This window comes from Muscardinus avellanarius, assembly GCF_963383645.1.
Source record: "Muscardinus avellanarius genome assembly, chromosome: 8".
NCBI lineage: Eukaryota > Metazoa > Chordata > Mammalia > Rodentia > Gliridae > Muscardinus > Muscardinus avellanarius.
In genome coordinates, this window is record NC_137794.1 from 3,178,416 (window position 1) to 3,304,795 (window position 126,380).

The 126,380-nt window shown below is 51.4% G+C and overlaps 4 protein-coding genes across 5 annotated transcripts; 2 read left to right on the plus strand and 2 right to left on the minus strand.

The window, feature by feature from the left end:
* Nucleotides 1-263: 263 nt before the first annotated feature.
* On the plus strand, nt 264-43,245 carry TTBK1 (tau tubulin kinase 1; the record flags this gene model as incomplete). Its single annotated transcript, XM_080700499.1, has 15 exons — nt 264-516; nt 3,147-3,308; nt 10,853-11,000; nt 11,342-11,415; nt 11,547-11,687; nt 13,127-13,231; nt 13,561-13,626; nt 14,030-14,122; nt 14,197-14,322; nt 16,895-17,049; nt 18,147-18,378; nt 18,601-18,776; nt 21,797-22,358; nt 39,851-41,406; nt 42,867-43,245. The coding sequence occupies exons 1-15, from the start codon at nt 265-267 to the stop codon at nt 43,243-43,245; spliced, it is 4,227 nt and encodes a 1,408-aa protein (XP_080556625.1). The 5' UTR covers nt 264.
* A 2,014-nt stretch (nt 43,246-45,259) lies between these two features.
* SLC22A7 (solute carrier family 22 member 7) lies at nt 45,260-59,929 on the plus strand (the record flags this gene model as incomplete). Its single annotated transcript, XM_080700588.1, is given in 18 exon segments — nt 45,260-45,341; nt 51,447-51,578; nt 52,710-52,845; nt 53,465-53,505; nt 53,508-53,662; nt 54,236-54,336; nt 54,448-54,460; nt 54,464-54,578; nt 54,581-54,601; nt 54,717-54,879; nt 56,091-56,092; nt 56,095-56,121; nt 56,124-56,212; nt 57,576-57,885; nt 58,195-58,237; nt 58,692-58,780; nt 58,783-58,871; nt 59,876-59,929. Coding segments are annotated over 18 exon segments (1,662 nt in total).
* A 324-nt stretch (nt 59,930-60,253) lies between these two features.
* CRIP3 (cysteine rich protein 3) lies at nt 60,254-62,731 on the minus strand (the record flags this gene model as incomplete). 2 transcript variants are annotated; one of them, XM_080700763.1, is made up of 8 exons in its annotated part: nt 60,254-60,315; nt 60,489-60,546; nt 60,641-60,735; nt 60,867-60,938; nt 61,691-61,822; nt 61,921-61,978; nt 62,325-62,419; nt 62,689-62,731. In XM_080700763.1, 8 exons carry the CDS (start codon nt 62,729-62,731, stop codon nt 60,254-60,256), a joined length of 615 nt encoding a protein of 204 aa, XP_080556889.1. The 2 variants fall into 2 exon arrangements, with proteins under 2 accessions (XP_080556889.1, XP_080556890.1); XM_080700764.1 differs by lacking the exon at nt 61,691-61,822.
* An 11,406-nt stretch (nt 62,732-74,137) lies between these two features.
* ZNF318 (zinc finger protein 318) lies at nt 74,138-102,727 on the minus strand (the record flags this gene model as incomplete). Its single annotated transcript, XM_080700589.1, has 10 exons — nt 74,138-77,431; nt 77,698-77,816; nt 78,823-78,922; nt 79,397-79,597; nt 86,324-86,628; nt 90,277-90,376; nt 92,490-93,935; nt 95,622-96,261; nt 99,676-99,827; nt 102,389-102,727. 10 exons carry the CDS (start codon nt 102,725-102,727, stop codon nt 74,138-74,140), a joined length of 6,696 nt encoding a protein of 2,231 aa, XP_080556715.1.
* Nucleotides 102,728-126,380: the final 23,653 nt, after the last annotated feature.

Consider the following 126,380-nt stretch of genomic DNA (forward strand, 5'->3'; position numbering starts at 1 on the left):
CACGTCTGGAGGCTGAAGGAGGGCAGTTAGGTGAGGTTGATGGGATCAGCGGGATCCACAGGGAAGGTAAAAGGCGCCGGAGAAAGGTGAGACTGTGGGACAGGTGAGCAGTGATGGCGCCTTGCTGAGGTATGGGTCGAGTGAAAGGGAGACCGAAGCAAGACCTGCTGGGGAGGGGCTCTCCGAGAGGAGTGGAGAGAGGAGCCGGCGGAGCGTGATGTCAGAGAAAGGACGGTGATGTAAGGCCAGGGCGGCGGGGCGGTGATGTCAGGGCTGGTGCTGATGCTGGCGGCGCAGTGCATTGTGGGCAGCTCCCCGCTCGGCCGCCGCCGCCGCCGCCGCCGCCCGAGGAGGAGCCGGGCCGGGCCGGGCCGGGATGGTCGGGCGCGGGAGGCCGCCGCCGCGGGAGGGAGCCGGCCGCCCCGCGCCGCACTGAGCGCCCGCCCCGCCCGCCGGGCCGGGGATGCGCCGCCCCGAGCCGCCGCCGCCGCCGCCGCCGCCGCGGGCACGGAGCAGGTGAGGCGGGCGGGGCGGGATCCCGGGCCCCTGCTCGGCCTCGCCGGGCCTGCCCGCTGCCGGCTCGCGGCCCCCGCCCTCGCCGCGCCCCAGCCGGACGCCGGCCTGCAGCGCCTGGGCCCAGCGCGGCCTGCAGCGCCCCGGCCCGCGCCCACCCCCCTCTGCAGCCCCCGCGGCCCCGCCCGGGCCCCCGCCGCTGACAGCCCCCCCGGCCGGCAGCCCCCCGGGCCCCCAGAGCCCCTCCACGCCCTCCTCCTCCAGCCGTGCCCAGACCCCCCCCCCCGGGGTCCTGTCCTCCTGCCCAGCCCCTCCTCGGCGAGCTCCTCGCCCCTTCCCTGCCGCCCCCCCCTCAGGAGTCTCCAGCTCCTGCCGGGCTCGGGTCCCACGCACACCTGGTCCGCAGCGTGCATAGTTACACCTCAGCGCCCGGGCCCCGGCCAGGGTGCACCCACAGCACTCGGTGGACACACACAGACACACACCCCACACACGTTCCCTGACTCACCACAAAGCCCTGCCTCGCAGGCCGGGGGCGGCCAGGGGCGCTGTGCCTTCCAGCCCGTCTGAGCTGAGTATGATCCCACCCGCGGGCAGCGAGGGGCCGGTGGATAGGGAGGGCAGGCCTCCTTTTCCACCTCATCTGTTCCTTTTAAGTTTGTCCATCTTTCTTTTTTAAAATGACTTTCTGTGGTGCTAGGATTGAACCCAGGGCCTCATTCTCGCCAGGCAAGCAAGCATTCTACCGCTGAGTATCCCCCAGCCTTCACTACAACTTCTCCTTCTCCTTCTCCTTCTCCTTCTCCTTCTCCTTCTCCTTCTCCTTCTCCTCCTCCTTCTCCTTCTCCTCCTCCTCCGTCTTCTCCTTCTCCTTCTTTTTCTTCCCCTTCTTCTCCTCCTCCTCCTCCTCCTTCCTGGCGGCACTGAGGATTGAACTCAGGAGCATACTACCTCTGAGCTGCACCTCCAGACTGATTTTATTTTTTCTTTTGAAACAAGATCTCACTAAATTGCAGAGGGCCTCACTAAGTGGCTGAAGCTGCCTGCAAGCCTGCAACCCTCCCAAGCACTGGGATTACAGGTGTGCAGCACCATGCCCGGCGAGCTTCTTTATTTTATTTTTCTGGTGATGCTGGGATTGAACTCAGGGCCTTCACCTCTGAGCTGCACGCCCAGCCCAAGTTCAATTTTTTTTTTTGTGTGTGTGTGTGTGTGTGGTACCGAGGATGGGACCCAAGGGCATCCTAACTCCGAGCTACACCCCCAACCGTTTTTTGTTTTGTTTTGTTTTGTTTTTTAGTGTTTTTTGTTTGAAGCAGGGTCTCACTGAGTTGCAGAGGGCCTCACTAAGTAGCTGAGGCTGGCCGCGAGCCGCGATCCTCCTGTCTCAGCCTCCTGAATGGTGGGGTCACAGCGTGCCCACCACGCCCGGCTCCAAGTTCAATTTCTTAAGGCCCTTCCTCCAGTTCAGTCTCTTCTCTGGCCTTGTCCTCAACTTGTCTTCTCCACATTTTGTTCCAGAAGCGCATCGCCCTCTCTCCCCTCATCCTGATGCCCTGTATTCCACTGCGGTGGGAGGGAACGGACCTGACACTCTGAAGTTGTGTGGTTTGGGGGAGACAGCCGGGTGTAGTCATTTCATGAAAAGGAAAGGGTGACCGCGTCCCTCCTCTCAGAGGGCCACCTCTCCCGGGCCCTTGCTGACACGCACACCATCCACACACACACACACTCACTGATGTACACACCAACACACAAAGACACAAGAATAGACGCATGCCCAAAGATACGCGCACACGCAGAGGGGCACACGCAGGGCCACACATGGACACACGTGCGCCACGCGTCCTGTGTACGTGTGCCTGGACATTCTACCTGAGGCTCACCTCTCCACCCTAATGCACCCTTCTGGTTGATTCCTGTGCAGACCCAGAACTATGTGGCCAGAGGCTCTGCTGCCTGTCCCTCCAGCCTTCTGCACAGCCTCTCCCACTCTCCTGCTCTCCCCACGCCGCCCGCCTTTGTGCCTCTGGAGTGGCCACAGGGTCCTGAGACCCATCTCTCGAGGCCATCACCCTGCCCTCCCCGGCGCCCCACCTGGCTCCCCAGCCCCGTGCTCTGGGCAGCTGCGTTTTAGCAGCGCCCTCCTCCAGCGGCACCTGCGGGTCCCCTCGTTTTCCTCATGGTCACATCTCCGCCGTTGGTTAGCGGGACACTGCTGCGGGTCTCCCGTGGGGCACCCTTTGGCCAGCAGGTCTTCTCCATTTCCTCAGCCTCTGCTCACGGCTCTTTGGTGATGTGGGCCAGGGAAGGTGTGCATGTCGGGGCCCACTGCCGGAACCCTAGTCTAGTTTGCCCCCTGGCTAGCCAGCCTTCTCGCATGCCTCTTTGGCAAATGTCCCCCATCCTATAAACACGCTGGGTCCTCTCCATTTCCATCCACATGTGTGTCCTCCTGGTTTTCCCGTCGTCTCCAGTTGGTAGTTTTATCCCCCACCGACCTCCATCTCTGAGGATGCTTTCTCCAGTCACCCCTGGAGCATCTGTCCGGTAGGCCCAGCAAGGAGCCTGCCAGGTCAGCGGAGCCTCCTCCACTTCTGCAGGTGGGGCTCACGGCCCTCCCCACTCCCCAGGTAGATGGCCCCCTCAGGGCAGGCCCTGCGGACACCCCTCCCTCCGGCTGGCGCATGCAGTGCCTAGCGGCTGCTCTTAAGGACGAAAGCAACATGAGCGGAGGAGGGGAGCAGGCCGACATCCTGCCGGCCAACTACGTGGTCAAGGATCGCTGGAAGGTGGTGAGTGACCCGGGGGGCCGCGGGAGGGCCCGGGGCCAGTTGAGACAGGTGCCCTTGGCGCCCCACCCCGCGAGGTCGCTGTCCCTGGTCCCCTCGGCATGGGGATCATCCTTTTCCGCCCACACACGTGGACAGTCACTTTTGGCCGTGCCCTCGCTCAGACCCCACCCTCCCCCCTTCCCGGCCGGGCCCGGCCTGGAACAAGTCCTGGTTGGAGTCTGGGCTGCGGTGCGCGGGAGGGAGGAGGGCCGGTGGGGGATGGGCCGGCCTGCGGGGACCTTGGGAAGGGCAGCGAGCAGGCTGCGCCCCCGCCCCGCAGAGGGTGGGGAGGCTCGGGCCGGGAGCGGCGGCCGGTCCGCCCGTCCTCGCCCACCCTCCTCCGCTCCCGGTTCCGCAGCATGCCGAGACTCCATCTCCCGGCGTACCGCGCTCCTCCGGCCCGGGACTTGGGGCTGCTCGGCTTGCTGGGAAGTGTAGTCCGAGCCTCCGCGGGACCCAGGCCAGAGTGGGAGGGGGCCCCGGGAAGGGGGTGGCGGCGTCCCGGGAGACGGAGCCATTGGAAACGAGCCTCCGTCCACCTCTCCCTCCGTCGCCGAGCCTCCGGTGGTCCTCTGAGAGGCCGGGGCGGCAGGATGGAGAGCTCCTGCGCGCCCCCGGGGAGCTCGGAGGAGGGGAAGGAGGCCCGGGCGCTGCGGCGGGAGGGCTGCCGGCTGGAGAGCGGGTGGGGCCGGTGCAGGCGGGTCTCCATGGCAACAGCCACCCCGCAGCTCAGGTACCCCAGAGGTCCAGGGAAGAGGCAACGGTGGGGCGGTTTCAGAGATGGGGGCGGAGAGGAGGAAGAGATGCAGAGGAGGGGACTTTGGGGCCCTGGAGGTGAGGGAAGGAGAGCTGGGCTTGTGGTGAAATCCAGCGCTTGGGAGGCTGAGACAGGAGGATCACAGGTTCGAGGACAGCCTCAGCGACTTAGAGCAGCCCTCCCCAACTTAGTGAGGCCTTGTTTCAAAATAAAGAATAAAAAATAGGGCTGAGGGTGCCGAGAGAGAGAGAGGAAGAAGAAGGAGGAGGAGGAGGAGGAGGAGGAGGAGGAGGAGGAGGAGGAGGGGTGCCAGGTGCCCTTATTCTCAGTGAAGGATGGAACTTCGATAGGAGACAGAGCTCTGGAACCAAGAACAAATTGCCAGGGATGAGCGGTGGCACTAGGTGAAACTGTGTGTGTGTGTGTGTGTGTGTGTGTGTGTGTGTGTGTGTGTGTGTGTTACTAGGGCTTGAACCCAGAGGCATTCTACTCCTGAGCTACACCCCCAGTCCTACTTTCTACTTTATTTTATTTTATTTTTATTTATTTATTTATTTTGCAGTACTGGGGATGGAGCCCAGGGGCATTCTACCTCTGAGCTACACCCCCAGCACTATATATATTTTTTATTCTTTATTTTGAAAGAGGGGCTCATTGAGTTGCAAAGGGCCTCGCTAAGTAGTAGCTGAGGCTGTCCTTGAACCGAGATCCTCCGGTCTCAGCCTCCCAAATGCCGGGATGACAAGCGTGCACCACTACGCCCAGTTATATATTTTTTTTTGAAACAGGATCTCACTAAGTTGAGGAGGGCCCTTACTAAGTAGTCTAGGCTGGCCCAGAACCTGTGATCCTCCTGTCTCAAGTACTAGATTATAGGCATGCACCACCATTCATGGCGAGGTGAAACATCTAAAAATAATACTCTCTCCTTCATGTGGAGTGCTTATTAGAATCAGAACAGCAAACAGTAAGAATAAAATCCTCGTATTTGCCTGTCAGATGCTCTGCGAGGCACCCACCTGGTTATCGCAACAAACTATGGCGTAGACACTGCTGCTCCTCCCAGGAGTTGGAGGCTTAGAGATGAACTCATTTGTCGGATTCTAGTTTGTCTGGCTGCTGGTTTAACATGGCCACCAAACTCGGCCCATCCAAGAAATAGGACCGCAAAGCTGAAATGGCCTCTGTGACGGAGTCCAACTCTCTTAATTTACACAGGAGGAAAAGTGATTTCTCAAAGAGTTAAAGAAATTCACCCGGGGTACCCTGGAGCTGGGCTGAGAACCTGGGTCCCTTTCCTCCCAAGTGATCGCTGATCCTAGGACATAACATATTTCTCCTTCAATTTAGGGAGGTCCTTCTCAAGAGATGGGATCATGAAAAAATGTAGGAGAGGTGAGGAGGAGGGCCTGGCAGAGGGAGACTGGGAGAATGTCCCCGCGAAGGGCCGTGCAGGGCTGCATCAGGACTTTCATGGGACCTACGCGCTTCTGCCTTCGTGGCCCTGTCTTCTATAAGAAAGTACTGAATTGTAGCTTGTTACTGCATTTTTGTAAAGGGAAATAATATACATATTATGTATTAAATTTTTTTCTCTTTGATTCCCAAATTCACTTTTCCATCTGATTTTAAAATAAATTAAATAAGACCGGGTATGGCGGCGCACGCTTGTAATCCCAGCATTTGGGAGGCTGAGACAGGAGGCTCGCTGTTCATGGACAGCCTCAGCTATTTAGTGAGGCCCTTTGTAACTCAGTGAGACCTTGTTTCAAAATAAAGAATAAAAAAAATAGGGCTGGGGGTGTAGCTCGGAGGTAGAATGCCCCTGGGCTCCATCCCAAGTACTGCAAAACAAAATAAGTTAATTAAAACATTTTCTTGAATTGCCCGAAGTGCCAGGGCCTACTCAGTGAGCCCAGTGGATAAGTAGGCCTGGCGATCAGGCGTGTGTGGGGAGCCAGTTGAGGGAATTCCGGAGAACAGCCGCTCTCTGCCTATGGGTGTTCTGTGATGGAGGGACCAAGAAAGGGGCTGGACCTGAAAACGAAGGCCCTAGAGGAATGTCCTTGGGAAACCTGGGCAACTGGGAAGTAGATGTCAGAAACATCTCTGCTGTCCCGAGCGCACCTTCCTTCCCTCCAGCAAATGGGAGGCTGGCAGATCTAGTTTTGAGTCTCAGAACTCCTATTTTATTTATTCTTTTTTTTTTTCTACTGGTGATTGAACCCAGGGGCATTCAACCTCTGAGCTATACCCCAAAGCCTTTTAAAATTTTGAAACAGAGTCTCTTTAAGTTGCTGAGGCTGGCTTCAAACCTTTGATCCTCCTGTCTCAGTCTCTCGAGTACTGGGTTTACAAGTGCATGCTACCACGCCCAGCTTGCACTCCAACTAACTGTGTGTGTGTGTGTGTGTGTGTGTGTGTGTGTGTGTGTGTGTGTTACTGGAGACTGAACCCAGAGGTTTTCTACCTCTGAGCTACACCCCCAGCCCTGTTCTATTTTTTTGTTGTTTGGGGATTGAACCCAGAAACATTCATTCTTTATTTTGAAACAGGATCTCACTAAGTTGTGGAGGGCCTCACTAAGTAACTAAGGCTGGCTGCGAACCTGGGTCCTCCTGTCTTGGCCTCCCAAGTACTGGGATTACAAGCATGTACCACCACGCTCAGCTCCTATTTTATTATTAATTATTATTATTAGTAGTAGTATCGTTATTATTATTGATTTTGCCATACTGGGGATGGAACCCCATGGCATTGTACCTCCAAGCTACACCCCCAGCCCTATTTTTTAGTCTTTTTATTTTTAAAACAGAGTCTCACCGAGTTGCAAAGGGCCTCGCTGAGTAGCTGAGGCTGTCCGTAAACTGCAATCCTCCAGTCTCTGCCTCTTGAATGCTGGGATTACAAGCACGCGTCACCACGCCCTGATTTTTATTTTGAAACAGGTTACATATTGTAACCTGCGGAACTCCCAGTCCTCTTCCCCACTCCACTCTGGTCTCAACCACCAGTCAACAGTCAGCAATAGAGACGCAGGCGGGGCAGAGACCCAGGAGGCTGCAGTGGCCGTCAGGTAGAGCCTCCGGGACACCCGAGGCTCAGGGAGATGCCCAGAGAGGCCCACGTGGGCCTGGGCCGTGGAGGTGATCATGGGCTATACATCTTTCTTAAACCAAACTTAGAACTCTGCGCCTTCTCTGCAGTCCCCCATCACTGCCAAAGGGTCTTCAACCACCAAGACTGGGCCTCTGAGTCTCAATAAGTGTGTGTGTGTGTGTGTGTGTGTGTGTGTGTGTGTGTGTGTGTGTGTGTTGCTGGAGGTTGAACCCAGAGCCTCACCAGTACTAGGTAAGCGCTCTACCACTGAACTATATCCCTAGGACTTTTTTTTTTTTTTTTTGAAACAGGGTCTTGCTAAGTTCCCCAGGCTAGCCTTGAACTTGGGATCCTTCTGCCTCCGCCTCCCCAGTCCCTGGAATTTACTGGCATGCAGTTGAAAAAAAATTTTTATACTGAAGATTGAAGCCAGATTGAACTATGCTTTGGGCTTGTTTTACTTATTTCGAATCAGGGTCCCACTAAGTTGCCAGGGCTGGCATTGAACCTGCCATCCTTCTGTCTCAGCCTCTCAAGTCCTGGGATTATGTGCCCAACTTGAAGTGATTTAACTTTTTTAACTGTTTTTCTTATTTCCAGTTTTTTTTTTTAATTTCCTTGGTGCGTTGTGGTTTTATGTCACATTGGAGTACAGAGTGTTGGACAAATGCAGGCAGCAGGTCTTGGCGCCCTCCGTCGGGCCTCCTCCCTCCCGGTCCCCTCCCATGTCTTTGATACTGGAATTGGTAGTTTGTATACGTTCGTAGTATTATGTCAACTACTACACTCTTTATGACTTTGTCTTTCTTCCCTAATCCTCCTCAGTCACTCCACAAATCATTTTACAAAATCTACTTTTTATCATGAAAATTTATTTTTTTACGAGAAAAATGCCGAAGAAATTAGGAATAGAAGAATCATACCTTGACACCATAGGGGCCACATGCAGAGCCGGCCGCATTGCAAATGGGGGGAAACTGACAGAATTGCTCTGAAGATCAGGAAGAAGACGAGGATGCCCGTCTACCACTCGTACTCAACGTAGTACTTGACTCCAGCCTCAAAATAAGGCAGGAGAAAGGCATACAAACAGGGAAAGAAGAACTGAACTATCTTGGTTTGCTGATGACATGATCCATTACCTACAAGATAAAAAAAACTCAGCCAGAAAGCTTTCAAAGATGATAGTTTCAGCAAAGTAGCAGTATACAAATCAACCTATAAAAATCATTAGCGTTCCTTTACACCAATCATGAATCCACTGGGAAAGAAAGAAAGAGAACAATTCCATTCACAATAACCTCAAAAAATTTGTTTCTAAATACTTAGAAACAAATTTAACTAAGGAAGTGGAAGACTTCTACAGTGAAGATTGTACATCAGCCGGCGTGGCGGCGCACACTTGTAATCCCAGCATTCGGGAGGCCGAGACAGGAGGATCGCAGTTCGTGAACAGCCCCAGCTACTTAGTGAGGCCCTCTTCAAGTTATTGAGACCCTGTTTCAAAATAAAGAATAAAAAATAGGGCTGTGGGTACAGCTTGGAGGTAGAATGCCCCTGGGTTCCATCCCCAGTACTGCAAAAAATATATATAAATCATTAAAGAAAGAAATTAAAGAAGACTTTAGAAGGTGGAAAGATGCCCCATGCTCTTGGACAGGCACAATAAATATAATCAAAATGGTCATCTTACCAAAGCGATCCACACATTCAACACAGTCCCTATCAAAATGCTATCATTGTGCTGGCCGTGGTGGCGCACCCTTGTAATCCCAGTGCTTGGGAGACCGAGAAAGGAGGATCACAGGTCCAGAGCCAGCCTCAGCAACCTAGTGAGCCTCTCAGCAACCTAGAGAGACCCTGTTTTCAAATAAGAAATAAAATTGGCCCGGGCGGTGTAGCTCAGACGTAGAATGCCCCTGGGTTCAACCCCCCAGTACCAACACACACGCACACACAAACTCATCATTTTTCACAAAAATAGAAGAAAACTTATCTGTCATATAAATTCATTTGGGGAAAAAAACCAGAATAACCAAAGCACTTCTCAGCAATAAGAACTATGCCAGAGGCATCCCAATACCAGACTTCAAATTATACCACAAAGCCATAGTAGTACAAACAGCTCGGCATTGTTACAAAAGCAGACGCTGTGAGTGTTTCGATGAGCTTGGCTCAGGCTGCCAGCTCTTCTCACTGCCGCCCTGGCGCTCCTCACTGCCCACTCTGGGAGGCCGCAGGAGGGAGGCTCAGACCTCGGCTCTCTGCCTCTCAAAGCTCTGCCCTCTGTTCCAGCAGCTCCCTGTGCTGGAGAGGAGGTCACCCTGGTTTGGGGCACCTGGCCAGGGACCTACGAAGTAATGTGAGCTGCTGCAGCGGGCGGCCACGGGCTGCGGACACCCTTTGCGAGTTCCCTCTCCCTCCAGGGAGGGTTTCAGGAGACTGCTGGCCCCGGGGACAGCCAGTTCCCACCCCAGGCTGAGAGGTCCGGGAATTGGCTTCCCTTCTGGATAGGGGTTGCTCAGTCAAGGCAGCACTGGGGTAACGTTGTATTTGTGGTCTTAGAAAAGAAAAGAGCCAGGGTGGTGTAGGCTCTCTCTAGGACCCTGGGCAGGCGGTCTCATCTCCAGGTCTGTACGGAGTCACAGGGCTCTCCCACCTGTTCCTGCTACCTGCCTGATGTCTGGCCCTGTGTGTGAGTGCATGCTGTGTGCAAGCCTTGAACTGCATACCATGGGTTGAGCTGTCTGTCTGGGGACACCAAGGGGAAGGTGGGGGAAGGACAGGAGATGTGGAGTCCTCTCCTTCAAGAATACCCCGTGCCAGAGCCGGGCACGGTGGCGCAAGCTCCTAATCCCAGCATTTGGGAGGCTGAGACAGGAGGACTGTGGTTTGCGGCCAGCCTCAGCCACTTAGTGAGGCCCTTTGCAACTCAGTGAGACCCTGTTTCAAAATAAAGAATAAAGGGGAGTGGTGAGTTGGCCTGGGCCACCCTCCCACCTCATGCCATTTTGGCATGGGGCTGTAACTATTTTCTGTATTTCTATTTTCTGTATTTCTATCTTTTAATATTCTTTAAATCTTCAAAAAAAAAAAAAAAAAGAAAGAATAAGCCTGGTGTGGTGGCGCACACTTGTAATTCCAGCATTTGGGAGGCTGAGACAGAAGGATCGGGGTTCGTGGACCGCCTCAGCTACTTATTGAGACCCTTTGTAACTCAGTGAGACCCTGTTTCAAAATAAAGAATAAAAGCTGGATATGGTGGCGCACGCTTGTAATCCACGCGCTTGGGAGGCGGAGACAGGAGGGTCGCACAGTTTCGAAGTCAGCCACGCTGGCTTAAGAGACCCTGTTTCCAGATAAAAATGTAAAATAGGTCTGGGAGTGTAGCCCAGAGGTAGAAGGGTTTCCAGGAACCCCAGTGCCACATAATAATAATAATAATAATAATAATAATAATAATAATATAAAAATAATAAAAATAGGGTTGGGGTGTAGCTGAGAGGTACAATGGCCCTGGCCTCCACCAATAGTACTGAAAAAAAAAAAAACACCCTGCCTCCATCAGTGGAGGATATAGCCAGCAGAATGTGGGGTGCGGAGCTGGCCAGCCTGTTGCCTGAGTATGCCCTGTCCTCCATCTTCGTAGCTGAAAAAGATCGGGGGCGGCGGCTTTGGTGAGATCTATGAGGCCATGGACCTGCTGACCAGGGAGAACGTGGCCCTCAAGGTGGAGTCAGCCCAGCAACCTAAGCAGGTTCTCAAGATGGAGGTGGCGGTGCTCAAAAAGCTACAAGGTGTGGGCCTGGGGCTGGGGGCTGGGAGGGAGGAGGTGATGGGGCTGGGAGGGTGCTGGGACTCTGGAGCTAGGGGAGGAATGCATGGCGGTGGTCTAAGAGAGGCGGGCTCAGCGTCCGGGGGAGTGACGGGCACGAGGCCGTGTTGGTCGAGGCAGAGCAAGGCGGGCCTTTGGGCTGCAGGAGGGGATAGGCCAGAGTGGAAGAGCGACCACAGGGCCCTGGGCAGCACAAGCACAGGGCAGGGACCAGGGCTGGGGGGCCAGGAACTCAGACTGCACCAGCGGCCCAGGGGTGGGCGGGCGGCGCGAGCAGGAGCTGTCCCGGCCTGTGCCCCGCAGGGAAGGACCACGTGTGCAGGTTCATCGGCTGTGGCAGGAACGAGAAGTTCAACTACGTGGTCATGCAGCTCCAGGTGAGGCCCTGGCCCGTCCTGCCCCGCGGCTGGGGACCGCCGCCCCAGGAGGGGTGAGCAGGGCTGGGCACGCCACTTTGGGGTGAGGCTGGGCGGGATGCAGCTGAGGTGGGCCTGCCCCCTCCCCCCAGGGCCGGAACCTGGCGGACCTGCGCCGCAGCCAGCCGCGAGGCACCTTCACGCTGAGCACCACGCTGCGGCTAGGCAAACAGATCCTGGAGTCCATCGAGGCCATCCACTCTGTGGGCTTCCTGCACCGGGACATCAAGCCGGTGAGCACCGCCACCCAACCCCAGCCCTCCCCTGCGTCCAGAGCGTCATCCCCCCTGCCAGCCCTTGTCTCCATTCACCACCCTTCACCCCTCAGCCCCGACCCAGGTGGCCCTTGAACCCAGAAAGGCAAAGGGATGGGGAAGATGGAGCGATTGAGGGCAGGGGACCGAGGGCTAGGACTTGGTAAGGAATTCTACGCAGCTGATTTTGTAGTATCTTGGATCTTGATTCAAGAAAGATAAAAGGCTCCCATTTAAAGGGAGAAAAATGCAGCCGGGCGTGGTGGCGCACGCTTGTAATCCTCGCGCTTGGGAGGCAGAGACAGGAGGATCGCGCAGGTTCGAAGCCAGCCGCGCGCGCTGGCTTAGGAGACCCTGTTTCCAAATATAAAATGTAAAAACAGGTCTGGGAGTGTAGCCCGGAGGTAGAAGGGCTTCCAGTACCACCAAAAAAAAAATAAATAAAAAAAAAAAATAAAGGGAGAAAAATGCTGGGTGTAGTGGCACACACTTGTAATCCTAGTACTTGGGAGGCTGAGGTGGGAGGATCGCAGTTTCAAGGACAGCCTCAGTAACCTAGTGAGACCCTGTTTCCAAATAAGAAATAAAATCAGTCTGGGGGTGTAGGTAAGAGGTAGAATGCCTCTGGGTTCAATTCCTAGTAACACACACACACACACACACACACACACACACACACACCTACGCACAAATAAATAAAGTGATGAAACCCAGCTATGGTGGTACACGCCTATAATCCCAACAACTAGGGAGGCTGAGGCAGGAGGACAAGTTTGAGGCCAGCATGGGCAACTCAGGGAGACCCTGCCTCAAAATGAAATTTTACAAAGTGCTGGGAGCCGGGCGTGGGGGCGCACGCTTGTCATCCCAGCATTCAGGAGGCTGAGACAGGAGGATCGCGGTTCGTAGACAGCCTCAGCTACTTAGTGAGGCCCTCTGCAACTCAGTGAGACCCTGTTTCAAAATAAAGAATTAGAAAATAGGGCTGGGGGTGTAGCTCGGAGGTAGAATGCCTCTGGGTTCCATCCCCAGTACTGCAAAAAAAAAAAAAAAGAAAGAAAGAAAGAAAGAAAAGAAAAAGAAAAAGAAAAAAATATAGCACAGCCGTAGATTCCTCGCCTAGCATGTGTGAGGTCGTGGGTTCAATCCCCAGCACCAAAGAAAGAAAGAAACGAAAACAGAACCCAGAAAGTTTAGTTAAGTGGCCCAAGGACACGCAACCAAAACAGCGCAGGCCCGGCCTCGGCGCAGGACGGCCGCACCGAAGCACACGGCCCGCCGGGGGCAGGGAAGACTTCAAGCCCCCGGTCGTCACTTGGCAGGTGACCCCAGAGAAGCCCCTTGCCCTCTGACCTCCAGCTCCTCCCCGCTGAGAGTGGAGGTCGGCCCCCAAGGCTCACAGCCACTGTCTTCCCCAGTCAAACTTCGCCATGGGCAGGCTGCCCTCCACCTACAGAAAGTGCTACATGCTGGACTTCGGGCTGGCGCGGCAGTACATCAACACCACGGGGGACGTGCGGCCGGTGAGTCCTGCACACCCGGAGCCGGGGCCTCCCGCAGGACAGCGGGCACTGCCCACCGACCTGCCTCATGTGCAGTGCCAGTGCCCGCGGCGCTGGGCTCCGCCCCCCGCCTGCCCCTCACCCTGGACTCTGGTGGACGCCCCGGGCACCCCTGTGAGCTTTCTGCCCGCTCTGGGTGGCGAGCGGGCCCTGGGTGGCACGGCAGCCCCTCCTGACCAGCGCTCCGGGCCGATGGAGGCGGGAGGGCTCAGGGCAGGCTTGGCAGCGGGGCTGACGCTGACTGAGGTCAGGGCAGCGGGTGAGGCTCCTGGTGGCCTCTCTTCTCACAGCCTCGGAACGTGGCCGGGTTTCGAGGGACAGTTCGATATGCCTCCGTCAACGCCCACAAGAACCGGGTGAGCGACCAAGCCTGGGCTGTACCCGGGCAGAATGGGCGAGGTCGGCGCAGCGTGTGCCACTGCGGGAGGGGGAAGCGGGCAGCTGAGGTCAAAGTGGAGAGAGAGGAAGGGAACGCTCCCTGGGGCTTGGTTTGGAAGAAGGCTCCGCCGTTGGCTCTCCTTAACTTTACCCTCTTCCTTGGCTTCTGGGTTCTCATGGCAACAAAGCATAGGCAGACATCTGACTGGCGGACTCCACAGTCCTTAGAGGTCAAGGATGGAGCTGTGGCTTCAGGACGCTCCAGCTCTGTTCACAGAGGCCTGGTGCCGGCCTCCCTGACTGAAGCCCCTCGGAGAAGGGTCAGCCACCCATGGCCGGGGAGAGCGGGAGACCTGGGGTGACTGACTTCCCTCTCCCCAGGAGATGGGCCGCCACGATGACCTGTGGTCCCTCTTCTACATGTTGGTGGAGTTTGCAGTGGGCCAGCTCCCCTGGAGGAAGATCAAGGACAAGGTGAGGCCGCAGGCGGGTGCGGGCAGCTCGGTGGGCGGCTGGGGCTCCAGCTCCTGCGCTCTCTCCTCCTGCAGGAGCAGGTGGGGGTGATCAAGGAGAAGTACGAGCACCGCATGCTGCTGAAGCACATGCCTTCAGAGTTCCACCTCTTCCTGGACCACATCGCCAGCCTTGACTACTTCACCAAGCCCGATTACCAGGTGGGAGCCTGTCGCTCGCCCCGCTGGCCTGGACACTGCTGTAGGGCCGCCCAACAGCACCTCCCGGCAGGCCCGCAGCCCCGCGACTGACCCTGAGCACCTCCCCGGTCTTCTAACTGCACCACACTGTTTTGAACCCTGTAGATGGCAGTCATGGCTGAGACTGATCAAGAGCTGGCCCTTTTCTTGGCACCATTTGAGCTTCAAAAGAAGTCTTTGGTGCCAGGTGTGGTGACGTGTGCTTGTAATCCCAGCTTTTGGGAGGCTGAGACAGGAGGATCGTGGTTCTTGGACAGCCTCAGCTACTATTTAATGAGGCCCTTTGCAACTCAGTGAGACCCTGTTTCAAAATAAAGAATTAAAAAACAGGGCTGGGGTGTAGCTCGGAGGTAGAATGTCCTGGGTTCTATCCCCAGTACCGCAAAAGAAAAAAACAAAAGTCTTTGGAGGTGCATGTTTGTAATCCCGGTACTTGGGCAGCTGAGACAGGAAGATCACAGGCTTGAGGACAGCGTTACAAATAGTGAGACTCTCATTGACCTAGCAAGACCCTGTTTCAAAATAAAAATAAAATGGGGCTAGAGGTTTGGCTCAGAGGTAGAATGCCCCCAGGTTCAATTTCCAGTACCACAAAAAGAAAGAAAGAAAGAAAGAAAGAAGGAAAGAAAGAAAGAAAGAAAGCCTTTGATGGTAAAGAGTGATTCTTATTCCAATGCGTAACAGTTCTGGAAGCTATGCACTTTCAAGCACTTTACATCATAACTCTGCAGAAGACCAAGTGAGGCGACTCTTCCCATTTCGTAGACGGGGAAACTGAGGCACAATGCCCTGGTTAGGAGCAGGGCTAGCTCAGGAGCCGTCCTGTACTGTTTAACGACAAGGATGTATTCCGAAAGACCTGTCCTTAATCTGTTACTTTGTGAACATCGTCGAGCATGCTTAGACAGACCTGGGCACGGTACAGCCGGCTGCTCCCTCGGCAGTGCCCGCATATGTGCGGTGCCCTCTTGGTCCAACGGCCGCGGCGAGCAAAACGAGAATAAATCAGCACAGAGCGTGAGACGCGTGGGCTTTGCTGGCACAGCGCAGCGTATTGTTGGACAGTAAACTTTTTTCCCTAAGTAGAGGGAGCGTAGTCTAAAATAATGCTAAAAGCATTGTGTCATGCCCTGCACGTGGTTATATGTGCTGTATTTTTATGCATCTGACAGTGCAGGAGCTCGTGTATGGAACCATCACCGCAAACACCAGGTGTGCATCGCACCGCTCCACTATAATTTTATTCTTTTTTTTGTGGTACTGGGGTGGAACCCAGAGGCTTTCTACCTCAGGGCTATACTCCAAGGACCTTTTTTTTTTTTTTTTTTTGGAAACAGGGTCTCACTAAGTTGCTGAGAGCCTCACTAAGTAGTTGAGGCTGGCTTCGAACCCGCGCGATCCTCCTGTCTCAGCCTCCCAAGCGCGGGGATTACAAACGTGAGCCACCATGCCCGGCTAATCTTATTATTATTATTATTTTTTGCGGGTCTGGGGATGGAACCCAGAGGCATTTGACCTCCGAGCTACACCCCCTGCCCAATTTTTTATTCTTTATTTTTAAACCGGGTCACTAAGTTGCTGAGAGCCTCACTGAGTAGCTGAGGCTGGCTTCGAACCTGTGCGATCCTCCTGTCTCAGCCTCCCAAACGCAAGGATTACAAGCGTGCTCCACCACGCCCGGCGCAACTCCACTATAATCTTATGGGACCACTGTTGTATGCGCAGCCCGACGCCATTATGTGCACGACTGGACATCTGACTCCAAGTCCAGTGCTCTTTAGGTGCCCTCACCACCTGTGGGCCCCACTGGCCCTGACTGGAGAATGGTGGACGTGTCAGCGAGTCCTTCAGGAGTCCACCATGGCCAGGCAGGGTGCCCACACACTGTGCTGTCCACACAGTAGCACTCACGCAAGTCAGTGGACAAGTGCTGGTCCTGAGTTCAGAGGAGAGCCAAGCCGCAAATGCAAGGCTCTGGGGGCAGGCCAAGGCTCTGTGGCTGTCTGAATCCAGAGCCCCCACTGCGGTGGAAATGCACAGCTGCGGGCACTGCAGGGACCTAGAGATGGCAGACAGGTGTGAGAGCGATTCAGAGGGATGCACCGTGCCCAGCAGGCAGCAGGGAAGGGTTGTGGCAGATGGTGCCAGTTGCGGGGGGAACACCCCGGCACCCAGCAGAGGGGGCAGCCTGTGCAGAGCGCAAGCCCACACGGAAAGTCCCGGTGGCTCAGGGCTGCTGATGTTCCTGCCGTGACGGTGATGAGGAGGAGTTTGGGGTGGGCGTCGGGGACAGTTCTGAGGACTTGTGTCCGCTGGCGCGGCTTAAGCCAAGATGATAATTTGCATGCTGATTTGCATACGAGTGCATGTCTTCACTTACAATCAATGTGCCCTTCTCCTCCCAGTGCCCCCTGTAGGCCCACCCCGACCTGGAAGTCCCCTCTCTTTCCCCTGCCGTCCCCAAAACTGCCCCTTCCACCTGGCTAGCCCCGGGGTCACCTCTCTGTCCTCCCGCCGCCCCCAACCCCTGCAGTTGATCATGTCGGTGTTTGAGAACAGCATGAAGGAGCGGGGCATCGCTGAGAACGAGGCCTTCGACTGGGAGAAGGCGGGGACGGACGCCCTCCTGTCCACCAGCACCTCCACCCCGCCCCAGCAGAACACCCGGCAGACGGCGGCCATGTTTGGGTGAGTCTCAGGACGGGCGGGTTCCTGAGAAGCCAGCCCGCTCTTCCTCTAACTCCCTGGACAAGCACGGCCATTGCTCCTCTTCCTCGTGCTCCACAGCAGAGTTCTGGAGCTTTGGGAAAATCTGCCCTAGCCCCGTCCTCGCGCTGAGCACAGTGGGCGCTTTTGACCTTACCGTGTCCTCCAGGGAACGATCAACTCCAGTGAAGTCACTGGCGCCTCTGCCCTCTCACCACTCATCAACTTAGCACACCTAGACAGCAGGGACTGGGCGAGAGGTCAGCCTCTGCCCGCCACGCGTTTCGGCCGGGACTGGGATGCTTGCAATCAGTCAGCAATTCCAAAACCTGGTGGCGGGCACAGGGACAGAGGTAGCCAGGGAGAGGTTGGAGTGGGAAGGGGTTTCCCGCCCAGCCCAGGGCCACATTTAAGAGGGAGAGTCTGCTGGACTTGCCTGCACACCATGACTCGAGGTGGGCATGTTGGCACACACGCCTATAATCCCAGTACTTCGGAGGCTGACACAGGAGGATCGTGGTTCGAGGACAGCCTCAGTCAACTTAGCAAGAACCTGTTTCAAAATAAAAAGGGCTGCTGGGCGTGGTGGTGCACACTTGTAATCCCCACACTTGGGAGGCGGAGACAGGAGGTTGGCGCAGGTTCGAAGCCAGCCGTGCTGGCTTAAGAGACCCTGTTTCCAAATAAAAATATAAAATAGGTCTGGGAGTGTAGCCTGGAGGTACAAGGGCTTCCAGGAACCCCGGTACCACCACCAAAAATAAAAAATAAATAAAAAATAAAATGGGCTACGGGTATAGCTCAGAGGTGAAATGCCCACCTCAACGTGGAGCCTGGGTCCAGAGCGCCCCTGGTGGCCGATGTAGATCTGGGCGGGGACAATCTCCTGAGCCTGTGGCCACAGCTCTTCACAGCCCCGCCCTCGCAAGGGTGGCCCGTCTGAGAGGCTCTTAGGCTGGGGACAGCAATGGGCCTAGGACGGGGCCTCCTCTGTGCCGGCACCTGGGCGCTCTCCAGGGCCCGGGTTGGAGAGGGCACCGCACAGGCAGCCTTACCCTCGGCCCCGCTGACCTCTGCAGAGTGGTCAACGTGACGCCAGTGCCCGGCGACCTGCTCCGGGAGAACACCGAGGATGTGCTCCAGGGCGAGCACCTGAGCGACCAGGAGAACGCACCCCCAATCCTGCCCGGGAGGCCCCCCGAGGGGCTGGGCCCCAGCCCCCACCTCGCCCCGCACCCCGGGGGGCCTGAGGCTGAAGTCTGGGAGGAGACCGATGTCAACCGCAACAAACTCCGGATCAACATCGGCAAAGTAACCACGGCTGGGGGGCAGAGGGGTGTGGGTGGCCCCCCCACCCCAGGTCCTGGCCCTCAGGCCCCCACCCTACTCTTCTGGGTCACCGGCTCCCAGCCACTGCCCTCTGCCCGGCATCCACTCGTGGTCCCCACCACCCACTGCCCCCATCTTAGCCCTGAGGAAACCAGCGGCCCACAGCCCCCGTCGGCCCCAGCTCATGGCAGCCCCCTCCTGCAGACGCCCTGTGTGGAGGAGGAGCAGAGCCGAGGTGTGGGGGTCCCCAGCTCGCCAGTGCGTGCCCCCCCAGACTCCCCGACAACCCCAGTGCGTTCTCTGCGCTACCGGAGGGTCAACAGCCCCGAGTCTGAGCGGCTTTCCACGGCTGATGGGCGTGCGGAGCTGCACGAGAGGAGGTGGGTCTGTGACTGGGGGATCGCGGGCCCCTGCTACCCTTGGCAGGAAAGCCCGTGTGAGGCCGAGGTGGGGAGCCCTGGAAAGTGCTGGGAGGGGTGCGCAGTTGGGGCCTGGGAGAGGGCTGGGCATCCCCAAAGGTCCCAGCTCATGCCAGGGCGGGCAGTGGGGGAGACTGGCGGCCGCCTGTTGAAGCTCCCAGAAGTCTTTATCTAGCAACTACTTACAGGTGCCTCAAGAACAGTGGGGGGCAACTCCCTTTAGCCGGGAGACTGGGGACCTGAAAGAAGGAGCGAACAGGCCAAGGTTTGGGGGTCAGGGCGAGGGAGCTGGGGAGGGGACCTGCAGAAATGTAGCAGGTGAGAGGGGGTACTGGAGCCTGGGAAGCCCAGGTCAACTCTGAGGGGTGGCCGGGAGGGGCCAGGCCAGGTCCCCTCTGAGCTGTTGTCAGAGGGGTAGGCTCCAGTTGGAAGAGGCTGCTGGGGATGCTCCTCCTTGGCCTCTCAGTGCCTTTGCTCCAGCCTCGGCCTCCGCACCGGGAAGGGCTGTCTTCTGAGGCCCAGTCCTGGGTGGATGGACGTGTCCTTTCTGACACCCGCCTGACATCCCTCCTCCTGACCCACCTCGGCCACAGCGCCTCCTCTGGACTCCACCCCCAGGATGGGGTGTGCACACCACAGAGTGTAGACATGCCCAGCCCGGGAGGCGATGAATGTGTGACAGCCCTCACCCGCGCGGGCTGGCCTTCCTCGCTGAGGACCACAGTGTCATCCCTGGTAGCCCCGAGTTCCTCGGCATGGAGGGCTCTGGCACGGAGCCGTGAGGACGGGCAGTTTGGAAGAGGAATGATTTGGGGGGTCCTGAGCAAGGTACCCCTGGAAAGCCGCCTGCTTGTAGGGAGAAGTGAGAAAGTTGGTTTGAGTCACAGTGAACCCTAGTTTCAGGAGTACTGGGGAAGGAGAGGGCCATGGGGAGATTTTCTGGAAAGGAAGGTTCTGGGTGTCATAGGGTCTGGGGAGGGGCCGGCTTTGGGGTCAAGCATGGGATAGAGGGAGTTTGGAGCGCCTGCCTCCCTCTCCCCCGTTTCCAGCTTACGCATGTGCGCACACGCGGTTCACGCACACGCGGTTCACGCACACGCGGTTCACTCAGTTTCTTTCTTCATTTGTTTTTTCTTAACTGAACATTTTACTTTTTTGTGCTGTGTGTGTGCTGCTGGCATTGAACCCAGGGGCCAACCACAGAACTGCATCCCCAGCCCCGCCTTTTTACTTTTTTTTTTAGTACTAGAGATTGAATCCAAAGGGATTTTCCTCCAAGCTATACCTCCAGCCCTTTTTTATTTTGAAACAGAGTCTTTCTAAATTATTGAGGGTCTTGCTAGGATGCTGAGGCTGACCTTGAACCTGCGACCCTCCTGTCAGCCTCCCAAGTACTGGGAATACAGGCATGTGCCACCATGCCCAGCTCCTCTTTTCCTTTGATTCCTTTATGTCCATCAAAACAAACTGTGCCAAGCCGGGTGTGGTGGTGCAGACTTGTAATCCCATAGCTTGGGCGGCTGAGACAGGAGGAGGACACAGGTTTGAAGCCAGCCTCAGCCACTTAGTGAGACCCTGTTTCAAAATAAAGAATAAAGGCCGGGCGTGGTGGCGCACGCTTGTAATCCCCGCGCTTGGGAGGCAGAGACAGGAGGATCGTGCAGGTTCGAAGCCAGCCGCGCGCGCTGGCTTAGGAGACCCTGTTTCCAAGTAAAAATGTAAAAATAGGTATGGGAGTGTAGCCCGGAGGTAGAAGGGCTTCCAGGAACCCCAGTACCACCAAAAAATAAATAAATAAATAAAGAAAGAAAGAAAGAATAAAAATTAGTGCTGGGGGTGTAGCTCAGAGATAGAATGCCCCTGGGTTTTATCCCTGGTACCGCAAAAAACAAAACCAAAACAAAAAACTGTGCTCTCAGGAAAAGAAGTGACATTCACCACCCACAAGGGATTGTGAATATGAGAGCCCCGGGCAACCTTTCTCAGTGGCATCTAAGTTTCAGCCTCAGTAATAACAAAAATACAGAGTAGATCAGATCGGGCAGTTCCCGTGCAGGCAGGGTAAGAGCGCTCTGAGAAAGACCCACAGAAGACTCTGCTCTGCACCTGAAGAGCCACTGAATCACGGGCTCAGTCTGGGGGTAAAGTCAGCCCTGTGCCCACAGCCCAGACGCCAGACGGGTCCGGCCTTGTGATTCTCAAAGGGTGCCCTGGCATTCAGCAGACAACAATTATCCCTTGTCTTCCCGTCCACACACACTGTCCTACAACCAGCTCCTTCCCCTGGGGGCTGGTACCACCCCAAACTGAGAAGGGGGTCCAAGGCGCCCTGGGGGCAGATAACTCTCCCTGCAGGGTGGGAAGGTCTCTCTATAGGAGGCATCCAAGCCGGGTCAGAGGGCAAGGGACGGAGGGACAGGCTGTGAGGGTGGTCACCTGACACGGACAGGCTGTGTGTCTGCTTAGGCAAATGAAGAAACTGAGGCTTAGGTCAAGAGGAACCCAGAGTGCCAGGCGAAGGCACGCGGACTTTGTACTAGAGCTGGGAGTTTAAGTCCGGCCCGTCCTGCAGGCCGTGAGAGCAGCCAGGTGGGCTAGAAAGCCATCCAAGTTGCTTGTGTTTCCTCTGGACAAGCAGGAAGGGGCCACGGACGGGTGTGAGCTCTGGACCCTCAAGAACAAAGCTGGCCTTGAGAGGTCACATCCCAGGGGAGGGCCAGAGTTCCTTAGGCACAGGAGCCTGTTCATAGCCCCAGAACGCAAACACACGTTCCTATTTAGAAATACTCATTGCATGAACCTGCTGAGTGAAGTCTTTCCAGGAGCGAGGTTAGAGGGGGAACAGGGAGGTGCCTGGGCCTGGCTCAGGGAGGGAGCAGTGCCGTGGTCAGGAGGTTCCGGGGTCACGCTCCACCCCGCCACCTGCCCGGGGTCCTTGGGCTGAGAGAAGCGGGCTCTGAGCCCTGTGCGTGGCTTTGCAGGTCACGGATGGACCTGCCTGGCTCACCTTCTCGCCAGGCTTGCTCCTCGCAGCCGGCCCAGATGCTGTCAGTTGACACGGGCCACGCCGACCGGCAGGCCAGTGGCCGCATGGACGTGTCTGCCTCTGTGGAGCAGGAGGCCCTGAGCAACGCCTTCCGCTCGGTGCCGCTGGCGGAGGAGGAGGACTTTGACAGCAAGGAGTGGGTCATCATCGACAAGGAGACGGAGCTCAAGGACTTCCCTCCGGGCGCTGAGCCCAGCACATCGGGCACCACGGACGAGGAGCCGGAGGAGCTGCGGCCACTGCCGGAAGAAGGCGAGGAGCGGCGGCGGCCGGGGACGGAGCCCGCTGTCCGGCCCCGGGGACGCTGCATGCAGACACTGGCCGAGGAGGACCTGCGGCAGATGCCGCCCCAACCCCTGCCACCCCAGCCGAGCCAGGCCGATGGCAGGTCCGAGGCATCCCAGCCACCCACGCCTGGCAGCCCTTCCCACTCGCCCCTGCACTCGGGACCCCGCCCTCGACGGAGAGAGTCGGATCCCACCGGCCCGCAGAGGCAGGTAAGGCTCGACTTGCACCCCGCTCCCGGTCCCCAGACACCCAGAGTCCTGGCGTGCAGGCCTGGGGCGCTGTGTGTGGCCCCTGCGGCCTAGGAGCCGGCAGTCACGGGGCTGTGAAGAGGGTCGAGGGGTTGAAGGGCCCCAATGTGCTGGAGCCAAGGGGGCTTCCCAGAGGAGTGACCTCCCCAAGTTCCGAGTCTTGAGTTGCGAGCTGCACAGGCGGGTCACAGAGCTGGAGAGGGCCAGGAGGGCAGTGTGCGCAGAGGTCTGGAGGTGGCAGTCGCACTGAGCTTATCGCATGGGGCAGCAGGTGAGGCTGTGAGGCAGGCCCGCGCCTGTCCCCAGGGCCGTGGCACTCTGCTCAGGTGGGCTGATTCTGAAGGCGGGGTGGGCCACCAAGCCTTGTAAACGGAGTGCGGCGTGAGTGCTTTGGTACTTTTGAACGAGCCTCGGCCTGCTGTGTGGAAACAGGTGGAAAGGGCCAAAAACTAGAAGCCCAGAGGCTACGAGGCAGGCAGTATCGGAGGGCGCTCTGTGGCCTGGACCGGCGGGCACTGTGCTGGAGCCTAGAGGGCCTGGACAGGGAAAGGCTGTCGTGAGCTGAGGCCCAGGGGCTCTGGGTGGGCGGTGATGCCATCCCGAGTGGGCTTGAAGGGAGCGTGGATCTGACGCGATGACCTTGGTATCTGAAGGATATCCACACGGAGGCAGGGAGGCTCAGGAAAGAGTCTAGAGTTTGAGAAACCATGGGGCTGGGTGATATCACCCAAGATGACTGCACCAAGAGGGAGACATGAGCTGGAGCTGGGGCGGGGAGAGGGCTTTAATAATGACTGGAAGTCAGCGTGAGGGCACACGCTTGTACTCCAGCATTCAGGAGGCTGAGACAGGAGGATCATGGTTCAAAGACAGCCTCTGCTACTTAGTGAGGCCCTTTGCAACTCAGGGAGACCCTGTTTCAAAATAAAGAATAAAAAATGGGGCCAGGGGTGCAGCTCAGAGGTAGAATGCCCCTGGGTTCCATCCCCAGTACTGCAAAAAAAAAAAAAAAAAAAAAAGACTGGGAGCCGGGTGTGGTGCCGCATGCTTGTAATCCAGCATTTGGGAGGCTGAGACAGGAGGATCGTGGTTCATGGATAGCTTCAGCTACTACTTAGTGAGGCTCTTTTGCAACTCAGTGAGACCCTGTTTCAAAATAAAAAATAAAAAAATAGGGCTGAGGGTGTAGCTGGAGGTAGAATGCCCTTGGGTTCCATCCCCAGACCCGATAATAATAATGATGCGGATGCTGGGATGGGACAGGTTGTGGGAGGAGCCAGGGAGAGGAGTTGCTGGAGTCAGGGAGGAGCGGGCCGACAGGGAACAGGTGCTCTCAGAGAGGCTCTGAGATGGAGGAGAGCCAGGTGGGCAGTGGAGCCGGCGGGGGACGGGGACAGGGTGTGGGGTCTGGGGAGCCAGCCCGGCTGCAGGGTGACCGTCCTGCATGGGAGGATGAGGGACCAGGCTCTGAAGCATGGCTCGTGATTTTGTGGTCTCTTTTCCCCTGACAAGGACAGGATGTCAGAATAGGCAGGGGGCTTCCAGCCTGGCCAGGCCTCTCTGTGGAGTGGAGGTTGACCTTTGACCCAGGAAGAGGTTGACCTCTAACCCAGGAAGTAGACATTAACTCTTGCACTCGGTGCTGAATGGAGTCCACGGTCTTTTGGGGAGCTGGGAAGAACTGCAGTGGCCATGCTGGGAGGGCTCGGGGCTATGCCCATTCCACTTGGTGGCCCCGTGTTCGGCATGGGTGGCTCTGGGAGGTGACCAGGCGCGGGGCCGAGGGACCGGTCCTGCCAGCTGCTTGGGTAGAAGGCCTGGCTGGGGATCACATGGGCATCCTGGGAAGGGCAGCTATGGGCAGAGGTGTGTTGGGCCCCATCCTGACCCAGAGGTCTTTTCTAGAAGAGAGACTCTCTAAGCTATGGTCTTGGGAAATACATACCCTGGCCTTGCCCTGGACACGGGAAACTGGGGGCTCTAAAAGCAAGGACCATGAGTCCCCCACCCAGAGGGGTCCCTGCCTGCGTTAGAGGCTTACTTCCAGGAGGATGAGGCTTGGCACCACTGGGCCCCGTGACAGGGGAGGAGCGAGGTCCCCTCATCCCTACCTGAGCATTGCACACGCCGGGCACCAGGGACACCCGAGCAGGCAGGCACACTGGACTGTGCCCCCAGAAAGTCAGGGAAGGGCGGCAGAGCAGTGGTGTCAGAGGTCAGGAGAAAGCCAGTTAAAGTCAGGAGGCCCAGCCGGGCCTGCCGGGCCCTTCCTGGTGGCCGCAGACCAGTCACCCTCTCATCCTAGGTTCTGCACCCTCGCCTTCTTACCTGGGTCCTGGGAATCATCTCCACCTTGAGGACTTGTGGCCAGGGGGTGAGGAGAGAGGCGTGGGAGCAAGCACAGGCCGCTGTGCCGCAGTCCTGGGCTCGGGTCCTGCACAGGACTCGGATGGGGGACTGAGCGGTGTGTGTCTGTGGGTGTGAGGTGTTCGCGGGCCTCAGTTTCCCCATGGTGCGCAGAAGCGAGGTTGGTAGCTTTCACAAGCGTGTGTGCTCGTCTGTGTCAGCCGAGCGCAAGGGTGCGTTGGTGCGTGGCTGAGGTCCTGTGTGTGCACCCACATGTGAGTCGCCTGTGGAATGCATGGCGGGCCTGGGAGTGAGCGGGGAAGCCCGGATGCCCAGAATGTCAAAGCCAGAAAGATGACAACAGCCAGAGTAATAATTCTGATAACAATGACAGTAGCCAGCCCTCGGCACTGGTCTGAGCACTCCCGTATTCTATACACGTCCCTCCCAGCTGTGCGCCATGAACAGGCAGCCCCGCCTTGCAAGGTCAAACTATGGCTCAGAGAAGCTACAGTTTTAGCTTAGGGTCTCTAGTCTCCAGCTGGTACATGGCAGACCAACACTGGGACCCGGGCAGCTGGTCCGGTGAGTCTGAGGCCTGTGTATTTAACAAGCAGAGAAGCAAACTCAGGTGGGGGCAGCCCACAGGCTGTGCGGGGTCAGAGAGCGTGGTGCGTGTGCGTGCCCGTGCAAGCTCACACCTGTGCTCACCAGCTGGCCGGCCATGTGGGCAGGTGTGCCTGTGGGTGGGGCAGTGTACACAGAGCCTCCAGAGCCCATGCATGGACAGATGGGCAGGACGTGTTCTGCCTAATATTTCGGGGCTGTGAGTGAAGTGGACCTTTCTTCAAGGGCAGAGGAGGAGGGAGAGCTGGACTGGCAGACTTGGGCCGGCTTGAATAGATTGCTGAGCCCAGCCTGGGGTGAGGCCCAGGCTCCCAACATCCCCAACATCGGTACACACTTGAGTCGGTGACCCCGGGAGGTCACCGCCCCCGACTCACCTCCCAGCCCTGACTCAGTCCGCCCCGTGGGTATGTGAACTTCTTCCCAGCGGCTGTCACCAACAGTATGAATGCTGCGACCGTCACCTACACCTGTGGGGCGCGGGGACAAGGATGGCTTGGAACCAGGCACGTTGTTCTTTGGGTGTCACAGCGTGGGACGTTAGAATGCCCTCTTTACACAAGCCTGGCTTTCTTCCCATGGGGATTTCAGGTGCAAATTGGGAGGGGCTGGGACAGCTCAGGCAGAGGGTACCAGGCAAGGGAGGGTGTGGTTTGGGCTGTTCACCTCATCTGTTGGGCATCTCTGGCTGAAGCACGGCAGAGCAGCATTCCCTAAGTGCACAGACTTGCTGCCAGGCCCTGTCAGGAGCTGGGCGAGCACTAGGGGCCCAGGACAAAGGAATGAAGCTCTCCTGTTAGACTTGTGCTTGAGACCCCAGTTTCGGTTGGGGCGGGGTGAGAGTCGGGCATGGTGGCATACACTTACAATCCCAGTACCTGAGAGGCAGAGGCAGGAGGACCACAGGCTCAAGGCTACTGTGCAGTAACTTAGCAAAACCCTGTTTCAAAATAAAATATAGGCTTGGGGATGTAGCTCAGAGTATGGCTCTGGGTTCAATCACCAGTACACAAGTAATAGTAATAATACAAAAATAATGATGATGGTGCTGCTGCTGCTGCTGTTGTGGGGTGGGGTGGGGAGGAGGCAAAGGTCTGGACATGGATGTTTATAACCAGGGTCATTAGGAAGACAGAGAACTCTATCTGCTAGGACCAGGCACTTTCAGGGAAGCTGGGCTATTCTCACAGGGCGGGTGTTGGACAAGTAGGCGGCCACAGCGTGCTGGGATTCAGTATCAGCCTCGGAAACGCCCCTGACAGCTGACAAACTCTAGCTGAGACGTTCAGCTCCAGGCAGCACGTGGGTGAGGAGGCTCTGGGCACCTGTGGAGCACCTGCCAGTCCTCTAACTCTCCCTCTAATTCTCCCTGCAGACAGGACTAGTTCTCCATGATCCTAGACTTGGCCCAGAGGCTGACGGAGGAAGAGGATGGGCACTGATATCCCATTAGAATGTCCTTTTCTCCTGCTTGGCAGGAGTTCCATGCCAAGTCCCTTGTGTCCCCTGGACACAAGCTGGGGCCACTGGAGCCGAGCATCCCTGACCCTTCCTCCTTCCACTCTCGGGAGCTGGTCCAGCCGGGCAGTGCTAACGGCTACTCTAAAGCAAGCTAAACTGGCTCAGTCTCAGGAAGGTCTGGCGACATCTGGGCCACCATTCCCATCCCCAAGTGCTTGGGACACTCTCCCTGGCTCCTGAGGATGGCAGAGCCCAAGGTCAGGGTGCTGCCTGCCGGCCAGATGTTTGGACAAGCAGCTAGCCTCAGCCTCCAGGGGAGAGGGACAGGTTCTTTAGAGAAAGGATCTGCTTTGCCCTCCTCCCACCAGCCCCCTGCCTGTCCTCACCCTAGGCATGACTTTAAGGATACTGTAGCCAGGACGCCACACAGTTGTGATCCCAGCTGCTCAGGAGGCTGAGGCAGGAGGGGGGTCACAAGTTCGAGGCCAAGTGGGGCGTGATGATGTACACTTGTAATCCCAGCATTTGGGAGGCTGAGACAGGAGGATCACGGTTCACGGACAGCCTCAGCTACTTAGTGAGGCCCTCTGCAACTCAGTGAGACCCTGTTTCAAAAGAATATGCCAGGTGTGGTGGCACACGCTTGTAATCCCCGCGCTTGGGAGGCAGAGACAGGAGGATCACGCTGGTTCAGAGCCAGTCTCGCTGGTTTAAGAGACCCTGTTTCCACATAAAAAAGTTAAAAAATAGGTCTGGGAGTGTAGCCCGTGGGAGTGTATTCTGGAGGTAGAAGGGCTTCCAGGAACCCCAGTACCACCAAAAAAAAAAAAAAAAAAAAAAAAAAAAAGAATAAAAAGTCAGGCTGGGATGTAGCTTGGAGTTAGAATGCCCCTGGGTTCCATCCCAAGCACCACAGAAACAAAAACAAGATTAAGGCCAGCCTGGGCAACTTAGCAAAACTCTATCTCGAAGAGGGAAAAATAAAGTGGAGGTGGAAAAGAAAAAAAAAGAAAAAGAAAGAAAGCTCATCAGTAGAGCATGGGTTCAATCTCTAGTACCAGAAAAACAAAATAAAAATAAAAACTAGCCAGGCATGGTGGGGCACGCTTGTAATCCCAGCAGCGTTCAGGAGGCCGAGGCCAGAGGATCCCGGTCCTTGGCCAGTCTCAGCTTCTTAGGCCCTTTGCACCTCAGTGAGGCACTGTTTTAAAATAAAGACTAAAAAATAGGGCTGGGGGTATCACTTGGAGGCAGAATGCCCCTGGGTTCCATCCCCAATACCTCAAAAAATAATTAATTGGTTAGTTAATTAATAAAAAAGTAAGGGTCCTAAACCTGCTGCTGGGCACAGCAGTGGCCCCGCAGGCACAGGCGGTGCTGAGCCACAGCCTCCGCCCTCAGCCTGGAAGGCATTTTCCGGGGGAGAAAGCTGGGGTAACTTGAGGTCACCTCCATAGAGTGGTGACCTGGGGAAGCAGCTGGACTCCAGAGTCCAGCCACTGCCACGGGGGCCCTGCCGCTCCAGCCAGCGGTCTGGAGAGCTGTGGCAGAGGCCACTCGGGTAGTGTTCCTGAAGCGCTCGGGGCACACCCAGTGCCAACACAGGGCTGGGGATGCCGGCGAAGGGGCCCCGCCAAGGAAAAGCCACGCGGGGCAGGGCTAAGCCAGCCGGCGTGTGGCCAGGCCGGGGGCTGTGAGCGGTGGGGGGTCCCGAGACGACTGTCCAGTCTGCACCTGACGCCTCTTTTCCCTCCACTCTCTTGGTCTCTTTCAGTTGGAGGAGGACAGACTCTCGGGGCACTCCCTCCCGCGGTACAGCCCCCTGCGACGGCTGGCGTCTTCCGTGTTCTCCTCCTCCACGCTGGAGACGGAGCACTACCCCCACCCCGGCGGCTCGGCGGGCTCCTCCGGCTCCCTCATTCAGCGCAGCCGCTCGGCCGAGAGCAGCCCAGTGCGGGCGCCCCACCGGCGCCACGCGCCCCTGGCCGCCGGCAGCCACAGACTCGTGCCCTCCGTGCTGCGTATCTCGCGGTCCCAGCTGCAGCAGGTGTGGGCCCGGTTCACCCACAAGACCTAGGCCGCCCCAGGGGCAGGCGGGCGGGAGGCAGCAGAGGCCACGCCACGGTTCCTTCCCAGGACGCAATAATCCCAGACACCGCCCCATCCCGACCCAGGCGCAATACAGCCCCCTAGAACTCGGCCCCAGGTACTGTAATGCTCTGCCCACCCTCCACCGGCTCCTGTGCCAGGTGCCAGCCAAATGGTGCAGGAGGGGTGGGGCTGGCGGTGCAGGAGGACAGAGCAGGGGCCCCGGGCTGGAGCCACCAGGGGGCCAGAGCCCAGTGGACACCCGGGCATGCCGGGCCAGTCAGTCCCACCTTGGGTTTAATCTGCCATCTGCAGGCGAGGCTGGGTGGAGCGTGTGCTCCCTCTGCTTGGCTGGGTCTCCTCTGCCTCTGCAGGGCTGGTGGGGACCGGGAGCCGGCAGCGGGCACCCGTCCTGTATCTGTGTAGTCGGCGTGGGGCAGGGCTCACGGCCTCGTGTATGGGATGGAGGTTTGGGCCGTGGTGGCAGGCGAGGGGAGTGGGCAGCCATTGGACCTGCTGAGCCTTCCCACACCACCACCGCAGGTTCCAGAGCCTCCATCCCACATCTTACCCCCCGGAGGCCCCGGTCAGTTCACTGTTACCTGCCCCTCCCCCAGCGGGATTGGTCAGGGTCAGGAGCGAGGGCCAGGAGAGGGACCAGTCCAGATGCAGTGCGGTGAAGGTGACTGTTAGAGGTGCAACCGGGTGAGCCCTGTAAGCCCAGCCGCAGCACTGCGATCTCAGGACACAAGGGGCCGGAGCAGCTCACCTCTGCCCCTCCCAGAGGGGGCTCCTCCCTGTAGGTGCTCAGCCAAGCTGGGTGGTCCTCAGGTGGTGGTAAGGAAGAGCCGGGTCGCAGGCAGCTGTGATGGGGTCCAGCGATGGGCGACAGCGTGGTGGGGATGAGGGGGCTCAGGCCTTTCTGCCACTTCTTAGACCCCGACCTATCGCTGCAGGGACCCCCAAGTTTCCCTTTGTTCTTCATTCCTGCCCAGGCCAGCCAGCAGCTCTGTTCCCCTGGGGAACGGGCAGTGGTGAGGAGGGTGCTGGAAAGGGAGTGTGTATATAAGGAGCGGCCTGAGAAGTTGCGAATAAGTATTTCCGTGAGGCTGTGCCCGTGTGCGCGTGCGTGCGTGTGCGTGTGCGTGCGAGCGTGTGTGTGGAGAGGGTTGTGCAGTCTGTCCTTGGTGGCTTTTTACATACCTGCCCTCACCCTGGCTCCTCTCTCTACCCTCTGATCTCTGATTCTCTCTGGCCCATCGACTCCCTCGCAGCTCTGCTTAGAGCAGAGGCCTGTGGGTACCATAGGTGTGGTGGGCAGTGTCCTGGGGCCAAGCTGCCCTCACAGGTGGCCAGCAGCGTGCTGTGGCTCATCCATGGCACCACCCACAGCCAGCCCCCACTTACATCTCCAAAATCTTTTTTATTTGAAATGAGACTGCCTGGGTCCAGAGCATCGCCTCCATCTGGCAGTAAAGGCCAGTCTCAGGTCCTGCCAGCCATGCCCCACCCGCCCCCAACCAGGCTGCTCACTTTGAACCTCTCCAATCCCAGGCGTCTGTTGCGCTCCGGGTCGTTCTGGGTCGATCTTGTACTCTGTCCAGGCAGAAGTTAGGGGAGAGGTCAGGGCAGACCCTTAGAAAAAGGCCAGGAAGGGAAAAGCACAAAGTCGAGGGGGTGGGATACACAGTGGCCCCACTGCCCTCCTCCCGGCACTGCCCCTCTCTCCTCCACCCTGTGGCCTGCTCCCCCTCCTCCCCGGGTGGTGGCAGGGTGGTCCATGAGAACGGTCACGCCGTTATTGGGCATTCCCTTCCAGAAGGTTCCACCACCCAGCCCTGGGAAGAGCTCCATTTTGGTAACCAGAACTTCGAGGTACTTACTTCTCGGATCCCAAAGTGCCTATCTGGCCCTGGCCGCAGCCTGCGTTCAGGGGCGGCTTCCAGTTCTTTACTGTGTTACTCGACAGTCACTGGCACGTAGTATGAACACTTGACGATATTAACTCATCTAAGTGTCCTGCTGGCCTGGGAGGTAGGTCCCAGGAATACATCACCTAACGGACTAATCACAAGAGTTCATTTGCAAAAACCTGTGGGAACGCGGCCAGTGCTGAGGAACTGAGGTCCTGTTGCACGGTTTTCAGCGTGTTGGTCTGCACCTGGCTTTACTTTCAGTCCTCTCTGGTTGGCCCCTGATCTCACTGTGAGGAAGAGGGGAGCTGCCTGAGCCCCCCTTTCCTACCTTCCCAGTCCCCCCAGCCACGGGACAGTGGCCAGATGTGAGGCGCTCCGAACGCTGCGGTGGGGTGGCCCGAGCGAGCGGCTGGGCCTGCCTCCGCAGTTCCCCGGCTTCTCAGACCCGGGAGGTCCCACACGTCGCTAAGAGTTACCGTGACCTCACTCTTGACCTGGGTGAGGTTGCTGGGTGCTAGGGGAGCTCGCAGACATGGCCGGTGCCGGCAGCACCAGGGAACTGGCAGGTTTGGGTCAATGGGGGACCCACCCTGGTCACCATCTCCAGTTTCACCAGTGGTTGCCACTGCCTTCCAATTTCTATGTGAAATTTTCAAACTTTCATGGTTGGCATCAAATTTTAAAACACAGACCCCTAACAGGTTCTCTTAAAAATAGAAAAGTTGGGGCTGTTTCCAGAAGAAATGACCTCTGCGAGCCTGAGAACGCCCTCTCCAGCCTCTGTCAGAGCCACATGCTAAGGGGAATTCTGTTCTTCCCCAGGAGGCAGCTTGTGGCTGTGGTGTTGTGCGTGCGTGTGTGTGCGTGTGTGTGCGTGTGTGTGTGTGTGTGTGTGAACGTGCCTGTGTGTGGGCCTGTGGTCAGTGGGATAGGATCCCTTGGTAGTGTGAGATTAAGGACCGGCATTTCCTCAGTGGGGGAGGGTGTGTTCCGAGGACCCTGGGTCAGGTGAAAATGCTCTATTAAATTCCCAATAATTAATGCACACCCCCACATACACACACTTGGCAGCTTGGGCCACAGCAATAACCACTCAGCACTGTTATCCTCACCACTTACATTCAGCACCCAACACTCTTCCTCTGCGTTTCCAGTTTTGGGAAAAACAGACACAGCCTCCCCGGGGCAGGGACAGTGGGCTCTCTGAGCCAGGCCCATGTCCCACAGGCCCATGTCCCACAACCTTCCTGTCTTCTCTCTTCTGTCCCCACTAGGTCCCTTTTCTGGGGAGGGTGCGATGCTGTCTGTCCAGACAGGGGCGGAAGGAGCCCGGGTCCTGAAGTGAATGGAGGGCCTTGTTAGCCATCTGGGTGGGTGTGGGGACCATGCTTCTTGGGTGTGGCTCTGACTGGGGCTGGGGTCCTCTGGCGGCAGGGGCATACTGTTGTATCCTCTGCTGTCCCTGGGTTGACCTGGCACTTGGGGATGGAAGCACAGGCCTCCGAGGAGGGTGGCGAAGGCCCCCACCCCAACTCCATTAGATGTGGGACACCCCCAACCTGGGCCAGGGGCCAGCCCACCCCACAGTCAGCCTCTGCAGAGTTGAAAGCATCCTTCTCCCTGGGAGAGGCTCCTAGCCTGAGAGCCGCCTTCCTCACCTATACAGTATCCCCCACACCATCTGGGGGGGCGGCCCAACCCTGGAGGCCCCTGAGCCTCAGTGCCCCCTCCCGGGTAGCGGTGGGGGGAGGGGGAAACGAAGCCCAAAGGACTATGGGAACTACCACTTGCCCTTCTACTCTGCACAGTTGGGAGAGGTGCAGGGGGGTGCTCACTGGACCACCCTCTTAATGGTACACACACACACACACACACACACACACACGCACAAGTCAGTGGTGCGTGCACTTCACTCTCCAGACAGTAAACTAGTAGCCTGGCCCAGAGCATCCCCGCCGCCACGTCCTGCTGTGTCCCCGCCCGGGGAGCCCCCCAGCCCCACCACGAATGTACTACGTGCAGTCTTTAACCAGCTGCTACGCAGTGACCAGGGTACCGGTGGCCTGGAGCGCCGGGCTGCCTGCTGCTGAAGCCCTTCACTTGGCTAGACCCCGCCCCCGGTTCCCTCTGCTTTTCCCTGCTGCGGCTTGGCTCGAAGCTGCCAGGTCCCCCCGAGGGGTGGGGTGGGGATGGTGGGGGTCCCCAGTGCTTACGGGACGGTGCGGGGTGCTGGGGAGCGAGCTGGCTCCAAGGCCCTGTACCCCATCCGGACCCCTGTTACCTCGCGCCCATGGGCTGCCCGGCTCCCATGACTGGCCTTGCAATGGATGCCAAAGAGCCCAGAGTGGAGGGGAGCGGAGCTTTGAGCCGAGGTCTCTCAGAGCCACCCAACACCCCCTTTTGTCCTCACCGGCCCCCCTTCCGCATCCCCGCTCCACCCCATCCACCATTAAGGGCCCTGGGGGGGTCCCCAAACATGGCCCCACTTCCAGCTCTCCCCACCCCCACCCCTAAAATAAAACTCAGGGACCAACATCTGCTTCCTTTGCACTTGCTCCGTCGACCCTCCCCGACGTGGGGGGCTGGGGGGGCTGGGGGGGCTTCCGGCCCTTAGAGGTGACAGTATTTGGCGGGAGGGGCTGGCCCTGCCCCCTGAAGGTGAGCTCAGCCCGGTCCAGCTGAGCTCCCTCCCCGGGGCTGGGGCAGCTCCCCTCACAGCTGGGAGGGAGGAGAGGGAGTTGGAGGCTTGACAAAGGCCTCCCGCAGGGCCGGGTCCCAGCCGCCTCTTCCAGAGCCTCCTCTCTGTCGCAGATCTTCCCAAGCCTTCTTTTGTACTGCACTAGTACTGTATTATACGCTTGCACTCGACCCGCCCCCGCCAGCCTAAGCATGCACGGAAAACGCAAAACCACACTCACACACACGCACACACGCACGCACGCACGCACACGGAGATGGGGCGCTTTCCCTCTTCCTCTCTCTCTCCGGGTGCGTGGTCCTCCTTAGTGTACACAGGCGTTGGGGGAGCCGGCCCGGGTAGAAGCATGCACTGAGCCCCCGCCCTAGACTGCGAGTACTGTACGAATCCAACACTTGAAACCGACACGCACACGCGCGGCGCCGCCACGGGGTGGGACGTGGACACGCGCCCCCGGCACAGGCCGCGCAGGCGGGGCGCCCACCGCCAGCGCCGCTGTGCGAGGGATCTTGTGCCTTTTTAAGTCCCTGTATGTTCACGCCGACAATCCGGAGAGCTTGTGTACTACCAAATCCTGATTAAAGACGCCTTCCAGGAACCTGCGCCTGGCCTGCTTTCTTTCGCCCTCCCCTTCTTTCTCTCCTATGGAATGCTGACCCCAACTAAGGGGCCTGTGCCGGGTGCACGGGAGCCAGTGTGTTGCTGATTGTTAGGGTCCAGGAACAGCTGAGGGCCTAGTTGGACCCGAGTTACCCTCCCCATTGCTAGCGGGCTTTTTTTGAGGAGTGGGGGGCGGTTGTGGACTTTTTGGTCCTTGGGCCCAACTCTAAATTGCCAGCTTGTGAGGTGGAGAAAAGGGGACTGGGTAGGAAGCAGGAGATAGGCCGCTGAACGGGGATCCTGGTAGCCTTGGCCTGCCCCATCTCCTTTACTGCCTGGGGGAGGGGGCACTGGCCTGGGAGGAGGAGCACCCAGGGGAGGGGTGGTCAAAACCCTGGGGTGCAGGGATGCTAAGAACTGCAGAGCCAGCCAGGCGTGGTGGTGCACACTTGTAATCCCAGCATTCAGGAGGCTGATGCAGGAGGATTGCGGTTCGCTGACAGCCTCCGCGACTTAGGTCCTTTGCAACTCAGTGAGACCCTGTTTCAAAATAAAGAATAAAATATAGGGCTGGGGGTGTAACTCAGAGGCAGAATGCCCCTGGGGTCCATCCCCAGTACTGCAGAGCCTTCTGGGACTCCCAGACAGGCTGAAAGGCAGGGAGTACCCGGATCCCCAGCACCACAGGTGCACGCAGAGGAGAAAGGCCCAAAGCTGGGCCGGGGCCAGAGGCCCGCTGCAGCTGCGTGGTAACCCCAGGCGTTCAGGGCGCGGGACGCCTGCCGGCTGCCCTGCCGGCTGCCCTGGCGGTGGTGTGGTTGGAGATGCTGCCGTCCGAGGGCCAGGCGGATGCATGATGTCTGTGCAGAGGCAGCAGGTTTCCAGCTCTTTCTCCCGGGCCCGGCTGAGGGCTGCCCTCTGTGGCTGGCAGAGCGGAAGGAGGCGTTCTGAGGGTGAGAACAGGCAGAGACGCGGAGTTTGGCTACTGGCTCCTCATCCCGCTCCTCTTGGCTGGTGGGAGGGTCTTGTGGGAGTTTTGCCTTCCAGAGTGGCAGAGGGGAGATGGGCACGATGCCCTGGGCGGTGTCCATGGGTCAGCCCCTCCTATGGACCTCTGCCTTCAGTCTTGGGACCTGGGCTGCTGTGCTTTTCCGGCTGGGCTCGAGTTCCCCCACGCAGCTCGTGTGGGCACTGGGGAGGGGCGTGTGGAGTACCTTCCCAAAGTGGCAGCGGCTCAGCCGTCCCCTCCCTGGCTCTCTGCTGACTGGGCTTGGCAGGGCTCAGGCTGCACAGCCCTCTGCACCGGGCTAGGGGAGGGAGGAGGTCTGGGGCTTTCATTTCCTCTAGGGGCCCCTGCTGGGAAGTCCTGCTTCCCCCCAGCCTTAGTACCTAGGGCTCTGCGCCTTTAGAACCACCCCCAAACCCAGCTGTGCAGAGCCAGGCTCTCAAGCCATGGGGAGAAAATGCCTTCACTGCCCTGGAAAGGGGGGTGTGACCCTGACCACTGGCCCTTTGCTGGCACCCAGGGCAGCTGCCTCTCTCGGCCAGGGTCGCTTCTGTGTCCCCCAGGGTGTCCTCCAGCTTCTGGGGCCAAGCGCAGAGGCGGTCCTGAGAAGGCGGGCGGAGTGAGGGCGCAGAGGAGGCGGCCCATAGCGGCAGAGGGCCTTCCAGTCCTCCTGGAGGCCCGACGAGCTATTGGCCGCCTCCTCTGTGCCCTCACTCCGGGGTCCTCCTGCTGTGCTGGCGGGCTAGGCGGCCTCCCTCTCCCTCGCTGCCCTGTGTGCACCTCTTCTGAAGTTGCATGCTCCGTCCAAGAGGGCCACGGTCCCCAGTAGAGGAGGGTTGCTCTTCCCAGAGGGCACGGAGTTAGCTGCCCTGAGAGCCTCGAGAGCCTCCAAGCAAGCTCTCAAGGGGGCGCAAGCCCAAACCCTGTCCCGCCCCAGCAAGGAGCCAGGTGGGAGAGGGATGGGGGATTTTATTTTTTTATTTTTTATTTTTGCAGTATGAGGGATGGAACCCAGGGGCATTCTACCTCCAAGCTACACCCCCAGCCCTATTTTTTGTTATTCTTTATTTTGAAACAGGGTCTCACTGAGTTGCAAAGGGCCTCACTAAGTAGCTGAGGCTGTCCATGAATCGTGATTCTCCTGCCTCAGCCTCTTGAATGCTGGGATGACAAGCGTGCGCCACCATGCCCGGCTGATGGGGGGCTTTTAAAAAAGAGAGCCAGGGATGTTGGTGCACGTTTGTAATTCCAGCGTTTGGAAGGCTGAGACAGGAGGATCGCACAGGTTCGAAGCCAGCCTCGGCTACTTAGTGAGGCTCTCAGCAACTTAGTGAGACCCTGTTTCTAAATAAAATACAAAATAGATCTGGGCATATAGACTGGAGGTAGAAAAGCCCCTGGGTTCCACCCCCAGTACCACACACACACACAAAAAAAGAATAAAAAAATAGGGCAGGGGTGTGGCTTGGAGATCGAATGCCCCTGGGTTATCCCCAGACCCACACACCCAAAAAAAGAAAGAAAGAAAAAGAAAAAAGAATGGATGAATGGGGTGGAAAAAGAAAACGTTTGCTGGGGACTTCCAGCCTGGATGTGGTGGGGCGGATTCTGAGCAAGCTCCCTGTGGAGGCTCTCAGGGCATGCTGGGTCTTGTGGGGATCCCTGGCTTGCGTTACTTCTCCCACCCTCGCCAAGATGGTGGATTACAAGCTGGATACTGGCACACACATGTAATTCCAGTACTTGGGAGACCGAGTGAGACAGGAGAATCACAGGTTCAAGGCCAGCCTCAGCAACTTAGCAAGGCCCTGTTTCAAAATAAAATAAAAAGGAGCCGTGCGTGGTGGCATTGGGGAGGCTGAGGCCGGAGAATCACGGTTCGCGGACAGCCTCAACTACTTACTTACTCAGTGAGACCTGGTTTCAAAATAAAGAATACAAAAATAGGGCGGGGGGTGTAGCTCGGAGGTTGAATGCCTCTGGGTTCCATCTCCAGACCCACACACACAAAAAAAGAATAAAAAATAGGGCTGGGGGTGGAGCTCAGAGGCAGAATGCCCCTGGGTTTGATCCCCAGTACCAAAATAAAAAGATGGTGTATTACAACGAAGATGGTGGCACCTGCGAGGGGGCTCACAGTCTGTGTCACTCTTGGACACTTGGCCTTAGTCTCCTCACCCTCCACAGCCTCCCTGCTCTTGGTACTGACCTCAGCCAGCAGAGGTCTCCGCAGGGCTGGCGTCTCCGCAGGGCTGGCGCCTCCGCAGGGCTGGTGTCTGTACTTTTGAGGAGGGGATGGGCAGAGACCCCTGCAGCAGGCTGGGAGCAGGGGCATGGGGGAGGAGCGGACACTGATTGACTCTGCGGGCTCAGCGTGTGCGTGACCTCACAACCAGGATCCGTGTGGAGGGGGCGTCACCTCATGTCTTTTCCTGACACAGGCAGCACGTGCTCCAAGCAAACAAGGGCCAGGTCTCCTTGTCCAACCCTGGGTCCGTGGATTCCCAGCCTAGAACAAGACACCCAGGACAGAGCAATCAGGATGACTCCAAAAAGGAGTGGATGAGTGGGAAAGCCCCGCAGGGTCTGTTCACAGGACAGAGCCCTGCGGACAGAGGCCTGCGCAACAGAAGGCTGTGGGAAGGAGAGCGCGACGGCGCTGGGTCGCTGAGTGGACAGGAAGAGGGACTGTGGGAAGCAGGCTGGGAACCCAGCACTTGCACACAAGTGAGGCCCGGCAGAAGGCGGGAGCCCGGAGTGGTGGTGGTGAGGTGGCCATGTGCCAAGCCAGGGAGGCAGCCATCTTCTGAGGACTGCGGCCAGGGAGGAGGCTGCAGGTTTGAAGTAGGGAGGGCATCCGATCCGAGTTGCAGAAGGATCACTCAGGCAGCTCTAAGCATGGCAGTGCAGCATGGCTCAGAGGTAGAAGGCCCCTGGCTTCCATCCCCAATACAAAAAAAAAAAAAAAAAAAGGAGGAAAGGGGGGTATGGATGGGCAGGTATTGAAGGTGTCATTTCCGTACTTGGGAGGCTAAGATAGGAGGGTCCAAGTTTCAGAGCTGGCCTCAGGAACTTAGGGAGACTCTCAGAGACTTAGTAAGACCCTGTTTCAAAAAATAAAATTTAAGAGCCGGGCATGGTGGCGCACGCTTGTAATCCCAGAATTCAGGAGAATGAGACCAGAGGATGGCGGTTCGCGGCCAGCCTCAGCTATTTAGCAAGGCCCTTCGGAACTCAGCGAGACCCAGTTTCAGAAATAAAGACTAAAAGATAGGGCTGGGGATGCAGCTCGGAGGCACAATGGCCTGGGTTCCATCCCCAGTACTGCAAAATTATTTTTTAAATAAAATAAAAAACTAAAGTAGGACTGAACGTCCCTAGGTTCAATTCCCAGTCTCCCTCCCTCCCCCTCTCTCTGAATGTTGCTGGGGCCTCTGGTCTGGATGACTGTGTGTGTTCTGTCAGTTCAGGCAAACAGAAGCCCAGTGTGTTCACAACAGTCACTAAAGTGTGGCCACTATCACCCCTATCTCACTGTGGGACAGAGCCCAGCAGCGCTGATGGTCCGGGCCCTGCGGTGCCTAGGGGCGTTTATGGATTGAACAGGGCAGGACCGAGACAGTGAAGGAGAAAGCAGGTTGCTGATGAGGCAGTTAGTCTTTCTGGTCTAGAAGGAAGGAGGCTGAAGGAAGGTGTGGCAGGGGCCTAAAAAAAAAAGAAGAGATTTGTTTGTTTATTTATTTATTTATTTATTTATTCATTTGTGGGTCTGGGGATGGAACCCAGGGGCATTTGACCTCTGAGCTACACCCCCTGCCCTATTTTTTATTCTTTATTTTGAAACCGGGTCTCACTGAGTTGCAAAGGGCCTCACTAAGTAGCTGAGGCTGTCCGCAAACTGCGATCCTCCTGTCTCAACCTCCCGAATGCTGGGATTACAAGCGTGCGCCACCACGCCCGGTCCAAGAAGATATTCAGACATCACATTGCTGAGGGCTTTGTCTGAGTCTTCAAAGAGGAAAAGTTAATCAGAATGAAGTCTACCTGCCAGGCCAGGACAGGAGGGAAGAGACGCAGACCTTTGCTGCCCCTCTCTGGGCCTGTTTTGTATAAGAGAGGGTTGACCTGGAGGACCTACAAGGCTAAGGCACCTTGCAGGACTCATTTTCTGCTACTGATTAAACTCAAAGGTTATTAGCCGGGGCTTGGTGGGCACGCTTGTAATTCCAGTATTCGGGAGGCTGAGACAGGAGGCTTGCGGTTCGTGGACAGCCTCAGCTACTTAGTGAGGCCCTTTGAAACCCAGTGAGACCCTGTTTCAAAATAAAGAATAAAAAATAGGGTAGCGGGTGTAGCTTGGAGGTAGAATGCCCCTGGGTTCCATCCCCATACTTCAAAACAAACAAACAAACAAACCTCAAAGGTTGACTCTGGGATTTGGGATGGGGAGAAGGGGCTTACAGAGAGAGGGCAGGGAGGTCGGTAGAAAAGCCACCATATCAGGGCCTAGGGTCTAAGGGGACCTGGAACTTGGACTCAGTCATTCATCAGTGATTTACTGAGCATATACCAAGTACCAGGGACCATTCCAGGGCCTGAAGATGCAGCTGTGAACGAAACAGACCCAGCACCCCTCCTGCGGCGTTCACACCCGGGGAGTGGGCCCCGAGCTCGCGGGTGACTCAGCGGGTCCCTGTGTGTGCCCTTGCAGGTGTTCTCTGTGGCCCCCCCGTTTGAAGTGAATGGATTCCCACGCGCTGTGCCTCTGAGCTTGCCCTACCAGGACTTCAAGAGAGACCTCTCCGACTACAGAGAGCGGGCCAGGTTGCTCAACAGAGTCCGCAGGGTGGGCATCTCCCACATGCTCCTCGGCAGCCCCCCAGGCCCGCTGGCCCCGGCCCAGCCTCAGGCTAACGGGAAGCAGGAGGGAGAGGAGGAGGACGAGGAGGACGAGGAAGAGGAAGAAGAGGAGGAGGAGGAAGAGGAGGAGGAGGAGGAAGAGGAGGAAGAAGAGGAGGAGGAGGAAGAGGAGGAGGAAGAGGAGGAGGAGGAGGCTGTGGCCCTGGGGGAAGTGCTGGGGCCTCGGAGCGCCTCTAGCAGTGAGGGCAGCGGGCGGAGCACGGACCGCAGCCAGGAGGGCGCCCCGTCCACTCTGCTGGCTGATGATCAGAAAGAGTCCAGGGGCCGGGCCTCCATGGCCGACGGGGACCTGGAGCCCGAGGAGGGTTCCAAGACGCTGGTGCTTGTCTCTCCTGGAGACATGAAGAAGTCGCCCGTCACTGCCGAACTGGCCCCCGACCCCGACCTGGGCACGCTGGCTGCCCTCACCCCTCAGCACGAGCGGCCCCAGCCCACAGGCAGCCAGCTGGACGTATCGGAGCCAGGTACCCTGTCCTCGGTCCTCAAGTCTGAGCCCAAGCCCCCTGGGCTGGGGGCAGGGCCGGGGGCCGGGGCAGTGACCACAGTCACCTCCTCGCCCTTCACCAAAGTTGAGAGGACCTTTGTGCACATTGCGGAGAAAACCCACCTCAATGTGATGTCTTCCGGGGGACAAGCGTCACAGCCCGAGGAGGTGGGCACGGGGAACGAGCTGGACCTGGAGAAGGTGCTGGATCTGGACCGGGGCGTCGTGCAGGAGGGCACCCCAGGGCCCCTGGAGAACGGCATCACCCCATCGGGGCTGGATGGGGCAGACGTAGAAAGTTGCGTCCTGTCTGGTGTCCCCGGGGAAACGCCCTCAGAAGTGGTCACGGACTTGCTGTCCAGTGGCCCGGCCCTGGCTGACGGGCCAGCCCCAGCATCCCCACCGGAACCGGGCCCTGAGAAAACAGCTACCATTTGCCCCAGCCGCCGCGCCACGCCAGGCCCCCGCCCCAGGAGCCGCATCCCTGTCCTGCTGTCTGAGGAGGACACGGGCTCGGAGCCCTCGGGCTTGCTGTCAGCCAAAGAGCGATGGAGCAAGAGGTCCCGGCCACCGCAGGACCTGGCACGGCTGGTCATGGAGAAGAGGCAGGGCCGGCTGCTGCTGCGGCTGGCCTCCGGGGCCTCATCCTCGTCCAGTGAGGAGCAGCGCACCGGCTCCGAGGAGGACATGCCTGCCTCGGAGCCCACCGCGGCCTTGCCAAGAAAGGCTGCTCGGGCAGCTGCCTCCCGGAGCCGGATTCCCCGTCCCATCAGCATCCGCATGCCCGCACCTGCCTCGGCCCAGCAGCCCCCAGGCAGACCCCTCAGCGCGGCCCCGGCATCTGACACAGCCATCACCAGCAGGTGAGAAAACATTGCCAGCTCCCGGTGGGCAGAGGGGGCTTCCCGAGCTGAGATCAGGGGTTACGGAAGATTCCGGAGCGACCCTCGGCTCCACCCCTGATCCACGTTCACCTTTGTGCTGTGTCACTCCTGACTCAGGCCTCAGCCCTGTCACGGGGCTCAAGGCCTGACGGGAGAGGGACCCGGGGAGGCCAAGCTTGGGAAGGGTTGATGGGGGCCAGCAGGGTTTGCATACAACTTCTGGCCTGCCACCGGGGCACTTGGAGCAAAGGATACAGCCCAGAGCTTTGAATAATTGGGAGAAAACATTATTTCACATTTTAAAAACACAAGCATAAGACAGGCGTGGCGGCGCACGCTTGTAATCCCAGCACTTGGGAGGCTGAGACAGGAGGATCGCACAGGTTCCAAGCCAGCCTCAGCTACTGAGTGAGGCTCTCAGCAACTTAGAGAGACCCTGTTTCCAAATAAAGTATAAAAATAAGTCTAGGAGTATAGCCCGGAGGTAGAAAAACCCCTGGGTTCCACCCCCAGTTCCACACACATACAAAAAACAAAACAAAACAAAAACCCACAAGCCTATTTAGAAGGCAAATTCCATGAGAATTTTAAGGCTGAAGCCAGCTGGTCATGGTGGCTCATGCTTATCGTCCCAGCATTTGGGAGGCTGAGATGGGAGGATCGCAGTTCGAGGACAGCTTCAGCTACTGAGTGAGGCCCTTTGCAACTCAGCGAGTCCTTGCTTCAAAATAAAGAATAAAAAAATAGGATTGGAGGTGTAGCTCGGAGGTAGAATGCCCCTGGGTTGCTGGGCCTGGTGGCACACACTTGTAATCTCAGCATTTGGGCGGCTGAGACAGGAGGACCACGACTCTCAGACAGCCTCAGTTACTTAGTGAGTTCTACAACTCCGTGAGACCGTTTCAAAATAAAGAATAAAAGAATAGAAATAGTGCTGAGGGGTGTAGTTTGGAGGTAGAATGCCCCTGGGTTCCATCCCCAGTACCACCCAAAAAAAGCCTCTGGGTGGAACCCAGAGGCTTTCTACCTCCAGGCTCTACTCCCAGACCTTTTTTTATACTTTATTTGGAAACAGGGTCTCACTAAGTTGCTGAGAGCCTCACTAAGTAGCTGAGGCTGGCTTCGAACCTGCGCGATCCTCCTGTCTCAGCCTCCCAAGCACGGGGAGTACAAGCGTGTGCCACCACGCCCGGCAAAAAAAAGATTTTTAAAGATGACACTGTATGAGGCTGTCCCAGGAGCAGCCTGGGGGTGCGGCCTGGGAAGTCCTGCCCTGGAGGAGGGAGCACTAGGCTGGGCTTAGCCTCACCCAGCTGTGGCTGCAGGCCTGGGGTGGGGTTGGGGGGATCCCTGCCCAGGAGGATTCTGAAAATGTCTCTCTTTGTTTCTTTGCCTTCTTTTCTGTCTGGCCTTCCTTCTGCCCTCTGCCCTTCAAGCAGGCTCCAGCTGCAGAAGCCCCCTGGGTCGGCCCCTGCAGCTGACCTCCGCCCCAAACAGCTCCCGGGCCGCGGCCCGGGACGAGCCCAGGCCGCCAGACCCCCCACGCCCCGCAGCCCCGGCCTCCCCGCCTCGGCCTCCGTGCGCCACGCCAGCCCCTCCCCGCGGAGCCAGTCCCTGTCCCGCAAAGAGAGCCCCTCCCCTTCGCACCAGGCCCGGCCTGGGGTCCCCCCACCCCGGGGCGCCCCCCAGGCCCGAGCCCAGCCTGAAGGCGCCTCCTCTGCGGGGGGCCCCAAGAAAGGACCCAAAGGGAAACTGCAGACCCAGCGCGCAGCAACCAAAGGCCGGGCCGGGGCGGAGGGCCGGGCCGGGACCAGATAATGGCTCTCTGCGGCCCTCCCCGACCCCGGCCCCCACCCCAGCCGGCCACACTGGAACAGCTCCCAGCACAGCCTTAGCGCCCGACGCGCCACCCGCGGCCCCAGCTTCCTGTCTGCATCGTGAGGACAGCGCAGCGGTGCCCTGCCGCGTGGGGAGGGGGCGGAGCTGTCAGTCTCCCCTCCCTCACCAGGTCCTGCCCTCCTGCCGCCCCTCTGCCCGGGCAAGCTCACAGCGACCCCTCCGCCCCGGGAAGTCAGCCACTTTTCACAGAGGACTCCACTTCTGGGCCCTACTCACCCAGCAGGCCTCCGGTCACACCACCTGCCACCTCGCCCTCCTCCCGGCCCTCTTCCGCCCTCCTCACACACTTTTGAAGAAACAGCCTCAAATTCCAGGCCCGGGGAGGCTTCAGCCTCCTCCGTGGCATCCATGGGGTTGGGGAGGTGTGATCCAAGGGCCATCGGTTTACTCAGGTGTGAAGGGACAGCTCTGACCTGCCCCAATCCAGCTCCAGCCTAGCCGTTCCAGGGGTGGGAGGCAGGGGTGGGGTGCTCCCTCTCACCTGGGAGTGCAGAGATCCCTGTCTCCTAAATTTGGCCTCAGTGGACACCTTGGGAGGTGTGTGGGTGCCTTCCTGGGCAAGTGTCTCCCAGTGGGAATTTGGAGACGAGCTTTAGAGACCCCTTCCCTGGCCCCTTGGCCCCCTAGCCCCCTGACCCACTGACCCCCTGGTCCTCTGGCCCCCTGGCCCCCTGGTCTCCTGGCCCCCTGGCCCCCTAGTCTCCTGGCCCCCTGGTCCCCTAGTCCCCTGGTCCCCTGGCCCCCTGGCCCCCTAGTCCCCTGCCCCCCTGGTCCCCTGGCCCCCTGGTCCCCTAGTCCCCTGGTCCCCTGGCCCCCTGGCCCCCTGGTCCCCTGGTCCCCTGGCCCCCTGGTCCCCTGCCCCCCTGGCCCCCTGGTCTCCTGGCCCCCTGGCCCCCTAGTCTCCTGGCCCCCTGGTCCCCTAGTCCCCTGGTCCCCTGGCCCCCTGGCCCCCTAGTCCCCTGCCCCCCTGGTCCCCTGGCCCCCTGGTCCCCTGGTCCCCTGGCCCCCTGGTCCCCTGCCCCCCTGGCCCCCTGCCCCCCTGGTCCCCTGCCCCCCTGGTCCCCTGGTCCCCTGGCCCCCTGGCCCCCTGGTCCCCTGCCCCCCTGGTCCCCTGGTCCCCTGGTCCCCTGGCCCCCTGGTCCCCTGGTCCCCTGCCCCCCTGGTCCCCTGGTCCCCTGGCCCCCTGGCCCCCTGGTCCCCTGGCCCCCTGGCCCCCTGGTCCCCTGCCCCCCTGGTCCCCTGGCCCCCTGGCCCCCTGGCCCTGTAGCTCAGGAGCCTTCATCAGGAATTCCTTCCTGCCAGCTAACCTCAGTCCTGCCTACTGCAGCCTCGGCCGACTTCCCTCTCTCCAAGCTCCACACAGGAGCTGGAGATTCAGGGTCCAGGTTCTGGCCAGTCTGTCTCCCTGTCCTCCTGGCTGTGGGGAGCGGGCAGGGCCTGGCAGATGTCATCTCAGATCAGTGGGCACAGGAATGGGCAGAAGGACGGACAGCTGGCCGTGGAGGCAGAAAGCCCCTTCTACTTTCTAGACTGTATGTATGCTTGTGTGATGGGCCTCGGGCACCGCTCAGCCTGCCCCTTCTGGCCCTAAGCCCAGCCCCTGCAGCTGCCCTGCCCTGCGGAGGTCTCTGCTCTACAGAGCTCACCACCCCTCGTCATAAGCCAACTGCCTACATCTGGGGCAAGAAGCGCTGGCTGCAGAAGGGACGGCCACCTCGGCCTATGTGGGACAGGGTCCCTGCAGGCCTTCATCCTCAGCAGCCAGACTGTCCCCTGGCCTGGCACCTCTGTCCTTCCCTGAGCCACAGAGAGCAAGCCCAGAGGTTCAGAGGAAGAGCAAGACAGGCCACCACCACCCAGCATGCCCAGGAAGAGCCAGGCCCGGGAGCAGCCTGGGTTGCCAGCTGAACCCCTGCACCGAGGGTCAGCAGACATGGGCAGCCGCTTCCGTACCACAGGGGCGGTTTCTCTACAGCCCTGCCCGGGGGAGGACGCCAGGGTGGACAGCCTTCAAGGTCCACCCCGCGCAGACACAGAAGCTCCCAGAACACTCAGGAAACTTTCTGGACACAGCCCTCCTTGTCAAGCTGAGGCGCTCCCCAGGCCCTCTGGGTCCAGCAGAGGGCTGGAAGAGGCCGCTCCCTCCCACCTAGAGCTTTTCTGAATGACAATCAGCTCCGCCAGGTGGGGACGGGGCATGAGCCCCGGTGCCCAGGCCTGGGCCTGCTTCTTGCTACAACTGAACCGTGAATGTAGGGTCCCCAGCCTTGCCCTGCCCTAGGACCAACAAGACCCTGGTTTAAAGAAGGGAGGAAGGGGGTGTTGGGAGAGCCCCGGGCGCATCCCATCCCAGCTTCGTCCAGCACTGGAGCCTGCTCTTGGGATCCCAGACCTCCCCAGGCACCCAGCTGACCTCAGTCATGTCACCATGTGGAAGCTGGGAGCCAGCCTGCCCCTCTCCCTAGGGAGGCGTCTCCTGGTGCCCCACCCCCAGCTGCAGCCTCTCCCTCCCTGAGCCTCTGTCCCTCGCACAGGGCCCTCCAGGTCCAATAGTGTCACACCGCTTCCCCATCATGGCTGCCCATGTCACTGGCTCCGATGCGGTGCACGCCCCTCAGAACACCTCCAGTCCCAGCTGCACCGTGTGCAGAGGCCCCAGGAGAGAGCTCTGCCGCCCACCCAGGCGCTTGGGCTCCCCCTCCCAGCTCCTCCAGGGGCCTGGCTTGCTCAGTCTTCTCGGCTCCAGGGACCAGCCCTGTGGGCGCCCGCCCCGGCTAACGCTAACATGGGGGCCAGGAGTTGCCCTCCCCCTCCCTTGGGAAGCCACAAGAATGTTTACACGCCAAACAGAATGTAACACCCTGCCCACTCCCAGCCACTGCATGGCCCTGCCCACCCCACCCCGGCCCCCTGGAAGCCACTGTCATGATTGGATGGGGTCTCGGAAGGGAAGTAGCCATCACCATTAAAAAGCCTGTGGACCTTTCTGTTGACTTGGACTCTTCTTCCCGGGGTGGTGGGGGCCGTGGAGGGGGGCACAGCCCATCCCCTGGGAACAGGGACAGCAGAAGAAAGCCCGGACTGGTGGGCAGACGGGCCGTGGACTGGGGCAGGTGGACAGAGGAGGAGCGGGAGCTCAGGATGGACAGTAACTTGCTGAGGGCCACGGTCCTGCCATCCCCATAGCAAAGCTTGTACTCTCTGGGTCCCGGTTGCCTCTGCGGAGGACAGAGACGAGGGAGAGAGGAAGATGGCCTTTGCCATAGCAACTCTAGACACCTGTAAGTGTACTGTACACGTGTAAAATTACACGGACCTAAAGGTACTCATCACAGAATTCTTTGTATATCACCACGAAACCTCGTCTGTAATTCTGAAGCCTAAAAAGTTCTGAAAACAAGTTTGTTTGTTTGTTTTACTAAATTGTTTATAAATTCATGTGGTATCAAGACCTGGCAAGAATGTTTATAATATTTATTAATTCAGTTTATCATATATGTCTTTCAGTGGCACTATTACTGTCTTTGATTATGGGGCACTGGTCTAGATCTTACCAGGGTGTTTCATAATATGTGGAATATCGGCAGGCGTGGTGGTGCACACTTGTAATCCTAGTACTTGGGAGGTCGAGACGGGAGGATCGCAAGTATGATGCCAGCCTCAGCTACTTAGTGAGACCCTTCACAAATTAGGGAGACACTCTTTCAAAACAAAAATAAGATAAAATAAAATAAGGCTGGGGATGTAGCGTGGTGGCACGTGCTTGTCATCCCAGCATTCTGGAGGCTAAGAAAGGAGGATCACGGTTCACAGACAGCCTCAGTTACTTAGTGAGGCCCTTTGCAACTTAGTGAGACCCTGTTTCAAAATAAAGAATAAAAAAAAAAAAAAATAGGGCTGGGAGTGTAGTTCAGAGGTAGAGTGCCCCTGGGTTCAATCTTCAGTTACCCACCTCACACACAAAATTACTTCCTTCTCTCTATATATGTACACACACACACACACACACACACACACACACACACACACTGGTTTGGATAAGATTGTGGGCCTATTAAAGTAACAGTCCAGACAAGTGTGCTGGTGCACACCTGTAATCCTAGTCCTTAGGAGATGGAGACAGGAGGATTGCAGGTGAGGCCGGCCTCAGCAATGTGGTGAGGTATTTAGCAACCTAGCAAGACCGTGTTTCAAAATAAAAATGAAATAGGGCTGGGGGAAGCCGGGCGTGGTGGCGCACACTTGCAGTCCCAACATTCGGGAGGCTGAGACTGGAGGATCGCGGTTCGCGGACAGCCTCAGCTACTTAGTGAGGCCCTCTGCAACTCAGTGAGACCCGGTTTCAAAATAAAGAATAAAAAATAGGGCAGGGGGTGTAGCTCAGAGGTCGAATGCCCCTGGGTTCCATCCCCACACCCGCAAAATAAATAAATAACAAAATAGGGCTGGGGGTGTAGCTCAGAGGTAGAACATGCCTGGATTCCATTCCCAGCAACACACACACACACACACACACACACACAAACACACACACCTAAATGCCATCCACTGAGGCTGGTCAGCAACTCATGACTCACGCATGCAACAGGAACCCCATCACAGGGTCTCTGGACTCTAATACGAAGGCAGCAGCTCTTTGTCTGCACTAATGGGCTGGCTTCCAAGACAAAGGAAAGATCTGGTGTGGGTGGACACCGGGAGGTGACTTACAGGTCTGGGCTGCTGGGGGAGTGCGATGGGGAGGGAGGAGGAGCGGAGGCTGCCTTAGCGGGTGTGGTACCTTTGACATTTTGAACCGCCTTTACCAGGAGGGAATCTTCACCTGGTGAACACAGAAACAGTTTGGTGGCGCACACTTGTCATCCCAGCATTCAGGAGGCTGAGACCGGAGGATTGCAGTTTGCGGACAGCCTCAGCTACTTAGCGAGGTCCTTTGCAACTCAGTGAGACCCTGTTTCAAAATAAAGAATAAAAAATAGGGCAGGGGGTGTAGTTTGGAGGGAGAATGCCCTTGGGTTCCATCTCCAGTACTGCAAAAAAAAAAAAAAAAAAAAAAAGTTTCTGTCCCAAGGCAGGCTCCAGGTTGCACATGGACGGTGGGGCTCCAGAGCCCCCAGAAACACCATGGCTTCCTGGGAGCCCAGGGCCAGTAGGCTCAGAGCCTTCAGTAGGGCCCCATGGGCTTTCACCTTCTGGTCTTGTTTAGCATGTCAAAAGCAGGATGTGATGGTAGTAAATGCTAAAAGCATAGAAAATAGGACATCAGGCCCCATCCATGAATCTCACCAACAAGATACTATTGTGAATGGCTTGGTGAGTACTATATGGACCTTTTTATAAATTATTATTATTATTTTTGCGGTACTGGGGTTGGAACCCACAGGCATTCTATCTCCAAGCTACACCCCAGCCCTATTTTTTATCCTTTATTTTGAAACCAGGTCTCATTGAGTTGCAGAGGACCTCACTAAGTAGCTGAGGCTGTCCGTGAACCACGATCCTCCTGTCTCAGCCTCCCAAATGCTGGGATGACAAGCGTGTGCCACCATGCCCGGCTCTACATGGACCTTTTTTTATATTAATAATAACATCTCTCTTGAACTGGACGTGGTACTTGGGAGGCTGAGACAGGAGGATCACACAGGTTTGAAGCCAGACTCAGGTACTTAGTGAGACTATCAGTAACCTAGTGAGACCCTGTTTCCAAATAAAATATAAACTGGACATGGTGGCACACGCTTGTAATCCCAGCATTTGAAAGGCTGAGACTGAAGGGTCATGGTTCATGGACAGCTTCAGCTACTTAGTGAGGCCCTCTGCAACTTAGTGACACTGTTTCAAAATAAAGAATAAAAAATAGGGCAGAAGGTGTACTTCCGAGGTCAAATGCCCCTGGGTTCCATCCCCAGACCCACAAAAATAAATAAATAAATTAATTAATTTAATTAAATATAAAATAGGTCTGGGAGTGCATGATGGAGGTAGAAAGCCCCTGGGTTCCATCCCTAGTACCACACACAAAATAAATAATAATAATCTCCCCCCCCCCTTTTTTTTGCAGGTCTGCAGGTGGAACCCAGGGGCATTCAACCTCTGAGCTCCACCTAATGCCCTATTTTTTTGTTCTTTATTTTGAAACAGGGTCTCACTGAGTTGTAGAGGGCCTCATTAAGTAGCTGAGGCTGTCCGCGAACCACAATCCTCTGGTACTGGGTATGGAATCCAGGGGCATTCTACCTCCAAGCTATACCCCCAGCCCTATATTTTATTCTTTATTTTAAAACAGGGTCTCTAGCCAGGTGTGATGGCGCACGCTTATAATCCCAGCCCTTGGGAGGCTGAGACAGGAGGATCGTGCAGGTTTGAAGCCAGCCTCAGTTACTTAGTGAGGCTCTCAGCCATTTAGTAAGACCCTGTTTCCAAATAAAATATAAAATAGGGCTGGGAGTATAACCCGGAGGTAGAAACACCCCTGGGTTCCACCCCCAGTACCACAAAAATAAATAAATAAAACAGGGTCTCACTGAGTTGCAAATGGCCTCACGAAGTAGCTGAGGCTGTCCACAAACCGTGATCCTCCTGGAGGCTCCATTTTAGAGTAAAGAATAAAAAACAGGGCTGGGAGTGTAGCTCAGCGGTAGAATGCCCCTGGGTTCCACTCTCAGTACCTCAAAATAAATAAATAAATAAATAAATAAATAAATAAATAAATAAATAAATAGCTGGGAGTGGTGGCACATGCTTGTAATCCCCGCGCTTGGAAGGCTGGGATGGGAGGATCACACAGGTTGGAAGCCAGCCTCAGCTACTTAGTGAGGCTTTCAGCAACTTAGTGAGACCCTGTTTCCAAATAAAATATAAAATAGGTCTGGGAGTATAGCCCAGAGGTAGAAAGCCCCTGGGTTCCACCCCCAGTACCACAAAAAAAAAATAATAATAATGAAAATAAATAAATAAATAAATAAGCAAGCTGGGGGTATAGCTCAGAGGTAGACTTCCCCTGCGTTCAATCCCCAGGACCCCCTCATACACACACATACACACACACACACACACACACACACACACACACACACACACGGAGAGCATATTATGCCCAACAATATGTTTTGTTTCTGTTTTTTATTTTATTTATGCTGTACTGGGGATGGAACCCAGGGGCATTCTACCTTCGAGCGACACCCCCAGCTCTATTTTTTATTCTTTATTTTAAAACAGGGTCTTACTGGGTTGCAAAGGGTCTCACCAAGTAGCTGAGGCTGTCTGCAAACCTGGATCCTCCTGTCCCACCCTCCCAGGTGCTGGGATTAGAAGCGTGCGCCACCATGCCCAGCTTCCCGGCCCTATTTTTTATTTTTTATTTTGAAACAGGGTCTCCTGAGTTGCAAAAAATCTCACTAAGTAGCTGAGGCTGTCTTCAAACCCGATCCTCCGTCTCAGCCTCCCAAGCACTGGGATTACAAGGGTGCGCCACTGTGCCCAGATCTCAACTCAGTAGTGTTTACTGCATTCCTAGATTGACATCACCGCAATTTTAGAACGTTTTCATCACTCCCAGAAGAAACTATGTGCCCATTACCAGTCACCCCCCCCAAGCCCGAGGCAATCACTACGCTGCTTTCTGTCCAGAGACCTGCCGCCATCACCATCAACACTGCTGTCGAGATTCCTGTCCGGGACTTGGGAGGGAGAGACCTGAATGAAGGACTCTGACAATTGCTCCTTTGGCAACTGACAATTTTATTATCTAAAACTAGGTTTTTTATACCCTTTTTTCAGCTAAGTATCACGTCCTCATGGGAAAAAGCAAACACTGAAATACCATGGGGAATGTTAGGGATAGGGCAGGTGTCATAAATCACTAAAATGCAATCGACAAAGAAAACTAGCAAACACAGGGGAGGGCAGAGCAACCTAGTAAAGGATTGCTAAGAATATAATCTCACTGGGGACCTTGGGGCCCAAATTCTGGAGGAGACTGGAGTTCCACCTGGAGTCTTGGGGGAATCTGGCCTTTCACCAGCCCCCTTTTAATTCCTTCGGAGTCTTTCATTCCTCAGCTTCGTCCATGTCCTCTGTCACACCACCATCATCACCGTCAGCACCACCATCACCATCAGCACCATCACTAGAATACCACCAGTCCCACCATCTCTTCAGCACCACCGTCACCATCAGCACTATTGTAACCGTCACTATCACCATCAGCCACACCTTCGCCATCACCACCGTCAGCACCACCATCAACATCAGTACCGTTATAACCGTTATACCATTATAACCACCACCATTATAACCACCACCATTATCATCACCACCATCACTAGAACACCAGCATCACCACCACCAGCAGCAGCAACACACAGCCACCACCAGCAGCAGCAGCAGCAGCACCATTACCATCACCAAAACACCACCATCACCATGAGCACCAGGACCAGCACCATCACAGTCATCACCATCAGCACCACCACCAACATCACCATCAGCACCACCATCACCACCACCACTACCATCACCATCACCATGACCACCACCACCACCACCACTGCCATAATCAGCATCATTACCACCACGACCAACACTGTCACCACAGCCATCAGCAGCACTCTCATGACCACTTCTCCCACTAGTCTCACCACCAACCCTCTCACCTCTACACCAATCACCCCATCACTGCCACTTCTGCCACCGTGGTGGTGCCTCCACCACCGGTCACCCTCCTACCGCCACACTCAGTACTCCAGTGATCCCGTCACGTAGGGAGTGATTACATGGGTCGGAGCAATGGTTAATGGTCACTAAAGCCCTAAGTGAGGCGGAGGTGTCATCTGAGGCCACTCAGTGGGGAGAGGCTGGATGGGCACATACTGTGGTACTTGGGAGGTTGAGACAGGAGGATCGCAGGTTCAAGGCCAGCCTGAGCAAATTAGTGAGCCCCTGTTTCGAAAAAGAAAAGTCTGGGGGTGTATCTCAGAGGTTCAGATCCCTCGGTTCAGTCTCTAGTATCCCCCCCCCTCAACAACAACAAAATAAAAACCAGGGGTAAAAGACTTAAAATGTAGGCAGTCCAAGCTGCAAGGATCACAAATAGAAAATTGTTTATCTGAGGAACTTGTTCTCCAACCTGCCTACTTACCACAAGTCCAGTAATAATCTCAACTAAGGAGTTATTTTTCTCAGGGCATGTAGCTTTTTCCTGTCCCATTAGGTGTGTGAGGTAGAATGCCCCTGGGTTCAGTCCCCAGTGCCACACACACATATTTGCACACCCAAAATCTGGGGCCTGACTTAACAACCTCTCAGCTCTGCCAACCTGGTGTTTGGAGAACCAGGTCAGACTAAATCTGATGCCGCTGACTTCTGGCCTGTTTTGGCTGCAGGGGGCAGGCATAAGAACAGAGTAGGGGTGTCGAGGAGCAAGTCCCAGGCATTGCGGTCCCCTTGGCAGACATCTTGGCAAAACCCTTTGCTCCCTGCCCCTCCAAAGGGCCATCTGGATCTGGAAAGCTCCGGAAGGTAGGAGGAGGGCAGGCGGAAGGGCTCGTTTGTGCAGGGAGACCTCCGGAGTGGAGAGGAAGTACTATGAGTCTGGCCGTCCAGTGCAGTCCCAGGTGTGGCTTGGGCCAGGGCAGCCCATCCAGCCATGGTCTAGGGGTCAAGGAAACTTCGTGGCTCAGCAGAAAAAGCGCCTTATCCAGTGAGGGTGTCGCCTTTGATCCTGGATCCTGGGTTGACTGTGGCTGCGCCTGCAGATACTGAGGCTGACCTAAAGCTTTGCAGGACAAAGGGCATCCAGGAGGACTGGCCCGTGCCCCAGGGACCTCCTCCTCCTCCTCTCAGGGAGCCTTGCAGCTGTGCCAGGCCAGGGGCTGGGGCTCATCTGCACAGCTACTCTTATGGGGTAGCCCAAGACTCCCCTTCTTTGAGCTCTGGTATGTAAACGCCAGACCTCTGAATGAAAGGCGGTCCCTCCTCTCAGGGACGGGAGGGCTGGGGGCTGGATTCTGGTTGCAGGCTCTCTACTCACTCACCAGTCCACCCACTCCCATGTCCAAGGGTCCACGTGGTGAGCCGGCTGACATGTGCGAGGTGCTAAGGAGGTGACGTGCTAAGGGGACGGCGGGCGGGTGGGCAGCACTGGCTTTGAGGAGCTGCTGGACCGGGTGGGTGGCTTTGGGGCTTCCAGCTGCAGAATCTGGTGCTGCTGGCCTTGCCCCCAATTTCGCTTCCCCTGCATTTCCTCCTGCCCATCTTCCTGGCTGCCGTCCCTGCCCACCACTGTGCCCTGCCTGGCACCCCTGCCAACCTGAGCCACAGGGACGCGTGGCTGGAGGCCCACCCTCCTCTCCCATTGCAACTGAGGTATCTGAGCCCAGAGGGGGAGGGGCAGGCGCTGCCGCTCCCTGGGTGTCTGCAGCGTGGCATCAGATGCATCTCTTCTTGTAGAATCTGTTTACCTGCCTGCACATGGGATCTATGAATGCAAAGCACTGGATTTAGTTCATGCGGTAGTAAGGGGCCCTCAGACAGGAGTTGTTATGCACTGGGAGGGGATGAAGGCAGGGGAGGGCTGTGGTGGCTGAGGAGCTGGAGCAGAGAGCTGAGAAGGGCATTTCTGCAGGGAGAAGTGGAGAAATAGAAGCCTCCCTTCTCCCTTTCCCCCTCCTGTTTTCTGGCCATCCCTCTGGAGGAGGAGGGCAAGGCGCCAGAGCTTCCCCAGGGGAAGGGGTGGGGCGGCAGGATCCCTGCCCCGGTCAAAGTCCCCCAAGAGAAGAGGCCGAGGCTGTAGGGTTGGGGGCTTTTCTTCTGGCACAGGGGCACCTGAACGCACAGTTTTAGAAGGCCCTAAAAGCTAGAGAAGAGGGATTGGGCTCCCACCTCCGGGCCTCCTCTGCTGTCCCTGCAGTGGGATCTGGTGTGTGAGCAGAAAAGCCTGAACAGGGCCGCAGCCACCTCATTCTCCCATGTGCTGGTGGGTGCCGTGGTCTTCGGATGCCTGTCTGATAGGTGCAGTGAGGCTGGGGGAATATGGGAGCAGGATGGGCCTTCTCCGGCCAGCAGGGCCGTGGGCCCAGTCTGTGTCTTGGACTCTCTACAGGGGCTGAGACCCCTTTGCAGGTTTGGGCGGTGCTAGCTGCTGCTCGTAGTCTACACGAGCACGCCGGCACTGGGCCTCGCGTCCACGGCCTCGGTCAGCTGTGCCAGGTTTGCCATCACCCCCACCCTGACTGGTCCAGCCTTGGCTGGTTTTCCATCATCGTGTTGTCACTCGGTGAGGAATCAAGGGGCCGGCGGGGCTTGGAGGACCACAGGGTGGCCGCGGTTGGAGCCAGACCGCCCACGTGGCCCCTGCTGCCTTCCTGTCGCTGGCCTGGCCGTGGGCTTAGCACTGGAGTGGCTGGACGTGGAGCACCGCACCGGCGCCCTGAGCTCCACCTTTTGGACAGGGTGTGAGTTGCAGCTGGCACTGGTTGGGTACCTCATATGGGACTGGCTATGGCTCCTGCTGGCTGTCGGCATGCCTTGTGTCCCGGGCATCCTCAGCACCTGGTGAGGAGCACAGGCAGCAGGGCATGGAAGACACAGGAGTCAGAGGCCAAGATTAGAAGGCAGGGAGACTTCAGGAAGAAAGGAAAGAGAAGCAATCAGCGACTGAGAGACAAAAAGAGACACAGAAAGAAAGGCAGAGACCAAGGGAAAGACAGCACTGGCAAGACGGAGACAGGGATCAAAGCGGCGAGCGGCAGGCCGGAAGGCTAGGTTCTAAGGGACAGGGTGGACACAGTAAGAGATGGCGAAGGAAGGCAAGAGGGAGGGAGGAGACGGTGATGGAGAGACAGGAGAGCCAAGCAAACACCGAGGCGGGCTGGGCCAGGTGTGCATGCCCGTAATCCCCGGACTTGGGAGCTTTGAGGCCAGCCTTGGTAACTTAGCAAGACCCTGTTTCAAAATAAAAAGGGCTGGGGGTGTGGCTCAGAGGCAGAATGCCTTGGGTTCAACACACACACACACACACACACACACACACCAGCTGGGAGTGGTGTGGTGGTGCACGCTTGTAATCCCTGAGTTTGGGAGGCTGAGGCAGGAGGATCAAAGGTTCCAAAAAGCCAGCCTCAGCTACTTAGTGAGGCTCTCAGCAACTTAGCAAGATCCTGTTCGCAAATAAGAAATAAAATAAGGCTGGGGGTATAGCTCAGGGGTAGAATGCCTTTGGGTTTAATTCCTAGTACCACAAAAAGAAAGAAAGAATGAATGAAGAAAGTGGAAAGAAAGAAGAAGATGGACTGAGGCTGGCTGTGGGAGGGGTGGGAATGGCACCCGCACGGCAGGGTGGCGCTCACGGCAGGGAGGCTAAGCAGGCTGGTATTTCGTTGCCTCTCAAAGATGCACTGGCCTCAGATGACCCTTCTGGGATGTTAGTACATCTGTCCCCCCATCCTCCGTTCCCCCCATCTGAGGAACAAGGGGCTGACGTGCTGGAAGCTGAGGCTTCCAGGGTGAGACCAGTTTAGTTGAATAAGGACCCCGCTAGGCGGGGGAGGGCTCTCAGGCCTGTACAAGGAAGTATGGGAGGAGGTGGCTAAGTATGGACTTAGCACACAAGTTCCTCAGGTGCCGAGGCTTGGGGAGGAGATGCCATTCCAGGTGGAGGGGACTGTGTGAACAGGCACCTGGGGATGACACCCCGAGATCGCCCAGAAGGGAGAGGTGGCTCGCGTGCTGACGTTCTGGCTGAAGGCCTCCTGCCTGTCCCCTAGGTGGTACCCGAGTCTGCACGCCAGCTTCTGACCCAGGGCGTGTGCAGGAGGCCCAAAGGTACTTGTACCACTGCGCCAGGCTCAATGGGCAGCCTCTGGGTGAGGGCAGCCTGAGCCAGGGGGTGAGAGTGAAGTGTTTGTGTAACCACGCCCGTGTGTGTGTGTGTGTGTGTGTGTGTGTGTGTGTGTGTGTGTGAAGTGCCCCTTCCCTGGGGCCCACAATATGTGATAGGAAACTCCCTTGAAACCCAGTAGAGAGTTCCAAACTCTTTTGGGGAGGGTATTGGGGACTGAACCCAGAAGTACTCTACCCAAAGTCCTCTTAAAACCTATTTTTAATTTATTTTTATGTGTGTATGGTATTGGGAATGGAGCCACAAGCATTCTGCCTCTGGCTACGTCCCCGCCCTATTTTATTTATTTATTTACTTATTTATTTATTTATTTATTTTGGTGGTACTGGGGGTGGAACTCAGGGGCTTTCTACCTTCAGGCTATACTCCCAGACCTATTTTATACTTTATTTGGAAACAGGGTCTCACTAAGTTGCTGAGAGCCTCACTAAGTAGCTGAGGCTGGCTTTGAACCTGAGCAATCCTCCTGTCTTAGCCTCCCAAGCGCGGGGATTACAAGAGTGAGCCACCATGTCTGGCTCCTATTTTATTGTTATTTAGAAACAGGGTCTCTCTAGGCTGATGAGAGTCTCACTACTTGCTGAGGCTGTCCTTGAACCTGCCATCCTCTTGTCCCAGCCGCCCAAGTCCTGGATTACAGGGCGCCACCGCACGGCTGAGTTGGAAACTCTTTAGGACGCCCTGCCTGGCTCTGGGTCCATCTTCTTGGTCCAGGGTCCTTCACTGAAGGGCCCCTCTTCTCAGCTCACACATGTCCCTCCACCCCCACCACTCCAGAGGTTGGATGTAGAGAGAGAATGAATATGCCCCGTGCGCCCTGCCCAGACCAGTACCTCGCTGCCTTTCCCACCAGGGGACGCGGTCCGAGACCCCAGACCTAGACCTGCTCCCCAGGCGCCGCCACCTCTCTGTGCAGCGTGCGGTGTGGTGAGCAGCGGGCGTGGGGGGTGCCGGGCGGGCAGGTTGGGGGCCAGCGCGAGGTCGCACTCGGCTCACTCGGGCCTGCGGGTGGCGGGGAGGGTCCTCAGCACGGGGCGAGGTCGTCCTGTGAAAGGCGAGTCTTCCAGAGAGGACCAAGGGTGATGGCGGGCCCTTCATTTTTTATTTTTATTTTTTTTCTGGTGGCACTGGGGGTAGAACTCGGAGGCTTTCTACCTCCAGGCTATACTCCCAGACCCATTTTATATTTTATTTAGAAACAGGAAACAGGGTCTCACTAAGTTGCTGAGAGCCTCACTAGGTAGCGGAGGCTGGCTTCGAACCCCATGCGGCCCTCCCGTCTCAGCCTCCCGAGCGCGGGGATGACCAGCGTGCGCCGCCACGCCCGGCTGCTGGCGGGCCCGTCTCGCAGGTGCGCAGCGAACTCCTCTACGCCTCAGTCTGGACTGTCCGGCTGGGGCTGACCCAGCGGCTGCTGATCGGGCGGTGGAGCTGCCCTCCCAGCCGCTGGGCCACGCGTCGCGGCGCCGAGCCCGACGCCGCCTCACGCAGGCGGGGATGCTGCGGCGCGCCGCCCGACCTTGGCGGGAGACTGCGGGTGTCCCCAGGGGAGCGCGGCCCGCGGCCCCGCCCCGCTGGAAGCCCCGCCTCCCGGCACGAAACACCGCCCACCAAGTTCACCGAGCGGCGAGAAGCCACGCCCCCTACAGCCTCGCCTCCGAGTGAGCCCCGCCCCTGCGAGAAGCCCCGCCTCCTCGCGAAGCCCCGCCCCTCCCGCCGCCACTCAGGCCCCGCGCGCGCACCTCGGCTACCGAGTGCTCGCGGCCCCCGCATCCGCTCACAGCCCGCAGCTCTTCCTTGAGACCCGGCCCTGGAACGCCGCCCTGGCGGTGATGGGGACAGGTTTCTGTGACGCTCCCTCCCCGCTGCCTACCTGTCCACTTCCGAGCGGGGGCTCAGGTGAGGGGCCTAGCGTAGCACCCAGGCCTGGAGGCGGGGCTTGCTAGTCACCGCCTTCACCCGCACCCTAGGTACACACCCTGCCCCCGCCCGCCCCGCCGCCTTTACACACAGGTAGTCCGGGGTTAACCCTCATGGAGAAGGTGTGGGCGTTTTCCCTTTAGTACCGTGCGACCCTAAGCCAAGTCAGACAAACGCTGGGGGCTCCTTTAGAAAAAAGCCATCCCAAGAAGCCCATTCTGCCCACTCGGTCAGAGCTGCCCGTTGGGTTGTCAGAGCCCAGAACTGACAGGTGGGGAGGAGAGTCTTAAAGGCTGCCGGCCCTCTTCCACGATGCTCATTTCCATCCTGTCTGGTAACGTCTCTTTTAGTGGTACCTGACTGGTACTCTGTCGGAATAGGTGTCCCATCTCATGATGGCGCTTGCTTAGGCTCCTGGCCTGGGGGTCGGGGGAGGCCCTGGCTTCGTAGCTGTCTAGGAAGGGGGTCGCAGGACTGGCCAACCCTGGAGGGAGCCTCACCCCAAGCAGGTGTAAGAGCCATATGTTCTGTTCTCCTCTCTGAACAGACAGGGTTGGGCTGACGGGGGCTCTTTGGCCCCCCTGGCAGCCTTGCTGGATGGAGTGTGGCTGTCGCTGCCCAAGCTTGTCCTTGGGGGATTGCCCTGCTGGCTGCATGCACTGCCCTCCTGCTGCCAGAAACCATTCAGGAGAGAGAGAAAAAGGTGTGTACCGAGGACTGTGTCTGTGTGAGTATACACATGTGGGTGCAGGTGCTGTCACCTGACACCTTAGGGCTCAGAGTACACATCTGCACAAGTGTACTGGGTGCATGTATTAAGTGTGCACAGATGACTGTTTGGGGTACATGCGGTGGTTTGTAAAGTGTGTGCATCAAAGCGTATGTGGGTCTACACATGTGCATCCATACCAATACCTCAGGGTGTTCAGGAAGCGCGCACACTCATCTATGCCTGCACACTAGGGCCATGTACAGCATGTGTGTGAGCTGCTTGTGGGAGTACTCATGCTTGTATTTCTGGAGTGGGGAGAGCCCTGGGCCAGCCTGATGGGACAGGCTGGGGTGGTTGCACCAGGGACTACACCCCACCATTGCTCCCACTCCTTCCTCCCCAGTGTCCAACCCAGCCTTCAGGAGGAAGAGCTGCAGATCCAGAACTGAGTGGAACTGGGGACAGCCTTCCAGGAAGCTCCGCAGCCAGTGCTGAGAGAGAGAGCAGAGGGCAGGTCTTATGACCAGACCTGGGGCATCAAAGCCCCCTGCGTAGGCTGCACGTGCCACGGCGCTCCTGACCGTGCTCTCAGCCTTGGCTCCACAGCCTCCAGCAACAGGGCAGCTTCCTAACGTGCGATGGGCAGCTGGACATTCTGCACACTGCTCTCAGGCCAGGGGATTCTGCCAGTAAAGGTACCACTGCACTGGGGCGACCGTGAGGAGCTTTGGGAAGAGCCCTAATGGGAAGCCACTGAGTTGGCCCTGGGTTCCGATCACAGCCAGGCCATCTGTTTTCTGCGGGACCTTGAACATGTAGCACTTCCCCCCCCTCTCTGGGCTTCAGCCTGTCCATTTCCCAAGTGGATAATGTAGCCTCTTAGCCCACCCTATACCAGGATCTTTTTCATGCTCGAATTGAATAGGTGCTCCTAGAAATGGAGTTAAAGAAGGGATTGCCCTGTGATAATTCCAGGACCAGTGGGGCAGGTGGCCACGCTGTCCACTGCGTCATGCCAGGGGCTGCCCATCCAGGCACTCTGCCAGGGAGCCCCCACCCAGCCCACTGTCTAGGCTTTGTGCTCAAAGAAGAACTGAAGACATGGGGGCCAACATTTTATTGGAAAAAGCCACAGAGGCTGAGACTTAATAAGCACAAGTTTGATGAGTACCTTGAACTCTAGAATTTACCAGGAAAAGGGATAGGAATGCCTGGAGGCCACCATTCAAAGTGGGGTGGCTGGCTCATCTCCCCTCACCAGACAGGAAGGGAAAGAGAAGAATTGGCAGAGGCCTAGAACCTTCTAGAACCACGTGGGACTGAGAAACGTGCAGGTCCATGGGAGCACCGAGGGGAAGGTGGGAACCCCGAGTTAGGGGACTTCTCCTGTGAGCGGCTCATTTGGACTTTATCTCCACTGGGTCGTAGATGTAGCAGCCCACATCGCCAATGTTCACACCTGGGGGAGAAAGCCCCATCACAAAGGGCCTTGGGTGGGGGTGCTGGGCTCAGGGCTGGAGGGAACGCGGAGGGGCCTGAGGGGTGTCTGACCACAGGGGAAGTCGCCCACAAGTCCCCATGGATCATGTACATGCTGTGCTTCAGGCCTGGTGTCTGGGTGGGGCTGCCCACCTTTGGGGCCAAACAGGTAGCCGTAGCAGGGGATGTGACAGTAGGGGGCGCCATCATGCTGGAACAGAGAGAAAGGTTACCTTTGCAGCTTGGCTCTCTTCTGGCTCCAGCCTCCCGCCTCCCAACATAGCCCCTGTCCTTGGCCAGCTCACCTCAGCGTGACTCCCAGCTGTCAGGGTCTTCCGACAACGCTGGCACCTCAGACAGGGCCGGTGCCAGTTTCTGCCCAAAGACATCACCTTCTCAGCTGGTGGTGATGAGAAGCGATCGTTTTTTCATTCTAGAGGCAGGGCAGGGAGACCCACCTGCCTTGGGTCACCTCTCTGCCCCCTGATATCCACCCAGTGTTCCCTTCCCAAGCCATGCATTGTTACTTACCAAAATAGACAGGCTCCCCACAGCCAGGACACAGGGAGGTCTCGCCAGTGAATGTCTTCGTGTGGGGCGGGCCTGTAAGGGGAAGAGGCCCTGGCTAGGGCAGGGCCCACCAGCACCTGTCTGCACACGCACGGGGCTTCTCCCAAAGCCCACTCTCATCCCAGATCCACCCACCAGGCAGCCATGAGTCTGCCTTCCTGGAGCTCCAAGCTGAGCAGCCTCTCTGACCGCACCTCCTGCCTCCTCGCTTTCTGCATTGAGAACTACCTGCTCCCAAGTTCTTCATTCTCACGGGGGCTCAGGTGCCCCCCAGCCCACCCCAGTCAGCAACTCAATCCTCAGGAAACCTGACACAGGAGCTCCTGACACAGGAGCTGGCCGGGGCAGGGGTGTCAGGTGTTGGGGAGCAAGTGCCACTGCCCACTCCAGGGGCCGGAGGGAGGATCAGAGACCAGGGAAGGAAAGATGAAATGTCTGAGGGAGGGCCAGCCTTTCCCAGTCTCCCCTCACTCAGGTCTTTCCTTCCGTGGCCCTGGCCTGGGGAAGGGGCCCCGCTCCTGAGTAGCTGTTGACCGCACAAGGTCCCTTTGTCCTCTCTGGACTTCAGCGGCCTCACTTGCCCAATGAGGTGATAATGTCGTCTGCCCAATTCACCTCTGAAGCTCAGCAGCTGACAGGAGGGAATGTCAGAAAGGAGGCCTGTGTCCAGAGGCTCCGCAAGGACAGAGCTGCTTGCGCGGAAAGCAGAGGGCTGGCGGACGCGGCAGCCCGAGGGCCAAGGGGCAGGAGGAGGAGCTGGAGCAGGGAGGCCCAGCCTCACTTACTTTTCTTGCCATGGGGGAGGCCAGTCCTTGGCCTGGGGGGACTGAAGCTGCTGGGGCTGAGGGGAGTGGTGCTGGCAGGGGAGGGAGTGGGGGGACTGTAGAGATAGGAGCCCACACCACCGATGTTCACCCCTGCAGAAACAATGGCGAAGAGGAGAGGTCAGGCTTGAGCCCAGACTCCTGCCACGGGGAGGAGTCTGTTGCCCCCACCCTTCTGGGCTGCTTCTTACCTCTGGGTCCAAAGAGAGCCCCATAGCATGGTTTGTGGCAGTATGGCCTCCCATTGTGCTGGGCACAAGCAGAGGGAAGGGAGTCACTCAGGGCCAAGGAGGCCAGGTCCCACAGGCAGGGCCCAGGATAGGCTGCCTGGTGTGGTGGGGATGGGCCGCCATGCCTGAGCTGCCACTGTGGTCCATGGGAAACAAAAGCAGGCAGAAGGCGGCACTCCCCCCTCCCTCAAAGCCCCGGCGTCCAGGCGCGACTGAGGGTGCTCAGCCCCTGGCCGGGGTGAGGCGCACAGGGTCAGTGGCCCTGAGGCTGGCCGTGGAGTTGCCTCGGGCGGCTCTGAAGGCTGGAGTGGGGCCGGAGGCAGGAGGGGCAGTGACACAGGACTGCGCCCGCCCGCGGTCCTCACCTCCGCGTGTCCGCCGGGGACCAGGACACTGTGGCAGCGCTCACATTTCAGGCAGAAGCGATGCCAGTTCTTGCCCAGCGAGCTCACTTTCTCAGCTGCGGGGGACAAGGTGGAAAAGGCCGGCCCAGCACCGGACCCCCGCCCGCCCTCTGGGGGAAGCAGCCCAGCTTGCCCTTCTCCCTGGAGGTCCCAGCTCCATTCCGCCACAGTGCCGCTCCCCACAGAGCTCTGGGAGGAGGGGGAACCGCGCTACAGGTTGGAAGAGGGGCTTTGGGGACCATTTCGTGGCCAGCCCGCGCATTACCAGGGAGGCCAGCAGCTCACACTCACTCCATCGTCCCCCCATCCTCAGCCCTGGCCTCACCGAAGTAAACGGGTTGCTGGCACCTTGGGCAGGTCCAGCTCATGGCTGCTCTCCCTCGCTGGCTGGCTGCAGCAGGCGCGCACAGCTCAGGCCGGCGGCCTCGCCCCCAGCTCAGGCCCCGCCCCTCGCCCCAGCTCCGCCCCAGCGAGGCTCCGCCCACCCACCGCTCAGCTTTGAGCCCACCGGGCTCACCGGCTGTCGGGTACTGGACACCAGAAAATTTGAATCTTTCCACCTGGGGAAGGTAGGCAATTTTTCAGTCACTTCAAAGAGCGTTAAGACCTCCGACCCAGGAAGAGGAGAGAAGGCCCTGAAGCCGAGTGGGGTAGAGCAAAGACGCCTGGAGCAGCTGCTCTAGTTTCTGGGTTGGCGAGGAGGGAGAAAAGTGCAGAGTGGACACCGCGAAGACGTCGAAAGCATAGGGGGAGGCGTTTTCCCAGATCCTTCGGTTCCACCTTGACAATCTAGTAAATGGTTGTTAAAATTAATGTGTCCAGAAGTTCTTCAAGCACTGAGGATCCGCTTAACACCTTTAGTCACTAGGAAAATGCAAATTGGGAGCACAATGCAGCGCCATCTTAAACCCAGTCGGATAACTATAAAAGATAACAGCCGAGCCGGCGTGGTGGCGCACACTGTAATCGCAGTACTTGGGAGGCTGAGACAGGAGGATTGCAGGCTCAAAGCCATCCTCAGCAGCTTAGTGAGGCTCTCAGCAACTTAGTGAAACCCTGTATCCAAATAAAATATAAAAATAGGTCTGGGGGTATAACCCAGAGATAGAAGGCCCTGGGTTCCTCCCCCAGTACCAAAAATAGAAAATAAAAATAAAAAATAAAGAATAAAATAGGGCTGGGGGTGTAGTTCAGAGGTAGAATGCTTCTGGGTTGAATCCTCAGTACCGGAAGAAAAAAAAAAAAAAAAAAAAAGGAAAAGGAAAAGAAGAGCCCAGCGTGGTGGGCACGCTTGTAATCCCCGTGCTTGGGAGGCAGAGACAGGAGGATGGCGCAAGTTCGAAGCCAGCCTCACTGGCTTAAGATTCCAAATAAAAATATAAAATAGGTCTGGGAGTGTAGCCCGGAGGTAGAAGGGCTTCCAGAAACCCCAGTACCACACACACACAAAAAAGGACCCTGTTTCTAATTAAAAATATATATAATGGGTCTGGGAGTGTAGTCAGGAGGTAGAAGGGTTTCCAGGAATCCCAGTACCACCAAAACAAAACAAAACAAAAACAAAAACAAAACCAGCCAAGTGTGGTGGTGCACACTTATAATCTAAGTACTTGGGAGTCTGAGACAGGAGGATTGCAGGTTTGTGGCCTAAAAGCCGGGCTGGTGGCGTATGCTTGTTATCCCAGCATCTGGGAAGCTGAGACCAGACAGTCACAGCTATTTAGTGGACAGCCTCAGCTATTTAGTGAGGCCCTCCGCAACTTAGTAGTGAGACCCTGTTTCAAAATAAAAATAGGGCAGGGGTGTAGCTTAAAGGTCAAATGCCCCTGGGTTCCATCCCCAGACCCACCAAAAAAAATAAAAATAAAAAATAGGGCTGGGAGTGTAGATTGGAGGTAGAATGCCCCTGGGTTCCATCCCCAGTACCACACACACAAACACACACACCCCTCTCTTCCTTTTTGTGCAGAATACCTCTGCACTGCACCCCACCCCTTTTTTATTTTTGTTTTGAAACAGGGTCTCTCTAGGTTCTGAGAGTCTCACTTTGCTGCTGAGGTTGTCCTTGAACTGTCTCAGCCTCCCAAGTACTGGGATTACAAGTGTTCACCATCATGTTTGGCTAAAAGTTTTTCTTAACATTCATCAAGACCAACATATAAGATGTAAAACAGGGAATATGATTTAAACTGATTATCTTTTTGTGATACTGGGGATAGAACCCAGGGGCATTCTACCTCTGAGATTTTATTTTTTATTTAACAGCAGGGTCTCACTAGTTGTGGAGGGCCTCACTAAGCTGCTGAGGCTGGCCACAAAACCATAAACCTCCTGTCTCGGTCTCCCAAGTACTAGGATTACAGGTGTGCACCATGACTCTGGGCTTTATTAAACTGATTCTGATTATAAATATTAGTAAAGTTTTAAAAGGATGAACTGACAATTCACTCTGGCAGTAAACCAGTCCTACTATTTATGCCCTGAGGGCTTCAGCCCCAGCTCTTGATTGAAGCCTGTATAACATGGACTATATATATGACCTCCGAAAGCCCTTGATCCATGAGCAAATAAACCTTCTTCCTCTGAGCTTATGCATTAGGTGTTTGGGTCACAGCAGTGAGAATGCTGACTGAAACACAGTCATTCACCAAACTTACTATATGCTTAATTAACATGTAGTACAATTAATTTCTATCATTAAATTGCTCGAATGTGGGAAGTGTTATGTAAACTATAGACCTTTTATATATGGCTGCTCTTATGTGTCAGGTTAGCATTGCAGTGAGTTTATTTTTTTTATTTTTTTGTGGTTCTGGGGATTGAACCAGGCATTCTAGGTCTGAGGTACACACCCAGCCCTATTTTTTAGCCTTTATTATTTATTTATTTATTTATTTTTCTGGTACTGGGGTTCCTGGAAGCCCTTCTACCTCCAGGCTACACTCCCAGACCTATTTTTACATTTTTATTTGGAAACAGGGTCTCCTAAGCCAGTGCACACGGCTGGCTTCGAACCTGCGCGATCCTCCTGTCTCCGCCTCCCAAGCGCGGGGATTACAAGCGTGCGCTGCCACGCCCGGCTAACCTTTATTTTGAAACAGGGTCTCACTAAGTTGTGGAGAGCTTCACTAAGTAGCTGAGGCTGACTGCAAAGCTGTGATCCTCCTGTTCAGACTCTCAGGTACTGGGATTACAAGTGTGAGCCTCCATGCCCAGCTCAGTGCTTGAGTATGTGGGTATATACCTGTGATATATGTGTGTGTGTGTGTGTGTGTGTGTGTGTGTGTGTGTGTGTGTGTGTGTGTTTCACCTTAGACATACAGTTCAGACAGACAGCATCGGAGAATTAAGAACTAAGCAGCAAAACAAGGGCAATAGAGATAACAGAACCAGTTTGGAATGAAAGCTTGTAACCAACACACTGATTGTCTCTGGGCAGAGGAACGTGACAGTTGATGAGAAACAGATTGTGGGCTTGAGCAAGGGACAGAAGTGGTGATGACAAAGTGTTGGCAGCCCTGACACCAGGCAGCTTTCCATTGCTGTACCCACAGTGTCAGCCTTAGGAATGGGCAGTCCTTAAATGATAAACTCTGAGTAGCAAGAGGCCCTGAGACACTTTTTTTCTGGTATTGGGGGTGGAACCCAGGGGCATTCTATCTCTGAGCTATACCCCCAGCCCTATTTTATTTTTATTTTGAAACAGGGTCTCTCTAGGCTGTTAAGAATCTCACTACTTGTTAAGGCTATCCCCAAAATTGCAATCCTCCTGTCTCAGCCTCCCAAATACTGGGACTGAGACTATTTATTTATTTATTTATTTATTTATTTATTTATTTATTTATTTTTTGGCAGTACCGAAGATGGAACCCAGAGCCTTCTATCTCTGGGCTATACTTTCAAGCCCTATTTTATTTTTATTTTATTTTTTGCAGTACTGGGGATGGAATTCAGGTCATTCTACCTCAACGCTACACCCCAGACCTTTTTTTTGTGTGTGTGGTACTGGGGGTGGAACCCAGAGGCTTACTACCCTGGGCTATACTCCCAGACCTTTTTAATATTTTATTTGGAAACAGGGTCTCTCTAAGTTGCTGAAAGCCTCACTAAGTAGCTGAGGCTGGGTTCGAATCTGTGCGATCCTCCTGTCTCAGCCTCCCAAGTGTGGGGATTACAAGCGTGCGCCACCACGCCCGGCTCCCCAGACCTTTTTTTTATTCCTTATTTTAAAACATGTTCTCATTGAATTGCAACGGGCCTCACTAAATAGCTTCGGCTGTCCTCAAATTGCAATCCTCCTGTCTCAGCTTCTCAAATGCTGGGATTACAAGCATGTGCCAACACGCCCGGCTCCTATTTTTTTTAAATTTGGAAACAGGGTCTTGCTAAGTTGGTGAGACCCGAAGTTAATGAGGCTGACTTTGAACCTGTGATCTTCCTCTCTCATCCTCCCAAGTACTGAGATTACAGGTGTGTACCACCATGCCTGGCTGTACCCTTTACTTTTATTCTACTGATGGTTTTGATTATACAGTATGTGTTTTTTTTATTTCTTATAATGTTATATTTCTAAAAGTTACCAAAACTAAAAGTTTATTTGGGCAGTAAACCAAGAGTGAATCAGGACCTAAAAGTGTCTGTATTTACAAATTAAGAATAAAATTAGGCAGAGTTTCCTGGGTACATCTGGAACCAAGGCCGCTCATATTTTTTAATGAATCTGAGTTTAAAGGACTTAAAGATCCACTAAGTTTTACTAGGTTCTGGTTCTCATTTCCACTATGTTTATGACCCCACAGTGTCAAGTACAGAGGGGAGAAAAAAAAGTACAGAGGGGAATAAAAAAGAAAAGTTCCTACTGGCATTCTAGATGGAGAATAAGTATCCTTGGAATGATACTTGCTTATTCCTGTGTACCAGATGTTTTAATGTGTGTAGGAAAGGTAATAAGATGGAATGGAAACTGGTAGAGAGCTGTCCTGAGGTCTGCTATTCCAGGGCTTTTTCATATATTCCCTTTGTGAATGCCCATCCCCCTTCCTTCAGCCTCCTTTGTCTACTGTTACTTCACTACACTAAGGCCAGATTCAGTTTTACCATGATTAAGTCACTGCTTTTCACACAGACCAGCCATGGAAGATAAGAGTCAAGACAGGAAATGTTCCACTTGCTGAAGATGCTGGGGTCTAGGGCCCAGGAAGAATGAGAAGGGCTGAAGTACATATTTAAAAAATTTTTTTTTTGTTACTGGGGACTGAATCCAAGGGCATTCTCCCTCCTTCTACATCCCAAGCACTTTTTATTTTCATGATTTTGGTACTGGGGATGGAACCCAGAGGCATTCTACACCTAGCCCAATTTTATTTATTTTGAATCAGGGTCTTACTAGGTTGCTAAGGTTAGCTGTGAACCTGTGATCCTCCTGTCTCAGCCTCCCAAGTACTGGAGTTACAAGCATGCACCACCGTACCCAGCTAGCCTACAATTTTAATATAAGTAATTATCATGGCACAAAATAAGAGGTAGACATTTAACCCATTTTCTGTTTTTTTTTTTTAAAGTTCTACTCAATACCATTTTTACATAAATACACTCTTTGGGGATGAAGCAAATCTTAACTAATTTTCAATGTGAAAGTAAAATACAAAAATTGTTCTTGGAGTTACTTCTAAACAGAATTTGTCTCTAATCCTAATATAACAGCAATGTACATGATGATCAGTTCAGTATTTAATAACTTTTTTTGTGTGTGTGGGTCTGGGTGGGGCTGAAACGCAGAGGCATTTGACCTCCGAGCTATAGCCCCTGCCCAATTTTTTTATCCTTTATTTTGAAACAGTGTCCCACTGAGTTGCGAAGGGCCTCACTAAGTAGCTAGCTGAGGCTGTCTGCAAACCGTGATCCTCCAGTCTCAGCCTCCCGAATGCTGGGATTACAAGCATGCACCACCACGCCTGCTTTTAATAACTTTTTAATGTGTGGAAAACTTCAAATCACTGACCAATACAAAGTGAAATATCACATTCCACACAAAAATATCATTTTTTCTCTCCAGATTTTGCCAACTTTGTCATCATGTGAACAGCTCAGGTTTCTGCATATCTTGCAATGACATTTACTGCAAAAAGACTTTCAGTTTGTAATTGTCAGTGTCCTTCCATACTCATTAATGAAAATCCTTTAGGGATGTAATTTGTGAGTTGTCTCCAGGTATATGCTGCAGGTGCTCCCTGTGAGTGTTCTCGGGGCAAACAGGAAACTGGTTAGATAATGTCCTCAATTCTGGATGGGTGCAGAGTGGCAAGAGCCCACTATGTCCATTCTCATCTTGTTTTTCCTCTACTGGTACAAAGACACAGATACGCACCTACATATTCACTCACCCAAGTAAGCTGCTGGCAGCTAACATGCCAGGCCTTCTGTACAGCCCTTCTTGTCCAGGCAGCCATACCCACCTTCTGGAGCCAGACCCTGGAGATGAATGCCTACTGGCCCACATAAGTGCTCATCATTGCCATGGTCTCTGTAACTTCTATCCCTGCCTCCCTGGGGCAGAAAAGTCTGCTGCAATCCTCCCTTTTGGATAGCTGAAGACTTCTGAAATTCCCTGAAAAGAAAGGAGGATAGGTGGGTGAGAATCATTAGCAACACGATCATAATCATTCTTATGTACATAGGCAATCGGAAGGCTGAGAGAAACCTTAGGAGCACACTATCAGAGTGAAGATGAAAGGAAATAACTCAGTGTGTTTGATTTCTACCTTTCTCCACATCCTATACCTGTGTTCTCCCATTATGTAACTGCTTCTGTTTTCATCCTGCCCATTCACTTTCCATAAACATACTCATGCCCCTTATTTTCCTCAAAACTCCTTTTGTCCTGACATCCCATGAGAACAAAAGCCCATAAGACTAAATTGTTATATCTAGATATGCATTATCTCCCATTATTTTGCATGCAACATTGTTATCTTTTATGTACCTGCATTAAAGCAAGCTTTGGAAGATTGACTGTTTTATGTCATTTAAGGTCCAGGTGCTTATATAACACCAGTGGCTATGCACACAATCCGCTCAACAGAGGTAAAGGCAAGAGAAGGGGAGGAGAAAAAAAGGAAGATAGAACACCAGGAGTCTATGGCCATACCACCCTGAACACACCCAATCTTGTCTGATCTCGAAAACTAAGCAGAGTTGGGCCTGGTTAGTACTTGGATAGGAAAAAGAACATTAGGAGATTCCTGAAGAAAGTGTATTGCCAACATCAATGGGAGCTGAGAAATTTAGGAAGTCTTGAAGTACAAACAATAGGACCTATTTGTAACTGTGGAAAGCAGATGAGAGGACTGAAGACAAGAATGTACTGAGTAAGAGAAATGCAGATTAAAAAATTTATAACACATAAAGTATACAGGAGAGAAAAAAACCCAAAATCTGACCTATAACTCTGCACCTTTTTTTTGTTCCATCCAGAAATGAACTTGATTTAGTTTTGATGGGATGATAAGACATTGAGATAATAAAATGTTGAATTATTCCTCCAGCCAAATCAGAAGGATGTGCAGTTTGACCAATTGACTTCAACATGCTTATCTGGCTGGTCAGAGAAAGGGGACCATCTGAAAATTAGAGCCCTCAAAACTTTGTGTGCTAACTTTAAGGTCAGTTTACGCTCCTTCCCATTCTTAGTTTCTCTTCTTAGAGCTGCAGGGACAGCGTGTCACCTTCCTAGCCCAGCACTACTACTCCAGAATGCAGTTGAAATGAGGGGACCAAGACAGAAGCAAGAGGACAGTTGGCTTCTGGAATGCTAGACACCCAACAAATACAGCAATTTACAGTTTTCCCCACTTAGAAACTGCTAAATATTTATGATGAATAAAAACAGCTACCATTTCCACATTGATTCTTTGAATGAACTTTTATTGAGCCCCCTCTACATGCCAAGAACTGTGCGCTATGAACACAATGATTAAAAAAAAAAAAAACCCAGCAAGCAAGGATGACTTCCTGTTTTGGAGAGTTTATAATGCAGTTGGGGGGGCATGTATTAAAGAAACAAATAAATGTAAAATTACAACCATGTTAAGTGCAACGATATAAAGATGCATGTTTGTTTTCTTCCAAGTGTATCTGGATTAGGTCAAATCATTATTGATGTTTTTTGAAGAGTTTCACTTTATGTTCAATTACTTGACATGAATTCATGACTTGAATAAATACTATTATATACACTCTTTTTTTAGCTAAAAATTACATAAACATTACTGCAAAATTAAGCTCACAGTCCCAAACTATCTCATGATATCTATCTTCTCACATAAAGTGTTAAAAAAGACATTAACTTAGGTTCTCATCTTGGACCTGGTTTGGGTAAGTTTGGTTAGGGTAGAGACCCAATATTTAGAAACACACACACACACACACACACACACACACACGCTCTCTCTTCCTGTCCCCAGTGGATGCCTATGTCCTGTATGTCTACTCCCTACCCCACTCTTCATTCTTCCTCCTTGAATCTGGCAATCTGACAGATATTTATGTTCTGGTATGCTCCACTACCAAAACAGTAATCTTTTACTTTTTGTTTTAGAAATGAAGTAGCATAGGAAAAGGTGAGAATACTTTGCTATATTACTCATATTTCTCAGAAGTATTAGCAGAAAGATTAAGAGTATTACATACCTCATGAATAGGAGAAAGATGGCTTACTGGAAAGCCTCCATTCACAAAGCCCAGGGTTTTGTTGTTTTTGCAGTACTGGGGATGGAACCCAGGGGCATCCTACCTTTGAACTACATCCCCAGCCCTATTTTTTTTTTCCCTTTCTTTTGAAACAGGGTCTAACCAAGTTGCAGAGGGCCTCACTAAGTAGCTGAGACTGGCCACAAGCCTGTGACTGATCCTGTCTCAGCCTCCCAAGTACCAAGTAGTTCAGAGATATAATGCCTGTGGGTTCCATCCCCGGTACAGCAAAAACAAAACAAGTTATTACAAAAGTTTAGGCTCCAAGTCCAGTTCCAGCTATCTGAACTAGTTCTGCCCTTTCTAGATTTTACTTCTCTTCCCTCATCAGTTTCAAGCGACCCCTCATGGAGTAAGGTTCTGACTCTGAGAGCAAGTGTGGTCAAGACCTAGATATGACTAACCCCTCCGGATTCTTTCCCTAAACTACCTAATCTTTCCTCCAAAGAAGTGGGACTAAGTGAACTGACTTCAAAATCATTACACACTGGCATTTTGAATTCTTATGTTCAACTAGGCACAATGGCACACACCTATAATCCCAGTATTTGGGAGGCTGAGACAGGAGGATCACAGGTTCATCACCAGCTTCAGCAACCTCATGAGGCCCTCCATAACTTAGTGAGATTGTTTCAAAAAAGGAGGGAGGGACGCTGGGAGTCTACCTTAGCTCAGAGGTAGACTCCTCTGGGTTCAATTCTCAGTACCACCCCCCCCCCAAAAAAAAAAAAAAAAAAGTCTGTTTCTCTGGGGAAAAAAAAAAACCCACAAATTTTTGTGAAGCTCACCCAGGCTCAAACTCTTCTAAAGGTACCTTTTAGTGTCAATTTATGTTTTCTTGGCCAGAAAAAAAAAATGCACTGAACCCTATAAAGCAGGCCTAGAAATACTGCCCAGAATGGCCTGACCCTGTAAACTTTTGGTGCTGATGGGGATAGAGATTCTTATCTTAGACACACACACCCCTGTGACAGTGAGGTAAAATATCTTGCCCCAAATCATAGCAAGGTAAATGGCTGAGGCATATTCAAGGACCTAGCTCTCCCAAATCTGTGCCCTTTCCACAACATAAAGAAGATAGGCCAGGATGACGTCTAACTTGACATTAAGGTTCTAAAAAATTAAATAGCCTCCTAAAACTCTACCTAGGGATTCTGCATCTCTGTACCTAAGGAAACAGTGAAAAAGAATTCATTGGATAAAAATGATCAGTAATACTGCAAATCTTAGAGGAACAGGTATGTGAAGAGGACTACAGGTTACAAATTGGTGACAAAAGGGATGTCAGAAGCAAAGTGGGACCAAGATTAGAAAATCTGAAGCTCCCTGCTTCCTGAAAGCACCCTGAGCAAGAACCTGATTGTTTTAGGAGAGCTCAGTTCCCAGAAGACCCTAGGGAGAGCCAACACAGGCTACATAAAAAACACTTCACAATAGGAAGATGACAATACCAGACCACTGCTGTCTCTCACTGACCATTTAGGGAGCACTGGGGCACAAACCATATATCCGAATAGTCTGAAATAAAGGAAGTAACTCTGACAAGTGGGGAAAGAATGGTTGAGAGTAGGGATAGGCAATAAGGCAGTAGGGGTTCACTGTTCTAGTTTTCCTTTGAAGTCTGAACATGGGCCATTTCTAAACAAAAATCCAGAAATAAATATGATTAATGCATTTATTTCAAGAAATCAACACATTAAAAATAAAATTAAACTTGTCCAAGCCAACTTATAAATTCTTTAATCTTTTTAACAAAATGTACAACCCAAAACATCACACTGTGGTAGAAATAACTTAGGAAAGGAAGAGGCAGAGGAAGGGATACAAATAATTTTGTTGAACAGATAATGAGTCCAATCCCAACAAGTTTCATATCTTCTACATCTTCAGAACAAAAATGGCAGCTAAACAATTTAGTATAGGCTTACTGAATCACAATCCAATGAACTGCCAGACATGATGGTACAGGCTTGTAATGCCAGTATTTGGAAGGCTGAGACAGGAGGATGACAGGTTCATGGCCAGCCTCAGCAACCAAGTGAGGACCTCTGGCAACTCAGTGAGATCTTGTTTCAGAAAAATGAAAAAATAGGGCTGGGGATGTAGCTCAGAGGTAAAATGCCTGAGTTCAATTTTGAGTAACACACACACACACACACACACACACACACACACACACTGAACAAAGTCCATTTCTACAATGAACAAAGTCCATTTCAGGTGACCCCAAATCATATCTGCTCCAAGCACTGAGCCATGAGTAAACCTTACTAATTTGTTTTCTTCCAAAAGTGAGCTTGTCACATTTTCTTCTCTATTTACTGAGGCCATTTCCAAACAGGTTTGTGGGTTAGCAGAACCATCTCAAGCAAAGGCAAAACAGTAAGGGAAGCATGGGAGTTGACATGCCAATAAGGAAAGTAAACAGTAAACAAAAAGGCTACTCACGCAGCATTTTAAACACTGTTAAGGCAGGCCCATCCAAATGGAAGCCTGAGAGAGATAAACAACTCTTCCTTCATCAGATGAAGTTTTCCATTTCAGCAAGCTTTCAGATGTTTCTCCCAGAGAATCACCAGCTGCCCAGGAAACTGGGTAGGAATACAACACAGCAACTGGAGAAGTCAGTTCTGTCTCCTTCCTCCCCCACATTCCAGAAATGGCAGTGTCAAAGCCAAAATACAATCAAAGCACACTATGTGGTGAGCCAGGTAAGACATTTGACTTTAATGACAAAGTTGGAGAAAATAATTTGGCCAAAAAGAAAAAAGTTAACAAAAAATCTTTTTTTTTTTTTTTTTTACAGATATATACAGAAAGTATTAGGACTTATTTATCTGATATTTTAAGGGGAAAGGAAAAAAGGAGGTAAATTTTTTAGCTTCTATGAACATCTTCTGTAAGATGCTAACTGTATCTCTTGGTGTACATTCCAGGTGAGATTGCCATCTAGTTCTGGATCATCTGGACATCTGATTTCTAGAAGCCAATCTGATAAATCCACAAGTAGCCATGGGTGTTTATTCTTAGTCACAAATACTAGAGTCTTTGTGGTCCTGGAGAGTATCAACTGCAGCTTCTTGTTCAGGCATTTCCTGAGGAACCATTTTGCCTCCACCTATCTGTTCCTTTGAAGAGGATGAAGCTGGAGCTTTTACCAAATTCATAGCATTGTCATTGTCCTCATCTACACGAGGAACTGCTACCTCTGTAAAGGAAACGTTTGGTATTTCTAGTGGTAGTGGTCCCATCTCTAGGGACCTACACTTAGAAGGGTCATCTGGGTCAGAGGGTAGAGAGCACAGTTTCTCTTTTGGAACTCCAGATGTCCGTGTAACAAAGTCAACAAGGTCTGGAAGGCAAGGAGATGGCCCAAGGCCTGCAGGACTAACTGTTTCCGATTCCAATCTGAATGACTCTTCCTTCTGTAATTGGGAAGTTTCTTCTGCTTCCTGAGGCAACACTCCTCCTGACAATAGGTCAAGGGCCTGATGTGTTCCCTCTAGGCCCAAGCCATGGTCAATATTTTCTATAGGAAGTCCAGTTTTCAAAATGTTAGAATTGATCTTTCCACTTCTGGGATTAGATGAGTTGTGTTCACCCTGTGTCTCACAGTTAAGCACCAGGGTTTTGGGAGAATCTAAAGGACACCTAGAAAAAGATGAGACTGGTTCAAAGTCACTGGGGGTAGAGGGATTACACTCTGTAAGTGATACAGAATTTTCTTGACATACTTTCTGAGATAGGGCAGTTGGGGATTTATGTGCTGGGTCTACCTGAGTATTGCAGAAATCGATGTGCACATCTCCCAGATTCCCCAGGGCAGCAAGCTCCTCTACCTTTAAGCATGTAGCTTCAAAGTCTTCTAAAGAGTTGCTTTCTATTGTCATTTTTAATTCTGGATGGACATCTCGTAGCGCCACAGCTTCTACTCCTTGTTTCTCTGGGCTCTCCCAGGTCTCTGGTCTCTTCTTGTTCTCATCCCAAGGAGCCAGCTCGTAGGTCATTTTATCCTGAAAATCTTTTGATCCTTCTCTTTTGAGTTTGAGGCTTTTGTACCTAGGTGTTCTGGAAATGGATTCTGGAGCTGAATTTTCTAGCCATTCTTCAGTACCAGCTGAAACTCCTTGCTCTTGTAGACTACCTGTTAAATACTTATCTGATATAGCTGGGGACTGAAGAAGCAATTCTGGGGCAAGAATTTTCCCAGGTATATTTTGTGAGTTCCAAAGTAAAGACCCAGCATCTGATGAAAATGAGTCCATTTTTGCTTTTGCAGAAGAGAGAGCCTGTGTACTTAATTCAATTACTACTTTACTTGGAATTTCATGCCCTGTCAACAATTTCTTAGACTGTTCAGCCCCTTTCTCAGTCATTTGCAACTCGGGCTGTTCTCCCTCCCTTACATATATATTCCCATGGCTCAAATTAGAATCTTTTATGCTGTGGGGCCTAACATTGACACTTTTTCCCTCTTCAACTGCTACCCTTCCTTTCAGTTCAGTATTTGTCTCTACCACTCTTTCTCTACAATCCTCAGGTTGACTTGCTTTATCTTGGTTACCAGAGCCTATGAAGTGAATTTCTACCATCTTTTGAGATTCTTTGGTATGACAGTGTGTATCTGACAGCTGAGAATCTGGGTCTACATCAGATGGGCCTGGCTCTCCCAGGTCAAGCTTTATTTTTCCCTCTGGAAATTTAGCCCTGTTAGTATCACTCTTGAAAGAGCTAGATGTCCACAAGGCCAAAGCATCTGTCTTTGGGGTAACAGTTTCATATGGCCTGTTTTGGCACAACCTTGTCAGAGGCTGGAGGAAGCCATAGCTACTGCCTCCGCTTTTAGTGTCTACATGCTCTACAACTGGCCATTTCCCTATAGACGCTAGGGTTTTTTCAATGGGACTTTCAGGCTTGCTGACTATAGGAACAGTGACCAAAGCCGTACTTTGAGGCAACTCCTCTTGGGATGAACTGCTGTTCAAAGTAGAAGTGCAGGAGGTATCTGAACTTTCAGTTTTAGAGAGGTTGCTATTTTCCCCATTGGACAATGGACCACCACTCAACTTAGTCTCAGGGACCCCCTTTCCACCACTACTGTAGAATATGTCATACAGGTCCTTAGCATTGGCTGTGGCTAAGCATGAATTTCGCTTCTCCAATTTTTTGGCTTGTTCACTGAACACACTTGAAAGGGGCGGTGGAGGACGTACTAACACAGAGAATAGGGTCTGGTCCTGGTCACTCTCACTCACCCCAGGAGCTGTCTCATCAGAAGGAAGGGCAGCTGGCTGTGCTGAGGCCATGATGGCAGCAGGCAACACTGAGTTCAAAACGTTAGGACCCAGGAAGCCAGGATTGTGAGTCTGAGATATAGCCGAGTTTGATTTTACGGGATCCAAGACAGCATTCACTTGAGGAGATGGAGCAGGTGGATGAGGTATAACTAGGGGTGGTGGTGGAGGTGGAGGTGGAGGTGGTGGTGGTGGTGGAAGCTGCAACATTTGCTCAGGTATACGGGACAGATCATTCTTTTCATCCAGCACCATTTTTTCCTCCGGAGAGCCTTTCAGAATCACTTCTTCCCCTCCAAAAGCTTTGGAGATGATGTCAGGAGGCAAGAGGAGATCAGATGAAGATTCTTTAACCACTGGCAGAGGTTTAGCTGTGGATCCAGAAGACTTGATAGACAGAAAGGTGTTAAGAGGAGCAGGCTTGCTCACTGTGGCTGAACCTGACTTGCGGAGCACTGTGGATGGGATAGGCAGGTTGGGTCGGATCTTAGTCTGTGTTGAGGTTGTCACAACAGGCATCCAGGGACTTGTATGTGCAACAACAGTTTTCCCAGACAGCTTGATTTTGATGGGCTTTGCCTTCCCGGCTTCGTTTTTCCCATCTTCTCTGTCCTTACTGCTTTCCATAATCTCTTCCTTAGAGATACTTGAGGCCACCACTGAACTTTTCTCCTCTTCTTTTTCTGGCTTCTTCCAGCTGAATTTCCCAAAAGATGTTGGTGGTTCCTTCTTTACCTCCTCTTTTGACTGGAGTTTGATGCTACTGTTCTTTTTATTTTCAGCTTTTTCAGGAGAGTTGCCACTTTCAGACAGTTGGTCCTCTAATTCTACAGAGACCTTGTCATCCTCCTTTGCTTCTTTCACAATCTTTGCCTTTTTCTCTTTCTTTTCCTCCTTTGGTTTCTCACTAAGTTTGCGCTTTAGCTCATTCTGCCGTCTCCGTTCTGTCTCTAGGACCACAGCCAAGCCAGCTTGGCGGTCCAGATTTCGCCGTTCCTCATACAATGGATTTTCATCCACATATTTCTAGGAAGAGAAAAGATAAAGGCTCAACAACTGGTCAAAATTTTTAAGAAAGAAATTCTTGGTCTCTGTCACTATTAGAATTCACTTAGTAGAAATCCGTATTGTAATCTTTTCAAGGGTAGAGAGGATCTATTAGCTTAGGATCTTTCACTAGGATTGAGAACTTCCTAGAGGTTATATAGAATAGGAACTGTCAATGACCTTTGCTAGGTCCAGAGTGTGACAAAGTCAAAAGAATCACTCAACAGAGCACTACAAAGACCAACCTTGTACTTCTCATTGTGTTGGTGACCTTTTACATGTTGTTCTCCAGAAATTGGATCTCCCAAAAATTCCTCACAGAGCTGGCAGTAAAATCCAGTGATGGGAATCAGAAACTCAGAGCCTATGAGAAATAGAAGAAAGTTAAGGATATAAGTCTTTTTCACCAAGGATGAGAGAACAACCAAAGGAAAATTCCAACATCCCTTTATAGCAAGATGGTTATGAGGATCTTAACCATTTTGGAATCAAAAGTAGTATTTAGCTGAATCCCAAGGATATAGTCTTACCAACCTAAGGGTTGAACTCTTGACTCCTATACCTTCTACCTCTTGGAGATACTAATTAGTTAATTTAGGAGTTTCCTGTGACAGACCCTTTCCTGTTTCTGTTCTACTCAAACTCCAACACTCAACATCTTAGGAGATTTTAAAACTATATTCCCAGCTGGGCATGGTGAATGCTTGTAATCCCAGTACTTGGGAGACTAAGAAAGGAGGATTGCACAGATTCAGAGCCAGCCTCAGCTGTGAAGCTCTCTGCAACTTAATGAGACCCTGTTTCCAAAAATAAAAAAAAACTATACTCCCAAACAGCCCACTAACATTTGTATGAGGATTTGTCTTGCTGGTATTATTTACTCTCAGGAATCTATCTTCTACAGATCTAAAGGATATAGTAGCAAGTACCGCTTGTGAAGGTTAAGAACTTGAAAAGTTTTAAGACAAACTTTTTATTTCTCTTTTAACTCCTTAATAACATCTCAAAATATTCTGTAGTTCTTAGTTGAAAAGGCAGTTAAATTACTATACTTCTTATGGTCCTTTAGTCCTGTATTTCAAATAAGCAAGATTTCGGTGCATAAACCAATGACAAAAACATCTGTTCTGCTATACATTTAAGTGATAAACATTTAACATATGCTAAGATTTCTGGCAACATAGTAGAGATCATTGTCTTATATCTTTAGGATCTAGTACAGTGTTTTTGCACACAGAAGGCATTCTTAGTTTTGCTAAAAGTAATGGCTGTGTCTCACACTATATTGCTATTTCCTAGCACCTTAGTTCAGGGACAACTCTTTTTGACCAAATGTAAGGAAACCATAAAAGAGGTAAGGAAAAACCTACCTTTTGCAGGCACAGTTATCTTGTCAGTGCGCTTTACAGCATCTTGCTTGGCTTCTTTCTGGGTCTTTGAAGCCCAAGGTCTGTTGTAGGGATCCAGTGTCTATTTGTAAGAGGCAGAGGCGCTCACACAACAGCACTAAAAACTCAAATGACCCACTCTCCTCTCTCTTTTTTTTCCCCCACACATAAGACCAGGGAAGCAGAAGCACCCAGCTTGCCACCCCCACCCACTCCCTCTGCCAAATGTTTAAATGGAAATCACCTGTGGAAAAGGTAAACACATGTTAGAGCAAGTACTAGAAAACAGATAAAAATGAAACAAAAATTTAGGTACTCAAGGAAAAAAAGAGTCAGAAGCCTCACTTACACTTGTCATGGTGTATAGTTACAGGCAGGTCCCCTGGACTGAGCCCTGGGGATGGTGTCTCCTTTGTTGGTATCTCTTGGCTCTTCTAATTGGGGCTCCTGCCCATATTTGAATGTTTCATTTTCTGGCTTTGTAATACAGATGGGGGTACAGACATAGGAGGGCAATGAGGATGATAGTGGAAACAGAAGAGGGCTGGATACCTACCTGTGCGTGTTTCTTATTGTGCATATGGGTGAAGAAATCAAACATGGTCCCACAGATGGTGTTGCAGTCTTTGCACCAGTGATTACCAGCATCATAATACTCATAAGCAGCAATGGGTTCAGACTGCTTAGCAGCTGGCTGGGGGCTTTCAGCCAGTTTAGGGCTCTTAATATGAGACTTCTCATTGTTTACTTTTGATTCCTAGAGGAAAAAAACAGCACTTAGCAAAGAATTCAAGGCAGTCCAGATTTGTCTTCTCTTAGAAACATCAAGTGACCATACAGTGGTAAAATGGTTATATGACCACATTTCCAATGCATAAAAAGCTGTATATGCTGGGGAGAACCCTAAGAGAAATCTGTCTCCATGGCTCAAAAAGAACTAATTATATCCCACAGTTCTAGCATATCATGGAGAGTAAATCCTAATGGCAATATAGTTGGCATATCCTAAAATATCTCTAGAAGAATCCCCCAAGATTGTGGAAAGTTTCTGAAAGGATCTTTTCACAGTATACCATTTGGTAGATGTTGCATGTGTTACCTATAAAACCAAATATATTAGTTCAATCTAAAAATCATAAGGACAGCCTCAGCTACTTAGTGAGGCCCTTTGCAACTCAGTGAGACCCGGTTTCCAAATAAAGAATAAAAAATAGGGCTGGGGGTGTAGCTCAGAGGTAGAATGCCCCTGGGTTCCATCCCCAGTATTGGGGGGAAAAAAATCATAAGGACAACTAGAGAGGGAAGAAAAATCTAAATGGATCTGGGTGAGGTGGCGCACATTTGTAATCCCAGTACTTGGGAGGATCCAGGTTTGCAGCCAGCCTCAGCTACTTAGGGAGGCCCTCTGCAGCTTAGTGAGACCCTGTTTCAAAATAATGAATAAAAAAATTGAGCTGGAGATGTAGCTCAGAGGTAGAATATGCCTGGGTTCAATCCCCAGCACGACACACACACATACACACCACACACACACACATACACACACACCCCAAAAGATTAGAGATATAGTTCAGTGGTAGAGTGCCTGCATAGCATGCATAGGCCCTAGATTTGATCCCTGACACTGCGAAGAGAAAGAGAAGAGAACAGAGAGCAGAAAAACCAAAGACAAATAGGAAAGTTTCTAAGCACAATGATTCCTTACTGCTGAGATGAAAACTGAATTCTTTTTTTTTGGTGGTACTGGGGATGGAACCCTGAGGCTTTCTACCTCCGGGCTACACTCCCAGACCTATTTATATTTTATTTGGAAACAGGGTCTCGCTAAGTTGCCTAGAGCCTCACTAAGTAGCTGAGACCGGCTTCAAACCTGTGCGATCCTCCTGTCTCAGCCTCCCAAGTGCTGGGATTACAAGCGTGCGCCACCACACCCAGCTGAAAACTGAATTCTAACATATTCCCATTAGCTTCAGAGAACATTGATACTTAATCTAATTAAAATAGTAGATCATGAGCTGGGTGTGGTGGAACATGTTTGTAATCCCAGCATTAGGGAGGATGAGACAGGAAGATCGCAGTTCACAGACAGCCTCAGCTACTTATTGAGACCCTGCAACTCATTGAGACCCTGTTTCAAAAATAAAGAATAAAGCCGGGCGTGGTGGTGCACGCTTGTAATCCCAGCATTTGGGAGGCTGAGACCTGGAGGATTGCGGCTCGCGGACAGCCTCAGCTACTTAGTGAGGCCTCTGCAACTCAGTGAGACCCGGTTTCAAATTAAAGAAAAAAATAGGGCAGGAGGTGTAGCTCGGAGGTCAAATGCCCCTGGGTTCCATCCCCAGACCCGCAAAAAAAATAAAATAAAATAAAATAAAGAATAAAAAATAGAGCAGGGAGTGTAGGTTGGAGGTAGAATAAAAAAAAAGATCATGGGATTGGTATGGTATATAAATTGAAATATAATGTATAAGTCAACTATAATGAGCCAAAACATTAAAAGCTCTTTTTTTTAAGACAGCTTTTTTTTTTCTTTTTTTTTTTGCGGGTCTGGGGATGGAACCCAGAGGCATTTGACCTCCATACACCCCTTGCCCTAATTTTTATTCTTTATTTTGAAACTGGGTCTCACTGAGTTGCAGAGGGCCTCACTAAGTAGCTGAGGCTGTCCTCGAACCACAATACTCCGGTCTCAGCCTCCCGAATGCTGGGATTACAAGCATGCGCCACCACGCCTGGCTAAAAAGCTTTTTCTTTAAAAAGATTTTTTTTTTAAACCAAAGGTACTAAAGATCCAGGTACAAGCTATAGTTTTATCTGGTTGAGAAAGAAAACTCTCCAAGGAAGACAAAGAGAAATGTAAGTGTAGTTGATATATAGAATATCCTTTTCTCTACCCTTCGACATTAACGAAGCATCTACTATCCACTAGATATGTTGGATGCTGTTCTTTTAGTGGTACTGTGGATGGAACTCGGGGGCATTCTAACCTCTGAGCTACACCTCCAGACCTATTTTATTATTTGATTTTGAAACAAGGTTTCACTAAGATGCAGATGGCCACACTAAGTTGCTGAAGCTGGCTATTAATATATGATTCTCCTGTCTCAGCCTCCCAAATACTGAGATTACAAATATGCGCCACCATGCACGGGCTTTTTTTTTTTTTTTTTTTGGCGGGTCTAGGGATAGAACCTAGAACCCAGGGGCATTCGACCTCTGAGCTACACCCCCTTCCCTATTTTTTATTCTTTTAAAATTTGAAACGTGGTTCTCACTAAGTTGCAGAGGGCCTCACTAAGTAGCTGAGGCCGTCTTCGAGCCACGATCCTACAGTCTCAGCCTCCTAAAGTGCTGGGATTACAAGCGTCCAGCCTTTTTTCTTTTTTAATTGTCTACCATTCTAACTTCTGTGTGTGAGGTAAGTGGGGAATGAACCCAGGGGCAATCAACCACTGAGCTATCTCCCCAGTGCTTTTTATTTTTTATTTTCATAGGATTCTACTAAGTTAAGGATCTCACTAAATTGCTGGGGCTGGCCTTGAACCTGCAATCCTTCTGTCTCAGCCTCCCATGTACTAGAATTATAGGCATGAACCAACAAGCCCAACTATAAGTTTTACTCTTTTATCCTCAAGAAGCTCTCATTTAGTGGAAGAGCCAGACATGAGAACAGTTTTTATTTTTTATTTTATTATTATTATTTTATTTATTTATTTATTTTGGTGGTACTGGGGTTCCTGGAAGCCCTTCTACCTCTGGGCTACATTCCGAGACCTATTTTTACATTTTTATTTGGAAACAGGGTCTCCTAAGCCAGTGCGCGCGGCTGGCTTCGAACCTGTGTGATCCTCCTGTCTCTGCCTCCCAAGCGTGGGATTACATGCGTGCGCCACCACGCCTGGCTGAGAAGTTTTTAAATAAGACAGAATGAAGCCAGGCGTGGTAGTGCACGCTTGTAATGCCAGCCCTTGGGAGGCTGAGACAGGAGGGCTGCATAGTTCAAAGCCAGCCTCAGCTAATTAGAGAGGCTCTCGGCAACTTAGTGAGACCCTGTTTCCAAATAAAGTATAAAATAGGTGGGAGTATATCCTGGAGGTAAAAAGGTCTCTGGGTTCCACCCCCAGTACCACACACACACACAAAAAAAAAAAAAAAAGAAGAAGAAAGATTATTCCTGGTTAAGGGGATTACTAATGCAAAATTAGAGTGATTTAATAGCATATGGTATATCTGGAAAACTGTGAGCAATTTGAGGTGACAGGAGTATAAAAATTTGTATATTTTGCGAGTAATATTTATTACTATGTGCCTGGTACCTAGCTATGTATTGGGGACTATTTTGGAGAATGACAGATAGAACTCCTGATTCTTTTTTTTTTTTTTTGCGGGGGGGTCTGGGGATGGAACCCAGAGGCATTTGACCTCCGAGCTACATCCCCTGCCAAATTTTTTATTCTTTATTTTGAAACCGGGTCTCACTAAGTTGTGGAGAGTCTCACTAAGTAGCTGAGGCTGTCCGCGAACCGCAATCCTCTGGTCTCAGCCTCCTGAATACTGGGATTACAAGCGTGTGCTACCATGCCCGGCCAACTCCTAATTCTTTGAACTTCAAAATCTAATTGGGGGTAGGCATGTTATATAATTTGTTGTTATATAATCACAACTGCATAAATGCTAGCAAGGAAAATTATAAGGTTTTACATTGGGTGTATACCAGGCAAATTTTTTTTGTGTGTGTGTGGTACTAGGGGTAGAACTCATGAGCCTTCTACTTTTGAACTATAGCCCCGACCTTATTTTATTTTATTTGTGGGTGTGGGGATGGAACCCAGGGGCATTCAACCTCCGAGCTACACCCCATACCCTGTTTTTTTTTTTTAATTCTTTATTTATTTATTTATTTATTTATTTATTTATTTATTTTGGTGGTACTGGGGTTCCTGGAAGCCCTTCTACCTCCGGGCTCCACTCCCAGACCTATTTTATATTTTTGAAACAGGGTCTCTTACGCCAGCGCGGCTGGCTTCGAACCTGCGCGATCCTCCTGTCTCCACCTCCCAAGCGCGGGGATTACAAGCGTGCGCCACCACGCCCGGCTTAATTCTTTATTTTGAAACCCAGTCTCACTAAGTTACAGAGAGCCTCACTAAGTAGCTGAGGCTGTCTGTGAACCAGGATCCCCCAGTCTCAGCCTCCCAAATGCTGGGATTACAAGCGTGTACCACCACACCCGACTGCCCTGACCTATTTTATATTTTATTTGAAAACAGAGTCTCACTAAGTTGCTGAGAGCCTCACTAAGTGGCTGAGGCTGGCTAGCTGAGGCTGTACTAGGATTACAAGTGTGCGCCACCACGCTCGGCTGTATACTGGGCAAATTTAACAGTCTGGGGAATCAGGGAAGGGAGTCAGAAGTAATTTAAGCTGTTAGGATGAATATGAGTTAGAAGAGAGGATTGCATGGAGAAGAAAGGGAAGATGCAAAGGCATTAATTAGTGGGGATCTGTTTGAGGCATAAAAAAGAAATTTTCTTAAAGAAATGAGAGAAAGCAAGGAAGAAAAGAGGTATGGAAGTATCCTAATGGTTGGTTGTATTTAGAAAGAAGATTAAGAAGTAGCAGTGCAAGCAAGAGCTGAAGTTGTGTAGGTGGCAACGGAGATGGCGAGGAGAAAGGAAATGAGGTTTACTGGAGGGAGAGCGTATATATAATATGTGGAACCGACTGGGCATAGAGCAGTTGAGGAGAGAAAATACTAAGAATACTTCCCAGGTGTTGGCATGAACACTGTTGGGCAGTGGTACTATTATTCACTGAGAAAGGGTGACACTGGAGGGAGGTTGAATGCAATCATTAATTTAGGACATGCTGAATTTAAATTTCTTTTTTTTTTTTTTGGTAGTACTGGGGTTCCTGGAAGTCCTTCTACCTCCGGGCTACACCCCCAGGCCTATTTTATACTTTGTATTTCGAAACAGGGTCTCGTAAGCCAGCGCGGCTGGCTTCGAACCTGCGCGATCCTCCTGTCTCCGCCTCCCAAGCATGGGGATTACAAGCGTGCGCCACCACGCCCGGCATCTGAATTGAAGTTTCTAAAAGACAATAAAGTAAAATTGGCTAATGGGTTGTTACACACTCAGAAGATTCATCTGAACTCAGATATAAAACTGGAAGAAGTCACATAGTATTTCAGAATAGAACCTAATGAAAAGGCTTAGGAATAGCAGAATTCTGGAGAATTAGACTAGGACTGAGCCTTGAGAAACTCAAATATTTAACTCATATATGGAAGGATAGGCAGCAGAGAAGAGCAAGTTGCAGCAGCCAACACACTAGGAGGAAAAGAAGTGTGACAGACACCAGGCATGATGGTGCACACCTGTAATCCCTGTACTTGGGAGGCTGAGACAAGATGATCCCAAGTTCAAGGACAGCTTCAGTAACTAGCGAGACTCTTAGCAACCTAGCAAGACCCTGTTTCCAAATAAGAAATAAAAACTGGGCCGGGGCTGTATTTCTGAGGTAGAATGCCTCTGGGTTCAATCCCCAGTACCACACACACACAAAAAAAAAAGTAGCCGGGCGTGGTGGCGCACGCTTGTCATCCCAGCATTCGGGAGGCTGAGACCTGGAGGATCGCGGTTCGCGGACAGCCTCAGCTACTTAGTGAGGCCCTCTGCAACTCAGTGAGACCCGGTTTCAAAATAAACAATAAAAAATAGGGCAGGGGGTGTTGCTCGGAGGTCGAATGCCCCTGGGTTCCATCCCCAGACCTGCAAAAAAAAAAAGTGTGACAGAAGCCATGGGACAAAAGCAATGGTAGGAGATAGATAGTGGCTTTTTTTTTCTTTCTTTCTTTCTTTTTTTATTTTTTTTTTTCCTGCTGTACTGGGAGTAGAACCCAGGGGCATTCTACCTCAGAGCTACATCCCAGCCTTATTTTAATTTTTATTTTGAAACAGGGTCTCACTGAGTTGCAAAGGGCCTAACCAAGTAGCTGAGGCTGTCTGTGAACCCGGATCCTCCTGTCTCAGCCTCCCTAATGCTGGGATTACAAGTGTAAACCAACACTCCTGGCTTGAGACAGTAGTTTTCTGTGTCAAAGCTACTGTTTGAGAACTAAAATGTATCCAACTGGCTTTAGCAATGTGGTAGTAATAGAAACATGAACATGGTTGCTAAACATGAACCCAAAATGATAGATTCAAGTTGTGAATAGGTGAGAAGCCAGACTGGTGTGGGTTAAGGAGCAAATGTTGGAATATGAACATAGAAGGCTTGAATACTAATGATCTGAGATTCTACTGAGGGCAACGGGGAACTGCTGAAATTCTGAAGGAAAGTTCCATGACGTGATCTATGTTTTAAGAAAAATGACTAAAAAACTTAAGGACAGATTGGAAAATAAAGATTAAAAAAAAAGTTAAAAAGCTTCTGTAGGAGTTCATAGGAAAAAAATATATAATAGAAGTTGAGTTCTTACCTTGTTGTTGGAGGAAGAGTTTGAGGATGACAATACTTCTTCTGGACTCTTAGATTTTTCTGCTTTTCCAGGCTTTTCTGTTGGCTCCTTACTGTCATTTGAAGACTTCTGGGATTTATCAAAAATGTTAATTCCCAGGATCTGAGCCACTTTGTCCAGTTCAGATTGCTTCTTTTCTGCCTCTTCTGCCTCTTGTCGTAGCTCTGCAATGTCCTTCATGATGTTTTCCTGAAGCCGACTCACTTCCACCAGGAGTGGGTCTTTGTGACCATCCTTTTCTCTTCGTTTCTTGCGTAGCATTTCCCCTGAGTAGTCAAAGACAAAAAAAAAAAAAAAAAAAAAACGGGAAAATAAATTAAGATAAGTCTTTTTTTTTTTTTTTGGTGGTACTAGGGAGGAACTCAGTGACTTGCTACCTCCAAGCTACACTCTCAGACTATATATATATATATGTTTTTGGGGTTTTTTTTTGCGGGTCTGAGATGGAACCCAGAGGCATTTGACCTCTAAGCTACAACCCCTGCCCAATTTTTTATTCTTTATTTTGAAACAGGGTCTCACTGAGTTGCGAAGGGCCTAAGTAGCTGAGGCTGTCCGCGAACCACGATCCTTGTTTCAGCCTCCCAAATGCTGAGATTACAATCATGCACCACCATGCCTGGCTATTATTTTTATATCTTATTTGGAAACAGGGTTGTACTAAATTGAAGAGGGCCTCACTAAGTTGCTGAGGCTGCCTTTGAACCTGCCCAATTCTCCGGTCTCAGCCCCCCAAGTACTGGGATTACAAGCATGTGCCACCATGCCCAGCTGAGTCACTTTTTATTTTATTTGTAAGTAATCTAGCCAGGCAAGATGGCACAAACTGTAATCCCAGTACATGGGAAGCTAAGACAAGAGGATCACATATTTGAGACCAGCCTCAGAATGTAGCGAGACTCTTAGCAACCAAGTAAGACTCCATTTCAAACAAAAAATAAAAATGGCTGGGTTGTAGCCCAGAGGTAGAATGCCCCTGAGTACAATCTCTAGTATCACTTACTAAAAAAAAAAAAAAAAAAAATTGGGGTTAGGGATGTCGCTTGGAGGTATAATTTCCCTAGGTTCAATATCCTCAATATATACATAAAAAGATAAAATAACCTACCAGGAAATTGTGGTCACAAAATCATTTTCCACAAAATTTTCTAAGACCAAATGAGACTCGCCCTCACCAGTGCTGGCTTGGGTGAAGCTTTGATGATAGTGAAGGATATTACATTATCTTTTTTGTGGGGGTAATTAGTTAAGCATCTACAGGTTGGCATCAGGGGTTCCATAAACTCTCAAAACGGTATATACAAGCTTGAGTGTGTGTCCCCTAAAAAGATTAGTATATGTTATAACAATGAGTTTAGCAGCTGTCCTCTCTTCAGAAAGCTGAAGAATTATGCAGAAGTAAAAATCATTCAAAGTTATATATTCGACTTTATCTAATTTAAAGAAACTTTACCAAACTTTTTTTTTTTTGTACTGGAGACTGAACTCAGGGGTGTCCTACATTCGAGATACCAAGTTATACACAGTCCTTTTCATTTGTAATAGGACCTCACTAAATTTCTTTCTTTTTTTTTTTTTTTTGGGTGGTACTGGGGGTGGAACCCAGAGGCTTTCTACCTCCAGGATATACTCCAGACCTTTTTTATATTTTATTTAGAAACAGGGTCTCACTAAGTTGCTGAAAGCCTCACTAAGTAGCTGAGGCTGGCTTCGAACCCATGCGATCCTCCTGTCTCAGCCTCCCAAGCGCGGGGATTACAAGCGTGCGCCACCACGCCCGGCTCACTAAATTTCTTGTTGCTGACAGTCTCACTAAGTTAGCTTCGGTTGACCACAAACCTGCGATCCTCCTGTCTCAACTTCCCAAGTACTGGAATTACAAGCGTGTGCCACAATGCCTGGCTTGAGACCCTTTTTTATATTTCAAAATAAAAAGATAAAATAGGAGACAGGCCTGGTGGTGCACACTTGTAATCCCAGTACTTGGGAGGCTGAGACAGGAGGATCCCAGGTTCAAAGTCAGCCTCAGCAGCTTAGTGAGGCTCTCAGCAACCTAGAGGGATCCTGTTTCAAATTAAATATAAAATAGGTCTGGGAGTATAGCCCAGAAGTAGAAGGCCCCTTGGCTCCATCCCCAATACCACAAATAAATAAATGAATAAATGACTAGGGTTGTAGTGCAGAGGTAGAATGTCCCTCTGTACCGGAGACATACAGAAACACACACACAAAAGATACTTATGAGACAGGAGGATTGAAGGTTTTTGGTTGGCCTCAGCAATTTAGCAAGACTCTCTGCAATTTAGTAAAACATTCTGTTACAAAATTTAAAAAATAGGGTATAGCTTAGAGGTAGAATGCTCTTGAGTTCAATCTCTAGTACTATACACACACACACACACACACACAAAGTTCAGGAAAAATTAAACAAGTACATACACACACATTGAGAAAATGATCTCGAAGAACACCTGAGAATTCTTCTTCTTTTTTTTTTTTTTTTGCGGGTCTGGGGATGGAACCCAGGGGCATCTGACCTCCGAGCTACACCCCCTGCCCTATTTTTTATTCTTTATTTTGAAACCGGGTCTCACTGAGTTGCACAGGGCCTCACTAAGTAGCTGAGGCTGTCCTCGAACCGTGATCCTCTGGTCTCAGCCTCCCGAGTGCTGGGATGACAAGCGTGCGCCACCACGCCCGGCTACACCTGAGAATTCTTTGTTCTGTTTGTTATTTTATGTTTTCTCTAGGTCTATGTCAATAATAATATTATTATTTTTTGTAATGTTGGAGATAGAACTCAAGGTCTCGTGCATGCGAGGCAAGCACTCTCCCACTAAGTTACATCCCCAGACCTATGTAAAAATTTAAAAAGTAAGACTTTGGAGTGGGACGCGGCGCACACCTGTACTCCAGCACTCAGCAGGCTGACACGTGAGGACGGCAGGCTTGAGCCCAGCTTCAGCTTCAGGATGTGGGAAGACTCTCAGCGACTTGGGGAGACCCCGCTTCCAAATGCGAGGCAAGCCGGGAACGCCGGCGTCGGAGGCTGAGAGCGGGGCTGCAGTCCCCGGACAGCCTCGGCTTAGCGAGGCCCTCCACAACTTGGGGAGACCCTGCTTCCAAATAAAGAATTAGCCAAGTGCGGTGGGCACACTTGTCATCCCCGCGCTTGGGAGGCGGAGACAGGAGTATAGTGCAGGTTCGAAGCCAGCCTCGCTGGCTTAGGAGACCCTGTTTCCAAATAAAAATATAAAAATAGGTCTGGGAGTGTAGCCCGGAGGTAGAAGGGCTTCCAGGAACCCCAGTACCACCAAATAATAATAATAATAATAATAATAATAATAATAATAATAATAATAATAGCAGCAGCAGCCGGGCGTGGTGGCGCACGCTTGTAATCCCCGCGCTTGAGAGGCTGAGACAGGAGGATCGCGCAGGTTCAAAGCCAGACTCAGCTACTTAGTGAGGCTCTCAGCAATTTAGTGAGACCCTGCTTCCAAATAAAATATAAAATAGGTCTGGGAGTATAACCCAAAGGTAGAAAACCCTTGGGTTCTATCGCCAGTACCACCAAAATAAATAAATAAATAATAAAATAAAAATTAAAAATAATAATAAATAAAGAATTAAAAACAGGGCAGGGAGTATAGCTTGGAGGTTGAATACCCCTGGGTTCCATCCCAGACCCACAAAAATAAATAAATAAATAAATAAATAAATAAATAAATAAATTCTAAGGGCTAGGGGTGTAGACTGGAGGTAGAATGCCTCTGGATTCAATCCCCAGCACCACCAAAACAAACAAAGAAAACACAGTGAGACTTTGGCTCACTGAATCTAAGAGTAACACCTCCCCACTTGATTCTCTTACTCAAGCTAAAGGTAGCCATACAAAGGTACTGTTCTGATACCTTGCTGTTTATGAAGCCGTTCCAACTCAGTCCTAAAGTAGCACATTTTTTTCTGGCGGGCTTCCCGGTCACTCTTTAGCTTTTCCCTTTCTTCAATAACCTGCAAAATATAAAATGGTTAAGAAAGTCCCTTAGCTTCCAAAAGCCTCCCTTTCCTTTTGCTCTTCTCTCCAGAAGCCCTCCTACTGTATGTCTTTTTTTTTTTTTCCTTTGGTGGTACTGGGGATGAAACCCAGGGGCCCTCTACCTCTGGGCTACACTCCCAGACCTATTTTATATTTTATCTGGAGATAGGGTCTCTTAAGCCAGCTAAGGCTGGCTTCAAACCTGCACGATCCTCCTGTCTCAGCCTCCCAAGTGCAGGGATTACAAGCGTGCGCCACCATGCCCAGCTCTGTATGTCTTAAATTAAGGACCAAATGTCTGCACAGAGGTTCTGATTTTGTAGTCAAAATGTTATTTTATTCTGATCCAGGTTCCTGTATAGTAATAGCCTTCTTTTCAGAACTGTACTACCTAAGAAAGTATTGTTTTCATGCAGGAAACACCCAAAGCTACTGATAGCAACTGTTAGATAGTGGTTCTGAGCCCAAGAGAACCATGGGAAAGGGAATGAATGTATTATGGGGTGAGGCACTGCATTACTTGGGAGTGTAGCCTGGAGGTAGGGTTCCATCCCCAGTACCACCAAAACAAACAAACAAACAAACAAACAAACCATACCTATTACTTCCTTCTCTAAAGAATTCAATAAAATTAAAGACTAAAGATCAGGATATTCAAATACAATAGAAGCTGGACATGGTGGTGCATGTTTAATCCAAGTACTTGAGAAGCTGAGACAGGAGGATCACAGGTTCAAAGACAGCTTTTGCAACTTAGTGAGGCTCTCAACAACCTAGTGAGACTCTGTTCCAAAATAAGATATAAAACTGGGCTGGGGTTGTAGCTTGGAGGTAGAATACTTCTGGGTTCAAGCCTCAGTACCACAAAGAAGAAAATTAAGAGGAAAAAATAATTTTTTTTGTGGTAGTGGGGGTGGAAACCAGGGGCTTTTCTACCTCTGGGTTATATTCCCAGACCTATTTTATACTTTATTTGCAAACAGGGTCTCACTAAGTTGCTGATAGCCTCACTAAACTGTCTCGGCCTCCCAAGTGCTGGGATTATAAGCGTGCACCACCCCACCTGGCAGAGGAAAAATTTTTGTCTACCAAGAATTAACTATTTTTTTTTAAAACTGGACAAAAAATAAGCCGGGCGTGGTGGCGCACGCTTGTCATCCCAGCGCTTGGGAGGCTGAGACGGGAGGATCGCACAGGTTCAGAGCCAGCCTCAGCTATTTAGTGAGGCTCTCAGCAACTTAGTGAGACCCTGTTTCCAAATAAAAATATAAAATAGGTCTGGGAGTATAGCCCAGAGGTAGAAAGCCTCTGGGTTCTACCCCCAGTACCACCAAAAAAAAAAAAAAACTGGACAAAAATGAGCATATGGGAGACTTCAAGGCCCCTAACTACAGTGTTCTAAGATCATTAACATGGACAGAGAAATAAACATTAAAAAAAAAGTCTAATACTCACAGTGGGACCTGAGGCCAGACTTTTTTTGTGTGTGTGGTATTAATGATGGAACCCAAGGGCATTCTACCTCTGAGCTACACCCCTGCCCTATTTTTTATTCTTTATTTTGAAACAGGGTCTCACTGAGTTGCAGAGAGCCTCACTAAACAGCTGAAGCTGTCTTTGAACCTGGATCCTCCTGTCTCAGCCTCCCGAATGCTGGGATTACAAGCACATGCCACCATGCCCGGCTGAGGCCAGACTTTTGGCTTAGCTGTAATGACAAAGAATGTGAGAAGATTAAAGGGGCTCCATGTGTTCCTTAGGGTGATGACCTGGAGTGAAGAGCCTTACAAATTTTCAGCCCCCTCCTTAAGATAGATATAAATTTCTATGTTAATACAGAAAACTCACAGCTGGCATTTGGGAGGCTGAGACAGGAGGATTGTGGCTTGTGGACAGCCTCAGCTACTTAATGAGGCCCTTCACAACTCAGTGAGACCCTATTCCAAAAAAAATAAAAGAATAAAAAATAGGGCTGGGAGTATAACTCAAAGGTAGAATGCCCCAGGGTTCCACCCTTAGTACCAAAAGAAAAAAAGAAAAAAAAAAAAGAAAAAACTCAGGTACAGGATTCCTAAAACGAATATTTACCTTCTGCTTCTGGGAGGCACGATTCTTCTCATCAGAGATCTTCTCAGGATTATATCTTATGAGTGATGGGATGGACACCTGGACAGGCACCTGGGCAGCAGGAACTGAGCCTAGCACAGACTTCTCCTGTTTGGGCTTATTAGGAGTCACAGTGGGGATCACGCGGAGATTGGGACGGCTACGAGTAGCTTGTTTAGTTACTGGTGTTAGTCTGTGGGGTTCAGGTAGAAGGTGATTTGATGGTTGAGAGGCAGGGTACATGGGCCATCTTGAGGCTGCATATGCCATGTAATGCCTATAGGCATCAAAGGAGGCAGCGGGAATAGTAGGTCCTTGGTAGTTTAGAGGTATTCGAGCTGCAGCAAATTGGGAGGCCCTTGGCATATGAAACTGAGATAAAGAAGCAGAGTGTGGAAGTCTAATTGGGGTAGGTGGGACTGATGGCAACAAGCACCGGACTGCAACAGATGACTGAAACCCACTGCCAACCACCTCTGGTCCTGAGATATGACCAACTGGATGGTCAGACTTCAGGAACGAGGGGCTGTTTTTTGTGAGTAGGTAAGGATCTACAGGGGAAGCTGGGTGTGGATGGGACAGCTCTGAAGAATGGGTACTACTATGGTGCACCTCCCTGCTTTCCAGTCTGTGGGGATCTGAGGAGTGCCGATCAGTAGAGAAACTGGGGTCAACTGAGGAATAGTGGTCAGCTGAAAAGTTCCGGTCAACAGAAGAACGGCGGTCAGCTGAGGAACGTGATGATGGCTTCTTGCCGTGAAGTCGTTCCTGGGTGCGCGCAGCCAATTTACTAATCTCCGCTACTCCAATATCCAGTCCTATGGTCTTCAGCAAGTCATGAATCTTGGCATATTCTGGATTGGTCTCCTCTAGTGATTCTGGCTTCGGAGCTGGAGGTGAAGAGGGCAGGGAGCTTGCCTTCTGCCTCATAACTTCACTCTCAGAGCTTCCGAGGGTCTTAGGTGGGGATTCTGCCTTTAAATCTTCTTCCTCATCCCCATAGAGAAATTTCTCCTCATCCTCAATGTCAGGAAAGCTACGTCGCCTTTTTTCCTGGGTATTGGTAGAATCAGCCAACATGCTCAGAATACGGGAAAAACCACTGCCATCCTGGCTAGCTCTCTCATGGGGCAGTAAAAAGTCTGTGTGTCGTTCAGAACTCTCAGACTTCAACTCTGATTTCTCCCTGTGACATAGAAAACTTCCAAATTTATCCCTTAAAGGACTATTATCTTTGGGCATCCCAGGAAGAGGACCCCATTTGTAGAGATTGGCCTGAGGCTCCTTCAGGGGAGTCTCCACTGTAGTCCCTTTGTTTTCAATCTCTGAGGCAAAAGCAGCAATAGCACCACTTAGTGGAAGAGAAGAGTGTCCAGAGTAGAGAGGACGATCCTGGCTGGAGCTGGTACTGCTAGAAAAATTCTCAAGCTGCAAGGATAAACACAACTGATTTAGTCTCTATGTAGAATCTCAGAACTGGTAACTGAGATAAATATTTACATTTTTGTCCTTCCTGAATTAATAAGGGAGATATAAGTAGTAAAAAAAAAAAAAAAAAAAGGAGAGTATCCTTGGCCCAGTTCAAGATATGGGTCCTGATCTCTAGATGTTTCTGCTATAGAAAAGAGAAATAGGAAATGAGGTATATTGGATGGAATCTTCATCTTTACCCACCTGTTTTAGGAACTCAAATTCAAAAGGATTTTAGAGTTCCTCTACATTGTTTTTGTTCCTATGAATTCCCAAAAGAAGAAATATATACAAGTGGCACTGCTTGGAAGTGGAGACAGGAAAAACTGGAACTCTAAATGATCAGTATCCCCTTGCTCCATTAAGTGCTCTTAGGTACTTCAGAAGCCTTTAGCTTAACTAATAAATGAAGAAAAAATATACAAGACCCAGAAGATGAGGTGGCTTGTCTAAAAATCATACAGTAGCCGAGCGTGGTGACACATGCTTGTAATCCCAGCATTCAGGAGGCTGAGACAGGAGGATCTCAGTTCGCAGACAGCCTCAGCTACTTAGGTTCTTTGCAACTCAGTGAGACCCTGTTTCAAATAAAGAATTAAAAACAGGACTGGGGGTGCAGCTCGGAGATAGAATGTCCCTGAGTTCCATCCCTAGTACCACTAAATAAATAAATATCATACAGTAAGTTAATGGCAGAGGTGGTTTCAAAGTCAGATCACCTGATTTCTGATCTAGTGTTCTAAAACTCATACATTTGTCTTCTCTCTAAAGAGAAATGAGGAAATTCAGATTCAGATCACCTACTCCCTTTGCCCTTCAAACTTCATTTCCAAGAAACATATTCAGAGATTTCTAGAAGGCTATCTGGTTTAAGGAAAAACTTATAATAGGTACTTTCCAAAATGACTATTTAGAAAGCCTGAAATATGGTGCTAGAAGCCCTTTACTGATGATGCATTATGAAGCTACGTTTCACTGGAGAATTCTAGAAGGTATAGCTCATAAATGTAACAATTCTGGGCCAACATTTATTACAAAGATACCATTAGGGACACAACCCTTAGGAAAGTAACCAGGCTTTAAGATATTAAAGGGAGCCAGGAGCTGGGCATGGTGGTGCACACCTGTAATCCCAGTACTTGCGATGCTGAGACAGGAGGATTACAGGTTTGTGGCCGACCTCAGCAATTTAGTGAGGCCCTCTGCAATTTGGTAAGACCGTTTCAAAATAAAGACTAAAATAGAGCTGGGGGTTGTAGCTCAGAGATAGAATGTCCCTGGGTTTCAATCCCCAGTACCACAAAAAAAAAAAATTAAAAACTAAGTAAAAAATAAAGGAAGCCAGGTATGGTGGTGCACACCTGTAATCCCAGTACTTGGAAAGCTAAGAATGAAGAATCGTAGGTTTGAGAGCAGTCTTAGCAAGTAGTGAGACTCTCATCAATTTAGCAAGAACTTGTTCCAAAATAAAAAGAAAATACGGCTGGGAATATAGCTCAGAGGCAGAATGCCTCTGAGTTCAATCCCCAGTAACACACACACACACACACACACACACACACACACACACACACACACACTCTCCCCTCTCTCTCTCTCTCTCTCTCTCAAGGAACTAGCAAGAGACTCTAGAAGAACAGAGACCTGCATGGAAGGCTCCATGTCCACCTCAATCCGCTTCTTCAAAATGGACTTCTTCGGCATCACAGATACTTCCTCAGGCCGATGTAAAGAATATCCTGGCTCTGACGTTGTTAGGACACCTGACAATCCAGGGATGGAACAGCTAGTACCACCAGTGTCAACTCCCACCAACTCCTGACTCAAGCTTCTACTTCGTTCTTCCTCTTCCTCTCGCTTCCTCCTGGCAAGGTCCAGCTCTCGAAACTCAGGGTCTAGATACCTGGGACTTGGGCTTCGTCTACGCTGCCGATAGTTCCGAGTCCCTGATGTAAAACTTGGGTGATCCCCTCCCATGCTGTGTATCTTCTCTGTGTCTTCATAACGGGGCCTTTTCGCATCTCGGTTCCTTTCCTCAGATCGTACTGAGTATGAGCCTTTGAGTTTATCTCTATTCCGTTCTGTTCCCCGCAATAGCTCATCATGACAATTGAGATGGGGACTATAATCTGATCGATGCATGAAAGTTTCTCTTGCTCGATAGTCCTCATCAAGTTGTCCCAAGAAAGGACTAAGAGGTCTCTCCTCCCGGGAAATGTAACGCTCAAAACCCCGAGAACATTGAGAACTTCCAGTGAAGACAGAATCATCAGTCAAGTCATCCCTGAAGAAGAAAAAGACAAGCATTACTTAACAGTGGACTTGGAAAGAGCAAGGCCGGACAAGACGAAGAGACTGGTATTTGGCAAGGGTGCTATAGAATATTTAGGACAAAGACGATAATCATGGGGTCCAAGAACAAATCTATGTAGAACAGTGAAACATTCCCTTCCTGTGGGACACAGCAACTTAAGCCTCTAACCAAGAGGGATTAACCAATACTTCTCAACAGGGCTCTGAGGCTCATTTCTTTGATTAGACTGAGGAGGCAAAGTATCATACTGGTTTGACAGATGTGAAAACACCACTAACACACTGCAAAGAATCCCAGTTTACACAACTCTAGCTGAATTCTAGCTCTTTGCTACCAACGTATAGTCTAGACCAACAGCATCAATGTTACCTGGAAACTTATTAGAAATATAGATTCTTAGGCTCTACCGCAGGCTTGTTGAACCAGAATTTGCAATTTATTTATTTATTTAGTGGTACTAGGGAAGGAACCCAGGGACCTTTTACCTCCATTCTACACCTCCAGACCTATTTTATATTTTATTTGGAAACAGGGTCTGAGTTGCTGAAAGCCTCACTAAGCTGCTGAGACTGGCTTCGAACCTGCAATCCTCCTGTCTCAACCTCCCAAGTACTGGGATGACATGCGTGTGCCACCACAACTGGCCCAGAATTTGTATTTTAAAGAGATATCCAGATTAATTTGGATATACTTTATTTATTTATTTATTTATTTATTTACTTATTTATTTATTTGCAGGTCTGGGGATGGAACCCAGGGGCATTCTATCTCCAAGCTACATTCCCTGCCCTATTTTTTATTCTTTATTTTGAAACAGGGTCTCACTGAGTTGCAGAGGACCTCACTAAGTAGCTGAGGCTGTCCTCAAACTGCGATCCTCCAGTCTCAACCTCCTGAATGCTGGGATTACAGTAGCATGTGCCACCACACCCAGCTTGGATGTACTTTAAAGTTTGAGAAACACCAGTCCAGAGCAATATTTTTTACAGCTGCGTTCCAGAGATTCCAATGAGTACTTAGGAACAGCCTTGAGGAAAGAAGTGCTAGGAAAGCAGAACCAAAAAGGCTCTTGTTAAAGCCGGAGTGGTGGTGCACACTTGTAATCCCAGCATTCGGGAGGCTGACACCTGAGGATCGTGGTTCTCGGACAGCCTCATCTACTTAGTGAGGCCCTCCGCAACTTAATGAGACCCTGTTTCAAAATAAAGAATAAAATATAGGTCAGGGGATGTAGCTCGGAGGTCGAATGTCCCTGGGTTCCATCCCCAGACCCGCCAAAAAAGAAAAAAAAAAAAAAGCTCTTGTTTCTCCACCCTATTTAAACTATACTGGGAATTGGACCCAGGAGCATACTACCTCCAAGTTATACCCTTAGCCCTAGCCCTATTTTATATTCTTTATTTTTTAACATCTGGCTCCAACATTTTGTTTATACATAAAAGTTCTGTATAGCCGGGTGTGGTGGCACCAGCTTGTAATCCCAGCCTTCGGAACACTGAGAAGAGAGGATTGGTTCACGGAGAACCTCAACTTCTTAGTGAGGCCCTTTGCAACTCAGTGAGATCCTGTTTCAAAATAAAGAATAAAAAATAAAGCTGGGCGTGGTCGCACATGCTTGTAATCCCAGCACTTGGGAGGCTGAGAAAGGAGGATTGCACAGGTTCAAAGCCAGCCTCAGCCACTTAGTGAGGCTCTCAACAACTTGGTGAGACCCTGTTTCCAAATAAAATATAAAATGGGTCTGGGAGTATAGCCCAGAGGTAGAAAAGCCCCTGGGTTCCACCTCTAGTACCACCCAAAAAAAAAAAAAAAAAAAAAAAAAAAAAAAAATATATATATATATATATATATATATATATATATATATATATATATATATATATATATATGTCTGGGAGTGTAGCCTGGAGGTAAAAACTCTCTGGGTTCCACCCCCACCAAAAAAAAAAAAAAAAAAAAAGTTATATGAATGTTGAAAAAATATAGTCTAGTTATACAGAAAAAAACTTAATTCAAAGGAACCAAAAAGAACATTGTACATGTTTCAGTCTAGACAAGAATAAATGTTTCTGATCACACTCTCTGTACCACTGAAATGGACATCCTAACTAACTAGCAAAAGAAAACTGGCACTTTAGTCAGAAAATGTACATAGCAATGGGGGCTGCATTATTAATAGGCATTTCTTGTGTGGGACAGGCAGCTCAATCTGTATTATAGTTATTATTATTATTTTAGTCAAGTATGACTTATTTTTGTACTTAGTCATATATCTAGAAATAAACAATTGCTATATATATATATATATATATATATATATTAAAAAAACAAACAATTTTGTGCTGGGTGTGGTGGGCACGCGTGTAATCCCAGCATTTGGGAGGCTGAGACTGGAGGATCGCAGTTCGCAGACAGCTTCAGCTACTTAGTGAGGCCCTCTGCAACTCAGTGAGACCTGGTTTCAAAATAAAGAATAAAAAACAGGGCAGAGGGCTTGGAGGTCAAATGCCCTTGGTTCCATCCCCAGACCCACCCAAAAAAAAAAAAAATTGCATATTTTTGTTTGGTACTAACTAGGGAATGAACCCAGGAACATTCAGAACTTTCTTTTGCATAAATAAGAGGAATCCTATTAGTTCCAGTATTTTAAAAATCTATGCTATTTCAATTCTTTATTTCAGGGGCTTTGATTATATCCCCTCAGCATCTTTTTTCTAGTCAAACCAAGATTCATTCAGGAGTCTACATCAATATACTCTCCTCACTCACAAGGAGTTTTCTTGATATCAGACACATGGAATAACTCCAGTGATACCACCATCCTTTTTTGTCTTGTCTCATTCATTAGAAATGTGTATGTTCAGCCAGGCGTGGTGGCACACGCTTGTAATCCCAGCATTTGGGAGGCTGAGCCTGGAGGATCGCGGTTCACTGACAACCTCAGCTACTTAATGAGGCCCTCTACAACTTAGTGAGACCCTGTTTCAAAATAAAGAATAAAAAAATTGGGCGGGGGGTGTATCTTGGAGGTCAAATGCCCCTGCGTTCTAATCCCAGACCTGCAAAATAAAAAAAAAAAGAAATGTATATGTTCAGCCGGGTGTGGCGCACACGCTTGTAATCCCAGCATTCGGGAGGCTGAGACTGGAAGATCACAGGTTGCAGACAGCCTCAGCTACTTAGTGAGGCCCTCAGCAACTTAGTTAGACCCTGTCTCAAAATAAAGAATAAGAAATAGAGCTGGGGTTGTAGCTTGAAAGTCAGTCGAATGCCCCTGGGTTCCATCCCCAGACCCGGAAAAAAATATATGTTCTATGTCACAGAAAAGAGCAACAGTTCTGCTTTCTAGTATAGTACATTATACATGCCTTAGCGGAAACCTACCTGTCCATGTCATGCAGATTATCCATTGGTGACCCCAGCCGATCACTAAGCCGTCGCCGTTCTTGTGTGCTAACACAGAAGTGGTCATTGCCAACAGTGATCCTTAAGCTCTGTTCCAAAGGAGAGTCAGAACGCAGAATAGGAGAGCGTCTCTACAAAGGTAAAAAATCATATGGTATCCAGTATGGCCAAGACATCCCTATATACCCAAATGCTCTCCTACCTACTCACAAAGTTATGGTCCAACAAGATGAAAAGTATTTAAGGTGAGAAACTACTCCAAAAATAAAGCACTTTTTAAAAAGTGACCCCTTTCATAGAAAAGGCCTCTCTCCGTTCCTCCCAAACAGTAATCTCTCATTTTTACTGAGCAAGGGAACAGAGAATTAATAAAGTTCTGTTTTCAGAACATACAGATTTTTAGTGAAGGAGACAAGACAAAAATAAGTTTTTAAAAAGTACTTTTTGGCTAGGCATGGTGGTACATGCCTGTAATGCTGAGACAAGAGGATCACAGGTTCCCCACCAGCCTCAGCTACTTAGTAAGGCCCTTGTGGCAACTTAGACCCTATTTTAAAAACAAAAAAATTGAAAAGGGTTTGGGATAAGGGTAGCTTGGAAGCAGAATATCCCTGGGTTCAATCCCCAGTACTACACACACAAAGTACTTTTTATAGTGATAAGTGCTATAAAGTCATTTTAAAAAGATACCATAAAAGACTGGGGGAGGCCTGGTGTGGTGGTACACGTTTGTAATCCCAGCATTCGGGAGGCTAAGACTGGAGTATCGTGGTTTGAGGACATCCTCAGCTACTTGGTGAGGCCCTCTGCAACTCAGTTAAGACCCGGTTCCAAAATAAATAATTAAAAAATAGGGCAGGGGGTGTAGCTCGGAGGTTGAATGCCCCTGGATTCCATCCCCAGTATCTCACACACACACACACACACACACACACACACACACACACACACACACGGGGCGGGGGGGGGGGGATGCTTCAGATAGGATGGTTAGAGGTTTTCTGAGATGATAACATTTAATCTGGGACATGAATGAGATATCAGTCTTGCAAAGAGAAGATAAAAAAGATATTCAGGGGAAGGGAAAAGTCACTTGGGTAATGAACTTGGCATGTTTGGGGTAATAGAAAGGAAACCAGTATGGGCTCAGTAACACATTAAAGATAAGTGGAAACCCTGGTTAAGAAATTTGTACTCTTTTTTTTTTTTTTGCGGTACTGGGGATGGAACCCAGGGGCATTCTACCTGTAAGCACCCCTGCCCTAATTTTTATTATTTTGAAACAGGGTCTCACTAAGTTGCAGAGGCCCTAAGTAGCTGAGGCTGTCCCCAAAACGCAATCCTCCAGTCTCAGCCTTCTGAATGCCGAGATTACAAGTGTGTGCCACCACACCTGGCTAATTTTTATTCCTTTTTGTGTATGGTTTTGGTTTTGTTTTGTTTTGTTTTGTTTTGTGTGTGTGTGTGTGGTACTGGGGTTCCTGGAAGCCCTTCTACCTCTGGGCTACACTCCCAGACCTATTTTATATTTTTTTCATTTGGAAACAAGGTCTCTTAAACCAGCGAGGCTGGCTTGGAACCTGCGCGATCCTGTCTCTGCCTCCCAAGCGCGGGGATTACAAGCGTGGGCCACCATACCCGGGTCAACTGTAATTTTTTAAATTCCCGTCTCTGTTTTATTTTTCTTTAGCATTTAATCACATCTAACATGCCAGAACATTCCTAATTTCTTCATCTTATAATTCGTCACCCTGGTAGAATTAAAATTCTATAAGAGCAGGATTTTTGTCACATTTTGTTCACTGTTGTTTCTAATAATGGTGGATTCAACAGGTATGTATCAAATGAAATGAAGGTTTAAAACTCATATTGATAGCTATATATAAACTGGAGGGTAGCAAGAGTGGGACCGAAGAGAGCCAAATACAACAATTCAGGGACGAGGTAACAGGCCTTGGACCAGGGTGAGGGCAGGGGAAACAGTTTAGAGATATCATCTGCAGACTCCCCTGACACGTTAGACAGATGGGGATTATCTGACAGATCAGATGTGGGAAGAAGGGGGCTGATGACAATCTCTGACTTGAATACACTGGGAAAGAAAAAGGAGGCTATAGGAACAAGTGCTCTGTCCTGGCTTCCACTGGAGTGACTGACAGACACTCAGACTGAGACAGCTCGGATTCTTTCAATCTCAACAAAGTGACAGGTCAATTCACCTATGACTGGAGTACCCGGACGACGTGGATACACGTTCGAAAGCTACTCCAGAGAAGAGAAACTCTGTCCCCGGGTCAGAAGAAAAGTTGATGAACTGAGACTAGAAACAGATCCCCAAACACCAGACGCGGCGCAGAGGCGCTGCCACAGGAGAGGCAGCGTTGCGACGTCGCTACCACGTCTCAGCTAATCCCTGCCCGCTCCTTCAGCGCGGGGACGGATCCCACCAGCGCCCACATCACAGGCTACACCAACCCTCCGCCGCGAGCCAAACCAACCCCAGTTAAGCGTCGTTAACCCAAGTTAAAGATCTCCGCCGCGGCACTAGACTGCGCGCCTCACAGCGCCCGCGCCGCCCTCGGGGCCTCGGCGCGAGAGCACCGCGGCCTCCTCCTCCCGGCCGCCCTCGGGCGCTGGCGGCCGCGCGCCCGCAAACTTTCCCGCCCGGGGTCGCGGCGGCGAGGCTCGTTACCCGGCTGCCGCCGTCGCCGGCGTGGTCCCCGCGGCCGTCCCGGGCGAAGTCGGCGCGGGGCTCCCCGCGGCTGCCGCCTCGGAAGCCGGCCGGGCCCGCGGGGAAGAGGCGCCGGCTGCGCGGCGGGGACGGGGAGGCGCGGCGGGCGCGCGGCGGGGACGGGGAGGCGCGGCGGGCGCGGGGCCCCGAGGGCGAGCGGGGCCGGCGGGCCGGGGTCCGCAGGGCGCCGGAGGGCGGCGGCGAGGGGCGGCGGGCCGCGCCGGAGGAGGAGCCGGCGCTGCGGCCGCCGTCTTTAGGCCGGTGCGAGGACGCGGAGGAGCGGGCGCCGCTGCGGTACATGGCTCCGACCCGCGGCCGCCCGGCCCCGGCCCCGCGCGCCGCCGCCGCCGCCGCCGCCGCCGCAGCCCGAGCGGCCGCCTCCCCGCGGCCCGCGTCGCCGGAGGGCCCGGCCGCGCGCGCGCCCCCGCGGCCGGCGGTTGCAGGCGCGAGCGAGCGCGCGCGCGACACACCCCCGCCCCCCGGCCCCGCGCGCGCCGCCGAGGGAGCCCCGAGCCCGCGCCAGGCCGGCCAGGGCAGGCGACGCGCGCGCCCGCGCCCGCAGGCCCCGCCCCCGGCCCGCAAGATGGCGCCGCCGAGCGCCGGCCCCGCCCCGCGCGCACGTGACGCGGTGGGCGGGGCGGAGGAGCGGGCTGCGCGGGACCCGAGCCGGGCTTCCAGGGACGGCGGAGCCTCGGGACCCGCCGGAACCTGGGCGCGGCGAGCAGCTTCGCGCTCTCCCTGCTACCCTTGAGGGGCTGAGAATTGATTATAAATGGCGAGAGTAGAAATACTCCCCGAAACTTCGGCTCTGCCAGAGGATACGCGCCTCCGCCGAGAATGCCCTCGGTCCACCCAGCTGCCGGGGTCTGAGTGTGGGAGAGAGCAGGGTAGAATGGGTGGTGAGACCAAACGCAGAGTAGGATAGGAGACGTTAGCATCCCGGAGGCTGAGACCGGAGGATGGCGGTTCGCGGGCAACCTCGGCTGCTTCGGGAGACCCAGTTCCTCAGAATACCACAAAAATGTTAAAAATTAAAAAAAAAAAAACATTGTTTCAGAACTCACCTGGCTGAGTCCAACAGACAGGCACAAGGACAGCAACTTTTTCTTCATTTTGGAGAAAATACTGCAGGATCACTAAACACCAAAAACATCAGTGAAATAAAAGGCCTTTGCGCTGTAGCATCCCACCTTGTTATGCACGTTTCCTGAAGCTCGTCCTATCAGCTGGGTGTCCTCAGTTCGGTGGACCAACAAGTTGTCTTGGTGGATGGACAAGATGGACCATGTCCCTATTAACTAAACTGTAGTAGAGTCAGGAAATGCATGTAGCCGTGAGACAGTATAATAAATGTATGTCACTGTACGCTGCATCTTTTGTTTCTGTTAATTAAACCAAAGAAAAAGACTTTACTGTCTTCTTTTTTTTTTTTTCCTCTCTCCCCAGTACTGGGGATGGAACCCAGGGGCATTCTACCTCCCAGCTACAACCCCAGCCCAAGTTTTTATTCTTTATTTTGAATCAGGGTCTCACTGGGTTGCAAATGGCCTCACTAGGTAGCTGAAGCTGTCCTCGAACCGTGATCCTCCTGTCTCAGCTTCCCAAATGCTGGGATGACAAGTGTGCGCCACCACGCCCAGCCTACAGTCCTCTTTAGTAACACTCCCTCAACAGGGAGGTCATCACTATTCTCACTTCTAATATCCTCGATTAGTTTTTCTTTTCTTTCTTTCTTTCTTTTTTTTTTTTTTTTTTTTTTTTGTGATACTGGGGTTCCTGGAAGCCCTTCTACCTCCGGGCTACACACCCAGACCTATTTTATATTTTTATTTGGAAACAGGTTCTCTTAAGCCAGCTCGGCTGGCTTCGAACCTGCGTGGTCCTCCTGTCTCCGCCTCCCAAGCGCGGGGATTACAAGCGTGCGCCACCACGCCCGGCTCCTTTTTTTTTTTTTAGGTTCTGGGTATTAAATCTGGGGTGCTGTATCACTGGACTACATCCCCAGGCCTTTTATTTTTTAATTTTGAGACAGGGTCTTGATACATTTCCCAGGCTGGCCTTGAGCTGCAGTTCTTCTCTTAGCAGTGTGGCTAGTGTGTTGCTGCACATGGATGTTGCCCCACATTCTGGCCCCAGTTGGTATCCTCAGTTTTTCTCTTTAATCTCAGGCTTTTTTTTTGGGGGGGGGGGGATTTTTTTTTTTTTTCGGGTCTGAGGATGGAACCCAGGGGCATTCAACCTCTGAGCTACAGCCCCTGCCCTATTTTTATTCTTTATTTTGAAACAGGGTCTCACTAAGTTACGGCGGGCCTTACTAAGTAGCTGAGGCTGTGCGTGAACCACGATCCTCCGGTCTCAGCCTCCCGGATGCTGGGATTACAAGCGTGCCCACCACGCCTGGTTTAACCTCAGGCTCTCTAGTAAGGGTAGTGCCGGTCTGTTTTTTCTTAGATTCTGTATTTGTCTATTTCACATACATTAATCACGGGGCCAAACCAATATTGTATGAATCTCCCTAGGATCCAGCTTTTGCAAGAATGCAAAAATCATATTACAAACTCTCCAGGCTGGGTGTGGTGGCGCACACTTGTAATCTCAGCATTTGGGAGGCTGAGACTGGAGGATCATGGTTCCCAGACAACCTCAGCTACTTAGGGAGGCCCTTCACAACTCAGTGAGACCCTGTTTAAAAAAAAAAAAAAAAAAAAAAGACTAACCAGGCGTGGCGGCACAGTTTGTAATCCCGAGCTTGGGAGGCAGAGACAGAAGGATCACGCTGGTTCGAAGCCAGCCGCTCTGGCTTAAGAGATCCTGTTTCCAAATAAAAATATAAAATAGGTGTGGGAGTGTAGCCCGGAGGTAGAAGGGTTTCCAGGAACCCCAGTACCACCAAAAAAAAAAAAAAAAAAAAAAGACTAAATAAATTGGGCTGGAGGTGCAACTCGGAGGTAGAATGCCCCTGCGTTCAGTCCCCAATATCCAAACAAAAAAGAAACAAAAAATCTCCTTTTAATGGCGTCGGCTTGTCTGTACCATCGCTCACTTGCCTCTATAAATCCAAGTCTCACAGGTCCAGTGGATATAAGGGCTTTTTCATTGTGGCTTTAATTTTTAATTTTTGCCTCAAAAGACAAATGAGCTTGGGCATCTTTGGCTATATTTCTTGGCCGTCCTAATATCTTCTTGTTTATTGCCTGTTCAATTCTCTGGCTACTACCTATTACATTGCTCTCTTTTTCCTAATGATCTTTAGTAGTTCCCCACCTGTGAGCTCTTTGTCAGTTATATGCTGTGCAGATGTTTTCCTCCATACAGTGGCTGCCCTTCTTACTTTCTTAATGGTGTGGGGGTGCAGGGGATCAAACTAGGGCCCTTTGGCATTAGGCAAATGCTCTACTGCTCAGCTATATTCTCAATCCTTAATGATATACTTATTAACTTTTGCATTTTATTTTATTTATTTTTGTGATGCTAGGAATTGAACCCAAGGGCATTTGATTTCTGACCTACACTCCCAGTCTTATTTTATTTTTTTGTTTGGAAACAGGGTCATGTTAAGTCACTGAAAGCCTCACTAAATTGTTAAGGCTGGCCTTGAACCTGTGATCCTTCTGTTTCAGCCTCCCAAATACTGGGATTAGCATGAATCACAATGCCAGGCTCAAAATTTGCATTTTAAAATCATGATAGAGAAAATCGTTTTTTGTTTTTTGCGGGTCTAGGGATGGAACCCAGGGGCATTCGACCTTCAAGCTACACCCCCTGCCCTATTTTTTATTATTTATTTTGAAACAGGATCTCACTAAATTGTGGAGGGCCTCACTAAGTAGCTGAAGCTGTCTGAGAACCGCGATCCTCAGGTTTCAGCCTCCTGAATGCTGGGATTACAAGCATGCGCCGCCACACCTGGCTGAGAAAATAGCTTGAAAAAAGTTTTCAGTATAAAAACCCAGAAGCCAAAAATTCCAAAGCATAATTGTGAAGTTTTCTGAAGCAAACCTTTTTCTTTACATTTTTGGGAGAAATTAAAAATCCCTTTAGTCAGGTAAAAAAGGGGAAGTCAGAAGTAAGTAAGGAACTTGACTTTTTAGTATTCAAGGGCTGGGTGACTTGCTCCTCCAGACCCCTCCCTCCTTTGCCCTGTTAGGGAAGCTGTGTGTCATCACTAGTCAAAGGGCACCCGAATGCTTCTGAGATTTCCCGAGACCCCGTGGTGCTGCAGAGTGCTAGGTCAGCTGGGATAAAAAAAAAATCAAACAGCCGGGCGTGGTGGCGCACACTTGTCATCCCCACGCTTGGGAGGCGGAGACAGGAGGATCGCGCAGGTTCGAAGCCAGCCGCGCTGGCTTAAGAGACCCTGTTTCCAAATAAAAATATAAAATAGGTCTGGGAGTGTAGCCCGGAGGTAGAAGGGCTTCCAGGAACCCCAGTACCACCAAAAAAATAAAAAAATCATAACACAGATGAGAAACAGAAAGATGTGCTGTACCACATGAGAGACAATACAGATGAAGTTATCAGCGGCACCACTGAGCCAAGAGATTAAAACAATTTACCAGAGGCGTACCTCAAGGGCAGTTGCCAATGAGAGGCCCAGCGCCTAGAAAGACAGAAAGCAGAGGGGCTGGAGACCTAAATGAGCAGCGCGAATCTGTCATTCACGGAGGGCTGTGCGCCTTTAGACATACTAAAGAGAAGTGAGAGGAGACTCTCCGGAGAATGTTCATGAAGGAGTTGTTTGGCCTAGACCGATCTGTTAAAGTCAAAAGAGGTGGAAAGTCTATTAATGGGCAATGCTTAAGCTACCAACCAAACGCGGTGTGGAGGTTTGCAGACTGAATTGGTTATAAGGAAGTAAACTATTGTCTTGGCCCGTGTGATCCTGTGATCTTTGGAACCACACTGTTGTAAATGTACATGATTGTTATGCTTTCCTGCCTCTGGAGGGAGCTTCTTTTCCAAGTATTCCTGTTCTGTGGTATTAATTTAACCGAGCCCAGATTCCATCGCAGCCTCCCGACTACTGGGAGTACAAGCGTGCACCACCACGCCTGGCTACAGTCATCTTCTTTTGATTTTTTTTTTTTTTTTTTTGTACTGTGGATTGAACCCAGGAGTGTTCTACCTCCGAGATAAACCCTGAGCCCTTTTTCTTTTTCTTTTTTTGGTGGTACTGGGGTTCCTGGAAGCCCTTCTACCTCCGGGCTACACTCCCAGACCTATTTTTTATATTTTCTTTATTTGGAAACAGGGTCTCTTAAGCCAGCGTGGCTGGCTTCGAACCTGTGCGATCCTCCTGTCTCTGCCTCCCAAGCGCGGGGATTACAAGCGTGCGCCACCACGCCCGGCCTTTATTTTTTATTTTGAAGGCAAGTCTCATCCTCTTCTGATTTGAGGAGACAGTATTCTGTATTTGTACTTATAGTACTCATACTCTTAGGGAATAGAAAAACACTGATTATCATACTATTATTATGGCAATAAATCCAATAAATGATCATTAAGAAAAGTAATAAGAACTAAGGGTATATTTAAAAATAATTACCCCAGGGCAATAGCCTTAGATGATCCCTTTATTCAAACTATACTTCCAAGGACATTTTATACTAAAAGAGAACAAAGTAAGTTTTTGTGGTATTGGGGATTGAACCCAGAATTATTCTACCTCTAAACTACATCCCCAGTTTTATTTTGAAACAAAGTCTTGCTAAATTGTTGAGGCTGGTCTCAAACCCGAGATCCTCCTGTGTCAGCCTCCTAAGTACTGGGATTATAGGTGTGTGCTTTTTCCTTCTTAAGAGAGGAGGGTGCCTCTAGGTTGCCCAGGCTGGCCTCAAACTCATGGGCTGGGCTGTCTGCCAGCCTCAGCCTCCCAAGTAGCTAGGAATATAGACACACGCCACCGTGCTAGTGACCCTTGTTTTGAAGGTACTGAGGAACTCGGGGCATTCTATCTCTGAGCTACACCTCCAACTTGTTTTATTTTCTGCTTGGGAACAGTTAATATTCTACGTTAGTAACTCTTTTCTCCCTCCTCTTTTAGCAATTCCTTTATCTCTGCCTTGAAATATGCAGAAATCATATTTCAAAAATTACTTCGTAGCCAGGCATGGTGGCACAGGTTTGTAATCCTAGCATTTAGGAAGCTGAGCCAGGAGGATCACAGTTTGTGGCCAACCTCAGCTACTCAGGCTCTTTGGAACTCAGTGAGACCCTGTTTCAAAATAAAGAATAAAAAAATAGGGCTGGGGGTGTAGCTCACAGGTAGGATGCCCCTGGGTTCTGTTACGGATTGGGAGAATATGGTTCGTGGAAATCGTTCCCCAGAGACCCCTGCTAGGGTCCCAGACACACTTTCCCCCAACCCATAACAAAACCCCAAACGACCCCAAACAGAAGAAAAAAACCGTGGATTCTTGTCCTAAGCTAAGAATAAGTATGCATCGCTTGGACCGTTGCTGAAGATTTAAAGAAGTTTATTAGAAAGAGAAAAATACAGAAAATAGAAATACAGCCCCATGCCAAGATGGCACGAGGGGATGACTCGAATGAATACACCAAAGGGTTTACACGTGGACCGGACTTTTTATACCCATGACCTCCATCTTGTTTGCGTGGCTCTGACATAGTGAGTCGTGAACGTCCCTGTAAGGTACCTCCCCCAACCAGGTGTGGCCAGGTGGCTCCTTTCCTGAAGGGCAGGGTCCTGCCCTATCCTCCCTAGATCTCTTTAAAGGCCTAGTTCTCCTCTCCTATTAACTGGTTAATTGCTTTGAGCTAGGTTAATTTACACTGGAATAGCTGCCTGTTTTAGGCAGAAATCAAGTCCTTTCTTTACCCCTGTCTGCCACCATTTTGACACAACTATTTTGAAATATACCAATTATTTTCTTTTGAAATATATTAATAATCGCCGGGCGTGGTGGCGCTCGCTTGTAATCCCCGCGCTTGGGAGGCAGAGACAGGAGGATCGCGCAGGTTCGAAGCCAGCCGTGCGCACTGGCTTAGGAGACCCTGTTTCCAAATAAAAATGTAAAAATAGGTCTGGGAGTGTAGCCCAGAGGTAGAAGGGTTCCATTCCCAGTACCACCAAAAAAAAAAAAAAAAAAAAAAAAAAAAAAAAATCCCAGAGATGTTGGAGCCCACGCAGCTAGAGGGTAGCCCCCCATTTCACTCTGCGGCCCATGTCCAGCTGCTTGCCCCCCCATCCTGCTCCTTCGCAGCCTCTTCTCCAATCTTCTGCAGACAGGGCTATGTGCCCTATAGCCTGGGGGTCGAAGCACGCCTGCCACCTGATTGATTCTGTGGGGCCATCCAGCTGAGTTTTTTTAAAATGACAGAGAATAAAGTGAGCGTGGGGACACACGCTTGTAATCTCCGTACTTGGGAGGCTGAGACAGGAGGATCGCAGGTTCGTGGCCGGCCTCAGCAACTTAGTGAGACCCTGTTTCAGAATAAACACTAGGGCTGGAGATGTAGCTTGGAGGTAGAATGCCCCTGGGTTCCATCCCCGGTACCACAAAGACAAACAAAACACTTCTTCATAAGAGTTCCGCCCCCTTGGGCTTCTCTTTCCTCTGCTCCTCTTCCCCTCCTACACACCTTCCTCCATCTCCTCTCATTCCACCTGTCCCCTCAACCATACCCTGCCTCCTTTTCTTTTTTCAGAACTGAGAATTGAACCCAGGGGCATTCTGCCTGAGTTACATTGTCAGACTTATTTATTTATTTATTTATTTAGTGGTACTGGGGATGGGACCTGTAAGGTTGGGGCAGGGCCGGAAGCTAGGAGGCGGAGCTCTGCGATTCCGGGAGGGGACCAGGCCTCCCGGCCCTGGAAGAGCAGAGTTCAGAGAGGACCCGGAGAGGGAGGGAGGCATTCTCCCGTCCGCCACCGGCCCCCGCGTGGCCACGCGGGGGCTGGAGGCCGATCCCCCACCAATAAAGCCTCTCATAACTTATTATGGATCTCGGCGTGTTTCTATGCTAATGGGGCACACCGCGTTCTACAATCTTACAGGACCCAGGGACATTCTACCTCCGAGCTGCATCCCCATCCCTAATTTTTATTCTTTATTTTGAAACAGGGTCTCACTGAGTTACAGAGGGCCTCACTAAGTAGCTGAGGCTGTCCGCGAACTGCAATCCTTCTGTCTCAGCCTCCCAAGTCCTCCCATGACCGGCCATATTTGATTTTTTATTCGGAAAAAGAGTCTCACTAAGTTGCTGAGGGCGTCACTAAATTTCTGAGAGTGGACTCGAACCTGCGATCCTCTAGTCTCAGCCTTCCACATACTGAGATCGAACCTGCGATCCTCTAGTCTCAGCCTTCCACATACTGAGATTAGTGGCCCGTGGGACCGTGCCTGGCTCTACCCGCCCTCTTTCCTTCTGCCTTTTCTCTCCATTGCCTCCTCTTCTCCCGTCTCCCTTCTCTCCCTCCTTTTTCCCCTTCTCTGCCCTATCTGCTCCCTTCTTTTCTTCTGTCTTCCTTAGTATCCAGGCAGCCATCGGTCTCCTCTCTCGGGGCGGTTCTGGGTCTTTCTCCTCCTGGGGATGGGGACTCAGCTTCCATTCTCCTTCTCAGAGCCCGCGGTGCACCCTCATGCAAAGGTCTCTTGTGCAAAGACAGTGGACCTCTCCCTCCCTGCTGGCCCCCCAGAAGCTTCCTGCTCTTAAGAACAAAACCCAAAGTCCTTTCTGTACAAATGACCTTGAACTAGCTCAGCACAGCAGAGGCAGCCAAAGCCTGACTCTCCTGAAGCTTCCCAAACATTCCTTATGCTTCCTGAGGAACCAGGAGGAAACTCCAGGATGGGTTTCTCCAACCACACATTCCCTGCCTGAGATGGAAACACCAGGACCTGAGAACCTGGTGAAACGGGGTTTCTTGAGAAGAAACACGGCATTTCCTTAAGATGAAATGGGCTTTCTTGAGAAGAAACCTGGTGTTTCCTTACTGGATTCTTGTCTGCAGTGAGCGAAGAATGACACCCGCAGATGGCAGGAAGGGAGTAAAAGGTTTATTGGAAGCAGCAGGGAATAGGGAAAAGTGGCCGAACACCCCTAAGGGCTGTCGGAACTCTGGTGCCCAGCAGCTGCCTTCAGGATAATACTTGAGGGTAGCCCAAGCTGAATGCCTTCAGTTGCAAGCTGCTTTCTCCCAGAGTCCACATGATCTACCAGAAAAGAAGTGCAGGTCACCCCTAGGGGCCCTGGTCGGCCTTGATGTCCAGTGGAGGCCTTCAGGTCACTACCCGAGTGTAGCCTGGGCCAAGTGCCTTCAATTGCACCCCACCTTCTCTCAAAGCTAACGTGACCTGTGAGAGAGAGAGAAAAGCTCCCCAACAGGGAGGGGTTCCCAGAGTGGGTAACCGTCCTGGTGACTGCTCTAGGGGTTTATATATCTCTGCATGTCTTCCATTACTTGGAGTCAGTTCTTAAAATTTGCATAGGGTAGCCGGGCGTGGTGGCGCACGACTGTAATCCCCGCCCTTGGGAGGCTGAAACAGGAGAATCGCAGGGGTTCGAAGCCAGCCTCAGTTACTTAGTGACCCTGTTTCCAAATAAAATATAAGAAAGGTCTGGGAGTATAGCCCGGAGGTAGAAAGCCTCTGGGTTCCACCCCCAGTACCACCAAATTTAAAAAAAAAATTTGCATAGGGTATTTGCATGTCCTTTGAGGGGTCTTCTTTCAGTAGAGGTGTCAGCTTTGCTCCAGGGATATCTTCCGGGTTTGTTGATTAGTAAACAGATGGTTTTGTGAAGCTTTGGCCATTCTTATCTCTGAATCTTGGAAGGGCTGGTCTCTTTTTAGGAGCCTTGGAAGTTAATTAGTATTCAATGCCCCTCAGGAAATTAAGTTTTTTCTACCAAGGCCTCTTCCCTACCTGCCTACTTCTCTTCCACCTCCTCACTGGCACTTGCCTTGGGAAACACCCTTCTAGGAAGACATCCAGCTCCTTAGGCGGCTGTCTCTTGCCAGGCATCCTCCCTCTGACCCCCAGACGTCTGGCTTCCTGCTCAGCACCCGGTGGACACTTGCAGCTACTGAGGGGCCATACCTGGGTCAGTCCCTCAGAGGACTGCCCCAAGCTACTGCTCTAAGCAGGAGAAAATATCACTGTGGAAAGATAAAATATAGCTGGGCGTGGTGGCGCACGCTTGTAATCCCAGCATTTGGGAGGCTGAGACCTGAGGATCACGGTTCGCAGAAAGCCTCAGCTACTTAGTGAAGCCCTCCACAAATCAGTGAGACCCTGTTTCAAAATAAAGAATAAAAAATTGGGCAGGGGGTGTAGCTCGGAGGTCGAATGCCTCTGGGTTCCATCCCCAGACCCGCAAAAAAAAAAAAAAAAAAAAGAAAGAAAGAAAGAAAGAAAGAAAGAAAGATCAAATTTAGCTGGGCGTGGTGGCTCACGCTTGTAATCCCAGCATTTGGGAGGCTGAGATAGGAGGATCACAGTTCACAGTCTCAGTTAGTGAGGCCCTTTGCAACTCAGTGAGACCCTGTTTCAAAATTAAAAAAATAAAAATAAAAATAGGGCTGTAGGTGTAGCTCTGTGGTAGAATACCCCTGGGTTCCATCCTCAGTACCAAAAAAAAAAAAAAAAAAAAATCAAACTCAAGCTGGGTGTGGTATCACATGACTGACTGTAATCCCAGTCCTTGGGAGGCTAAGGCCGGAGAATTGCAGGTTTGAGGCCACTCTAGCAAGAAGTAAGCCCCTCAGCAGCATAGGGAGACCTTGCTGAAACAGGGCTGGGGGTGCAGCTCAGAGGAAAATGTCCTTGGGTTCAGTCACAGGTCTCTCCAAAATAAACAAACCTGTATTTACAAGTAATCTCAGATGTGTGTGTCTAGTAGTGGAATGCTAACTCGCTAACTAACCAAGCACTCTCAGTAGACCGTGCTACTGGAAGAAAAAAGAACAATCCATTGCATTTTTTTTTTTTTTTTTTTTGTGGGTCTGGGGATGGAACCCCTGCCCTACTTTTTATTCTTTATTTTGAAACCGGGTCTCACTGAGTTGCAGAGGGCCTCACTAAGTAGCTGAGGCTGTCCGTGAACCGCGATCCTCCAGGTCTCAGCCTCCCGAATGCTGGGATGACAAGCGTGCGCCGCCACGCCTGGCTCCATTGCATTTTTTTTTTTTTTTGGTGGTACTGGAGATGAAATCCAGGGTCATTCTTCCTCCTGGCTATACTCCCAGCCCTTTTTTTTTTTTTTTTTAATTTTTTACTTGGAAACAGGGTGTCAGTAAGTCGATGAAAGCCTCACTAAGTTGCTGAGGCTGTCCTTGAGCCCGGGACCCTCCCCTCTCAGTCTCCCAAGTACTGGGATAATGGGTATGCGCCCCCCACCCAGCAGCTTTAATTGCCTCCTTTACTGTTCCCTGCACCCCAGCCACAGGTCCCATTGTACTGCAGTTTGTAGTAGATTACATGGAGAACTTCATTTTGGGTGAGGTGAAGGGTGACTTTCACTAGGTCTGCGGGTCCATGGCTGCTGGGAATCCATCCCCAGCCCTGGGACTCCGGCAGGAGCAGGCGAAAGAGACCTGGAGACACCAGAGCAAAGTTCAGGATGGATGTGGAGGTGCCCGCCTGTAATAGTATTTGAGAGGTTGAGACGGAAGGATCACAGATTCAAGGCCAGCCTTTGCAATTAGCAAGGCCCTCAGCAACTTAGTGATGTTGTCAGGTGACCCCCAGAGACATGCCAGACTCCAAAGTGCCAAAGAGGCCATTGGTGGGCAAAGCAATTATGAAAATGCTGCTGCCCCGAACTTCAGCTTTAACAGGTTTTTTTTGTGTGTGTGTACGTGGTGCTGGGGGTGGAACCCAGAGGCTTTCTACCTCCAGGCTATACTCCCAGACTTATTTTATATTTTATTTGGAAACAGGGTCTCACTAAGTTGCTGAGAGCCTCACTCAGTAGCTGAGGCTGGCTTCGAACCTGTGCGATCCTCCTGTCTCAGCCTCCCAAGTGCAGGGATTACAAGTGTGCGCCACCATGCCCTGCGACTTTAACAGCTTTTTATATCCCTAGGTTATTGGGGCAGGACAAGGGAAGGGTCTGTAAAGCAAACCAGGTGTCCCTCCAGAAAAAGAAACAGGTAATCTTGGTATTGTCTTTGGTGAATTAACCCTCTTATGATAGGAATAAAAACTGGTAAACAAAGCAGATTACAGAAGCAGATTAGAGCTAGAGCGATTTGATTCTTTCCTGTCACCTGATTAGAAAGAGACACTAGTTCACTTTTAACTAAAGGGGGAGGGGGGCAATAAACCAACCGGAAAATTACTGGGAAATTAAACTTGCTTGAAGGTCAGGTCACCTCAGTGAGATCCTGTTTCAAAAAAAAAAAAAAAAAGAAAAAGAAAAAGAAAAAGAAAAAAAATCTGAGGGTTTAGCTTGGAGGTAGAATGCCTCTGGGTTCAATTCTTAGTACAACAAAACAAAACAGGAACACAGTGGAAGGAGCGTGGTCCTGATGGAGCTCTCTCCTACAGCCCTCCCAGACCCAAGGGCCCCTCATTCCAGTCTCCCAGAGGCTTTGAGCCCCAGGCCTCCTCCGGGGTCTAGAAGTCAAAACTCCAGGTGTTCCTCGCACTGGGGCTGCTTCTCTGCCCCCCAGGTAACTCAGAGCCGCGTCCCCTCAGAAGCGCAGCAACACAGTCGCTGCTGCTGAGAACCTCCACGGATCTGCAAATACACTTTTCCCTTCAGAGTTTTCCGTGAAGCCCTGGGACTGCAAGGTCACCTGCTGCTCACACTGAAGCCTGCCCAGCCGATCCTGTGCACGGAGGACACAAAACAGTGAGGTATCTGTGGTCAGCTTTCAGGGCCACCAACTTTATTATAAGATTCCCCAGAAACAGAAATTGATTAAGAACCATCTCAGGGCAGGAGAAATTTAGCAGGAAAAAAAAAAAATTTTTTTTTTTTTTTTTTGGTGGTACTGGGGGTGGAACCCAGAGGTCTTCTACTTCCGGGCTATACTCCCAGACCTATTTTATATTTTTATTTGGAAACAGGGTCTCACTACGTTGCTGAGAGCCTCACTAAGTAGTTGAGGCTGGCTTCGAACCTGTGCGATCCTCCTGTCTCGGCTTCCCAAGCGGGGAGATGACAAGTGTGCGCCACCACGCCCGGCTCCCAGGAAAAAATTTTAGATGCAGGGGTCCCTCTCTTGCAAGGTGACCTACTTCCTCAAAGAAAAAAGAAAAAAGAAAAAGAAAGAAAGACTAGCGGTTTCTATCTATATGGTACTTTTTTTTTTTTTTTTTTTTTTTTTGGTATTGGGGATGGAACCCAGGGACATTCTATCTCCGAGCTACACTTCCAGCCCTATTTTTTATTCTTTTTTTTTTTGGTATTGGGAATGAAACCCAAGGGCATTCTACCTCCTGTTAGGTTCTAAGCCCCCCACGGGGCAGGGGCGGGGCTGGAAGCCAGGAGGCAGGAAGACCCGCCTCCTGCGAGCTCCGGGGTTCCCAAGGAAAACCACTCCCCTTTGATAAAAAGGGGAACGCGGCGATCTCAAGACACAGGGACTTCGGGACAGAGACTCCTACACTCGTGGGAGGCTCTCTTCCACACACCACCCCCCACCCCGCACCCGCGACACGGGGGTGGGGCAGGGAGCTGCTCGGGAATAGTGGGCTGGACTAATAAAGACTTATGGCGCCTGCATCTACAGTCTCGCGTGTCTGTGGGTGCAGAGGGATTACTTGCAGACCTTACACCTCCGAGCTACACCCCCAGTCCTATTTTTCAGTCTTTATATTTTTTGAAACAGGGTCTCACTGAGTTGCGAAGGGCCTCGCTAAGTAGCTGAGGCTGTTTGCTAACCACAATCCTCCAGGCTCTGCCTCCCGAATGCTGGGACGACAAGTGTGTGCCACTCTGGCCAGTTTAGTATTTTCTTTCTTTCTTTCTTCCTTTCTTTCTTCCTTTCTCTCTCTCTCTCTCTCTCTCTCTCTCTCTCTCTCTCTCTTTCTTTCTTTCTTTCTTTCTTTATTATTTTGCCGGTCTGGGGATGGAACCCAGGGGCATTCTATCTCTGAGCTACACCCCCAGCCCAATTTTTTTTTAATTCTTTATTTTGAAACAGGATCTCACTAGGTTGCAAAGGGCCTCACTAAGTAGTAGCTGAGGCTGTCTACGAACCACGATCCTCCTGTCTCAGCCTCCCAAACGCTGGGATGACAAGCCTGTGTTACCACGCCCAGCTTTGGCTCTCTTGCATTTTAAACTATAACTCAATAATTAATTTTTTTTTTTGCGGGTCTGGTGATGGAACCCAGGGGCATTCAACCTCCGAGCTACACCTCTTGCTCTATTTTTTATTCTTTATTTTGAAACAGGGTCTCACTAAATTGCGGAGGGCCTCACTAAATAGCCGGGACTGTCCACTAACTGCAATCCTCCAGTCTCAGCCTCCCAAATGCTGGGATTACAATCGTGTGCCACTACGCCTGGCTAATAATTAAAATTTTATTATGTAAAGAGCCAAGGGGGAGCCAATCGAGGTCTCATCCACTGAGCAGAGAGGAAGGAGAATCCAGGCTCCACCAGTCGACCTGGCTCTCACAGGGCTCATAATGCTCACCTAGCAGGAACTGATGGAAAATAAACTTGAATATCTATCAGGCTCTAAAGTGACTTCCCACACAGAGACTGATAATTTGTCATCATTAGATATACAATATCCCTGAAAAGGTCGTGTATTAATATTTAAAGTTGATGTAGTTCAGTCATGATGGTTGTAATCTCAGTGAATAGGTCCTCTGTAATGGGCTGTACACATTTCCTAGATTACTGGGTGGTAACCTGGGCAGGTGAGGTGTGGGTGGAGAAGGTGAGTCCCTGGGGGTGTGGCCTGAGGGACAGTGCAGTGGTATTTGAGCCCCTTGCTTGCTGGCTCTCTCTGGCTCTCTGGCCTCTGTGAAGTGAGAGCAGAACCCTTGCTCCTCCCTCTCTCTGCTTCTAACTGCCATCCCTGGAGACCTGCAGATGCTGGCTTCACATGAACTGAACCCCAAAATCTCAAACTGCGAGCAAACAAATCTCCCTTCCTCTAAGTCATGTGCTCGGGCGTTTTGGATTAGAGCAGTGAGGATGTTGTATGAGACAAGCGCTCTCCACATTTTGACCCTATTGCCTCCGAGGAGCCTAGAGTGTGGGTGCAATGGGCCATCAGCGAAGGCAGGTGTGATAAGCTCCTCTCCCCATCTAGCACAACCTAAATAAAGGAGGGAAAGAATCAGTTGGGTAAACTGACAAATGAGGGGCAGTGTGACCAGGGTGTGATGTTGAAACTGAGCGGGGGGGGGGGGGGTCGCGAAGGAAGTGAACACCAGATTAGTTATCAAAAGCTGTTTTAATCAACCAGTGCCTTCGGGAGGGTCTGCCAACCATGGGGGAAGGGACCTATGAACCACGCAGTCAGCAGAGTCACGTGAGGGAGCAGAAATACTGAGGAGATAGAAAGGAAATAGGCAGATAGGGAAAAGGCCTTGGTAGAAAAAAGCTAATTTCCTGAGTTTCCTGAGGGGCAACAAATGCCTGAAATTCCAAAGGCTCAGGAGATAAGAAGACCAGAGCTTCACAAAGCCATCCTGAGTTTCCTAATCAACAAACCCACCGAGCAAGTCTGGCATTCCTGAAAGGAGACCCTTCAAAGAACTTGCAAATGTCCTATGCAAATTCTCCTTGGAGTCACCACAACCACAAACGGACTTGCAAGCGGTCAGGCATCAGCCAGTCAGATGGCAAAAGTGGGTCACTTTCCCACTCGGGACCCCCTCCCCTTTTGGGGAGCTGTTCTCTCTCTCGCAGGTCGTGTTGGCCCTGAGAGAAGGCAGAGTGCATCTGAGGGCATGAGTAGTGACCTGAAGGCCTCTGCTGGACATCATGGCTGACCAGGCCCCTAGGGGTGACCTGCACCTCTTTTCTGGCAGATCGTGTGGACTCGTGGACTCTGGGAGAAAGTAGTTTGCAACTGATGGGCACTTGGCTCGGGTGACACTCCCCTGAAGGCAGCTACTGGACCCCGGAGTTCCAGACCCTTTGGGGGTGTTCAGCCACCCTTGCCCCATTCCCTGCTGCTTCCAATAAACCTTTTACTCCCCTTCCTGAGGTCTGCGGGTGTCATTCTTCGCTCTCCCGTAGACTAGACAAGAACTCGCCGGGGTTTTCTCGCAAGAAACCCCCGTTTCAATACCTCGAAATTTAAAGGGGGGGCCGGGGTCGGGCTAGCAGTGTGGGAATGCTGATTCCCTCACGACATCCAGAGTCTCGAAGCACCTGGAGTCTGTCACGCGATGTCTGGAGTCTCATGACACCTGGAGACTCGTGACATCTCCACTCTGGCTTCCGGGTTTCTGCCTCCTGTCCCCGCTGCAGGGTCCCGTGGGGGAAGGGAGGGACCTGGCCTCTCACAGGGGATTAATTCTTGTCCACTAGTGTTCACATATGAAGAGGAACAGGGCTCACCGAGCAGAGAACAAAGCCCTTCCCACTGGATGGACCTGCCTCAGGGGCCCCCCACTCCGCTTCCAACACATCAAGGTCTCTAATCTTCTTGGGAGCCCCTGCCCATTTCTGCTGGGGTCACAAGAGGTCCAAGGAAGGCAAAGGAGGAGGTGGAGCAAGAAGGAGGCTTACGGTGGCTGGGCTCCGTGGAGCCTCTGCATCCTCGTCTCCCCTCCACAGGGCCTCCCTCCACTTCCCTCTCAGGCCCAAGCTTCATCAGCAGATGTGGGGGAGTTGAGGATTCACGAGCTGCCCAATGGAGATTTTCCACGGCAGAGCAGCATTTGGCAACCCCAGAGAAAGACAGAGTCTGGGGGTCCTCACAGACAGAGAAAGCCCAGAGCCTCTGCCTCGGCTGACGTCTTGGCAGCCAGGAAGGGGAAAGAATCAAACTCAATATTGAGCTGAGGGTGGTGGCGCATGCTTGTAATGCCAGCATTTGGGTGGCTGAGACCGGAGGATCGTGGTTCACGGACAGCCTCAGCTATTTATTTATTTATTTATTTATTTATTTATTTATTTATTTTTGGTGGTACTGGAGTGGAACCCAGAGGCTTTCTACCTCCGGGCTATACTCCCAGACCCATTTTATATTTTATTTGGAAACAGGGTCTCACTAAATTGCTGAGAGCCTCCCTAAGTAGCTGAGGCTGGCTTCGAACCTGCGTGATCTTCTTGTCTCAGCCTCCCAAGCACGGGGATTACAAGCGTGCGCCACCACGCCCGGCCCAGCCTCAGCTATTTAGTGAGGCTCTCTGCAACTTAGTGAGACCCTGTTTCAAAATAAAGAATAAAAATAGGGCAGGGGGTGTAGCTCAAGGTTGAATGCCCCTGGGTTCCGTCCCCAGACACGCAAAAAAACAAAACAAAACAACAACTCAATATTAAGCCGGGCGTGGTGACGCACGCTTGTAATCCCAGCATTGGGGAGTCTGAGACCTGAGGATCACGGTGCCCGAACAGCCTCATCTACTTAGTGAGGTCCTCTGCAACTCAGTGAGACCCTGTTTCAAAATAAAAAATACAAAATAGGGCAGGGGGTGTAGCTCGGAGGTCAAATGCCCCTGAGTTCCATCCCCAGCCCCGCAACAAAACAAAACAAAAACAAAAACAAAACCTCAATATTGTAAGACCTTGGCCTCACCCTGCGTCGCCTCACCCTGGAAGTGGCATGGTCGCTGTCCATCGTGCTGAAGGCCAGACGGAACTGGAGAACCGTGTGCCAAGACCAGGTCAGAGCTGAGCGGCTCCCTGGACTGCGTTTCCTTCAACGCCTCATTTGTTTTTATTTGGGTGCTGGATAGAGAACCCAGGGGAGCGCTGCCTCTGAGCAACACTTCCAGCTCTTTTTTATTTTTTATTTTGAAACAGGGTCTCCGGAAATTGATAAGGTGGTCCTCAAACCTCAACCTCCCAAACACTGGGATTACAGGCTTGCACCGCTGTGCCAAGATTCCAGGTACCCCTTTTTTTTTTTTTTTTTTTGCGATACTGGAGATGAAACCCAGGGGCATTCTACCTCCAAGCTAAACCCCCAGCCCTACTTTTTATTCTTTATTTTGAAACAGAGTCTCCCTGAGTTGCAGAGGGCCTCGCTAAGTAGTGGAGGCTGGCCAAGAACCATGATCCTCTGGTCTCAGCTTCACGAATGCTGGGATTACAAGCCACCACTCCCAGCCTCCAGGTACCCCCTTTTGATGATGAGAAAGCAGAATCCCAAAGAAGGGAAGGGATTCATTCAGGGCTACACAGCAACTTTTATTTATTTATTTATTTATTTATTTATTTATTTATTTATTCATAGTACTGGGGATGGAACCCAGGGGCTTTCTACCTCCAGGCTACAGCCTTAGACCTATTTTATACTTTATTTGGAAAGGGGGTCTCACTAAGTTGCTGAGAGCCTCACTAAGTAGCTGAGGCTGGCTTCGAACCTGTGCGATTACAAGCATGTGCTACCACGCCCGGTTTTTATTTATTTATATTTTGTGGTAGGGGATGGAACCCAGGGGCATTCTACCTCTGAGCTACACCCCAGCCCTAGTTTTTAGTCTTTTTATTTTTGAACAGGGTCTCACCGAGTTGCGAAGGGTCTCACTAAGTAGCTGGGGCTGGCTGTGAACCGCGATCCTCTGGTCTCTGCCTCCCAAATGCTGGGATTACAAGTGTGTGTCACCATGCCCAGCCACACAGTGACATTCAGAATGAAAGAGGAGGCAGCCTCCTGATGCCTGTGCCAACCCCGCTCATGTCCTAGAAGGCTCCCTGGTCGACAATCCCAAAACAGAATCATCATTGGTTCTGAAACTCCAGTCACAAATTCCTTGATGTTGTTGGAGTCCAGCCCCCAGACAAGTATGTGTGTGTTGTAGCCTGGGGGCCAAACCTGGCCTGCCACCTGTTTCTACAGGGTCATCCAGCTAAGGGTTTTTTTTTTGTTTGTTTGTTTGGTTTTTTGGTTTTTGTACTGAGGATGGAACCCAGGGGCCTTCTACCTCTGAGCTACACTCCCAGACCTATTTTATATTTTATTTGGAAACAGGGTCTCTTAAGCCTGCTGAGGGTGGCTTTGAGCCTGTGCGATCCTCCTGCCTCAGCCTCCCAAGGTTGGGGATTACAAGCGTGTGCCATCACTCCCGGCTTCAGCTAAGTTTTTACAGTAAAAATGACAGAGAGTAATCAAAAGAAGAACACCAGTGCATATCTGTAATCCAAGTACTAGATAGGCTGAGGAAGGAGGATCATAGTTTTGTGGCCAGCCTCCGCAACTCAGCAGGGGTCTCAGCAACCTAGCCAGACCCTGCATCAAAATAAAAAATAAAAAGGGCTGGGAGTGTCGCTCAGAGGGTTCAATCCCCAGCACACCCTCCGCCAAAGATGACTACTTCAAAACAAAATAGAAGCCGGGCTGGTGGGGCAAGCTTGTAATCCCAGCATTTGGGAGGCTGAGACAGGAGGATCATGGTTTGCGGACAGCCTCAGCTATTTTAGTAAGGCCCTTTGCAACTCAGTGAGGCCCTGTTTCAAACTAAAGAAAAAAAAAAAAAAAGGGCTGACGGTGTAGCTGAGAGGTAGAATGCCTCTGGGTTCCATTTTTCCACCAGTACCATTAAAAAAAAATAGATGTAATTTCTATCTCAGGAACCATAAACTCTTATTCAAGCCCATCTCTACCCAGTCATTTAGTTGTGATCATGCCTGGTTCCCAAGGACTGGGATTACAGGCATGCACTACCCTGCTGGCTCTTAATTTTATTTTGAGACAGGGTCTTGTCAGGTTGCCAAGTTTTAATTTTATTTATTTATTTTATTATTAAAAAATTTTTTTTTGTCAGTACTGAGGATGGAACCCAGGGGCATTCTACCTTTGAGCTACACCCCCAGCCCTATTTTTTTTCTTTCTTTTTTTTTTTTTTTTGCGGGTCTGGGGATGGAACCCAGGGGCATCTGACCTCCTAGCCACACCCCCTGCCCTATTTTTATTCTTTATTTTGAAACAGGGTCTCACTAAGTTGCAGAGGGCCTCACTAAGTAGCTGAGGCTGTCTGCGAACCACACTCCTCCGGTTTCTGCCTCCCGATGCTGGGATTACAAGCGTGCGCCACCACACCCAGCTTTTTATTCTTTATTTTGAAACAGGGTCTCACTGAGTTGCAGAGGGCTGCATTAAGTAGTTGAGGCTGGCCGTGAACCTGTGATCCTCCTGTCTCAGCCTCCGGAATGCTGGGATTACAAGACTGCACCACCACACCCAGTGGCTCATCTACTTTTGAGTGTTACTATTTGCGATGATCTTGTTCTTGACTCATACAGAAAAAAAAAAAAAAAAAAAAAAGGCAGAACTGCTGCAAACTTAAGCAAAGTCGGGTTTTTTTTTTTTTTTTTTTTTTTTTTTTTCGGGTCTGGGGATGGAACCCAGAGGCATTTGATCTCTGAGCTACACCCTGCCCTATTTTTTATTCTTTGTTTTTTGAAACAGGGTCTCACTGAGTTGCGAAGGGCCTCACTAAGTGGCTGAAGCTGTCCACAAACCGAGATTCTCCGGTCTCAGCCTCCCAAATGCTGAGATTACAAGCGTGCCCACCATGCCCGGTTTAGGCAAAGCTTTATTATTACAGGCAGAAAGGGGGAGGGAAAGGGACAGAGCAAGCAAAACACCACATCAGAGAGACAGACATGATGGAGTCTCAGAGGGGACACTATTTGCCTTCGAGAACGTAGCTTTCTGTGTGTGTGGTACTGGGGATGCAACCCAGGGGCATTCTACCTCCAAGTTATATTCGGAGGCTGTCCATGAACCAGATCCTCCTGTCTCAGCCTCCTGAATGCTGGGATTGCAAGCCTGAGCCATCAGGCCGGGCTAGAATGTAGCTTTTTTTTTTTAAATCAGAATTTTCTTTTATCTTGTCCCTCCTTATCCTGTTAGCCACCAGAAAGCAGGTCCAGCGGGCTCTGTTATCTTTGCTCTGTTAGGTTTTCCTGGCCCCTTTTGATTACTCTCACAGGACAGCCTGTCCTCACAGCACAGATCATGGGGCTGCATTGTTCTTTGTTCATTTTTACTAACCTTCAGAAAGTCTCTGTGTAAGTTTTAACATTTTTATCTCTTAGGATACTTTGTCTGCTGAACAGCCCCCTGGAGGTGCCGGTTTTCTAAAGAAGGCATTAACTACTTTTGCATTCTTTATTTTTATTTTACTTTATTAATTTATTTTTTGTGGTACTAGGGATGAAACCCAGGGGCAGTCTACCTCCAAGCTATACCCCCAGCCCTATTTTGTATTCTTTATTTGGAAACAGGGTCTCACTGAATTGCAAAGGGCCTCACTAAGTAGCCGAGGCTGGTGCGAACCACGATCCTCCTGTCTCAGCCTCCCGAATGCGGAGATTACAAGCGTGCGCCACCACGCCAGCTCCCACTTTTGCGTTATTATTAGTAATAAATACTGGGTTAATGCAGCCTGCTTTTTCATCTTTTAATTTGGTCTGGATTTTGTGAGGGTCTGTGGAGTTCTTTCCTTCTAAGTGCAGTTCTCAGTGTTCAGTGTTCTGGAGTCAGACGCGCTACTGTTGTGCAACAAGGTCCTGCATTCAGTGTTCTGCACCGTAGCTTCCGACCCCTGGCTAACAGCCAGCTTTTAGCTGACCAAGGTCAACCTTGGTAGAGCTCTAAACTGACAGCTTAGAGACAGAGAAAAGGATTTTATTGTTCTTCTTAATTATGAAAGCTTGTTCTTATTAGCAATTAATACTGCCTTTACTAGCAATCAATACCGGCTCAATCTCCATCACTAACTTTGCGACCCTGAGGGAATTACTTAATTTCTCTGAGCCTCATTCATTCATGAAATAGGGATAATAACACCTGCATTGCCAGGTTGTTGAACATATAAATAAGATAATAATATGTTTGATACTATTTTTGTTTTGTTTTGTTTTGTTTTTTGGTGGTACTGGGGGTAGATCCCAGGGGCTTTTCTACCTCCGGGCTACACTCTCAGACTTATTTTATACTTTATTTGGAAACAGGGTCTCACTAAGTTGCTGAGAGCCTCACTAAGTAGCTGAGGCTGGCTTTGAACCTGCACGATCCTCCTGTCTCAGCCTCCCAAGCGCGGAGATTACAAGCCTGCGCCACCACGCCCGGCTTGATACTATTATTGTTTCTGGTCCCACTCCCCAGGATGAGGTTGTGGATTTGAGACACTTGGGATATATCAAAGTGTATGTATTGCCGGGCGTGGTGGCGCACGCTTGTAATCCCCGCTCTTGGGAGGCGGAGACAGGAGGATCGCGCAGGTTCGAAGCCAGCCGCGCTGGCGTAAGAGACCCTGTTTCAAAAATATAAAATAGGTCTGGGAGTGTAGCCCGGAGGTAGAAGGGCTTCCAGAAACCCCAGTACCACCAAAAAAAAAAAAAAAGTGTATGCATTCATCTTCAAACCATGACATCTAGAGTATAAAGCAGGGCATAATGTAACCACGTGGGCAGCAAGGCACTATTGCTTTTACTAGAATTCAGAGGAGAAAAGGAAAGTAGAAAGCAGACAGCCTCTTCCAGGAGCCTCAGTAGCAGCTTAGTGTCAGAGGTCGCTCAGTGTTTGTTGCCTGTGGCAACCATGGTTCCCAAATCCAGTGGGTAAATAAATTGCTTAGTGGCCAAGAGGAAGCACCAGCAAGTTGGGGTGGGTGTGAGGATGTCCTAGGAGAGAATGTTAGATATTCCTGAATCCTTCCTCAGTCTTGTGTTGGCTTAAGCACAGACAGGTCATTTTACCTCTCTGGGAGTGTTTCTTTTCTTTTTTCTTTTCTTTTCTTTATTTTTCCTTTTCTTTCTTTCTTTTTTTCTTCTTTTTTTGGTGGTACTGGGGTTCCTGGAAACCCTTCTACCTCCGGGTTACACTCCCAGACCTATTTTTATACTTTTTTATATGAAACAGGATCTCTTAAGCCAGTGCGGCTGGCTTCGAACCAGCGATCCTCCTGTCTCCACCTCCCAAGTGCGGGGACTACAAGCGCCTCCCCACCACGCCCAGCCTTTTCTTTTTCTTTTTTTCTCTTCTCTCTCTCTCTCTCTCTCTCTCTCTCTCTCTCCTCTCTCTTTGCAGTACTGGGAATAGAACCCAGGGGCATTCTACCTCCAAGCTAAATCCCCAGCCCTATTTTTTATTCTTTATTTTGAAACAGGAACAGAGTCTCACTGAGTTGCAAAGGGCTTCACTAAGTAGCTGAGGTTGGCTGTGAACCAGGATCTTCCTGTCTCAGCCTCCCAAATGCTGGGATTAAAAGCGTGCTCAAAAAAACTGGGGGTGGTGGCACACGTTTGGTAATCCCAGTACTTGGGAAGCTGAAATAGAGATCACGCAGGTTGGAAGCCAGCCTCAGCTACTTAGTGAGGCTCTCAGCAATTTAGTGAGACCCTGTTTTCAAATAAAATATAAAGTAGGTCTGGAAGTATAGCCCAGAGGTAGAAAGCCCCTAGGTTCCATCCCTGGTGCCGCAAAAAATAATAAAACAAAAATAAAGGAAAAAAGCCAGGTTTGTAATCCCAGCATTTGGGAGGCTGAGACAGGAGGATCGCGGTTAGCAGACAGCCTCAGCTACTTAGTGAGGCCCTTTGCAACTCAGAGAGACCCTGTTTCAAAATAAATATTAAAAATAGGACTGGGGGTGTAGCTTGGAGGTAGAATGCCCCTGAGCTCCATCCCAGTATTGGAAAAAAAAAAAAAAAAGCCAGCCCAGGCAGAGAGCGACGCGCACGCGCAGAGCCCCGGCGTGTGGGCGGGGCCAGGCGCACTGACAGGTCTCCCTCCTCCAGGGGGCGCTGGCGGGCCTGGCCGAGCACCTGGCGCTGACCGCGCCTCCACCGGTACGACGAGGATCCGACTCCGGCGGGAAGCAGGTTCTCTAGA